This window comes from Eublepharis macularius, chromosome 6 (genome assembly GCF_028583425.1).
Source record: "Eublepharis macularius isolate TG4126 chromosome 6, MPM_Emac_v1.0, whole genome shotgun sequence".
NCBI classification, from domain to species: domain Eukaryota; kingdom Metazoa; phylum Chordata; class Lepidosauria; order Squamata; family Eublepharidae; genus Eublepharis; species Eublepharis macularius.
Window position 1 is genome coordinate 36,716,392 of NC_072795.1, and position 144,179 is coordinate 36,860,570.

General features: G+C 42.1%; 1 protein-coding gene across 2 annotated transcripts; it reads right to left on the reverse strand.

Moving 5' to 3' along the window:
• Positions 1 to 17,499: 17,499 nt before the first annotated feature.
• On the reverse strand, positions 17,500 to 88,061 carry AGTR1 (angiotensin II receptor type 1). 2 transcript variants are annotated; one of them, XM_054982148.1, is made up of 2 exons: positions 87,841 to 88,061; positions 17,500 to 22,186 (listed from the first exon to the last, which is right to left on the reverse strand). In XM_054982148.1, exon 2 carries the CDS (start codon positions 22,135 to 22,137, stop codon positions 21,058 to 21,060), a length of 1,080 nt encoding a protein of 359 aa, XP_054838123.1. In that variant the 5' UTR covers positions 22,138 to 22,186; positions 87,841 to 88,061; the 3' UTR covers positions 17,500 to 21,057. The 2 variants fall into 2 exon arrangements, with proteins under 2 accessions (XP_054838123.1, XP_054838124.1); XM_054982149.1 differs by lacking the exon at positions 87,841 to 88,061 and adding an exon at positions 86,621 to 86,636.
• Between the last annotated feature and the right edge of the window lie 56,118 nt (positions 88,062 to 144,179).

A 144,179-nucleotide genomic window follows, 5' to 3' on the forward strand; every position in this document is an offset into this window, starting at 1 on the left:
TTTCCTACATAATGTTTTTTTTTTGCAATGCAAATCCCACCCAACCCTCTGCTACTGTTTGCCTTATGGAGAAATCATATCAAAGTTTGGACTTGGATGAGCACTAAGTTCCAGCCCTGGCAACCAACTAGCTAGCGGGTATCTTTACATACTGGAACAAGTTCAGGAACAGAAGAAAAAGGGAGGAAAAAGTTTCCTAGTTCTATAATAAGACAGTGTAGGGCTGCCAGGTCTCCCCACCATGGTAGAGAGGAAGAGGAAAACGGGGGAGGGAATATGCTGTGTTCCGATGCTGCAACATCACTTCTTGTGTGACCCTGAAAGTGACATCATCCCCCAAACTCTATGGTATGGAAGTGATATCATTACATAAAAAAGCTGCATGATTATATGGCCCTGTCCATCGCCTGCCAGTTGCCAGTGCTTGGCCAACAATCCTATGACAGATACTAATGTAATGTCCTAGGTGTACAGAATATTCACAGTTACATGTTTTATTTAGTAGGAGTTAAAAATGGCCATACTTCTCACATACATCTCCAAACTTTGATTTGGGATTCCCACGCTTAGGAATTGTACCCTTAGGAATTGAACCATGCTGATTCATATCAAATGCTGGGGCTGTTTTTCATGTGAAATGGTTTTTTTCATGCTCTTTTTTGTAAAGTACTTATATTTTCTTGGCTCACTTCCTTATGGTAAAGAAAAATGAATTGTTTTTATTTTTTATCTGCTTGTCCTTCAGGACAGCTCCACAACCAAAGCTTGCCTCTGTTTTTTCCATCATGGACTTCTGCAAGAATATATAGGAAGGCATTGCCAATGTCATTGAGTAGAATTGAAAATAACAAACATTTGCAGTGCAATCCTTAGCAGAATTAGTCCAGCGTAAGCCAATTGATTTTAATGGGTTTAGACTGGAGTAACTCTTCTTAGGATTACATTGTTAATTACCTTATGGCTTGGAACCAAAGGTACACAGAGTTTAGATGGTTAACAGGAAGCCTGAGTAATCTCTAACAATAAAAACACCATGCAAAATTACAAATAACTCTGCTGATAGTACGTTAATATGAATTGGTGGGAAATCATCATGTCAGATATATTGTTGTTAAAGTGTTATAGGTCATTTCCTTTCTCTCTAAACATTGTTTTCTAAACTAGTTCCAAGTTGATCCAGCTGTTTCAGGCACACTATATCAGAAGCAGATGAGCAAGATAAATGTCTAACAGCTGCTGCCGAAGAATTGACCATACGATAGATGCAACACTGTTCTAAAAGTCATTGGTTAATTAGGTGAGCCTGGATTTACAAGATTCAAATCTGGATAACATTCCACAACTTTAATCCTACACATACAGTAGGAAAGATTTCATCCACTTCATTTAACCCCTAAATTCATTCTTTAACTATGTTTGTAGAACTCTCTCTCTCTCTCTCTGTGTGTGTGTGAGAGAGAGAGAGAATCAGCAGTAGGGATCTGCTTTGCAGCAGCAGAAAATACCAGTTTTAACCACTGGTATCTCCAGTTAAAAATGATCAGGTAGCAGGTAATGTGAACTACCTCTATCGAGACTCTGGAGAACCTCTGCCAGTCGAGCAGACCATCCTGACCTTGACAGACAAGTGGTCTGACTCAGTATGCAGCAGTTGCACATGTTTATGTGTTTGAAACAAGCAGAACTTTAAGATTGCTTCCCAGCAGGTATGGGAAGAGAACTAATGGCTATGGGCACACTGTAACAGCAACCTTCTCTTCTTGAGTACATATTGGGCTATAAAAAGTTTACCTAAACCATTTGACAGAAAAGAAGTCCTAATTGTCAAGAGCTGGCCTAAAAGGTCACGTGTTGGAGAGCGCATCATCAGATGACAGAGACACCCCAAAACCAGAGTTCCTTGGACATGGAGAGCTATATGCTTCCAGCACTGAACTATATGCCCTCCTTGAGACACAGCATAGCTCCTTGCCAAACCCAAAGTACTCCACAATCCCCAATCATTTAGGAATGATTCCCCAGAGCAGTAAATATTCTATTCCTAGATACTTCTGCTCCAAGGGAGTTCTCCAATCTATGGAATTTCTAGATACACAGGAAAATATTGCAGTTATACTGAGTTGCATGCCTAGGTGCATATCTGCTGTCCATTGAAAACTTTCCCTTCAAGAGCTTGTCCGACATGGCCAAGGAAGCCTACTTTAGTTGTTATCTATTGAAGAGTTTGGTAATTACCAGCTTCCCTAGTGCAACACCTTTGTTTCAAGCTTCTCTTTTCATACATTAGTTGGTTCTTCTCTGCATTAATTCCGACTCAGCTATTAGCTCTGACAAATGCCTCATTTACTTCCATGTCTCACAGATTTCTGATTAGCTGGTAGTGCAAATGAGCAGTTCTGAAAATCTGGTCATACCATTAAAGCATATGTAGAGTCCAATCCGATACGGGGATTTCCCTTGCTGGAGTGGAGTAAGTGCATGATGGAAAATAAGGTTTGGCTAATGGCAATTCTACCATCAGGACAAACTTCTGTTTGCTTCAAATAGGCAATTTTTAATTACTTTGGCTTCAGTGTGACCTCTCTCCTGTTGTGCTGGAAAATGACATATTTTCTGGAGCAACAGAAGAGCTGTGGGTCACTTTGAAGCCAGAATAATTAAAAATCATCTCCAAATGGGTAATTTTCAAAGAATCTGGCTTCAGTGTGACCTGCAGCTCCCCCATCACGCAATGCAATGGGGAAGCGCAGGAGCATTTGTGAACTTCTCCCTTGTGTGCCTTTCTTACCTGCTGGCTAGGTGGGTGGGGCCAGGGGGCAGCAGGTGGGGGGGGGGCTGACACCGCTATCTCCCTCTCTCCCCCATTCATGTAGAGCACAGCTGAAAGCTTTCTGATTTGTGAGACATATCATCAAACTCCAGTTTGCTTTGATGTATGCAAATACGGTTAGCTGGGCAAACTCGAGTTTGCTTCCTTCCCACAAACTGGGATTCAAAACCATGTCAAAGAGGAAAAAAGATGCAAAAGAAAATGTTTTGTTTGCTTGATTGGAGCATCTTGATGCTCTTTTAATCCAAGTCATTCCTTAAATATTGCCATGGCAATTAAATACTTCCTCCTGCCGTCACAAATTCAAAGTAACATTCAGCTGCCAAAATGAAGCTACATCTTTTATGTCTCAAGGGGCTCATGACTTCCTCTTTTCTCTGATCCTATTTTTAATAGCTTGTTTTCCAAATGCTGCATTCTTGAGCTTAAAGGGGGAGAAAAACAGCAATAGGTCATTTAACTGGCAGTGAAAAAGTTCTGATTTTGTATTTCACTCCATAGGGATGAATTTTGTTAGAAACTTATTTCCCTTGTGATCCACTAAGTTGACTTCTGGCTGCTAGTGATCAGCTTTTCTCTGTAATAACAGGGACAAATACACTGTGGCCAGCTGCCTGTTCCTGGGACTATCTAGCTAGTCTAGTAGTGCAATCCTAAGAATACGTTCCTGGAAGTAAGCGCCATTGAATAGTCTGAGTAGATTTCTGAACAGACATGCTTAGGATTGCACTGTAAAATCCCCTATGGTTGACAACCTCTAGGGGATGCCTGGAGATCACCTGGAATTATAACATCTCCAGACTATAGAGATCAGTTTCCTTGGAGAAAATGGCTGCTCTGAAGTGTGGGCAGCATGGCATTATACCGCACTTTAGGTCCATCCCGGCCACAAATCACACCTTTCCCAGGCTCCATCCCCAAATATCCAGGAATTTCACAGTTTGGACTTGGTAGCCCTATTCTCCCATCACTGTATAAGTGTAGGGCACCTAGCTGATAAAACACGCACTATAACTCATTGGCTGTAATGAGACATCTTTGCATACATGGGATTAAATAAAACCATGATTTGCAGTCCTGGTTTGTGTGTGTGTGTTAGGATTGCCACGTCTGGGTTGGGAGATTCCTGGAGACTGGGGGGTGGGGCCTAGGGAGGGTGGAGTTTAGAGAGGGGGAACTTGGTGGGGTATAATGCCATAGAATCCATCCTCCAAAGTAGCCATTTTCTCCAGGGGAACTGATCTCTGTAGTCTGGAGATAAGGCCTGTTTTCACGCATCTTTAAAATAGCGCGATACTCATGGAAGGCTGCCCCTGGCTTCTTTGTGCGATTTTTGATGCCATTTGTTTACAAAATGCCATGAAAGCAGAGTCATCACTGCCTGCCTGTTTTGTAAACGGATGGCATCAAATATTGCATGAGGAAGCTGGCAGCCTTTTGTGAGTATCATGCTATTTTAAAGACATGTGAAAACAGCACAGTTGTAATTCCAAGAGATCACTGAGCCTCACCTGGAGTTCAGACAACCCTGATTTGTCAAGGTATCTGCATTCAGAAGTCATGGCAGATGGGAGCTTGATTGGAACCTTCCTCAAGCAGGAAATTTTTATAGCCCTCTGTGTCTAGGAGATTATGCTTGGGCCTGTTACTGATAAATCCATATATCATGAGGTCTGAATGTGCGTTAAATATTTCCTTGACACCCAGCCCTGCTCACAGAATGAAAGTTCTTGGGGTCCTTTGGACTTGCTTTAATCAACCTGTAATGCAGATGTGTCCATACACTAATGTTGATATCTATGGTCCAATAGCCCAACAGATATTTGGTATCCCAGCATGGTGTAATGGTTAGAGTGTTGGACTAGGATCTGGAAGACTCCAGGTTTGAATCTCCACTCTATCATGGTGACCTTGGGCCATGACACCATCTCAGTCTAACCTACTTCATACTGTTGTTGTGAGAATAAAATAGAGGCAAGGAGAATGTTGTAAGCCACTTTGGGTCTCCACTGGGAAGAAAAGTGAGGTTGAAATTCACACTAATGTTATGTGGTTGCACCAGGGGTCATTTCATAGGAAAAGAGCTGCAGGAACTCATTAGCATAAATCATTAGCATAACTCATTACCATGTGCCACGCCCCTTGACCAGGCTGAAATGGCCTGGATTCGGCTGCTGGCAGAGGGAGGAGTGTTTGGCTCCAATCCAGGCCTAAAGGGGCCCAAAATGTCTCAAAATGGCAATTTGGGGTACATTTTGGCCTGGATCAGGGCTGAAACACCCTGGATCAAGTCAGTGCCATGCAGGGGAGGGTTTCCCCACCTGGCACTGACCCTATCCCGGCCGTTCCGGCCCTGATCCGAGTGGAATAGGGGGCCAAAATGGCCATAAACGGCCATTTGGGGCCTGGATCGGGGCTGAAATGGCTGGAAATGGGTCAGTGCTGGGCATAGGAGGCTTCCCCCGCCTGGCACTGACCCGATCAGGATGGTTCCACCCGATCTAGGCCAAAACTGGCCGAAAACTGCCATTTTGGGCCTCTTTTGGCCCAGAGTGGGGCCTAAACTGCTGAGATCGGGTTGGTATCCAGATGGTTTGGGCCCCGATCCAGGCTGAAATGGGCCCCAAATGGCCCCAAATGGCCATTTGGTCCCAGATCAGGTACTAAACAGCCGGGACTGAGTCAGTGCTGGGTGGGGGAGGCTTCCCCCACATAGCACTGACCCAATCTGGATGGTTTTGACCTTGATCTGGGCTGTTTTGGCCATAATCCAGGCCGAAATGGGCCCAAAATGCCTGAAAATGGCCGTTTTGGCCTGGATCAGGGCCTAAACAGCCGGGATTGGGTTGGAGCCGGGTAAGGGAGCGTTCCCCCACCTGGCACCAATCTGATCCAGGCTGTTTCAGCCCCGATCTGGGTCATTTTGGCCCCAATCGAAGCCTAAACGTCCCCAAATTTTTCAAATTCAGGTGGGCGGGGCCACCTAACTGTGGCGTTCCTGTGCATTCCCCCTCCAAATGAGCCCTGGGTTGCACTATTATACTGAATCAGTTGGATTATACTGTCCTAATGCACTGAAGTGACTTATATTATATCTTGCTGCAGAGGGGTAATACTTCATTTCTCTAAGCTGTTCTTGTGCAAGGACCCCACAGCTGACTCTTACCACTTCTTGCCTTGTGGAGCCAACCATAGCACAAGCCTGTAAAGTGGACAGTGACTTTGTATTTACAATATGAGATGGCGGATAGAATCTGATTGATGATCTATGGGAGAACTATCGTTAGCCAGACTGTGATCTAAATTGCACGTGTTCAAATCCCAGTTCATTGGAGTTGCACCAGCATACAATGAGATCAGAGTTTGGCTTATCAAATATAAATATGAGGTTTTTGATAAATACAAGTAAAACAGATGTTACCCTTGAGACTGGCGAACGTGCAACTGTTTGAATCCTGTGTTCTTGTACTACAGCATCTGGTTTTGCTTTATGCACATAAGAAAGCCTGAGCATTTTTCCTAATTCATAGTTTCTAGTCTAGTCTAAAAGGACAAAGCAGACTGACTAGGAAGTAAATCCTATTGAACTTGGTGGAATTTCCATCCTTTGGAATAAACTTATTTAGGGTGAGTCCAAAAGCAAGAAAAGTATTCCTCTGATGTCAATGCTTGATGTGGAAGGGAAAAAAAAGAGTAGTGGTATGGTTTTGTTTCAATTTTATCCAAATTCATTCTAGCATTTGGACCTTTCACCATCTCTAGACATGTAACTTGCTTTGCAGATGATTTGCTTTCAGGCTTGAATTGGGTATTTGCACTTTGAAATTGTTACAGTTAGTAATCATTCATTAACAGCAATGAAATTTCTATTAATGAAGTCCAAGACTCCTATGAAGCTGGATTCAGCCAGTTTTTCTGTTGGTGAAAAAGAAAGGAAAGGATCCCATTAGATTACCTAAAAGGCTACAGTGGGAATCGTGGTACCTGCACAGGACTGGCACTGCAATCTGGAGTGAAACTGGGCAATACAGACTGAAAAAGATGGCTGCATCCAACCTGTGGCCGAATATTCGGTGATAGTGATGTGATCCTGCGTCACTGTGGGATGGTATTCATCCACAGAAGAAGTCAGATGGCTTTAAGTCCACGTGACGTGATACCACTCAGATGGTATCCCACTCCATTTCAAGGACAGTCTAATATTATTTTATTTACTGCAGGAAGTGAGAGTAAGCAGATAACAGAGGACCAGCTTACTTCTTTTGCTTACTCTGAATTAAATAACTGGAAAGACTAAATTGGATCATTCAGAAGTCATAGGGGGAAAACTCCTATAATGTAAATTATGAGAGTTGCAATTTAAATAGCTGTTGGATAAGCATGCCTTTTAATAGTTCTTTTATAAAATGTAAAGTATAAATTGAAAACTTGTATGTCAAAAAACTAACAGAAAATTATAAAGCATGTTATAAAAATATTATAAGTATAAATGACTGTGCATCTCAAGAAAATTGGTTTTGAGGTCAGTGGCTAGTTTTTCTATTATACTTTTGTTCTCACTCTACTGAATGTGCCTTACCTTATTGTATTAAAAGTTACTTTGAGTAATGGTCAAATGCATTATTCATAGTACTTATATAGGCATTTATTCTATGTAGGTTCATCAAGCCTGATGAATTGCTCTAGGGAACTTGAAAGCTTACACAGTGTTTGATTGATCATAATAAAAGGGTTTTCTTGGCTTCTGTTTTTGGATCTGATTATTAGGGTTGCTAGATGGGCTTTGGGGAAATACCAGACCATGGAGTGAGGGGGGACAGTACTCACCCCAAGAGTGATTTTCCTGGACCCGGCATGATGATGCCTCTTCTGGAAGTGGCATCATTGTGCCAGGCTGTGTAGCTCTCCAGCATGAATTTTTCAGAGGAGGGGCCACATAGCAGGGCAGGTTGTGATGAGCCAACCTGGGCACCCCTCGATGGAGAGTGAAGAGGCAGGGGTGCTGTAGTGAGTGGGCCAGCTTCTTGTGTGCCACACTGTTCCTTCCCTTCTCTTCTTCCTCTTCTCCTCCCTCCCCTGCAGCCAGATATCTGGTATTTTCAGGACATTTCCCCCAGAAAGTCCTAGGAAATATTGAACTGTACGGGTGAAAACCTGACACATGGCAACCCTACCTGACCATGGACAAACATAGCTACCAATTTTTAATAATTCTTTATATAAGAAACCCAATTAAAGCTGAGTATCCCTTAAAATAGAACTGTACCTATCCAGGGAAACATGTACATGGGTGCTTTCAATATGCAGGCATGCTGGTGCTATCCATTTCAATAACTGGTTAAGCATTACCTGCATGGTACCCAATTGAGCAAGGTGCAGTCACACCTGGGTGCTTCATGAGTATTCATAACACTTGCCTGCTTGGTTCATTTGAAATGCTCATAGAAGTGAACATATGAAGGTGCTTCATACTGAGTCAGATCACTGATCCATCTAACTGCCTATGGTTTCAGCCAGAGAAAGGTCTTTTCCAGCACTTGTTACCTTTGAGCTTCTAATGGGTGATGTCAAGGACTGAATATGGGGCTTTCCACAAAAAACCATGTGCTGTGTCTCTGAGCAATGACATATGCTCATTTAGCATGTGCTATGCAAGTCCTTGCTTATTTAGGGAGGCAAAATAAATACGTAAGAAGATGTGTAATGGGAACGTTCATATTCTTCCTATAAGCACTTAACTTGCCTAGTGTCTAGAGAAAACAAATGATGCCAGCAATGAAGAGCCAAGATACATCTCTTCCCTCTCTTGCATCAGTGTCATCTTCATATGAATTTGTCTATCAGCTCAGAACAAAGACAATGAAATACTCAAAATCCATAATTTTCTCTAGATCAGTTCCATGGGGCTTAGTAACTGGCATGTCCATTCTCATTTTGCAGCTGTGCATAAGTTGTGAGATGGCAACCCCTTATCAGGGAGTTTAAAATGATAGTATTAAAAATCTTGCTTTTTTTGTTCATAGGATAATATATTGTATGCAGAAATGGATTCATCAAATCACAGATGTCAACCATGTCCCATTGCATGGCACTTATTTTCAGCAACAGGATGTGTTGATGTAACACAGCTGCCTTTTTAGACAAGGGTCACTCCAGGAAAAGGGTACCTGACTTTACCATAATAATTTAGCATTCTAACAAATGGTTGCTTAGGCAAATTTTTGCCATTGCCAATAATAGTGATTACACTTTGGTCCGTGAAGCTGTTATATTTGGACCTTTTGCAAAGCTAGTAGACAGTTCTAGTTGCCCTTGTTTTGTACCTCACCAGGCAAGCTGCATGGCGACAGACAGGATCTCTGCAGCTAAACCAGGCAATCCAGCTTCAGTAGTTCTTGAGACACCTACCTACAGTGCTTTGCCACCAGCCTTGCTACGTTTGACCTTCCCTGCCATGAGTCTAACTCCTACTTTCTTCCAGTATAGCCAGTCACAGACCTCGGTTGTTGCTGTTAGCCAGTTATCTTTGCCATAAAATATGCATAGTTTCAGCATCTGTCTTCTCCAATGAAAATGCAACCACATTTCAGCCTTTTCAGGGCTTCTTTCCCCATTTCTGCCAGATCTTTCTTTGCCCTGCATCTTCCACTGCTGCTTTCAGTTCAGTGACATTTCACTCATCATTTTTTTAACATTTGTGTTTAATCATTGATATTCTGCTTTTCTTCAGCATTGGGAACTCAAAGCATCTTAGAACATTGATCTTCCCTCCTCCATTTTCTCATAACAATCCTGTGAGGTAGGTCAGGCCAAGAGGGTGTGCTTAGCCCAAGGCCACCTAGCGAGCTTCTGTGGTAGAGGATTTAAGGTCTTCTTAGGTCCTGAATCCCACAAATTCTTGCAAATAATTGATTTTATGGCATGTGGCCCTGATAAAGAATGCTCATTCATAAGTGGGTCTTAGTTGGGTGTGAAGAGTAATCACTAGCTAATTACTCACAGCAGAGTAGTGAGGGACCTATCAAATAATGTGGCCCTCAAAATACTTTTGGACATTGTCATAAAGAACTTCAAGTGTAATCACCAGCATCTGAAATTTAATCTGAAGGCTTGCCGAAGTGCATGAAGAACTGCGGTTATATGGCTGCTAACTCAAGGTTGAGAAACAGCTGGAGATTTGGGAGGTGGAGCCTGGGGAAGATGGAGTTTTGGGAGAGAACTCAGGAGGGATGTGATGCCATATAGCCCACCCTCTAAAGCTGCCATTTCCTCCATCTCTCATCTCTGTAATCTGGAAATTTGTTGTATTTTTGGGAGAACTTGGGGTCCCACCTGGAGTTTGGCAACCCAATGCATGACCTCTGCAGCTGACAGCAGATTTTTTTTCTGGGTGCCACATTCTGGATCAAATGTAGCTTCCAAACTGTCTTCAAGGGCAGCCCCACATAAAGTTAGGGTAGTCACTTGCCAGTAGGGAAATGGGGATTGGGGTCATGAGGGGGTGCCATCACATCAATGGTGTGATGTCATTTCTGAGGCAAACCTGTGACATCATGCTGTCACAGCAATGCTCTAGAATTCACTAGGAACTCTATGGTAAAGTTATAGAGTTTCCAGTGAATCATAGAACATTGCACCAACAGCATGATGACATTTACGGGTTCGCCTTATCATTGATGCAAATTCTTTTTGACTATTTTCTTCCCATTGCCTACTGAGTGGCTGCAGAGGTCAAGGTCTGTCATTGGGAGGTCTCACACTATAATGGGAAATCTGGCAGCCCTAGAGTTAGGTTATTAGTGCATAGCCTAAGGAGGAGGAATAATTGAATTCACTGAAATGTGAATATCAGCCCTGTATCAAGGAGCACTTCTGAACTATGAGCATGAAAATTTGGAAGGCATTATGACCCTGTCTTGGATTAGCAGGTGTATTATTTTGCCAAGTCCAGCACTATCCACTGCAACGAATTTCAATTTGCCTGGACTGAGTTTCAATTTATTCAGTTCATTTTATTCACCATTACTTCTCTGACCTGGATAGACCAGGCTAGCCTAGATCTCATCAGATCCTAGAAACTAAGTAGGGTCAGTACTTGGATGGGAGACCATCACAGAAGACCAGGGTCTGCTTCACAGAGCCAGGCAATGGCAAGCCACCTCTGAACATCTCTTGCCTTGAAAAACCTATGGGGTCGCCAAAATTCATCTGTGACTTGACTGCACTTTTCACTACCACCACTGCCTTCAGATAAGCGTTCATGGGTGAAATCATCTCACTTCATTGAGACATAAAGGAGAAATAGAAGAAGATGTTATCTATATACTGATGACAACCCACACTAGAATTCCAGATGATCTTTCCAAGTAGCTTTATATATATATTGAAAAGCATAGGAGACAGCATACTTTCCTAGGGGACTCCACAAGTGGGCTCGATTTGGTTTGGGTTTTATTTAGCTAATTGTCACCCATATGTAAAAGAGCCCCGTAGCGCAGAGTGGTAAGCTGTAGTACTGCAGCCCAAGCTCTGCTTACGACCTGAGTTTGATCCTGGTGGAAGCCGGGTTCAGATAGCCCCCTCAAGGTTGACTCAGCCTTTCCTCATTCCGAGGTCAGTAAAATGAGTACCCAGTTTCCTGGGGGTAAAGTGTAGATGACTGGGGAAGGAAATGGCAAACCACCCCATAACAAAAAGTCTGCCAAGAAAATGTTGTGATGTGACGTCCCCCCATAGATCAGTAATGACTCAGTGCTTGCACAGGGGACTACTTTTACCTTTTACCACCAGTATATCCCTAATATGAAATCCACAATCATCTTCTTCTGGATACTGAATCAGCCATATTTCTGATTCCACATAGGATTATAAAAGTTTCATGAAATGTGAATGTGTGTGAAATATGTGTATGAAAAAGACATTCACACTAGTTTTCCCTTATTCATTAAATGTATTTTAAAAGATCATTTGTGATGACTTGGTAGATTAAAATTGAGGCACTTAGAAGGAAACGTAGGCCCAGTTCACACACCTGTCTGGATAATGTCCTTATTTAAGTGCTGGATGTGTGTCGTGGGAGGGCCCAGCAAGGGCTCAGTGGCAGAGCATTTGCTTTGTATACAAAAAGCCCAGTTGGATCCTGGCATCTCTTTTTCCATTTGAAAAGGATCTGGTAGTAGGTAATGTGAAAGGCTTTTGCCTGAGTTCCTGGAGAGCTGCTGCCAGTCAGAGTAGATCATACTGATCTTGATAGATAAAAATTGTGCCTAGTATACATAGTAAGGTCCCACATCTTATGCAAGTGCATCATAGACGGGAGAGAAGGAGCATGCATGCACCTGTGATGATCCGTTGTCCTGAACAGACTTTTCTCTCCCAGCCCCTGCTGAGGTCCTGAAATAATTTCCACATACTATAGGGTGATCACAATATAAAGCTTTGGAAAGAAGGCGGTTTGCTTTTAATCCCTTAGTGACTGAAAATGTGTGTTATTTTAAAGAAAAAAAATAATACATGCATCTTCTTTCTCAAGGAACAATTCATTGATGGAATGAAAACTGATTCTACATTGTTAGTTTTGGCAGCCTTGGAACTGTAAAATGGCAGGCGCTGCTAATGTAAAACAGACTCTGATGCTACTGACCTTTGTCTTCCTCACATTTTCCTTTTTGTGTCATAATTTCTTTTGGCTTTCGTTAATAAAATTGTTTCACATCTGCGGTCCCATATAATCTTTTCCTGATAATTGGGTTATATGTTTGCCACCTTTGTGTGACATAATATCAGTGCCGAGTCGTAAAGTGCATGTTATTGCTTCAAAGAAGTCTTCCTTGCTGACAAGAATTAATTAGAATTCTAAATTGTTACGTAAAGTCTTCTGTTCTACAGTAGGAGCTTTATTGAAATGATGGCAGTGGATAATTAGCAGCCACTATTCTGTCTCTTCAGTTTGGATAGTCCATAAAAGATTTGATGCTTCCTTTTTCCTGAAATAAACAAAAACAGCTTCTGAACTGTCAGAAAACAACAGCAGTTCTTGAAGGCTGATCATTAGCGGGCTTTGTCATGGACTTGTAATTGGTTCTTGAATTCTGCTTCAATCAGGGAAAAATATGCTTAAATGCCAATAAAAAGTTTTTTGCAACTATGATTTTCCCCCCTCTGGGTTTGGGACAAAAATGTTTCCAGACAATTAACATCTGTGATCAAAGATGTCTCTAGGAGACATGTGCCTATAGGGGAGGGATTTATTCCTCTTGTATTGGGAGGATAGGGAAGGTCTTTAGCAAATGACTTTGAAGAACAGTAGAGAAGTGAAAGACTTCAAGGCCGTTATGATGTTGGGGTTGTTGGACTCAGACTGACCTTGCAAGGATATGCACTTGACTAGGGATTGCTCCAAAATTTGTAATGATGGCCATGCCATCATTTGAGGGTAAAGTACAAGCGATGTGGAGGACTCCAGAAATATAATTTAACAGCACAAAACAGCCATGGGATGGCTCAAAATTACTCAAGTTCATGGTGCTGGGAAAGAAAGTGTTCATTGTCCAATATCTACTGTGTGTGTTTCATTAAAAATGAGGTATAATACAGAGAATGGAGTGCTTTTTGACTTTTTTTTGCATTTGTTATGAAATGTTAAAGAGCAGCAATGAACAGAATATAACAGCCTATAGTTCTGTAAATACTATGTGTGATGACACTATTCCTATGATTTATAGAACTAATAACAAAAAACTGTTTGAGAAGTCTTGATTAGTGTCAAAATAAGCAGTGTTTATTTCAATAAACTTGCAACTCATATAAAAATATGAAATTATGCTTACACTTTATCATTGGAGTGTACTATGCAAACAATATACATTCTTTTTCAGTCAGGCGGCAGCACAATAGTGGGAGCTGTAGGGCTTTAAATGTTAACCTGCTTTATATTTTCACAGTGAAAAGTTACATTCTAGGAGTTAGGAACATGAAGTATTAGTATCGTCCCAATGGAATACACCGTGAAAAGGAACATCATTTGTTTATAACCTTTAGTATTATATAAGAAAAAGTTGCCATGTATAACATATATTCCTTTTAGGAATATGCAATTACTCCACCCTTGGCAGCCAATTAATACTTTGGTACTTGTTCTTGGTGGCTATCATCCTAAACTTGAGTTTTGACATGCAGATTGAGTATGATTTGCTTCATTCTGCCCCATTCTTTTCAGTTTGAGGGAATTCGCTAGAAACCAGAAAGAAGCACTTTTATTTTATGTTGGGAAAGAGAACAGAATTTAAGAGAAAATCTCAACTGTCTACTTTGTTTATAAATTCATGAAAAGACTTGGCCTAAATACAGAATTTGGAAAACTTGATAAAGAAGATGGATGAACAAAGGCCAAAGGTAAAAGTCCTGCCTCCTTTGATGTGGTCATCACATGATAACTGCATTCAAATGCATTCTGGTGGTGTCTGCTACCCTTGGAGAGCCAGTTCAAGGGATTGGATCCAGCCAGCTTTTTGGTTCTATCTTGCCCAGTTTCCCTCCTTATTACAGCCCGTTATAGATGGCTTTTGTCTATACAGGACTCATGATCTCCAGAATAGCTTTTTGGTGATCAAAAAGACCCCCCCTCCTCCCTTTTCCAGAAAAGATGATTGGATCCAACCCAAGCTCTCCATATAATCAGCTATGACTGCACAATGTGTCTCTTTGCTGCCCCAATAATCTCCATGACAGTATGAAGTAGGGTTGCCAGCCAATGGCTGGCACCCAATGGGAGGTGGGGGATGGGGATATGCAGGGGTGCCCTTGTCATCTGTGATGTGACATCACTTTAGGGGAACCTGGAAGTGATGTCACATCACTGTAAAGACTGCTGGAAACACTATGGTAAAACCATAGATTTTCAGGTGATTTCTGAAGTGACATGATGACAGCTATTTTTTTTTCTCCGGCTATTCAAAGGAGGGATGGTGAAAAGTGCGGGTTGCCAGCAGGATGTCTCCTGCCATAGTGGGAGACCTGGCAACACTAGATGATTTACTGAAAGTAGTGAAGGCGAATCTATGTGACATCAGGTCTTTTTTTGAAGAGGGCTTCTTTATATGCCTCTTCCTGAGGTAGTTTAATCGGCTTGCAGTAAGCCAAAGACTGGCCACCAGCCACATATATCAGACTGATGTCCTTGAGGCCTACACATGCAGAAGAATGAGGTAGTAGAATTTTGGGGTGGTAGAACAGGTTGAACACATGCAGAGGGGCACATTTTGAGAAGAAAACTTTGCTTTCTACTTCAGTTTTCTATTCACTGGGAATTCTTAATGTTGAGGATTTATGAACAATGCAATCTCCTTCTACTACAGCAGGCCTTTACTACCTTGTTTGCACCTCATTCTGCTGCATGTGCAGACCAGGCCTGAGAGTGGTAGTGGCCAAACACGTTATGTTCAGCTAGGTGAGTAATAAGTTATGTGGGCCGTGTGGTCAAAACATAAGTTGAAAACCTTATATTTCAACATTGGATGTTCAAAGTGGGCTAGTGTGTCATGTACGATTGCCAGCCTCCAGGTAGTGGCTGGAGATCTCTCAGAATTACGACTGGTCTTCAGGCCACAGAGATCAGTTCACCTGGAGAAAATGGTTACTTTGGGGGATAGACTCTATGGAATTATGCCATGCCAAGGTCCTTTCCCTCCCCAAACCCCACTTTCTCCAGGTTTCACCCCCTAGATCTCCAGGAATTTCCCAACTTGGAGCTGGCAACCCTAGTGGCATGGTATTTTAAGTACTGAATATACAGACTTATTTGTAATCTTATCTGATAACAAAAAATATAAAGTTTGGTCTAAAGTGTATAAGAACAGAGTCTGGATTTTTAAGTTCACCTTTTACCTCATGACATCTTGATTTTCATTGGAACCCCTCTTCATGTTCCAGTCTACATTTCTTATCTTTTAATGCTAACACTGATATTATCCACTATTTCCAGCAGAGGATAATTTCAATGTTGATGCAATACACTGAAAAGCTTTAGTGTTTATGACTACTATTTATCTTTTATGCACAATCCAAACAGAACTAGTAAGTATGTCACAATTAGTTCAATAAATTGAACAGAGCAGTTATCAAGAAATGTACCACTATACATTAACGACATAACAAATAACATGTTGTACAATTTAAAACTTATATGTGCAGATATGTACTCCATAAGATATAACATTTTATTCATGTTGCTGTATATGGCAAAGAAAGTCACCAAATGTGCTTGGCTATATGATTGATTGCTTCAATGGCTCAAGTTCAGTTCTCATTGTTCATTGTAAAAAAAAAAAAAGGTTAGTGCTGCCACCCCCCTCTCCCTGGGGTCTGGTATTATTCCAGATTCCATCTGGCAACCCTAGTAGGATCCAACCAGGAAGTAGTCCCCATGTGGGGATGGGGGCTATAATAAGGGGACTTAGGTGAGTTTGATTACAAAAGCTGGATTTATCCAACCAAGTAGCAATATTTTGCTTTAGTACTGAAACAAAGAGAGACATAAATACAGAGGTCCGAGATTTTCACTAAAACTTCTTTTTAAATCTGTAAATTGGATCCAGAAGAAAATTTCTGCTGACTGAAGGGGGAGATTTTTTGGTGACACGCCCTCCTGTGGCAGCCCTTCAACTCTCCTATCATACTTTTGCTGAGGGTCCTCCAAGAAGCAGCATCTGGCAGGCATTTTGAGCTGCAGTGGGAGGGAAGAAGAGGAGAAATCCTACTGATGGTATTTTTAACCCTGTGGTTTTCTTGGTTCACGAATTTTACCATTATTTTTGATCTGAAGGGGCAAAAGGACTATCAATGATAATGTGACATAATAGGGTTAGACTTGGACTAGGAAGACCTGCAATGGGGTCTCTGCATGGGCCAGGATACCCACAAGGTGACTACCAATTTCTCTCAGCCAAACTTGCTTTATATGGCTTTATATGATTGTTGTGAGGGCGGAAAAAAAGACATCCTTTCTTTGTATGCCTTGAAGAAAGACTGGGATAAAAGGAAGAATGAATTTAAAAGCCTTAAGGATAGTAAGAAAAGTTCACATTTTGCTAATACTTGATTGTGTGTGAGAATTTGTGCACTCCTGAAATAATTTTTGCTGTACATTTGATGTTATAGTAAAGCTGCCCTCCTGAAATGAATTAATAAACCAGAGCCAAATAGAGGCCTTCTATGTATGCACTGACACGAGACTCTGACAGCAGAACCCTAAGTCAATCGAAGAATGTAATGTTGCTTCAGATGGCACTGTGACTTGTTTTTTTTGTAAGGTTTCCAAAGAACAACAGTATTCCAGCATATACCATGGGATTTGGAGTTAACACACACCACAAAACATACACCCAACATAAAGAACAATTCTGAGGATTGGATTAGTAGTTAGTATTACTACTATCCAAAATTAGTAGTAATCTTGGATTAGTAGTGTATAATACAAGTTACGTCTTTCACAGCTTTTACAGATATTGAATCTATATAAGTTTTTATAGTGTTTGAATATTACATACAAGACAATATATAATAAAAGAAACCAATAGTGCAATCATAAACAGAGTTACTCCAGTCTAAGCCTATTGGAATCAATGATCTTAGACTGGAGTAACTCTGTTCAGGATTGCACTGTAAATATATTAGCATCTTGTACTGTTTTGCTGGCACATTCATCAAACAAAAACAAAGTTTGGCTACATTTATAGTTCTTCTTGTTTACAATATATGTAGATGAAACTATCAAAAGAGAGATAAACTCCATAGGAAACTCATATACATCTGCAGCAGTCAGATTACTAATTTCAGCTGTTTGAAAAGAAGCATTGTAATGGAAACGCTCACAAAATATTGATAATACAGTTCTTTGGGCATAGTGTTCCCTGTATCACCAAGTAATTGCTGAATGTTTATAATATAATTTAATTTATAGAGATTTGAATATATACATATATACACATTTTACACTAGGGATGTTCATGCAGATATTAACAATTAAATAATAAAAGACATTTTAGTTAATGTCATTCAAACAAAAAAGTAATTAAAGTTACTAACTAATATTAGTTAATGCTTGGATCTCTGTGTGATTTTGGTACCTCGCTGTCTAGTTTGATCAGAAAAGAGGGAAAGGGGAAAGAAGAGAATGTAGCTGACGCCTAAGCTTTCCTCCTCCCCTCTTATTGCATAGAATGGTGACAGTGCTGGGGTGCAAGCCTGGGCTAGGGCCATTGCTGTTGCTGCTCCTGGCTAGGTAAGACTAAGCCAGCCAGGTGACCAGAAAGAACAGGGGTGGGCGAAATATTTCTGTTCTCCCGTGTTCTAATTCCTCCAATGGCTTAGCTGCTCTTCTGATCTGGACCTTGTGACTTTGTGCACACTGGGAAATGTAGTCCCAGGGCCAAGCTACAAGTGACGAATGACACTTGAACGGCAAGTGGATTGAGTGGAGGGCAAGTGAACAGGGAGAAATACACTTGCCGTTCAAGTGTCATTCGTCATGTGTAGCTTGGCCCCCAGAGTGTATGATGTCCTTACCATTAGGCACCCAGGGACTACATTGCCTGTGGCACAGCACCTCAAAATGTAAGTGTTTGAAATACTTTGGAGGTGAGTAGACAGGGACAAGAAGTTTCTTAACCCCTGCCAGCACATGCTTGTCTCTACTCCACCATGGCCATACAATAAGTGGGAAAGAGGAGGACAAACACGGGGACAAAACAAATAATGAACAATGAATAAATAATTTAAAAGGGTAAAAATTGAACAGATTTTTATACCAAGAGTTTTTTTGGGAGCACATCCCTGTTTTATACAGTTTACATTTGTGATCTCTAATCCATGATGTGAGAAATGAAGCTTAATTATTTAATAAATAGAAATAAATACATTTATTTACACATTCAGCTAGCTAACACTTGAAAAGAACTCTGCCAGCAGAAAGTAACTGCCTTCTGTAAGTGTAGGCAAGCAATGACCAGGAAAGGCATTCCTGCATTAATTCAGAGCTGTGTTCTTCTCTTTGGTAGAGGGGCCATCTATTAATACCAACAAGAACATTGAGGGTAGGGCACAAACAAATGCACATTGCATTTGCATATAGTGTTTGTGTTTCACTTTAAGTAGAAAAATTCTCTAAAAATGAAAAAAAAACCCGAATCCAAAACATGCTTTATTCATAAGGTATTTCACTATGATCATAAGAGGGTAATTAGGAGTATATGTAATGATGGTTGTAACCAGTGGATGCAATCCAGAGGAAATTGTGTTTGGCTAAAAGAGCTGTTTACATTGCAGAATTTCTCTATGAAAGTCTGTGTCAGTGTACATCAGCTATTTCCATGACTGGGGCTGCCGTTTTCCAAGCAGCTGGGATCACACAGGCAGCTATCTGCTCACCATGGGAACAACTCTATCCATGCCATCCTTTTCTGCAGAACTGTAAATATCTGTGTAAAGGGAAAATGTAAAAGGACTGACTGTGCATACCATTAATGGTATGTATTAGAAGAAAAGGAATGAAATTTGGCTGATGCACACTTGCACAAACTTTTGCTAGAGGCTAAGGTTATGAGATTTCATGTCTACGTGTGGATAAAATGTGTTAGGCTGCTTTCTCTTCTCTCTGTTCCAGCAACACATCCTGCCTGGCATGCTTAACAAACTAACAAAGAATCAAATATTCCACCCCATGCTTGCATAGCCAGCTCTGGGTTTGGAAATTCCTGGAGATTTGGAGGTGGAGCCAGGGGAAGGTGAGGTTTGGGAAGGGACCTCACTGGGGCTTATTGCCATAGAGTCCACCCTCCATTGCAGCCCTTTGCTCCAGTGGAAATAACCTCTGTTCTGGAGATCAGTTGTAATTCAGAAGATCACCAGCTCCACCTGGAGGTTGGCAACTCTATCTGGAATGGACCTCTATAAACTTGTCCGAGGGGACCCAACATTGAAGGAATAGTTGGAGACACATGGCATAGTTCTATTGCTGAAATTGTGGCTTCACTTCTTGATTCTGCCTGAATTGGACATCACCTGAGACCTATCTACATGTTATTTGAGCTCTGGGAAAGAAGTCCAGACTGCAAGTGTTCCCAATGTATAAAAGTAAACCATCTGAAAACGGGTCCAGTAGGTATCATTTTTCAACAAGAGTGAATTTCCTGTAATACATTTTCTTACTAGATTGGATCCCACAAATGCAAAAGGATGCTACTTGGGGTAAATAGTTCACCATCAAGGCTGTGTTGGATTGGGCAGCAAGCACAGCATCTTACAGCAGAAGCCATGGTCGACTTTGATAGCACTGCTGGTCTGTTTGATAATCTCTGCATTCCTCCAAAGGATCTGTTTTCACAACTCTTGCCTTGGGGTCCATGTTATTGGGAGAGATGACAAAGAAATGCAAATATGCATTTCTTTGTCTTCTTGCTTCTCAAATATGTTCCCCCCCAATAGCTCAAAGAAAAATACATCTGTGGAATCAAGCATGTTTTTTTCAGTCAATCTTATTTTCTGAATTTGTGGCATTGATTCATGTTTATCAGAAAAGTCATGTTAGAAAAGGAAATATTATACAAAATGCACGTTAATTTTGATTTATAGATACATTCTAGCCATAAATAACTGTACTACTAATACTACAAGTATATTCAGGCACAATTCTAAGAGCCTTAAATTTCCTGCTGACAGTGGAATGAACTTTGTTTATGTACATATGATATATGCCTATGTGTTATAGGTATTTTGACTACATTTTGAGTATTGTATAATAAACAACATCAATGTTTCTTGAAAAAATGCATGCCTTTTACTTTCTTTTCAGGACTTTGAAGACAAACCTCCTGTGCATAAGATCACAAAAGGTTAGATCTAAACTGCTTCCACATATTCGAAAAAAAATTTCATAGAATGACTATGATGAAATAGGCAATTTGATCACACTTTCTAGCACATACTGAAATCTTCCCATCTGTACCGTATACATTCAGAACCATAAGGCAGAAAGTTGATGAACACCACTATCTACCTACTTTGGTTAGTGCTCACTTGCAGACCACCAACAATCCTTTTAGCACTATGAAATGAAAGGACATGCTCAATTTTCACTGGATGATGCTTTCGGTAGTTTAACATGGTGGCTGGGAGCATGAGAACCATCATCACTCTTGCTAGCATGTTGAAGAAGACGCGCTGTAAATCCATCACTCAATGTCCAAGAGCCCACCCTTTTTTCTGACAGGTAGGATTAAGTTTTCTGAAGGTTGGTAGGAAAGAGTACTCATCTTTGTTGTTAAACTAGAGTGACTGACATTTGGGGGAATATATTTGAGGAGCTGAAGGAAGTATTTCCTAAATTTTTTCCCAAAAAAGCCATAAAAGACGGGATTCAGACAGTTGTTAAAGTAAGCTAAGCAGATTGTGAAGGGCATACCTGTATCCACAATATCCATGATAGAGCAACCCGAAATCACACCAAGTTCCATCAGTACATCCAGAAATGTGAATATTTGATGAGGAATCCAAGAAAAGAAGAAGAAAAGTACGATTGCAATAATCATCTTAAAAATATCATCTCCTCTGGTCTTGTTTTTCTGAATCTGATAAGCCTTTTTCAGGGTCTTCCAGATTAATGTATAACTCGTTAAAATGATCACAAAGGGGATCAAGAATCCCAAAATGTTTTTTGATAAACCTAATCCAACTTTCAGAGTTGTGTTGTTGGTGGTCTCATACCGAAAAGCACATACTGTCACATTGTTAGCATCAATGATAAATACACTTCGGTGAATAATGACAGGTAAACTTGCAAGAGCTGCCAATAGCCAGATTATGATGCAAGTTATCCGAGCAATGAGCATTGTACGCTGAAGTCGGGCCTTCATTGGATGCACTATTGCCAAATACCGGTCAATGCTAAGGCACGTCAGGAGAAACACGCTGGCATACAGGTTGAAGGTTGCAGCAGCTGAAGCTAACTTACATAAGCAGTTGCCAAAAGGCCAGCGGTACTGCATGGCGGTGTAGGCAGCCCACAGAGGCAAAGTCATTAGGAAACACAAATCAGCCAGCGCTAAATTTAACAAAAAGACACTTGCCACAGTTTTTAACTTCATGTAGCAGTAAATGATAATTACAACCAAACTGTTTCCAAATATACCAATGATGAAAATGATAGCGTACACTGTTGGAACCATGATGTATATGAACTCATGCCTTCCTGAATGGGCACACTCAACACTGACTCTTTTATATTCTTCTTCACTGGACATATTCAGCGTCATCTTGATCAGTTCAGACCAAGGATATTTGGAAATCTGATGTCAAGTTCACCTGAGGTAGAAAAATGAGAAAGTTATTACTTTTGTGTTGCCGCTATGTTTAAAGGTACTGGACACTCATTCAAGAGATCCGTGCACAAGAAATGTGGATACCAATTACAGAAAATGTTAAACACACTGTGATATTGCTATGTTTTATGAAGTAAATTCTGGATTCAGTGAGGGAAGTTTCTCAGGGCTGGGAAATGTCACAGAATTTGAGGAAACAGAGATGCTACCAGGTCCCTCTTGGCATATTGTTTGAGTTCAGGCAACCATGGATGTGGAGGCTTTATACACAATATCCCACATGCGGATGGACTGCAAGCCATAAGGAATATTATCCCGGACAAAACCACAGCACACCTCGCCACTGAACTTTGTCACTTCGTACTCACTCACAATTACTTCGAATTTGGTGACAACTTATATCTACAGATTAATGGCACAGCCATGGGCACACGCATGGCACCACAATATGCTAACATATTCATGGCAGACTTGGAGCAACGCTTCCTCAGCTCCCACCCACTGGAACCACTATTATACTTAAGATTCCTGGATGACATCTTCATCATTTGGACCCATGGGAAGGAAGCCCTTGAGAGATTTCATCAGGACTTCAATAACTTTCACCCTACTATCAACCTAAGCCTGGACCACTCTACACAACAGGTACACTTCCTGGACACCACTGTACAACTACATAATGGACGAATAAATACCACCTTATACCGGAAACCAACAGACCGATACTCATATTTACATGCCTCCAGCTACCACCCTAAACATACCACTCGGTCTATTGTCTACAGCCAAGCCTTACGTTACAACCGTATCTGCTCCAATGCTCTCGACCGAGACTCACACTTAAGAGATTTACAACAAGCATTTTTGGGACTACAGTACCCACCAAATGAAGTGAAGAAACAAATCAACAGGGCCAGACTAGTACCCAGAAACAGCCTGCTCCAGGACAAACCTAAAGGAACTAACAACAGAACACCACTGGTTGTCACCTATAGCTCCCAGCTCAAACCCATCCAATGTATCATCAGTGAGCTACAACCCATCCTGGAAAATGATACCTCTCTCTCAGAAGCCCTGGGTGGAAGACCTTTCCTTGCCTACAGACAGCCCCCCAACCTTAAATGACTTCTCACTCACAATCATGAATCGGCCAGCAGAGTCACCAGCACAGGTACCAGGCCCTGCAACAGACCCAGATGCCAGCTCTGCCCCTATATCTACCCAGGGAACACAATTACAGGACCCAATGGCATCAACTACAGTGTCTCTGGCTCTTACAGGTGCTCATCCTCCAATCTGATATATGCCCTCATGTGCCAACAATGTCCTTCTACTCTGTACATTGGACAAACCAGCCAACCTCTACGCAAAAGAATAAATGGACATAAATCTGACATTAGAAATGGAAACATCCAGAAACCAGTGGGAGAACACTTCAATCTACCAGGACATTCCATCAAAGACTTAAAGGTTGCTGTAGTTCAACAGAAACCTTTCAAAAACAAAATCCAATGGGAGGCTGCTGAATTGGAATTCATATGCAAATTTGACTCTGTCAAGATGGGACTGAATAGGGACTATGAATGGTTATCACATTATCACAGGTAACAGATTTCCTTTACAGAGGCGGGGTCTGGGGGAGCCCAGTGGCACCTGGCGTGGGCTTCCGGGGACCACAGTTCTCTTTGTCAGATGCATCTGATGGGGAGAGCTGTGGTTATCGAAGGCTTATACTACATTGGAATTGGATGGTCTGGTTGTTTTGCTGCTACAAACCAACACGGCAAACTCCTTTGAAGCCTCACACAAGCCAATTAATCTCCATACCAAGAGGAGATGTTTACATTTACTAGCAAAGGAATGTTTGGGTTACATCCCTCTCCCCCCCTAACTGCATCTTCTCTCTCCTCCCCTCCTCCCCCCTCCTCTTCTATATTTGACCAGTTTCTGTACCATGCATCCGACGAAGAGAACTTGATTCTCGAAAGCTTATGCTACAATAAAATTGGTTAGTCTTAAAGGTGCCACTGGACTCTTTTTGATTTTGCACATCACATGTGCATCTTCTGTAGGGTCTAAGGTTGCCACCTCTTGGATGGGGAAATTCCTGAAGATTTTGGGGTGGATCTTGGGGAGGGCAGGGACTTCAGTGGGGCTTTTACTCAAAAGTGAGGGCTATATTGCAGGGATGAGGTCTCAGATGCTTCGCTAATGAGTTAGGGACCATAGTCGTCATCACTATATTACCTTACATATTATCTGTTGCTTTAAATATGTACTCCTATGTACCACCAGTGCCCCATGCTGTCCAATGCTAGTCCTAGAACTGATTCTGCTTCAGTATTTTTTTCTACTCTGTATTGGATTCTTGCTAATACTATGTCTTTTAAACTTGTATCTATTTACCTATGGCATTGTTTATTTATTTATCATTGTTTATTTATTTATCTATGGCATTGTTTATGGAAATGTCCTTGAATACTATATTGAAATGTACTTGATGCTGATTGTACTAATCTAATACTATGTAATCTGCCTTGAGTCTCAGTGGGAAAGGTGGACTATAAATGACATAAATAAAATAAATAACACCATAGAGTTCACTCTTAAGGGTTGCCAGCCAATGGTTGGCACCTGGCAAGATATAGGGGTGGGGACATAGGGGGCACTGTTATTGTGTGCAATGTGACCTTACTCCCAAGGAAACTGGGAGCAATGTAATATTACTCCCAGTTTCCTTGGGATAGCTGGAACCCTATGGTAAAACTGAGTTTTCCCTATGATGTCATATCAAGTGTGTGAAGACTGTGATTAATTTTTTTTATTTCTGCTGGCTGAAGGAGTGTTGGTGGGAAATGTGGGTTGCTGGCAGAGTATCTTTCACCATCGCAGGGCACCTGGCATGTCTACCTCCAGAACAGCCATTTTTTTCAGAGGAACTGACTCAGTAGTCTTGAGATCAGTTGTAATTCTGGGAGATCTCCAGGCTCCACCCGGACATTGGCAACCCAAGTTCCATGAGAACTTTACAACCATTTGTTTCCACACTGTGAAATGAAATCACAAAATGTGATTGCTTGGTTAAACTTGGGTTAACATAATTAAACAGCTGATCTGCAGCAATAAAGTCATACTTATTAACTTCTTTTTTTAAATATTAGTGCAGGTAACCCTATGCTTTAATTATTTGTGAACTAAGACTTACCATGTAATGCTATGGCAGAATCTCTGTATGAAATTGCACAAATAAGTCTGCTCTGGTCACCACTGTCAGGGCACTCAACACCCCAAGCGTAAAGCTCTGTGCAGCACAAAACAGGCCACCCAGCCAGACAAGATAGTTATTTCCTAGGGATGCCAGCCCCCTGACACTGCTTACCTTGCTGATGTGGGGGGGGGGAGAAGTGAGCAGGAGGAGGAGGGAGGGTGCAGGGTGGGAGCGCTGGAACACGCAGTGAAATAGCACATGTGGGTTCTGGAGGCCCGCTGGTGACATCACTGAAACCAGAAGCAATGATACCTCTTTGGGGCCAAACTGGCCCCAAACATAGCAAAAATGTGTTGGGGGCCAATTTTTCCCCAAGGAGATGCTGTCACTTCCACTTTCAACTGGTAGCAATGTCACCTAAAGGCCTCTGGAGCGAGCACATGCAAAGCGTGCATGAGAGATACATGGATAGGGCTGCCATCCACCCCACCCCCTACCCCCTGGTTTCAAGGTAAGAGGGGGCTGGCAATTGTTTCCACATACGTGGCATGAGGTCCTTAGGCATGCAGGCTCCTAGGCATGGCAGATTAGCTAAAAGAAAGCAAGATGCACTGAAGAACTGACATGCTTTAGAAGGCACAGATTGCTTTAGAAGGCACACTTTATAAGGCACAAATTGTTAAGAGTAATCAAGAGTCGGGTAAACTAAAAATGGAGTAGATGAGAAATTGTCTTGCTCAAGCCCTTAAGGATAGTTCTGGGAAATATGTGGGAGAAATTTCCAAATAAGTTATTCCCCCCAATTTGGTGTCCCCATGGACCCTAAGTTTGGTTGCTCTAAAAGTAAACTTCATGGTTAATTATTCTACAAACTTAGTGAACTTCCTTACTATGAAGAAAAATATTAATTTTTAAATGGAAAAAGTGCAGCCTGATACATACTAAGCATGCTCATTGCCTTTTGAATATTCAGAACAGCTGAGAGTCAGCTAATCCCCCCCCCTGCCCCCGGAAATGGAAAACTGGCCTTTTGAGATCTCTAAGAACTTACAGAATACTGGGAGGGAAGAATTTTTCTCTCTTTGTTCCTAGGCCTCCAACATGTACTATTTTATACTTCTGAAGCATTATTATTACTAAATATTGCTCAGTGTGGTCCCTTCTAGCCTATCTATTTCTAAACTGGTAGGGTCAGAGACATTTGGTAAAATGCTAGCTATATGTCTCCTTGAATTAATGTTTGTAATCAACATAGCTTAATTATATAGGGGAGGTGACTGGGATAGTTTTGATGGTTAAAGAATTCTGATGCAAAATTGCTTTGTTTGCTAATCTGCCCAATTAAGTTATTAAATGTCAGGTTCCCTCAAGAGGCCAGCACAGACATTTTCCAAATAAGTAAGTAAGTAAATAAAGCACAGCCATGAGGGGAATGCCGCTATGTTCTCCGTCATTGGCCAGTAGGGTTGCTGGGTCCCCCCAACAACCTGCAGAGGGTGGAGGGATTTACTAGGTTGCAGGGCGCTTGCTGGTAACATCATCACACCACTGGTGCTTTGCTGACATCACTCCCATTCACCTGGAAGTGATGTCAGTACGTTGCCAGGAGATGCCAGGGATGCTCTGGCATTTGTGCGAAATGCTATGGTTTAACCACAGAGTTTTGCTCATGTACCAAAATGTCCCCAGCCCCCCCCCCCCCACAGTGATGCATTGAAGTAACTTATTGGTGCATGGAAGTAACATCAGCAAGTTGGGTCATTGCTGACATTCCCCCCCACCCCTCGCTGGCCAGCTGGGTGGTGGTGGGAAGAGCCTGCTGGTGGTGAAGGATCCTCTGATCTGACTGGGGAAACGTTAAGCCTGCTGGCCAGACAACTAAGGGCCACTAGGAGGCTCCAACCTTTCCTCCCTCCTACAAATTACACTATCTCCATTGGTAGAAAAGGAGTTATTGGAGGACGCTTACATCCTGGTCCCTGCAGAAACGGGACTGTTCAATTGCCAATTGCCCAGGGACTACAGGAGGGAAATGAAGGTCACTTTGGCCTTTGCTGCCAACCAGAGGACCAAGGACTGCTACAGTGTATTTAACCTTTTGTGTATAAATTTCCTTGAGGATCGACTGAAATCTTTAAAACAATACATACATAAAACAATACATACATTGTCTGACAACCAGTTACTTCCAATGGGATAACGAATTCTATGGCAGATGGATGGGGTGGCCATGGGAAACCCTCTCAGCCCAGTTATAGAAAACTTCTACATGGAACATTTTGAAAAAACAGCTCTAGAATCAGCACCCCACAAACCTGCAGTCTGGTTCCAGTTCGCAGATGATACCTTTATCATTTGGAGCCATGGTAAGGAAGAATTGATGGAGTTTTTAAACCATCTCAACAATATCCACCTGAGCATACAATTCACCATGGAGAAAGAAATCAGGGGGAAACTTCAATTTCTAGATACCTTGGTCATCCTCAAAACAAACTTTCAGTTAGGTCACAAGGTCTACAGGAAACCAACTCACACAGATCGGTACTTACACAAAAACTCCAATCACCACCCTCGACAGAAAAGAGGCATAATAAAAACATTAGTAGACCGTGCAAGACGGACATGTGAACCGCACTTTCTCAACGAGGAAACTAATCATCTAAACCATGCACTTCAAGCAAATGGCTACTCCAGAAATGAAATCAGAAGAGCAATTAAACCAAGGATAAATCAAACAACCAAGGAAAAACAGTCTTCCACAGGAAAAGTGTTTTTGCCATATATCAAAGGAATCACTGATCAGATGGGAAAGCTTATGAAAAAGCACAACCTTCAAGCAGTATTCAGACCCACCAGAAAAATACAACAGATACTACGATAAGCAAAAGACAGTAGAGACCCCCTCACCTCTGCAGGAGTATACCGCATACCCTGCAGCTGTGGACAAGTTAACATCGGGACCCCACAGCGTAGCATCCAGACAAGAATAAAAGAACATGAAAGACACTGCAGACTTGGCCATCCTGAAAAATCAGCAGTGGCTGAACATAGCCTAACTCAAACAGGACATAGTATCCTATTCCAGGACATACTGGACAACACTTCCAACTACTTCGTCAGATTGCACAGGGAAGCCATCGAAATTCATAAGCATAAGCACAATTTCAACAGGAAAGAAGAGACCTTAAGAATGAATAGAGCATGGTTTTCAGTCCTGAAAAACACCAGGCTAACAAACTACTCTATACCCGACAATAGCCCTGCAGAGAAGATTAGCATATCAAGCACCAAAGAACCTCCTCAGGATACAGTGAAACCTCCCTCCATTAGCATTCCACAACCTGGGAAACTCTTACAGGATGACTCAGCCCGACCCTACCTTTCTGAGTAGATATAAATAACCTGCCAACTTCTTTTCCACACTGTGACACTGAGAGATCTCTGTCTTTTGGTGCTACATCTCTGAAGACGCCAGTCACAGCTGCTGGCGAAACGTCAGGAACTACAATGCCAAGACGACGGTTATACAGCCTGGAAAATCCACAACAACCAATACATAAATACATTGGAGTACAGGAAGAGCTAAGGCTTGAACTGAACATAAATGTAATAATATTTTGTAAAATTGCTAGGTCTTGAATGTAAGTGTAAATAATTTTTCTTGGACTCTCCTAGAAAAAAAAATAGCTGGCTCCCCTCCCCCCAAATTACGCTATTTAGAAATGTTCTTTCGACTGCATTTCTTATCAATGTAAATTCTAAATATAGTATGATTGCTAGGTACTAGATAAGATTTTCAGACGCCATTACATTATGAGTAAAAATGGTTGGCATCTGCATAACTTTCTTAAGAGATGTTTTGGCTGCTCTCTAGAGACCAAAACAAACAACAGAATTATATGTGTTTTTAGTGAATCACTTAAGAGGTCGTCTTGGATCACTGGCATGTACAAGCTATTAATGAAAACAAAACCTCAGCATTCAGACGCAGGTCTCTTGCTAATTGGCATCTGATTAACAAGCATGTTGGCTTTATGTTTCAAACAAACTTGGATATGCTTTGTCACTCTTACTAAAATAAATATGGATCAAAATCAAGGCAGAGGTATATGTGAAATTAACAGAATAATGGCATGAAGAGATTATATGCATCCTGTTTATTGCCTATTACCACAGAACTTCCTAGATATGCAGAATAAGAATATTTAGTTTTAGGAAAAGATGCTATAAAGGAATTAAAGTAATGAATTGGATCCAACCAGTGTTTCTACTGAAAAATGAATGAATCGCCTTTGGCCACTAAATAAGTCTGTGCAGGGGATCATGGGTCTTACATGTATAAGGTCCACATGGAATATGGGCTGTACTAAGGAGAAAACTGGACAAGATTGAGAGGAAAAGGTGGCTGGATTCAGTCCCTGCAGCCTCTATTTTCCATAGACATGATTTTCTTCTTTTATGCAAAATTTGACCAAATATTTGTAGTAAAGTTGGCATCGGTGTTTTATGGTTTAGAAAAAGAAACCTTTTTAAAAAAGTAAATGCAGATAGATTAATGAGTAGAGAGCCAAGGCTTGTATAACTCTCCTCCAATGTCCAGTTTTTCTCTCTTTCATTTTGCTCTAAGCAACTCGATAAACTCTAACCAGACTTTCGTAGAGCTGTTCTTTTTATATCGGTTCTTAGGCAAATCTGTCTGGCTTTTGTCTGTGATAGTCCTACTATGAATATGGCCATTTTCTAATATGGATAATTAAGTTTAAAGAGCAATAATTTAAACGAACATCTTTATTTTAAGGGGATAGAATTCACAGCAATTAATGTAATAAACTTGATTGGATATGTTATTATTAAAGAATTTTAATGAATATTATTATTTTAAAACAACTATTGGACAAATTATTCCATATTAAAATATAGATTAGTAATCTCATTTTCAGTATCATTTATAAAGAATAAACTTTTTAAAAAGGACAATACACTTGAATGTTTTGGGGGGGGCATTATTTCCAGCTTTTTTTTTTTTTTTAGAAAATTTTTATTGGTGAGTATACTTTTCAAATTCAATACATACATTCCCTCAATATCTAATTAACCCTATCCCCCACCCTTTCCCTCCCCCCTCTCTATCGACTTCCAACAGCTTTCCAACCCTTACCCCCTCTTATTACTTGATAATTCCCTTAGTCTAAGCACATTCTAATTTTTTTTTCAGGTATTCTATCATATATATCAAACGTCCTATCAATATAACATACTTCTATCAATTATACTATCAAATATTCTATCAGTATAATATACATCTATCAATTATACAATCAATATAGTATAAATCTTATACCCCTCAATATAGCAGACCAGTATAATATAATATAATATAATATAATATAATATAATATAATATAATATAATATAATATAATATAATATAATATAATATAATATAATATATAACAAAAGTCTTAATTTAAACATATTCTATTTCTTTTAAACATATATTCTATCAAATATACTATTGTCATTATAATATGTATTAACACCCCTACTGTGCGCCCTGCCACCAATGTGGCACCGCACACAGCACCATACTGCACATTCATTATATAATATACAATCTGATCTACCAACATAATAGTATATATAGTATGCCCCATCAGTATATTTATTTAACTATTCCCTTATTCATATACTCTGAGAAAGGTATTACTTATCGTAACCTCCCTATCTTATTCTTTAAAAAATCAGTTCTAAATTTCACCCCTCTTCTGCTATATTATAATCCAAGCTTAGATTAAAAATAGATATAAATTCTTAATGGTAAAAGTCACTTCTCTCTTCTGTTTAAAATGTCTTATTTCAAAAGTTCTCAAACTGCCACAGTTCTCCTTTCACATCCCATTTTTTTTCCAAAAATTGTTTCAGTTTCGCCCAGTCCGCCAAATACTGTCCCGGATCCAGGTCTTTAAGTTTTCTTGTCATTTTATCCATCTCTGCCATGTACAGCAATTTGTAAATCCAGTCCTCTACAGTAGGTACTTCTTGCACTTTCCATTTCTGCGCATACAGTAATCTTGCTGCAGCTGTCATATAGAATAACAATGTTCTATTTTGCACTGGAACATTCTCCATTCCCCAGTTTAGTAGCAGCAGTTCTGGGTTCTTATTTATTTGGGTTTGTAACACCTCATTAATTACTTCTATTATATCTCCCCAGTACTGCTTCGCTACTTCACAAGTCCACCACATATGGTATAATGATCCTTCGTGCTTTTTGCATTTCCAGCACTTATCTGACATTTTAGCGTTCCCCAGCGCAATTTTCTTCGGTGTTAGGTACCATCTGTATATCATCTTATATACATTTTCTTTAATATTCGTACACGTTGTAATCTTAATTGTATTCTTCCACAAGTGCTCCCATGCCTCCATTGCTATTTCTTTATGAAAATTTATTGCCCACTTCACCATCTGTACTTTCACTGTTTCATCCTCAGTGTACCATTTTAGAAGTATCTTATAGATCTTTGAGATTTGTTTCTTGCCTTCTTGTAGCATTACTTCTTCCAATTCTGTATTTTCCATTCTTATTCCTCCTCTTGAGCAGTCCGATTTGTAAAGATCCCTTATCTGTCTGTATTGAAACCAACTATAGCAAGGAAACAATTCTTCTTGTGACTTTATTCTTAATGTTGAATATTGTATTTGTGTTATCTCCTTGTAAGTTAAACGTTGCTGTTCGTTCTCGACAGTTCTCAGGTCTATTACTTCATATGGGACCACCCACGAGGGGATTTGATCTTCCAGATACATCTTATATTTCTTCCAAATTGTGAAGAGGCTTCTTCTAATATAATGATGCAGAAACAGAGAGTCCGCTTTTATTTTGTCGTACCATAGGTATGCATGCCATCCAAATATTTTCTTACAACCTTCCAATGCCAGAAGCTTGCGATTTTTCAACGTTATCCAATCCTTTACCCATGTCAAACAAATTGCTTCATAGTACAGTCTTAAGTTGGGCAGTTGCAAGCCACCTCTTTCTTTCGCATCCTGTAACACTTTCATTTTAACACGTGGTTTCTTGCCTGCCCACACAAAATTCAAAATTTTTCTTTGCCATTTTTCAAACATTATTTCCAGCTTTCATTGGGATTACACCCTGCCTACTCAGTATGTTTAGAAGAGATAGGCACGTACTGGAAAACAGACAAAAATTTGACATGGATCGGCCCGGTTCAGCGTTTGTAAACCAGAGGATCGTGGGATGTGCGTTTTCCATGGACCCGATGACTTTTGGGCCGGTTTGTTGGTCTGTGCCTTCCCTGGGACTTCCTCGCCTGCCAGCTGAATCAAGGCCCTGGGTTTAAAGTGCCCATTTCTGTGCCTCTTGCTTGCAAGCAGCACAGAACTGGGTGCTTCTGGTGGGGCTGGCTTCAGCTGACAGGCGGGGATTTCCCTGCCTGCCAGCTGAAGCAAGGTGTGGGGTTTAAAGCACCCATTTTCCTGCCCCTCAGTTGCAAATGGCATGGAAATGGGCACTCCCCTACAGGCCTGGCTTCAGATGACGGGTGGGGGAACTTCCTCCCCGGCCAGAAAGCTGAAGCAAGTTGTGCTGGGTTGCAAAGTGCTTTAACATTTAAACCCCCTTGGCTTGCTCCAGCTGACCCATGGGGGAGTCCTGAGGATCAGCTGAAGCAAGCTGAGGGAGGTTGCAAAGTGCCCCTTTCTGTGTGGCTTGCAAGTCATGGGGAAAGGGGTGCTTTAACATTTAAACTCCCTTCGGCGCTTACATGTGGGACGTATTTTCCACGGACCTGATGACTTTTGCGGCAGCCCATTGGTCCATGCCTTCCCCCTGGACTTCCTCCTGCCTGCACGGGGTTTAAAGCACCTGTTCCTGTGCCCCTCCTTGCAAGCAGCATGGAAATGAGTGCTCTCCCACAGGGCAGGGTTCAGCTGACAGCCCCCCCCCCCCAAATTACAGACCACAAACTGACAAACTGGTCTGTGAACCGGGCAGGTCTGTGAAAAGTTTGTGGTCCGTGAAACGCAACGGCCCACGGCCCGATGGCCTGTGTTTTTTTCCCGGTCCATGCCCACCTCTAATGTTTAGTGTCCATCAGGGACTCAACAGTTGTCAACATGTGGCCTTTCATTTCTGACACTTTATTTGTCTCTTCTTCTTGACCATTAGCTTATTGTGCAGGGATCCTCTGGCTGCAATTCTCAACAGTCCATCACTTGGGATGCTTCTCTAGTGCACCCTGCAGCTTAACCCCTCTTGAAATAAACAACTGAATGGTCTGAAGGGGAAAATTCTCTGAATGTGGGGCCAGAGCTCAGGAGGACAAAGACCAGACTCTGGTAGGCCTGGAAAAAGAGGTCTGCGATTTACTTTGGGTACTAAAGTACCAGGTGGGAAAGCAGCCTGTTTTGAAGAAATGCATCTTAAGCTGAACAAAGTGTCCTTTGATGTTGTAGCATCTGTCCAGAAAAAACAACAACAAAAAAGCCAGTTCTCCCCCTTCCCCGGTTACTGTGCAACCAGCCTACACTCCAATTCCTTGTTTTTATGCTCGGTGACTGACCAATTACATGGGATCCAATCCTGCAAACCATCATATTTAACAACAACATTTGATTTATATACTGCCCTTCAGGACAACTTAACACCCACTCAGAGTGGTTTACAAAGTATGTCATTATTATCCCCACAACAGCAAACACCCTGCAAGGTGGGTGGGGTTGAGAAAGCTCCTAGAAGCTGTGACTGACCCAAGGTCACCCAGCTGGCTTCAAGTGGAGGAACAGGGAATCAAACCCGGCTCTCCAGATTAGAGTCCTTCCGCTCTTAACCACTACATTAAGCTGAATACCTGCCATATCTCTTGCATAAACTCATAGCAAGGGTCTAATGCAAAAGAATGTTCGTTGTATTGGTTAAACTTCATTCAGTTTCTTAGGAATTACACCAACGCTTTAATATCTAATTATATGTAACTAAATATCAAACTTTTGTCAAGAACTACAATTTAATTCCTCCCAGTCTCAGGAAAGCTGACTTTAAATTACAGTTTAAACATACCAGTTGTTACTAATGTTTCAGAAAGAGCCTGAGTTATTTTTACCAACTTTTCAAAGTTAAAAAGTGGTGTTAAAACACAGCTTTTTCAGACCAAATATTTGTGTTCTAAGAAGGCAGTATATGGACCTGCAAATACTTCGTTTTAGAATGTTAAAGGATGCACAGAGTTTGGCAGGTTCTATCTTCAGTCAAATGATTTTGTTTATAGAGGGTTGCATTTATTCTGCTAAGTGAGGAGTCTTCCTCTGATGGAAGAAATTTTTCTCTGACAGAGATAGGGTTCCTCCATTAGAAGACTCTTCATTAAACAGAAGGGAATCCCTAGATTGCCTACACTATTTAGGACAACCTTAACTAAAAGGTCATGGTACTCAGGGTTATATTCTGAAGGACCTTGATGGTTTCATTCATCGGGATTACTTGTGGTTTAAGGTCCCGCTAAATGATACAGTCAAAGACAACATGCAATTTGTTAAACAGTGAACCATATTCTGCCACTTTATTGAATGTCTGACTCCCAAGAGTAAGGAGAAAGAAAGAGAAGGATTTTTCCTGGCTTCCATAGCTAGTTTGCAGGTTGCTAAAAGCCACCTTGGATCTCCAAACAAATATTTCCTCTGGGCCTCTGTCTTGTATCACCCAGATCAAATCTAACCATTGTGTGGCAGTAAATCACATAACTTTGCCAGCTCCATGGAGCCCCCAGGGTTACCAGGACACCAGAATTTTGTCCCTCTCCCCTCTCAGCAGCCCAGCTGGTATGATATAATTCTTCTTCTTCTACTAAACATAAACCCTCAAATATGTTTCAGTATATTACTGAAAGAATTTGAAAAGTTTAATCTGCTTGAATGGAAGTTTGGTCTTCACTAGGGGTGTGCAAGCCAAAAAATTTCGGCTAAAGCCGAAAGCCGAAAGAAGAATCTCTTTCGAATAAGCCGAAAGCCGAAACGGCCAGCCGTTTCGGCTTTCGGCTTTGTTTCGGCTTTCGGCTTTTTCAATGGGAAAATGCCTCCGTCTTCCCGGACGTCTGGGGGAGGCATTTTCCCACCGAATCAGCCCAAAATTGGTGGGGACCTTCCTCTAACCCCTCTCTAAACCCCCCCAAGTTTCAGACCGATTGGACTTTGGGGGGCCATGTTATGGCCCCCCAAAGCAGGTCCCCCTATCCTCCCATAAGAAAGCGAAGGAGCAGCATATTGTTAGCATGCTGCTGCTCATCTTCTTCATTATTTCCTATGGGGAAAAATGAAGAAGCAGGCTTCCTTTGCCAGGGGTGGCATTTTGCATGCAAAATGCCCCCTTACCCCCAGGGGCCCTTCTCCCACCCTTCCTCCCACCCCCTACCAAGGCTCAGCCTGCTCCCACTTGGGGGGGGGGGCATTTCATGGCCTCCCCAAGTAGGTGCTCTAATCTCTACCACTGACAGCTGGGGGAGGCTTGTCTTGCCAGGGGTGGCATTTTGCATGCAAAATGCCCCCCAGCCCTCAGGGGCCCTTCTCCCACCCCTCTTCCCACCCCTCACCAAGGCTCAGCCTGCTCCCACTTGGGGGGGGCCATTTCATGGCCTCCCCAAGTAGGTGCTCTAATCTCTACCACTGACAGCTGGGGGAGGCTTGTCTTGCCAGGGGTGGCATTTTGCATGCAAAATGCCCCCCAACCCTCTGGGGCCCTTCTCCCACCCTTCCTCCCACCCCCCCACCAAGGCTCAGACTGCTCCCACTTGGGGGGGGGGGCATTTCATGGCCTCCCCAAGTAGGTGCTCTTTTCTCTACCACTGACAACTGGGGGAGGCTTGTCTTGCCAGGGGTGGCATTTTGCATGCAAAATGCCCCCCAACCCTCTGGGGCCCTTCTCCCACCCTTCCTCCCACCCCCCTACCAAGGCTCAGACTGCTCTCACTTGGGGGGGCATTTCATGGCCTCCCCAAGTAGGTCCTCTCAGCCCCTAAAGTCCACCTCCTACAGCCCCACACAAACCCAATTCCCCCCCAGCTGCCACACACAGACCCAAATCCCCACATTAGCCCCTCACAGACCCAAATCCACCCCCACCTGCCCCACACCCATAACCCCAGGAACAGGCTGGCAAAGGCCAGCCCTCTCCCTTTGTTCCCTATGCTGGGAACTTCTAAACTCTCTTTCCCTGGGCAATTCTGCACAGCCCAGGGGTGCCACAATGGTGGGCACACTTCTGAGTGCCAGCTGGTCCCTGTGAAAGAGCACCTGAACCACAGACACCCTCCCTCAAATTCCCCCACCACCTACAGAGATGCCCCATTGTTCCCTATGATGGGAACCAACTGCACAACAAAGAATAAAACACGAACAACACAAAATAAAGTTTTTTAAAAATTATTTTCTCCCTTTCAAAGTACAAGTAGGCAAAGCATTATGACACATTACACCAGCAGTCCCCCACACAGAAAAATTAACACAACTCACTTAACATCAGAGAATCACAAAGCACAATTCCTGTCAAAAACACTTTATTTCTTGAACAGCTTTAGGTTACACAGCAGGGGGGCACACCAAAGGGCATGGCAGCAGTATCTTACACAAAAATAACACAACTCACTTAACATCAGAGAATCACAAAAGCACAATTCCTGTCAAAAACACTTTATTTCTTGAACAGCTTTAGGATACACAGCAGGGGGGCGCACCAAAGGGCATGATAGAAGTGTACTACACAAAATAATACAACCCACTTCACCGTTTTTGACAGCAGTTGTGTTTGTGTGATTCTCTGATGTGAAGTGAGTTGTGTTATTTTTATGTAGTACACTGCTTTCATGCCCTGTTGTGCCTTCCTACTGTGTAACCTAAAGCAGTTAAGGAAATAAAGTGCTTTTGACAGCAATATTTTGGGGTGATTCTCTGATGTTAAGTGAGTTGTGTTATTTTTGTGTAAGATACTGCTGCCATGCCCTTTGGTGCGCCCCCCTGCTGTGTATCCTAAAGCTGTTCAAGAAATAAAGTGTTTTTGACAGGAATTGTGCTTTTGTGATTCTCTGATGTTAAGTGAGTTGTGTTATTTTTGTGTAAGATACTGCTGCCATGCCCTTTGGTGTGCTCCCCTGCTGTGTAACCTAAAGCTGTTCAAGAAATAAAGTGTTTTTGACAGGAATTGTGCTTTGTGATTCTCTGATGTTAAGTGAGTTGTGTTATTTTTCTGTGTGGGGGACTGCTGGTGTAATGTGTCATAATGCTTTGCCTACTTGTACTTTGAAAGGGAGAAAATAATTTTTAAAAAACTTTATTTTGTGTTGTTCGTGTTTTATTCTTTGTTGTGCAGTTGGTTCCCATCATAGGGAACAATGGGGCATCTCTGTAGGTGGTGGGGGAATTTGAGGGAGGGTGTCTGTGGTTCAGGTGCTCTTTCACAGGGACCAGCTGGCACTCAGAAGTGTGCCCACCATTGTGGCACCCCTGGGCTGTGCAGAATTGCCCAGGGAAAGAGAGTTTAGAAGTTCCCAGCATAGGGAACAAAGGGAGAGGGCTGGCCTTTGCCAGCCTGTTCCTGGGGTTATGGGTGTGGGGCTGCTGGGGGTGGATTTGGGTCTGTGTGTGGCAGCTGGGGGGGAATTGGGTTTGTGTGGGGCTGTAGGAGGTGGACTTTGGGGGCTGAGAGCACCTACTTGGGGAGGCCAAGAAATGGCCCCCCCAAGTGGGAGCAGGCTGAGCCTTGGTGGGGGGTGGGAGGAGGGGTGGGAGAAGGGCCCCTGAGTGCTAGGGGGCATTTTGCATGCAAAATGCCACCCCTGGCAAGATAAGCCTCCCCCAGCTGTCAGTGGTAGAGAAAAGAGCACCTACTTGGGGAGGCCATGAAATGCCCCCCCCAAGTGGGAGCAGTCTGAGCCTTGGTGGGGGGTGGGAGGAAGGGTGGGAGAAGGGCCCCAGAGGGTTGGGGGGCATTTTGCATGCAAAATGCCACCCCTGGCAAGACAAGCCTCCCCCAGCTGTCAGTGGTAGAGATTAGAGCACCTACTTGGGGAGGCCATGAAATGCCCCCCCCCCCGAGTGGGAGCAGGCTGAGCCTTGGTGGGGGGTGGGAGGAGGGGTGGGAGAAGGGCCCCTGACGGTAAGGGGGCATTTTGCATGCAAAATGCCACCCCTGGCAAAGGAAGCCTGCTTCTTCATTTTTCCCCATAGGAAATAATGAAGAAGATGAGCAGCAGCATGCTAACAATATGCTGCTCCTTCGCTTTCTTATGGGAGGATAGGGGGACCTGCTTTGGGGGGCCATAACATGGCCCCCCAAAGTCCAATCGGTCTGAAACTTGGGGGGGTTTAGAGAGGGGTTAGAGGAAGGTCCCCACCAATTTTGGGCTGATTCGGTGGGAAAATGCCTCCCCCAGACGTCCGGGAAGACGGAGGCATTTTCCCATTGAAAAGCTGAAAGAAAGCCGAAAGAAGCCGAAACGTTTCGGCTTTTTTTCTTTCGGCTAGCTGAAACGTTTCGGGTTTCTCCTACACGTTTCGGCTAACCCGAAAGAAGCCAAAACACTTTTGTTTCGGCTTTCTTTCGGCATTCAGAAAGCCGAAACGCACATCCCTAGTCTTCACATACATCTGGCTCATATTGTACGGACCACTTCATAGAAGGCTTTTCTCAATGCCATCTAAGCAAAGCCATGTCTGTGTGAGCATTATTTTAGAACAGATATGTTTGCTGTGGGAAAGCTTATTGAACAAATAGGATAAATGTTTTGCAGCAATCTTCCAGTTCATGCTGGAGCAACTCCATTTCTTGATTAGATAAGATCCTCTTATTTCTAGCATTTTGCCCTTCCCCATCTTCATCTAACATAAATATACAAACTTTTGAAATCACATTAACACCACATATTTGTTCTTATCATCTATATTCTTGCAGTAAAATGTCATAATGAAGAAAGCACTAGTAAATAACTATTCAACATCTTTGTTTTTTATCTTTGCTTATCCAGTACTTCAAAGTTATTAAAGAGAAGGGCAAATGATGGTGTAAGTGGTGGGGAGAGGATATATATGCATAAGTAGTGGTCAGGGACTCTATAACATGAGGTGAGTTTTTCTTGGTAACCTATTTTTGGTCCTCTCTTGTTCAGTTATTTTTGCTAGTAGTTACCCATTAGCACTGCTATTTAATCCCAGAGAATATTAAACCCTAGAGCTAGCAACTCTGGCTTGGGAAAGTTCTGGAGATTTGGGGATGGTGCCTAAGGGAGGCAGAATTGGGGGAGGGAGGTTGGTACCATAAGAGTCTGGCCTCTGAAGCAGCCATGTCCTCCAGGAGAACTGTAGCCTGTAAATCATTCGTAATTCTGGGAGAACACCAAGCCCCTCCTTGACATTGGTAACAGTGGTTTAAATATACAAAACCACACACAAAGGGGATCACAATCACACCTACTAAGCCACTGTATATTTGTGTGCATGAAGGACCTCTCTGCAGGTTCACCTGTATAAATATAAGTCTGGAAAACAGCCCACAGATACGGTTCCACTTCCCTATATGTGTGTACATTGTACATTGTTTGGAAACCTGAATGGGTTTTTTTCTTACGCAATTTTCTTGATAATGATTTCAGGGCTTTTTTTTCTGGGAAAAGAGATGGTGGAACTCACTGGTTGTGTCATTACGCAGGCCGTGGCCACACTGAGAGCACTCCTGTGCTCCACAAGGGGCCCAATTCAGGCCAAAATTGGACTGGAGCACGCTGTTGACATGTGGGAGAACACTCCCCTGCCCAGCAGCGACCCAATCCTGACCGTTTCAGATGGAACAGGCCACTGCCATGCAGGGGAACCCTCCTCCACCTGGCAGCAGCCCTATCTTGGCTGTTTCAGGCCCAAATTGGGCCCAAATGGGCCCCAAATTGCCAAAATGGGCCTGAAACAGAGTGAATAGAGCCCAATATGGCCCTATTCAGGCCCATATACCCACCACTCACATGGGTATTGTCAGGGGTTGTCACTGCCACTGCTGGGCAGGGCCCCAGCTGGGCCAGCCCTGACATCAGAAGGGCACCAGGGATACTGCAGGACCCTGCTCTGTGGAAGGAGGGGCAGTATACATCACCCAGACTCCCTCTCAGTCCACTCGCTGGCCTGCTCAACCTGGCCTGCTTACCCTCTGCGTCCTCCATCATCTCCTCCTCCCAGAACTCTCCTCCAAACCTCCACTCTCACACTACTCTGCTCTCACTCCACACCATCACTCCTTACTCACACCCACCACCTCAGAGGTCTTCCTAGCCACCTTATATAGGGCTTCCTTTCCCCGCCCCGCTCTCCTTCTAGGCTTGTTCCCTCTCCTGACTTGGCCCATCTGTGCCTTCCCTCAGGTGTTTCCCTCCTACCACTAATCCCTTCTTGGCTTCCTTGCCTTGCTGGCAGGGTGGGGTTGAATGCGAGCCATCCCCAGCTGAGGTCTCCTTGGCCTTGCTCATGAGGAGCTGCCCCAGCCGGCTTCTGTGCTGCTGAGCATGCCTGGCCTTGCTCGCGAGGAGCTGCCCCAGCCGGCTTCTGTGCTGCTGAGCATGCCTGGCCTTGCTCGCGAGGAGCTGCCCTGACCAGCTTCTGGACTGCCTGCTCATTGATGCTGGGCGGGGCTACCCATCTCCTCCCCCAGAATGCCTGTGGCAGCTCCACCTGGAGGGGATTGGCTCCTAGCACCTCCTGAGCCAGGCTGCTGTCCTCTAGCCAGGGTGGGGGCTCTGGGCTGTAGTGGCTGCTTCTCCTCCTTGGAAGGTAAGGGCTCTGTTTGGGCTGTTGCTGGGTCCCTGCCTTGGTCCTTTTCCTCTAGCCTGCTTAGCCCCCTCTCTTCCCCCTGGCTGGCTTCTCCCAGCTCCCTCCAGCCTTCTGAGGCTTTGGCCTTTCTCCCCTTCCCCCTGGAGTAGGCAGGTTCTGGCTCTGTTTGCCAGACAGAGCGGTTGAACTGCTGTCTCCCGGCTGCCCCCTGCCGCTGCCTGTCAGCAAGTCCGGGGGCTGGGCTGCTGACCCTGGACAGGTATTTTTAAGTCACGTGGGTGCCAGAATGCTGTTCTGCTGCATTCTGGCTGACAAAAAGCCCTAGTTACACTTAACCAGAGCGATTCTGTTGAAAATTGTTACTGTAGAAATTCTCTGTATCTTGACTAAAGTACCAGAGCCCCCTCCCCTGCAAAGATTCCTGCTGGGCTTCTCTTCACACAATCTATATTCAATTCCAACATCATATTACATCACACAATTTGCCTTGCTCTACAGAATTCTGGGATCCCAAACTGTTCTCCTCCTATGTCATCATGTTCTCAGAATGCTGGACCCTGACAATCATGATGTTCCTTGATGAAAGTAGGCTATACTTCCAGTGCCCCCTCTCGAACATTTCAAACATTGTTATAAAGGCTATCAAACACTTTCTCCTGCTCTCCATACTGAAAGTGAACTGTGCTTTCTGCCTGTGTTTTGAGTGACATTTAGACTTTGCTGACCTTTATTTTTCCAACAAGATGACTTTCCATTGTTGCTTTCTTCATCCCAGGAGGCAAGTCCTATAGTCCAATACCAGCAGCAATTCAAAAGCCTGCACAGCATATCACACCAAATGCTGCCAGGATCTTTAGTCTTGACTAAAGACCTTTAGTATCTTGACTAAAGATCATGGCCTGAAAATCCTAGTTATTTCTCTCACGGAATTGTTTTTGTTTCGTAACACCTAGCCTGATGGAAATTTCTGGCGAGTTTGAAAGCTTGACAACATTTTACATCATTTTGCCTGGCCTTAATAAAAGGTATTACATGGATTTTGGTTTGGATTTTGTGAGGGCCCAGTATGGCTGGTTTCAACCTTTCTGATTCCTCCCAAGCCAATATTAATCTTTCCCAGACTCTGTGCTTAGACTAATGGGTGTTTTACAGGATTAGTTATTAGAATTAGTTGCCAGCCTTCAGGTAGGGTCTGGAGATCTCCCAGAATTCCCCAGAGTACAGAGATCAGTTCTCCTGGAGAGCTGCTTTTGAAGGTGGACTATGACATTGTACCTCACTGCAGTTCCTCCCCTCCACAAACACTTCCCGCCACAGGGTCCACCCCCAGAATCTCCAGGAATTTCCTAACCTGAAGTTGGCAACCCTAAAGTGATGTAATTTTCAAATAGTATTGTACCAGTAAGGCCACCAAATGAAAAAAGATAAAATTCTGGAAAATCTTTTGTTGATGTTCTGTGTTGGAGCACTTTACCTGCAACCTGGCCTTGAAAGTTTGGAAGCTGGCAGAACTAAAAATACATTCAAGAACTCTGTCACATGTTTGTTTGCACAAAATATACTGACTGCATTTGCTGTTTATTGATTGTTATTTTTGGCACCATAAATCCTGGAAAGTAACAGCTGTATATCTTTCTCATGATAAGATAGTTGTGAGATGTATCTGTAAAACTTACCATCTGTAGGACCTTGCCAGCTATTTATTTGAGGTTTTATGTTATTCAAGTAACCGAATATTTAAGCTGCCCTGGGAAAAGCATTGTTAAGATCCAAGTTACATTTTTTCACTGTTAAAGGAACTTTGGATACTCCCAAAGGATAGCACTAATCAAATTTGCTATTCAAAAGATTCATAGCCATTATACTGGTCTGAAAGTTTGAAAGCAACTGAAAAAAGCTTAACATTTAAATTAGAATTACATTCTGTCTGGAGTGTAAAATTAAGATGGCAGTCCACTTCCGTTGCAATAGAGCACGATACTTTCAAACATACCTATGCCTGCACAAAAATATTCACTTTCTTTGCTAGAATGCATGTAGATGTGTCTATAAATATTATTGTAAAGGCATTCTTTTTATACTTCAATGCATTTAATTTGTCATATATATATAAAGACAAGTGTCCTGACTGACTCAGCAAAGCCCAGCCCAAACCCCTGGACCTAGAAACATGACATTGGGGGAGAACATTCCTTTCATGATGTAAACACCCGCTAAGAAGGGATTTTAAGAAATTCGCCCCCTAAGGGGTAAAAAGGGGTAAAATACAGCTTCCCTGTGTGGCTGGCAGGCTGCTGCCTGCTTGCACCCCTGCCCAATGCCAGCTCGGCCACTCTTCCCTGATTGGGCCAGCCTTTCAAGGTCATTTGCATATGCGGGCTGATTGAGGCTCACAATATTCCACACCTCACTCCCCTAGACACAGTTGGAACACAGAGGTCATTTGCATATGCAGCCTGATTGGTCCTCACCCCCCACATTCTAAACAGTCTGCAGTTGCTATTGGGAGTCATTGAATGTGTCCTGAGGTCAAATGCCCCTCCCAGTCTTCCTAGGGTTGCCAATCTCCTGGCGGGGCCTGCTTTCCCGTGTGGCTGGCAGGCTGCTGTCTGCTTGCACTTTCCCCCTCTGATTGGTCAGCTGTGGAACTCTGCGTTCTGAGGTAAAAATCAGGGAAAGGAAACTGCAGACAGTTGAAGAAAGACGGTACAAGACTCCTGAATAAGGATAACATGCTTCACTTTATTCAAACACCTTTGTGAAGCTTGGGTCCTATGCTATTATACTACAAAACCAATTTTTAAAAAGTTACATACCCGTAAGTATTATAACTGGATTTAAATTAGTTAAATACCATAGTGAAGCATGGGTATCAAGCTAATCAATAATATATGGAAAGTGTGAAATTCTTTTAGATATAGCATGAAAGATAATTTATGATTTTTAAACCTGGAGAAGCTTTATTTCTTAAGACTCTATGAGATGATCACAAATGATATGTCTACATTCTAGACATCAGTTTCAGTGGGAGATTATACAGAACAGATCAGCACCGACTCTCTCTCTCTCCCTCTCCCTCTCCCTCTCCCTCTCCCTCTCCCTCTCTCTCTCTCTCTCTCTCTACCTACCTACCTACCTGGAATTCATCCTAGTCCCTCTAAAACAATCAATGTTACGTTTTCCATTGACTTATGGACTTTATCAGTGCTCATAATGGGGCTCTCTTTTCATATTAATAAATGTAGAAAAGGAGGTAATACAATCTGACACCATTTTACCAGATCAGATAATTTGATACATGCTTTGATAGAACTTTCTCTAGTTAGTTAGTTAATACAAAATGTATTGAAAGATTCTGGCAGAATCAAATTTTAAAGTTAACTTGCGGTAAGGAAGCAAGAACTCTGTTAATAAATTTGAGTTTTCTTTTATTTGAGTTCAAATTCCCTCACATATCAGGGCACATCCTATTGTGCCCTGATATTGTTGATCATAACAAATGTGCAAAAAAAAGGGCAGGGGATCGATTATTGATCCACAAAGGAAAATTCACAAGGTAAGGCTTAATTTTGTTCTCCTTTATTTTCCTTAATTTACTGTTTTAGCCTTAGTTTCCATGCAAAATGTTATCTTCACAAAGGAATGAAGTCTAAACCTTTATGCCTTGTCATTCCCAGCAGTGCCTCATGCTCTTAAGGAACAACTATCATTTAGCTTTCCTACGTGCAATTCTGGCTACATCACTTGAATCAGATATCATAGATTAACATGGAGAGGTTGTGTTTATCTTTATCTGAAACTTATCTGGGAAAGACTCAAGACCCCATGGCACAGAGTGGTAGGCTGCAGTACTGCAGCCCAAGCTCTACTCACAACCTGAGTTTGATCCCGGCTGAAGCCGGGTTGAGGTAGCCAGTTCAAGGTTAACTCAGCCTTCCATCCTTCCGAGGTTGGTAAAATGAGTACCCAGGTTCCTGGGGGTAAAGTGTAGATGACTGGGGAAGGCAATGGCAAACCACCCTGTAAAAAGTCTGCCAAGAAAATGCGACATCCCCCATGGGTCAGTAATGACTCGGCGCTTGCACAGGGGACTACCTTTACCTATCTGGGAAAGAAACAACTCAAATAAGAACCATGATGAAATGTCCACTTGATCAGTAGTATAGTTGCAGGCAGGACCCCCAAGTATCATTTCTCTGGTACATACATAGAATGCATGCCCCCTCTGAAACACAATCCCATCCTAAACGTATAATTGTGCATCATGGCAATTGCTTCATATATGTATATGAAGCTATTTTACGCTGAATCAGATCATTGATGAATTTAGATCAGTATTGACTACTGTGACAAGAGACAAAAAGGGTAGAAGTTTTGTGGGATCAATGATGGTTTCATCCTTGCTCATCTTATCTTCAATGAATTGTCAAAGAGCAGATTGTCTCAGTTTAACTTCCTGAGTTTTGAATTTTGGCAATCTAAACTTTGCTGAACAACACAATCCCAGGCATCACAATTATAGTTGCCCAACCGTTTTTGCTCTGCTGTCCTACCTTTGACTAATACATTTGATTAGCGTAAATTAATTCCACAGACTCAGTTCCAGCTGGAACCCTGGTAACCATATGATATGGATACCATTTGTCAATAGGCAAAAATTCAAGGGACTCTAATGTTGTGTGGGTGGTTGCTGGAGGCTCAGTTTTTCAACCAATTATCTGGGGAGCTGCTAATCCATGTTGTACACCACTGTCCTCTTTGACCTTTTATTTTTTTCCCCAATTACAATGATTATAATAAGTCACTGATAAGAATTCAGTGCTTCAGACTGTTCTACCAACTATCATTTAGCACTCTACTCATTTCCTATGTTGGATGATCATGCGTCCTAATTAAACTGCCCGAGAGAACAGAGAAAGATGCTGGGCCTCTACAAGGTAAACAGTGCTTCCCCGAATGAAAAATATGATGAGATACCAGGCGGCTGCAGCTTCCTGTGAGAACTTCATTAACAATAATCATGTAACCAGAAGCCACACCGTATTTCAAGCTAACGTAAACTTGCAATGTTTGTCTTCCCACAAGGCCTTTCTAGAAAGGAAGCAGGCATACTGCCTGTAAAAAGGTTACATGGCCATCAATATGGGATTGACTATTTCATTGCCTGGTGTCAAGATTACTGGTCTCTTGCAAATGGATTAGAAACATGACTATTTGTGGGTATGCTTTCTTTTTTTTGCAGAAACAGCTCTCGGTGTACATGCTAACCATATTCTGCATCATCCTTGAAGAACGATGGAAAATATTTTGAAATATTGGTAAGCCAAAATCCTGGGGGTGGGAAAGCCACAAAAATATTTATCAGAGTTAAAAAGATCTGCTTTCTTCTTCTAGCCCTTCTTCAAACAATGGCTGTTTCTGTATATCCTTATAAGGACGTCTCACTCATGGAATGCTGGCGACATCTCTGTTTGCAAAATGGTTGTGGGCAGTTTGGCTTCCATTTTTTTGGTGCTTTTTCGGGGACCGCAGAAAGTGCTTTCCCATAAAAGGTGCCAAAAGACAGAAGCCAAACAGCTTGCAACTGTTTTGAAAATGGAAATGTCTGGAGTCAAGGGGGAAAGCCACCAGCATTTGGTGAGTGGGCTATTCCTTTAAGGATGTGTGGAAATGGCCAACATTGTGAAATGGCTGAGAAAGTATTTGATTCTCCGAGTGAGCCCTGATTGACAAATGTATTGTTTCTACTCTACTGGGTCCCCCTCCCCCGCGAGAGATGCCAGCATGTAGCTAAATATGATTGACCACCATGTTGTGGCATGTCAGATGCAATATGTGATCCTTGATTATTTGGGATTTCTTGAGTAAGAATAAAACCATTAGTGAATAATGGTCATTCAAACAACAGCAGAGAGCAGAAATAGTGAGAAAAAGGGTGGCTCTAAATAACCACAGAAAGGTAGGAAAATTGGGGCTGGAAATTGAGCTAGAAAACTTTTTACTATTATTTTGGAATACTGTATTTCTTCTAATAATAGTACTGCCATTTAAAAAAATTCCAATAATTAGGGATTTTATTTTGTGTATCATTTGTAAGCATCTTTTTCATGGTTGCCCCTTTAATATCTGTTGTTGTAAAACGAACATAGTTCTAGTTTTCTTTTTGCTTCCATGTTTTCTTGTTCGCTGGACGAATGCAGCACAGTCTTATTAAGTTTTTACAAAGTTTTTACTTTTTTTGTACTTTATATCCTCCTAATGCCCTCCTCATTTCCTGCATAGAGTGCCAGTGCTCTCACGAACCTGGTAATACATTACTCTACATGTTCTCCCTTCCGTCTCACTAGGGTTGGTTGGTCCCCTTTTCCCCTTTTTTTTTCTTTTCAATTGACATTTGAGTGCTTTCCTTATTCCCTCTGTATGTATTGGAAAAGCCAGAGCTAAAGAGCCACCAAGCATACATCATACAGAATGCAAGAATATGGTTATAGGTGGGGTTAACAAAAAGGGAATTTGAGAAGAAAACCATAGTGAAGAGAACATTTTGGCTTGCTGTTACAATACTTTTGTTACAAAACTTTTTCCTGGGGGATCAGGGAAAAGGGAGAACTTGTAGAAACTTTACTCTGATGTGACAACAGTAATGGACATTTATATAAATTCATATCTACCAAGGTGTTATCACCGAAAGAAAACAAATCCCAACGTTATCATCACATGAAGGAGAAACTACGAAAGAACTGGCTTTTTACAGCAAGAAATCTGATATCAGGCAATTGAACTGTTGCTCTGTTTAAGTATTCTTAAAACACAATATGCAATAGCTGCCATTTTTAATATGTCCTCTGCTCAATGACTCACAAATCAGATATTTCATATATCAATTCCTTTTTACCCTATTAGCTTTTGTGTATGGCAAGTAATATTGACTAAGGATTTTTTACTGTTTAAGTATGACAGGACTAACAGTAATGCAAGGATGACCATTCCAAACCAGAACGATAGCCCTGCCTCTCCCTTGTCCTCCCCAAGCATTTGCCCCTCTTCCACAAGTATTCACACATATATCATTGAATGGTACCTATGGAATTGTTCAAATCAGGGCCAGTTCTATGTTTTGGGTTCCCAGGAAGAACATGCCTGAGCCCCCCCCCCATCCCTGCCTGCCCACCTATGTTTTCCTCCCCCACCACTTGTCCACTATCACACTCTTTTGAGAGCCCCCCCCCCCCGGCATGCTCCCAGCTGCGTGTACTGTCTGTATATCCTTCCCCTGAGGGCACTGGGTATGCCTGAAGCTGGGAGTGCTGGAGGACTTGTGAACAAGCAGGGGGATGGGGGGGTGGTGCTTGGGAAGGGGGGAAGGAAGTGTCTCCTTTTTATCCTTGTGCAAAAGCCAGTTTGGTGTAGTGGTTAAGAGCAGCAGGACTCTCATCTGGAGAACTGGGTTTGATTCCCCACTCCTCCACTTGTAGCCAGCTGGGTGATCTTGGGTCAGTCACAGCTCTCCAGAGCTCTCTCAGCCCCATCCACCTCACAGGGTGATTGTTGTGGGGGATAATAACAACATACTTTGTAAACAGCTCTGGGTGGGTGTTAATTTGTCTTGAAGGGTGGAATATAAATCAAATGTTGTTGTTGTTGTTGTTGTTATTATTATAAAAAAGAGGTCAATGGACACTTACAAGGAGGCAGCTGTAAGGCCCACCAAAAGGCTTGGGCCCTGGCAGTTGGTCAGGTGAGGGTTAGCCAGCTCTCTTGATTGCATGCCCACTAAATTTAAAAATGTTGATCTTAGAGAGTACAATGTTAGTATGCCAAAGATCCTAGTTTCAAGCCTTTGTTCTCCAGATAAAGGAACCTAATATTCATATAAGAGGATAGCCACATGTTGCACCATTTTAAAGAAGAATTTAGCTGTTTAAAAACTGCCATGAGGGTGGCACAATAGCACCATGCAATTCTGTCTCCCTTTTTTCAAATCCCCCTCCCCCATGAAAAGGCACATAGGAGATACAAGACTGCATGTTACTCCCACACCACAGGTCCAATCAAGACTGGGCGTTTGTGGCAATTTTTAAATATCTAAATTCTCCTCTAAAATGGCATCAGCAGCCATGGGTTGGACAGCGTACATATATAGATTTTTATTTCCAGTGGAGCCCCTCCTTGCATCATGGGATCCCCTAATCTTTGGGTGGCTTTTAAGACACACAAGTCTATCACTAGGAAAGAAAAAAAAATCCTGGAAAAACAGTATGAAAACAAGGATGCTCTCGGTACTTTGAATACTACTCTTTAAAGCAACTTTGGAACTAGGGTTGGCAAACTGCACTATTTTCTAAAAAACTTAAAGGAGATACAAGATTCTTTGTTATGTTGGCTGGAATATTAAAGGCACCAAGGAGAAAGGGAGCCAAACAAGAAATTTTGAGAGACATTCAATTTGTAATGTTGCTAAACACTTCCACCAGCATATCTTGCAATGACTGACTATGCATTTTGATACCTAAACCTATCCGAAACAGAATGAAGTGTGATTTTGCATTCTCAGTGGTGAAATTGGAAGCATGAAGCTTGAACCAGATTTACATCTGAGTGCAAAATTTGATGTCAAATTAGGGTAAATCTATAAAGCTATGAGAAATATTTTTTCAATTTGTCCAGAATCTGCTTTCTTTCAAATACGTTAGTTTGGCCACTAGAGGTCTGTATTTCATATTTTTAAGAACAGAAGCAAACAGCTTGTTTTAAAATGTGAATGATCATTGCTTGGTACTAATATTTGTGGTTTTAAAGAATCTCATCGTAGTACAAAACTAGTAATAGTATGAAGTATAGAAGGGAGGAGACACTTTTATCCAGGGGCAGATTGGAGCGCCTAATGCATCTTTTCCTTCTCAGATTGCTGTTATTTTAGTATAGTCTTGATTTCCTGACATTTAATCTAATAACCTGCTCTAGTAAATCTTATCCATCTGTTGCTAGAAGGCCACATAGAGGCTGCAATCTACAAATATCCCGATCCCAATTAAGGGGGAGGGGAACCACATACGCATGTATTTTAATATATTAATATAACACATACACAAATACATATAAATCAAATAAAATAACTAAATAAATATATACATATATAAGAAATATTTCTTCAAATAAACAACGTATGTTTTTAACACCCACCTCATTTTATTTTGTGTTCACTTTTATTAACCACATGATTCATTCCCATACTAAAATAGAAGCATTTTAGTGAATGTAAATCTGATTTGACTCATACATTCATCTTCTTTTTTAGTAGTTGTAAATGGATTAAAAGGTATGATTCTTAAGTGGTATTATTTCTTGTATCGGAAGTGTTTTTTATTGAGAGAATTTATTTTCTTAGATATTAAAAAAAATCCAAACTCCCACTTAGGGATCCTCAAGGCAAAGATCCAGTCCATCTTTCATTGGTTTTTAACAACAAAGTACATCTTACGTTTAAGGACATTTTCTGTATGAGTAAAAGATCAAAGAGAAGACACAGCAGTGCAATCCTCTGTAGAGTTACTTCCAACTTAGTCCATTGATTTAAGTGCTCTTAGACTAGAGTAACTCTACATAGGATTGCACTGCAAGTCCTGGCAACTGAAGCCTGACCGAAGGAACCCACAGTATCAGTGTGAGCGTGAGGCATCTTCTCAGATCTAGCCATTCTTGTACTTCAGAGTTTATTGTTAACCAACAAACATCCTTAAGAATAACATTCAAAACAGTCCAACCTGAAGGATTATATCCAGTTTCTTGCATCCTTGTTAATTTCAGATGCAAATGCCATAACTACCATCTTGCTTTTCCATAAAATATTGCTTTGATTTTTTAAAAGATATTGATAATTCAAGAGTTCTATATTACTGTTTTTATTATCAGAAATAGCTGTCAGCATATAAGAATGTTTTTTCTTATTTATTACATCAGGAGCTTAGACTACATAACATAAGTCTTCTTTGTAGAAGTGTTAACATTGCTCGTTGCTGTCTGTATGTGCAATGAAAGCAATTATATCTTTTTCACATGCACATGATATAGAACGAGGTATTTCTTTGGATACAATTTCAAATGCAACTTAATCAAAGCATGTGGATCAGCTGTTGAACATTCTTTTGCTCCCCATACACATTATTACTAAATAATGGGGCTTTGACATTTGGTAGCTTTCAAAGTACTATCTTGGCCTGTTTCTCAATCAGGTTCGGCTGTTCTTCAGTAAGAATAATTGGAAATGTTTCAGAGGGATTTTCTGAACCCTTATGCATTCCCCATGCGTCTTCCTTCAATCTGTAGAAAAAATCCTAGTACTGCAAAGAGTATTATTACAAGAGTGTTTATTATTTTTAGAGGATTTGGGGCCTAGCCAATGTGCAGGGGAACAGAAATGGACCATAAGTGAATGTTGTTACTCCATGCCTGTCAACTAGATATAAATGGGTTGTTTCTACTTTTCATCACTATATCCCATATTTGTATTAATTCTGGAACCTATGTGGTGTCAGCCAGGGGATTTGTACTCAGAAAAAAGTGGTGTAAACACCAGGAGGCTTTCTCCCAGAGCCAGTAAAAACAGGCACATATTGAAAAAATATTATAGGAAAGTAGAGGGGCATGAAGAGGTATAACCAGTCTCTGGGGGGGGGGGGGGAATGCAAGAAAGGATTTGAAACTCAAACATGGACACTTCCCCAGTTTCTAATGAGAAAATGATGGTGAGAGAAGGAAAACATGGATTTCCCAAAGTGTTCAAAAGTGTTATCATTTTGACACAAGGCAGCAAAAGTAGTTATTGAACCAATGGTGATGGAAGATATTTTGCCCATCTTTAGAAATGGAATTTTTTCTTACTTGCCCGCTAACCTTTCTGTGCTAGAACATATTTCTTGGATGGAATTTCTATATAAAGTTCCCAAACGCGGGGGAAAAATACATGTAGAACTTAGTTTGGTTATAAACTTGAGGATGTTGGCTGTTGAGGACACTAGGTCCTAGATTTGTGGACATTTTGTCACAGACTTAAGAACACTGGATTTCTGATGCAAAAGGGAAATAGACAATTTCACTTAATTCCTCCTCCTTACTGTCACCCTTTGCTATACAGTGGATATTTCTACAGATAGTCTTCCAACCCTCACGTGTGGATTTTCAGGGGTCACAGAGGACTGCCGGGGGAAGGGAAGGGCAATAAAATATCTGCCTCCATAACCTGAGAGCTTGCAGGATCCAACACACTGTGAAAAACCCTTATGTTTTAACATACAGGAACAAGCTTCACATGGGTAAAGTGCTATTATCTTTACTCTGTTTCAACCCTGCATTCTATTCTGAGCCTGAAAGATATTGCATTAGGAAGAGGATTTGAATGAATAAATTAGGAACAACCTGTGTTCCTAAATAGTGTTTATTTCCTAAAGGAGTGTTCATGATACGATACAAGCCGCTTTTAGCCAATTTTGTCTCTTGATGGTTAGGGTGCAGTTGTATGCATCAAAGGTCTTCATTAAGTTGAAAAATAAAACCACACAGCTTTGTGTCTGGTTGTGACATAGGGTTTCTCTAGCAACTGTTGGAAATTCTACTATAGAGTTTCTGACAACCCCTAGAGCTAAACTATGACGTAGGAAAATTGACAAGGTTGCATACCTTCCCATGTTCTTGTTCCTACAAGGTTAGGGATGCCAGCTCTCTGATGGGGGTAGGTGGGAAATCCTCTGCCCCCACCTTTCACCCCCTTCCCCTGCTCACCTGGCCAATGGGAAGGAAAGGGAGAAGCAGGCTGGGAGCCCTAGAGTTCACTGTGAAATAATTAACATGTGCTCTCTGGAGGCCCATTAGGTCCCAATAATAATATTTGATGTCACTTCTGGTGTTACTTTGATGTCACTTCTGATGTAAAACCAGAAGCTATAGTCTCAGCAGGTCCCAAAGAGATACTGTTGCTTCAGGTTTTATACTGGAAGTGACATCATCAGAGGGCCTCCAGCAAGTGCCTGCACAAAACACACGTGAGAAGCACGGATTGAGACCCACCTCCTCCTCCCCCCCCCCCCGCCCACTTTCAAGGTAAGTGGAGCTGGCAATCCTATACTGGGTAGGGGAAGTGATGCAGCAATATCAGCAATTTTGCTGTTTTAAAAATCACTGAGAGACACTGAGAGATCTCTGTCTTTTGGTGCTACACCTCTGAAGATGCCAGCCACAGCTGCTGGCGAAACGTCAGGAACTACAATGCCAAGAGCACGGCAATACAGCCCGGAAAACCCACAACAACCAGCATTTTAAAAACTTTTCATGCAGTTCTACTCGCAGCCACTAGGGGCAGGGCAGAGGAATCAGAAGCAGAGCAACAAGACTTCCCGATTAGTGGCATTTGTTCCCATTCTTTGCAACCAGTGATTTCTTGGAAAGCTCTCCATGTACTGCAAAGTTTAAGGAGGCTGAAGGAAAATGGGATGTTACTAAAACTGTCATCCAGCTGGTACGACTTAATTCCTTTCTACCCACTTTTTAATTATTCTGTTTCTGTCCACCTCCACTTCCAGCCTCATTCCTTCTCATCTTCCCAGGCTGGTGAGTTAAAAAAACAATAACAACCATACTTAATAGTAGAACAGAAAAAAAGGGAGGGTGATTAAGTTAATATTTCCCAAGAATCTATCGAAGAGTAATTCTCCCCAGGATTGCCAGGTCCCTTTACCCTGCTGGCAGGAATGGGAGGGGACTCAGCATCTACCTTGTGCCTCCTGATAGTCTTCTTTTCATACATGTGCGAAGCATATGTGCGCTCCCGGTGCTTGTGTGACAATGTCACTTCTGGGAAGTGATGTCATCACATCGGCCATGGGTGTGCTCCATTATTTGCACATGGCAAATCCAGCCTGTTCGGTGCAACATTGGCCCCAGCAAAGCGCAGGAGCATGCCCATGGCCAGCACAATGACGTCACTTTGGGAAGTGATGTCATCATGCCCCGCTCGGCGTGCTTCCAGTGCTCACTTTCCTGAGTTGCCCGCTGGTGGCAGTATACTTTTGAATGCCATTTTGCAAGGGGCAACTGTTTTGGAGTGGCTGTTGCCTTTATTCCCTGCAGGTGAGATTCCCACAAGCATCTGGCTTGCCAGTGTGGGCAATAGTAACCAAGGGAGACCTTCTGCGGAGGAAATTAACAATTTGCAGATGTTTGATAATTAACGTGCATTGTGTAAATGGTAAATTAAGTAAAATCTATTCTTAATAATAATCCTGTCACTTTCTCACTCATGTCACCTACCCAGTGAACAATTATTATTATACTCACAGTAACAGAAAGCCAAGTGATTTGTTTTATTATGATTGTTATTTTGGATCAAGGACTGAGAACCAGTTTGCTGTAGCAGTTAAGAGCAGTGGGGCTCTAATCTGGAGAACTGGGTTTGATTCCCCATTCCTCTGCTTGAAGCTAGCTGGGTGACCCTGGGTCAATCACAGCTCTTCCGGAGCTCTCTCAGCCCCACCCACCTCACAAGGTGATTGTTGTAAGGATAATAACAACATACTTTGTAGACCATTCTGAGCAGGTGATAAGTTGTCCTGAAGGGTGGTATATAAATCAAATATTATTATTGTTGTTATTACAGGTGGATGGGGTAGAGTTGCCAGCTCCTGGTTAGAAAATTCCTGTAGACTTGGGGGTGAAACCCGGAGGGTGGGGTCAGGGAAGGGGAGGGACCTCAGTAGGGTATAATGTCATAGATTCCATCCTCCAAAGCTGCAATTTTCTCCAAGGAAACAGATCTCTGTGGCCTAGAGATAAGTTATAATTCCTGGAGGTCTCCAGCCACCACTTGGAGGCTGGCAATCCTGGGGGGGGGGGGGGGCAGATGGGATTTTTTGTCTGGGGGCTCATGGTGCCTCTTGGCAACCCTGTCCCCCAGGTTGTGGTTACTTCCTGCAGTTCAGAGAGAACGAAGACTAGCATGGATTCAGCACAGAGAAGTTAGTGAGGATTGAATGTACTGGATGAGATTGTGCTCCTAGGAAAGAGTGTACCTGAGAACCAAAGCAAGTGGAAAATTGCTGGCATCCTAGTGAGTCAGAAGAGAAAAAGCAGTAATTATGCAGCCTTTCACCTTCCTCCATCCTTTCCTTTCTCCGTGACTCACTAGATTGCTGTTGTTTCCAAGAGATTTAAGGCAGGACTACCCAAGAACACATTTCTTCCTTAACACAGAAATGCTTTGGTTTGGTGAATCGACATCTTGTTACAATTACAATCAACAATAAAAAATTTAATTATGCCTCTGTGTGCCATTAAGCACATCAAGATGCCAAGTTTCTGACACCGTTTAAAAGCAATCTGCATTGTGGTGATATCATAGGCAGAAATTATATCCCCAGTAAGAAGTAGGGTAAAAAACACATATACAATCCACCCCATTTCACCCCACCTCTATATTTCTTCATATTGAGCAATGTTGTAAATATTTAAAGATATGAATGGAAATGTCCCATGTCTGTTTTGTGCACTGCTGACAGAAATTAAGAAATACTGATGTATAGCTATCAGTGAAATTGCATTTATATATAATTGCATCGCCCCAGTTCAGACTTATGTAAGATCTCCGGGGCTTAAGACGCTTAATGCTAGTGGAGCTTGGGATATATTTTTTCCTCATTAGTTAAGGCTCTTCAGGGCCATACAGAGCAATATGGAAAGACTAGCAGAAGGAGAATGTCTTAATCATTAATTAATCACAAACTTTAAGCTTATTGTTTTCTTAAAAATCCAATTAACAGCTTGATCCTGTGTAACGGTCCTGGATGAAAGGGCAAGATTAGATATAAGAGATCTGCAAACAAGTTTCTTAATATTTTCTTTAAAACCAGCCATGGGGAAGAGCTAACTCTTTGAATTAGGAAGAGCTAACCCTTTACCAGGGAAAAACGTCTCTTCTTCCAAGTTGCTGCTAAACTCAGCAAAAGAAAAAAATAGGTACTTTATTCTTTCTGGAGCTATCAGCAGCTTGAGGACAGGATTTCTATCTGGGGAATAGCATGGGAGGAAAAGGTTACCCCCCCCCACCCCCGGCTCAGTATTTGCCCTATCCAAACGGGCCCATCTCCTGTAGCTGCTTTTAAAGAAAAGCAGCAATTGGCAGGAGAGTTCTGATCTCAGATCATCTGTGTCTTGTCTAGATCAGTCTGACCTGAATTCAGGCATTTTCAGTAGATTGCCATACTAAAATATATATTTATTTATATGGATATGAAAGTTGAAAATAAAATGTAATCCTGCAAGTTTCATATATGGACAAACTTCCAGCATCTTTTAAAATAAGTACATCTCTGTAATGCTTAGCAAGTCTCAGCAGCTAAGAAGTAAAAGGATTACGTGATCCTCCAAATTTTCACAGACATAACTGGATGACCCCAGGGGCAGGACTTCCCAGAGGAAGCAGTGCCTGATGACTAACAGGAAAAGCAAATACTGCACACTACTGTTCACACTGATAGATGCTGAACTGCATGCCTGGATACATAACACACATATGCACTACACTGTGATGCAATTCAGAATTTAGACTGTTTAGGGGACATTCTGTAAGATATTTATCTCATTTTACAGCTGGTAAACACTGAGACTGAGAAATGACAGGCCCAAATTAGACACTTGTCAGAATATTATGCATAACCATCTATAGCACACAGGCTGTCCCTGCTCCTCCCCCACTGTGAGGTAGATTTTCCCTCCAAATCCAACAAGGTTGTTTGCTGGATCTGGGAAGCCTTTGGTAGTGTGTAACTTAGAATTCCTGTTGCCCCACACTTCAATAATGTATATATAGTTGGTTTATTAACCAGCCCAAGGATAAGTAGTGGAAAAGCAGAGGCCCGTGTTTCCCCCAAAATGAAATGGTACTAGAGGCTAAGTAAAGTTCAAAAGGTTAACAGCAGATTTACTCAACAGACAGGGTTGGTATAAAGATAGGCAGGGAAAGGAAAGCTGAGGTAAATTTTGTTTGTTGAACAGAATACTTCACAAGTATGAGGCACAACAGTCTTCTTAATGTGTAGTTTCAAATATTTACAGATCTTAGATGTGAGAGGTCGGTAGTTTCAGACTGTAGTTACTTAAAGCAAAGTTCCTTCATTAATTTCACTCCACAACTTAGGTGTACAGACTTCAACACCGCATTCTCCTTTTACTCCAGGGTACTCCAGGGATCCCCCGCCCCCACCTTCCCACCCCCGCCCCTACTTACCTGGCCAGTGGGGGGGCACGCACCTTCCATGCGCGCCCCCCTGCAGTAATGTGCGCCCCCACGCACAGCAGTTACCAGGATCAGGCCTGTTTTGGCCTGGATCGGGCCCCCTGTGGAGCGCGGGAGCATTCCTGTGCTCCGCAGGGGCCCACAACGGACACGATCTGCATCAAAACGGGCTCAATCAGCGCCAAAAAGGGCATGGATCGGGCGCAGATCGGCCCTGTTTTGGAGCGGATTGGGCCCGTTGTGGGCCCCTGCGGAGCGCAGGAACGCTCCTGCACTCTGAAGGAGCCCAAAATGGACCGGGCCCGGTTTGGGCTGCTGCGAAGTACAGGAGCGTTCCTGCACTCCGCAGCAGCCCCCAATGGCGCAATCCAGGGGCTGCATGATGACGTCACTTCACAGAAGTGACATCATCACGCTTGCAGGAGCGCGCGTGCACCCCCCCCCCCCCAGGTAAGAGCCAGGCCCCAATCTCCTGCTCGGATATTGAGGGGGCCTGGCAACCCTACTACAGAGGGTACACTACAGAGCTAAAAACCCCTTTCCAGACACTGGACAGGAATTATTCTTCTACTAAAGATCTAACCCTGTTCTCTTGGCTGAAGGGGAGTCTCCTTTCACTTCCTCTGCCAACCACAGGCTCCCAGTTCTAGCTTGTCTGAGAATTGAATTCCAGTATTGTCTGAGTATTGAATTCCTTGAATTCCAGTTGCTGTGGGGGGCCAAGGAAGTTCGTAGCCAGACTCGAAGGTTAGATTTTCGTAGGGCCAACTTCGATGAACTCAGAGGCTTGATGAGAGTCATTCCGTGGGGGAGTGTGCTGGAAGGGAAGGGAGCAAGTGAACGGTGGGCCCTTCTCAAACACGAGCTTTTGCAAGCTCAAGCCCTCACTATCCCAGCAAGATGGAAACATGGTAAGGGCTCCAAGAAACCGATGTGGATGTACAGAGAGCTCCAGAATAAGCTAAGGGAGAAAAAGGAAATGTTCAGGAAATGGAGAGAAGGACAGACCTCTAAAGAGGAGTATATGAGGGTTACTAGGTACTGCAGATCAGCCATCAGAGAGGGCAAAGCTCAGTACGAGCTGGGTCTGGACAGGAGGGCTCGCTACAATAAGAAAAACTTCTACAGATACGTGAGAAGCAAACGCATGGTAAAAGAGGCAATTAGACCACTGTTGGAAGTAGATGGAGAAACTCTGATGCAGGACAGAGAAAACGCAGACTGACTTAATGACTTTTTTGTCTATGTTTTCTCTCTGAAGAACTCAGGCACATCTAGAGATAGTAGAAAATGTGGCAGGCCACCTGAGTGGCTAATTGACATTGACAGAGAGGTTGTAGAGAGGCATCTGGCTGCACAGGATGAATAAAAATCCCCTGGGTCAGATGGGGTGCACCCAAGAGTGCTGAAAGAACTTTCTAGAGAACTTGCAGAACCCCTGTCCATCATCTTCAAGGCCTCCTGGAGGACTGGGGATGTGCCACAAGATTGGAGAAGAGCAAATGTTATCCCAATATTTAAGAAAGGAAAGAAGGATGACCCGGGAAACTACAGACCCATCAGTCTGACGTCTGTTGCTGGGAAGATATTAGAACAGATTTTAAAGGGATCAATATGTAAGCATCTGAAGGACTGCTCAGTGATCCAGGGAAGTCAGCATGGTTTTGTCCCTAACAGATCTTGCCAGACCAACCTGGTTTCCTTCTTTGATCGAGTGACCAGCTTACTGGATCGGGGGAACTCTGTTGACGTGATTTATCTGGATTTCAGTAAAACTTTTGATAAGGTCCCCCATGACATTCGGATGGGCAAACTGGAAGACTGTGGACTGGACTATAGGACAATTCGGTGGATAGGGAACTGGTTGGAGGACCGCACCCAAAGAGTGGTGGTCAACGACGTTTCATCAGATTGGAGGGAGATGTCCAGTGGGGTGCCGCAGGGCTTGGTTTTGGGCCCGGTACTTTTAAATATTTTTATCAATGATCTGGATGAAGGAGTGGAAGGGCTGCTCATTAAATTTGCTGATGATACCAAATTGGGAGGAGTAGCAAACACCCAAGAAGATAGAATTAAAATTCAACAAGACCTGAATACTCTGGAGAAGTGGGCAGCTGTGAATAGGATGCAATTCAACAAAGACAAGTGCACAGTATTACATCTGGGCCACAAAAATGGGAAGCACAAATACTGGAAGGGCTATATACTTCTGGGCAGTAGTATATGTGAAAGGGATCTTGGGGTAAGAGTGGACTGTAAACTAAATATGAGCAGTCAGTGTGATGTGGTGGCAAAAAAGGCCAATTCAATCCTGGGTTGTATCAAAGGGGCCATAGCATCGAAATCGCTGAGGGCCATGGGGATGTTTAGTTTGGAGAAGAGGAGATTGAGGGGGGACATGATTGTTCTCTTTAAATATTTGAAAGGCTGTCATTTGGAGGAGGGCAAGGAGCCGTTCCAGTTGGCAGCAGAGGATAGAACTTGAAGCAAACGGATTAAATTACATGCAGAAAGGTACCGGCTGGATATTAGGAAAACCTTTTTCATGGTCAGAGTAGTTCAAAGGTGGAATCAGCTGCCTAGGGAGGTGGTGAGCTCCCCTTCACTGGCAGTTTTCAAGAAGAGGCTGGATGAATATTTGTCAGAGATGCTTTAGGCTGATCCTGCACTGGGCAGGGGGTTGGACTAGATGGTCTGTATGGCCCCTTCCAACTCTATGATTCTATGATTAGTGCTAGCTTTCCCACTTTAGTTCTTCAACTAAAAGCTTTTCTTATCAACCATAAGCTGTCACAGTAAGGGCAAACTTCTCTCTCCTTTTCCTAACACAGAGGAATCTCAGTCTGACCCTCCTTGGTCAGATTCCAAGCCTCGACTCTCCCCTGACAATTCTGTCAGCTCCAATTTCTTACCTTCTCACTGGCTATTCACAGAGGGGGGAGCAGCATGCCAATCATCCTCCCTTCAGGCAGTTGTTTTAACCATTAAACTGCCGCTCTCCGGATACAGCATTTGGTAACCCTTGCATTTCATGCCCATTTTGTCACACCATCCCTTTATACAGTTCCTTCTCTCTCTCTCTGATTCTCTTAAAAAAAGATGGAGAACGCATACAGCATATAATGGGCATAGTGGAGGAGACATATATGCCCACTAGTGGGCTTGGGTCCTAATGGGTATAGAGAAACAGATATACAGAACCGTAAGATATAATATATAGATCATAGACACAGAAAGATGCATTCATGCAGAAGGGCTCATAGAAAGAGATAGACATGGGGCCAAGCTACAAGTGATGAATGACACTTGAACGGCAAGTGGATTGAGTGGAGGGCAAGTGAACAGGGAGGAATACACTTGCCGTTCAAGTGTCATTCGTCACTTGTAGCTTGGCCCATGGACGAAGAGAAGCAGAAGGGACACAGAAAGAGATATGGAATGCACAGATAACACAAAGAGAATTTGCTCTGGTGAGACAGCTTTATTTTTACTACCAATCTTTTTCAAAAATTGGCACAAAGGTAATCGGGCATGGGGGGACGATAGGTAGAAGGGGACAATGGCATCTGAGGTGCCAGATGTAGGCAGACATGAACAAAAATCTGAATCCTCCCTTCCACATTTCCCCAAACCTTCTTTGGGCATGATCTTTTAGGAACGATCAACCAACCAGATTAGGGAAGAGTCACAGCTGAGGCAAGGGGACCCAGGAGGGGTACAACTGGACAAAAGTGTTGTGTGGAAGCCCGTGCTGTGGTTGCAGGGGGAGGGGGAGGAGGAGCAAGAGCCCAATGTGGAAGCAATGAGCATCAAAGAACTCATGGGATCAAATAAAATAAAGCATTTGTAAGTTCCTGAAGAGCTGGTGCTGTCTAGGAATGCAGGAAACAAACAACTTCTCTGTACTCTTATGTGGAGCTACAGAGAAAGAAAAACTGCAGAAGGGGGCCATTTTTTTCTCAGTATTGCTCCCTAGGAAGTCTTGATTGGGTATAATAGTCTGACCATGCGGGGGGAACACTATGATATAGTGATTTGAAAAGCACTGCATTCCAAAAAGAAATGAGAATTTTGAGAGGTATAAGTTTTCTGTGAAAAAGATAACCTACATTTGTAGCCATCCTCTGGTCACTGAGAAAGGCCTGCTATTATGGACAGCAACCAGAAGCTATAGACAGACACTGTGATCAATACAAGATTACTAGAAATACTTACACTCATTTTGAAAAGACCTTCAGAATCTGCCAAGTTTCAAAAGTGTGAAGAGATTGCAAAGTCAGGGTGGGCATGCCAAATAAAATGAACAGAAGGGAACAGCAATATAGATAGGTAAATGATGTAGAGAAGGGACAAGAAATATGTGAATAGATATGAGTCTATAGATTATAAAAGAAAGCTATGACAATGAAAAAGTCCTAAGAGAAGCTTTATAAAGCATATAGACAGTCTACACAGATCTTTGAATTATGCAGAACTTGAAAGCAGATCGGCAAGTGCCAAAAACTCAGCCATTTTGCAAGACTTTGCAACCAGAACAGTATGTTCAACACACACAAAACAGATGGTGCATGCTTTACACAGGGATGGAGGCTATAATTGTGCCACAAGACTCCCTACTTGGCTGTTGCTCTATAGTTGAAATATTTCATGTATCTGAAATATTCAACATTCTGGGAGGGACTACAGGATGTATAGAACAACACTGAGGGAAATATCTTGGAAAACACCACTGGGGAACAAAATCTCAACTGAAAAATGCACTACAATGAAGCCAAATAATAAAGGTAACATTGAAGACATGAAGTATAAAGACACAATAAAAAATACGGCAACCCTATCCACAGCTTTTCTCAACTTGCTTCTATATTTTTTTTTAAAAGATGGTAGACGTTGCTACCACACCGCCTACTTAAGAAAGGAAGACCTGATCTGATGTTAGATTTGAATGATGGCAAGGGAGAGCAGGGGGGTTTGATATAGTCAGATTTAAGCATTTCCCCCAGAGTTTCTGTCCGACACATACCTTTTCTGTGCCTCCCAGGGTGTTAGGAATTCTTAACTCTCCTGATAAAATCAATGGTATTTAACAGTGCTTTACTTTTGGCTGTATGAAGTGCTCTCCAAGGGCTTGGCAGGAGTGGCGATGGGGCTCTGTGCTGCTGCTACGTGCTAACACAAAGGCTTCTGCATATTACGTGATGAGTCCTCATGGAAGAATGAGGATGCCACGGTGGCTGATCCTGTGGAAGTCGAACCCCTGAAAGGCCTTGCAGTTCCTAGGCCTTCTGACTCCCAGGGGCCATCAATAGAATCATAGACAGCTCTGGCTACCAGGCCAGAAGCCCAAATAGCCAATTAGCAGAAGCCATGGCCAGAGACTGGGGATGCTAAGGATTTCACTGAGGAGTCAGTGACCATGCCCGGAACCTCAGCAGCAAAGGGGCAAAGTCTGAGCAAAACTCCACTCAGAGGGTGGAGGGCATTGGCTGGCAGCCTGAAGCTTCTTCTCTGCCCACAAGGCATTAGACTCAGGGGCTCCGCTGTGATGTTTTACGGGATGCTGAACAGTGTCCAGCTGTAAGTTCCGGCAGATTTCAGGCTGCTGCTACAGCTGCAGAAAATAGCTTCTAATAAATAGCCTTCAAAGTCTCTTTATAGGAGACCTCTTACATGAGGATGCTGAAGTGAAGGGAGATGCAATGTTAGCTGGGAAGTGAAGTTTGCAAAGACAGTAGAGGAAAAGCAGAGGCCCATGTCTCAGCTTCACCTCTCTAGAGCTGGCAGAGATCACTCCTCAGAGGGTTTGTTTATTTCATCTTTGCCTCCCCAAAGGCTCTGTCAATTTCACCTCCCCTTCCTGGCTAATACTATGTCCTGTTTCCTGTACAGATTAGAGGCTCTTGGCTCTGGTGGGATCAACAGACTTGTTAGGTAGTGCTTGTTATTTCAATGGGTCTTGATTGTGGCAAGATCCTGCAGAGGCAATGAGTCAAAACTGGTGAATCACCCTAGTGGGAAAGCACCAGATAGTACATGAATATGCAGGAAGATCCAAAACCAAAAGTTTTTTTAAGATAAAAGAAGCTGAGAGGAAAGTAGCGTGCAACCTCAGACTAGCTCCACTAACTTATGCCAGGTTATTTTGATTCCCTTAAACAACAGCCCCTATTCTTATAAACGGTCATGGGCCAGTCTGGGCTCACTTAAAGTGAGGACTCCTCAGAAGGAGAGGAGCCTTATGAAGCTAGCCCTGACTCCTCAGGAGAAGAGGAGCTCCGTGTAGCCAGCTCTGACTCAGCAGAAGCTGGCGACTAGGAAGAACAGCTGCTGGCTAATCAGAGTCTACAGCCGGCAGCTGAGCCAGCTCCAACACCACTGGTGAAGCCCAGCCACCAGTTGCCCAAAGTCCTCAGCCGGCAGCTGAGTCAGAGGCACCAATGCCCTCCAGCTTCAACACCACTGGTGAAGCACAGCCAAGGACGCCCAGACCTCCAGCCTCACCCAGAGAGCACCGCAGACAAAAGCAGCATGTGGAGCTGCAGGAGAGGCGGCAAAGTGCACACCTCCTGGCCAGACGTCAGCTGCTTGTTGAGAGTGATGAGAAGTGAGCACAGGATAGCTCCCAAGCAGATGGCTGCAAACCCAGTCTGTCTATAAAACCCAGCCACAGAAGACCAGGAGGTGTGGAAGCAACACGTCAGAATTCTGTTCTGACTGCGGCCACGCTGCTGAATCTTGCTTTGCTCTTGCCTTGCCTTGCTGTTTGCAGAGAGGAATGACTTACTATTTTGTGAGAAAAGTTATATGTAGGGTTGGCAAGGGTGACTGTAGATAAGAGCAGGGAATCAATGCCCCGTCTGGTCTTAATACCTAGAAATTTAGTGATGCATGACCATCGTCCTTCCTAATGCTTTACACATGGCAGAACACTGGTTACTGTGATGTCCAATTAAGGGAATGAGTGACTCTAACTCTACTAGGACTCCCATACATTCCTGTTCAATTAAAGTATTTCAGACAATCCCTTCTGAAGTATGGTGAGAGACTACAAGTTAGAGGGTCTTTTCTGTGGTAGCCCACTATTGATGTAACTTTAACCCAGTGTAAGGTGTGTATAACAAATATCCTTGCAAGTGTTAGGTGCTGTGCGTGGCTGTTTTTTTTAAAGTTCCTTTTCAGGGTTGAGGTGTGTGTGTGGTCACAGACTGTGACTTTTAAATTTTGGTTAGGGTTGCTGTTCCCCTGGGGGAGGACCCCCTGCTCCCACCCCCCTACCTCCCGCCCCCACTCACCTGGCTGGTGGGTGGAAAAGGCAGAGGATCAGGCCTCACAGGTGTACTCTTGGGCCTGCACGCACGTGAAAAGAAAGAGTAAGATGAATGCAAGTTCCCCCTCCCACTGGGGGAGGGTAAGGGGACCTGGCAACCCTAGCTTGGATCTGATAATCATTTAATTTAAAATGTGTACTTTTGTATTGTGTTGCTTTTTTACATTTTTATAATAGTCAGTCATCTCGTAAACCCATATAAGTTGACAGTGCAGAACAAAGTTTGTTTGAAATGAATAAATAAATAAATATCAGCAGCAACTTGGATAACTCTTCTTGAGTTAGAAGACAGCAAAGTGTTTCTCGCAGCCCTGCACTGCCAATTCTTTTGAAAATTTGGTACATAAATTTATACCCACAGTGTGTGGAGGCCAAAGGTCAATGGACATTTTTCTCTTTCACTGTTATTTCAAATGGCAATCTAATGTGATGAGTGATAAGTATGACAAGTGGTTTGGCTTTTCCACTAGTTCTATTTAAATCTATAAATGGCCCTTCTGGCTGCAGCACCAACTGTTTCTTAATTGATAATAAAAATAGATATACACTTTTGCTTTCCAGTCCATAACAGAAACAGCTTGAGTTGTTGAATGTATGCTACTGATAGGGAAAAAGCCAGTTCCTTCTCTTGTGGGAATAAATTTACAAAACTTCTATTTGAAGCCTTGTGCAAGTGAAGGATTTTTCACAGGATTGGTTAATCTTTTTATGCTGCAGAAAAATAAATTGCTATAAGCTCAAAGACCTAATCCCCACAAACAACACTAAGCAGGGTTGCCAGTCTCCAGGTAGCGGATAGAGATCTCCTGGAATTACACCTGATCTCCAAGCCATACACATCAGTTCCCCTGGAGAAAATGGCTGCTTTGAAGGGTGGACTTTATGGTTTTATACCCTGCTGAGGTCCCTTCCCTCCCCAAATCCTGCCCTCCTCAAGCTCCACCTCCAAAATATCCAGGAATTTCCCAACCCAGAACTGGAAACTCTAAAATGAGAACTTCCTTCCTTGAACATCCCCTCTTTCATCACATGACACAATAATATGGTACAAAGAATAAATAAGTAGGTGTTTGGTCCGTTCTGAGAGCCAATGTATTGACTATGGATAGTGTAGGCTGGATCCAAATAGCATTGATTAAAGAGGAGATAGCAAAGGGATATTTCCTATTTTCTTTTTTCTGAAGTTCTCTATAACCCATCTCAGATGTTCTAACTGGGCATAATGAATGCATATGAAGAGCAGCAACATCACGCATGTTCATTGGCATGCCTATATAGTGCCCAAATGCTTACAAGTCTATGCATATAAGATCCTCTCTACATGACTGGGAACTTACAAGTTTCCTGATCATGCAGAGACACCTGTATGTGTGACCCTGTAAGCCACATGGGTGCCATAAAAGTGGCCAATGAACATTGGGGTGGACTTTGCTATGCCATCCTGCTGTCCTCATGCACAGTCATGAACTGCCCTTAGACTATCTGAAATGGACTGCTGCTCCAGAGAAGTAACTCATGGGGGAAGGGTCAGGAGATATTCAGGAATAATATGGGGTATGTCACAAGGGATTGATGCGGGAAGAGGAATCATACCTCTGTTCATAAACTCCTGCTCCATTTGTGCGTGTGCATGGGGGAGGGGGTTCTTCTCACTGCAGCACCCTATACCATATCTCACACTGCTCCCGAGAGCTCCTTGAAACACAGGAGTGGGCTTCTGGAGTGTGCAGGGAGCTGAAAGAAGAGGACAAAGATCCCTTCTCACAAGCTCAGCTCCGCTTGCAATTATCTGCATCTGATTTTCTGCTTGGATTAGAGTGGTGGAGAGACAGTAGGAGAGAGGAATCTTGGGAACATGTCTACCAGCTAAATAAGATCAGAGCAGAGCTTCAGCTTCCCTTCTTGTTGCAGATACTGAAGCCAGAACAGTGACAAAGGTGTGAACTTTTTGGCATGAGCTGAAGGTCAGGAGCTGAAGGGGTCTTGACCCATGTCTCTTAGTCCATGGTCTTGAGTGAGTGGGCCCAATGGACTCAGGGACCTGCCCAGGATGTGTGTACTCACTGTTCCCGTCCCTTTGTATTTTGCAAGCTGCTTTGGAGAGAAAAGAAACACAAAAATACTCAAATAGATACTTTTTCATGCTTATGAATCTCACTGGGCTTCCTCAGAAAAGTCACCATTTGACAACTAAATTTACTTTACAAGGTGATTCTGCAGAGAAGGTGACATAATGGTGTAAGCATGTGGGAAATGGGTTGGAAATAAACATATGGAAACCAGATGCTTTTTGGCTAGGACACAAGTTCCAAGTGGCAAACTGAAGAGTGGGCTCAAGCACAGCTGTGCCATGTTGTTTTTGTGAGTTGTCAAGTTTTACCACAGATAATAAGGTATATTTTTTACAGAGTTACTAACAACAGTGTACTAATCATATAAAGCTATTTGGCCTTCAGCCCAAGACATTTGGATTGAGATTCAATTAAGTCACTGTAAAATATTATCACAGTGTATTATGCCCTTTACAGTGTTACAGTGTATTATGCCCTTTATGATTTTTAAGGGATATGTCTATTATTCTGATAATTCAACCCCATGCTAACAATGCAGACTGCCCATGTTATATTGGTATCTTGCTGGAAAATATCTGTTCATATAAGGTGATGGGTGGTTTGTATGTTTAGCCATCATATTGCATCAAAGAGCATTGCAAAGATCTGACATGAGACTAAGAGTCAAATTACATGTAATACTGTGATTGGATTCAACTAACTGTATATAAAGATGGGAGGTCATGATATTGAAGAAGGGTAGTTCCTGCTTTGCCCTCATGATATTTCCCTAACTACAAATAACCCCAAGCTACTTCAAGCCCCAGGAAGGAAAAAAGACAACCATAGTGCTGTTCCTTTTCTCCAAAGGGGTTTGAAACAGTCTGGGAAAGATATTTGAAATTGGAATTGATGTGGGGACACAAAGTTAACCCTCCTTCTTCAGTGCTGTAGCACTGATCCATATTGTTTGAACAGCGGCATTTGAAGGTAAATTATACATCTGTCGACAGGACTGCAGGTTCTCAATAGTACAAGAACTCTGACCTTAAGTGACACTGTGACACTAAGAGATCTCTGTCTTTTGGTGCTACACTTCTGAAGATGCCAGCCACAGCTGCTGGCGAAACGTCAGGAACTACAACGCCAAGACCACGGCTATACAGCCCGAAAAATCCACAACAACCATCGTTCTCCGGCCGTGAAAGCCTTCGACAATACATCTGACCTTAAGTGATTATCAAAAACTTAGTTTTAACTATGTGAGACAAGCTGTGGAATTTTGCAAGTTTTACAATCAGCATGAAAATTTAAAGTAATGGGTCAATACAAATTCTAAATGAACAAGATACAAACTAGATATCTGAGAAACTATGTTTCTTTCTCTCTATAAAATGCATTTTATAGCTCAGTCTAATACCTAATATACTAGAAAGATTTTTTAAAGAGAAAACCTAGTGACTTTTGTGCTGGGGATTGTTATCACCCTCAGCATGGTCAGTGATTACGGAAAATGTCACATCTTAACCTGAATCATCAAGTGCATCAAGCTTATTCAGTTTGCGTTGAAACTTTATACACTTGATGTGAGTCTGTGCTGAATCTTAATGTGATGAAAGAAGTGCCCCCATGTGTTTATATAGCATCTGCAAAAATGCTCCAGAGTGGATATGAAAATATTGGCTGTGCAACCCTATTTAATAGGATCATTTCCTGAATATGATATAGAATACATATGAACACTATATAGTGTTGTCTTGCATTGGTGAAGATGGTGGCATATAGGCTTGTGTGATGGTTGGTTCACAGACGTCTCAATTGCTCAAGAAAGAGAACATTTTCTGTTCACCTTCTCTGAGGGAAGGGGCTCTTATCAATTTAGCTAGAATTAAATCATCATATTGACCCTAAGGACAGGGCTAGATCTCTGGGGCAGGGTGAAGATTGGCAAGAGTTCCTTCCTAGCATGTAGGGAAGCTAGGGGGAGAGAGAGAGAGACACCAGATCTAAAAGGTAGTTTAATATTGAGGACATTCTGTTGTCTATGTGATCAGGATGATTTTGAGATTAAAAATGTAAATAAGAGAAACTACCAAACCCGAAAAATTTGTATCAGTGTTTGACTTCTACTAGCCTTATGAGGTCTGGAGAACCGACTTTGGATCATGATAATGAAACAGCTTTCTAGATACCATAAATAATTGTACCCTGGAACAGTTAGTCATGGAACTGACTAGAGGGGAAACAACCTTGGACTTTGTCTCAAATGGAAGCACCACCTAGTGTGAACTTAGGAACACACATGTTCTCCCCACCATGGCTACAATCATTTACTTAAATTTTAAAAAGTATATTCTGCTTCTTCCGTAAGTTCAGGGTGACTTAGGCCCCTTTCGCACTTACAGTTTAAAGTGCCATTTTTGAGCAGTCATGGCAATCGCAGTGGCTTCGGCTTGGCACCGCTCTTTTCACACTGTTCCCAGGAGTTTTGATTTGGCCTCTTGTGATTCCTTTCAGACCTTCCCTCCACCGGGGTAAGGCATGATGTGGGGGAGCAGACTCATACCTACCCCTGGCTCAGCTGAGATGTGCTGAGCTGTGGCTTGGCTGGGGTGCCCTCTCTCCTGGCTGCAGAGCAGAAAAGCGGGCATCCCAGCTAAGCCGCGTCTTGGCCTGTCTCAGCTAAACCTGGGGTGGGTATGAGTCTACTCCCCACACTGTGCCTTACCCCTGGAAAGTCCTGCCTTACCCCTGGGAAGAGTGGAGTGGGGTGTTGAAGGGGGACATGGGGGTGCCTTGTCAGTCAGAAGATGTAGTACTGTAGAAACGTTACTACACATGCTTAAAGTTTTTTTTAAAAAGGTGCTGTGCAAATTGAAGTCCTGTCTTACCACTGGGAAAAGTGGAGCGGGGGTGGCTGGTTGTCAGAAGGGCTGCAGAGGAGAGCAGCTGTCCCAGCTGAGCTGCTGCAAGCTCAACATGCTTGCATGGGAGGGCTGCAGAGCGGCCCCAAAAAATGGCAGAAAAGGAGTTCAGAGAGCTGACTTTGGTGGGTGTGGTTAATTCCACACAAACCAATCAGCTCCCAGGGAAAAGGAGAGGGGGGGGAGTGCAGCAAAATGTTCATACTGGCATTAATCAGGTAAGCCCCAACTGGGCCCCTGATTAAAAATTAACATTGTGGTATGTCCGCAGGGAGAAAAATCGGGGTAATGGGGAAAAAGAGTAGCACTGCTTCCCATGACTAGCTTGCAAGTGTGAAACCCCTGCAGACATGGAACAGGTACGGATACGCTTTAAAATCTGAGTACAAAAAGTGCCTTAGAAAATACTTTAAAACATACAATAAAACCTACATAAATAAGAAGTATACCAGATATTCAAGCCCAACAGAAACAAAGCAAGAAAACCATCTGAAATAAAAAATATTTTGAAAGCAAGATATAGATTTTTGGCAAACTGTTCCAGAAAAGAGGAGTAGATGCTGAAAATGAAGATGCCATTACTGTTGTCATATGGAACTTGTCTAGGTGAACCAATTTAAATTAGGGTTATATAAATTTTTAGATTTTAGATTATTTACTATTGTTTTGTTTGTAATGACATTTTATTCAGCCATTTCTCTGATGGATTTATGCACACATTAAGAAACTAGAGTTTAAGGCCTCAGATTATGTGGGGCCTCTAAATAAACAAAACAGTGAATTAAAATACGAAATTACCACTTTTTTGAGGGGGAGGGGGGATAATGCCATGTGGCCTCATAACTTGACATATCTTAATGTGGCCCTACCTTTTTGTGAGTCTTACAATACTATGCACTTTGAACAACCTAGACTGGTCCTGGATTGATCACTGTTATCTGTGTTCACCAAAAAGTACTATACTGTGCCAATCTGTTTACTTGTCTGCACATTGACATAACCAGGGCTTTTTTTCAGCTGGAACGCGGTGGAACGGAGTTCCGGAACCTCTTGAAAATGGTCACATGGCTGGTGGCCCCACCCCCTGATCTCCAGACAGAGGGGAGTTTAGATTGCCCTCCGTGCCACTCAGTGGCGCGGAGGACGATCTAAACTCCCCTCTGTCTGGAGATCAGGGGGCAGGGCCACCAGCCATGTGACCATTTTCTCTGAGGGCAACCCACTGAGTTCCACCACCTCTTTTCCCAGAAAAAAAGCCCTGGACATAACACACAAGATCCATGAGTTCTATGGCTAAACATCATGTGTTCTGGTTGTGTACTCAATTCAGATTTTTATCTTCCTTTAACTTTGTGTGGGGGGGGGGGGCGTTAAATGCTGTTTAATCATCTCAACAGATGCAGTAAATAAATTTTTGTGGTAATTGTTGGCTAAAGGAAAGTTTTTAAGTAGCTCTAAAACTCTCTTGTATTTGCAACTGCAAGACAAGACAGATCATTCTAATCTATTTCTTGTCTGTTTATTGGCAAAGATGTCACTGTCTTCCTGAATCAGATTGTTTTCCTACAGCAGAAAAGCAAAACCCAAACAGAAAGACTTTGCATTAGTTCTGATTTTATTTGCTTCACTGTCAATCACGTGTATTTCTAGTAAAACTGGAGCTAAAACTGATGAGATGCTTCAGGGATTCATATTTCTCCCTAGCTACATAGAGCAAATAAGAACATTCACTACATACTAGCCAAGCATTTTGTTTGCCAGTGCTACTTTAGTGGATTGAAACTAGGGCAAAATTTGACAACAGATTAAGATTACTGTCCTAACATTCATTTCTTCTTTTAATATTCATGTTTCTAGAAAGATTACTTAATAGATGGACCACACTAAATTTTATCCAGCCCTTTTCTGGAGAACGTTACAAAGGAGAACATCCTACTAAGTTTTCCATAGGCAAGAGGGAGGAGGAGCAAACTCACCTGATTACCCTTTTCGCTGCGAACTCATCCCATATGGCTTTTTGTCCAAATGGGTTCTATCTGGCATATCTTTTCAAGAAGTTAAACACTCTTCCTTCTTCTTGTGCTGGTGAAAAAGATGATAGGATCCAACCTCGTAGTGTGTTATTCAAGACTTAGATGCTTTGTGGGCTACAGCCCACTTCATCAGTTGCATGAACATTATTCTGAGCTGGATGATATATGTTGCTCTCTGGGTTTTTTTTTATAGTGTGGGTATATATATATTACTCAAAATGACTACATTCTGAACAATACCCAGAGTGTGCATCTAAAACATATTCATACAATGCGGCCATGTATAGATAGAGAAGTTTTTTCCTGCAAACCCAACGTTTGCAGAAAAATCCAAAAGTTTTTTTAAAAAATTACAAGTAGTGGTGGCAGTGGTGTGGGTGTGGGGAGGTGGTGGTAAATAAGGGAAGCAACATTTATGCCACCAAGATAGTGTTCCAAGACTTCATTGTGAGATATCAGTAGCCATTGGGGGAGTTTCTTTGGACCACAATTGCAGAGGCTTTCATGCCTTGGCTACTGTCAGGTATGATGGGTGAAAATGGGGAAAAAATATGGACGGGAAGGAAGTGGGGGAAGGGGGAGACAGAAGTAAGTCTGAAGAGGGGAGAACAGAAAACAGTAGGTAGGTGAGTGAGAAGAAAAAGTTAAGGGCTACCAGGGGGGAAGGAAAATTGAAGACTGAAGACTGAAGGGTGAGGACAAATAAAAATAGGCTGGTGAGTGAGAGGGTGAGAAGGAAGTAGGGAATGGGGGAGGCTGCAAGCAGAAGGAAAAGTGGAAATGATCTGGGGAGAGGATACAGGGGGAGAAATACCCCCTAGTGGGTCCTCTTAAATCCCCTTCTTTGTGTTTGTACATGTATAACAATATTCTGCTGAACCAAAATATATCAGCAAATTTGATTCTATTCCCCCCCACCCACAGTTGCTTAATGATGCTGTTTTGAACAGAGAAGTGATTTTACATAACTAGGTAAATATATATTTAGATATCCTGAAATCTCCACTGCGTCTCTCTGTGAACTTATAAAATCCCAGCATACTTGCTTCTTATGGTTTCTCCTGTAGCCTGGCTTACACTGTGAAGTAAGTTTCATGAAAAAGGAGCTATAAAGCTGCTTATGAGCTGTAGTTGGGGGATAATTAGTATTTTACTGTAACTCAAATGTTCCGTAAAACAAGGAAATATACCACACTAAAACACTTCAAATTACTATAATTCTCAACTATAAAGATGTTTGACCATTTGGAAGTCGTGAGTAAATACAGGCATTTCATAATGAAATGACATACTCTTAAGATTTTTTTTAGTGCAATGTAATTAACTCCTGCACTGTGTAACTACGACTTTGTGTATTCTGTGCTAAAATATATATAATCAGGCTTTTGCATCACCAACAATTGAATTTTCTCCAAGCTGTTTTAATAATAGTCTATACTATTTTTTTTTCTAGGGGCAGCTTGGGGCTTTGGGCAAAGGTCGAGGAGGCCACCAACGCTCCCCTTTTATCCCACCCTTCTTTCAAGGAGGGGTGATCGTGATCTTGAAAAATCCACCTTAAGTTTGAGGTAAACTTGGGTGGGATAGCATGTTAAGTGAGTAGGATTTGGAGCACTACAACTTTGGGGGTGGGGTGGGATAGTAAAAAAGCAAAGGCTTCCATACATAAAAATAATAGTTATTGTTCAAGTTGTATGTTTTAGCACAGCCACATAGTAGATGCTTGTTGAAATGTTAACAGATGTTTCTGCTGGTTATGAGGAAATCTCTGAACACTGATTCCTGACCCTATGATGGAGGGGAGAATGCTGTACTTATCCTTGAAAGAAGGGTAGGATAAAAGGGGGGGCATCCTTTGCACAGGAACACTGTTTTAAAAATTACTTTGGGAAAATTCAGGCATCGGTGCTGCAGAAGTTTGATCCCCCCCCCCTTTTCTAAACACAGCTAGCTGTAAAGTTAGGTCTGAAAGTTGGTATGCAATTTCTGAAGAAATCTCAAAAACAGTCATTTCTCACTATCTTGCTTAGCTTTAATATCTAGCTGAAGCAGAATCAATTTTGTATAAGTGATCCATATGACACATTAGACACAAAAAAGAATCAAAAGCAAGTTTGATTTTCAACATCCAGCATATTTCTGTGTGTTGATTTTTGTGTTAAATGTAAGTGAAATTATTGTGTGAAGGGGCCTGGTTCATGATTGGTCACTAGGTTTACTCAGAAGTTCAACCATGTTTAGTAGGTTTTACTTTCAGGTTTCTATTGGATTTTTCTTGGAGAATCCTCCTGGTGAAGTAAATAAAAAACACAAGCATGCAGACCCAATTGGTATTTTAAAAGTCTTTTTAAATGGACACTTTGAGCCCTGACTACTAGAGATGTGTAAAAAAAAAAAATTCTGCTGATACAGCTCCGTAAAGCTGAACCAGGAAAAAAAATTCAGCCTTCCCTGAATGCCGAATTCATTCCCCGCTTTGGCTCAGCTATCTAAAGCAAATGCAATAAAATTCAGCCAGTTTTCAATGGGCTTTCCAAGATGCCGGTGTGTGTGTGGGGGGTCATTTTAAGGCCAAATTTTACCAAATTTGCAGGGGACCTACTCCTACATGTCCTCTAGCCACTCTCCAAGTTTCATGAATATTGGACTTTGAGGGCTATTTTATGGTCCCAGAAGAAGGTGCCCCAGCCTTTCTAGGGCTTTCTAGGAGGCTAGAGGTGGCGTTTTCCATGAAAAATACACCTACTCCTCCCTGTCCTCTAGCTAATCCCTAAGTTTCATGAAAATTGGACTGGGGGGGCATTTTATGGCCCCCTGAAGGTGCCCCCAGGCACTCCATTTTCTGTTAAACTCCTTGCAGCACTTTAAAAAAGGCACTCTCCTTCTCAAGAATTTTATTAGCCCAGAGAAGAGCTGCTGCAAGGATTGGCTCACAATCCCCCTCTTCTTTCTTTTTTTCACCCTCCCCTTTCCCCCCTTCTGCCTCTGACACATTCAAACTTCCTCCTCCTCCTCCCATCAGGTAAAGAAAGGTGTGAACTTTGCAAAACACTGTTTCTTGCTGCTTCTTAGCAAAAGAACAGCAAGAAACACCGCATGGCCACAGCTCCTGAAGTTTACCAGATTTTACTGAATAAATCCAGTAAACCTGAGTTCTATATCGCCGAATCAATTTGGCAATACTGGATTGAATTCAGCAGTACTGGATTTTACCCAATTGGGTAAAATCTGGTATTTTTGTCAAATTCTGAACCCGAATTGCACATCCCTACTGACCACTATCTGGTAAAATAGGTTGACCCCTGAAAATGAAGAATCCAATTATCTCTGCTATCATGTTTGTATTTATACCCATGCACTTACATTTGCAAGGCTAGTGTTCTTTCTTTAAAACACAACAGGCATGTTTACAAAACCAAGAAACATTCAGCTTATAAGACTGCATTCTCAACAATTCAACTGAAGATCAGTCAGACTTTCAGTAGTTTACTACAGATTGTACAGACATAACGGAACTCAATTCATGGTGTTGGTTCTATCCTTTAAAGCTCTACAAAGTTTGGGACTGGGGTATCTGAAGGACCATCTTCTCCCTGCCCTGGAAGTTAAGATTACAGGGAGAGGATTTCCTGACTATTCCATTGATCAAAGAAGCTTGGTTAATGAGTACATGAGAGAAGGCCTTTTCAGTGGCAGCCCCCCAATTAGGAAACAGCTTCCTGAAGAAGGTGCACCTGATCTCTTCACTCTTGATCTACAGGAGGCAGCTGAAGACTGTTTGATTCATGATGACATTTGTTTAGCCAGGTGTTTTTAAAAAACGTATTGATAGTATTAAATTATGATTTTAAATTTTGTGTTTGATATATTTACATTTGTTCTGTTTATATTGTAAGGCACCTTGGTGTCAGGTACTTTGGATTCTGCATGGTGGAAAGGTGGCTAATAAATGTTTTAAATGAACATAAACTAATACATTTAATATAAATTGTAGTACGGTTTTATGCCAACATTGTGCTGGAAGAAAGACGGTCTGAACTGTTGATTCACAGTTTTCTGATGACCAGAACTGACCGTTTAATTTGACTTTAAAAAATAATGTCTTCTTTCTGTGATCTCCCTTTCCCCCAGCATGTAGTTCTTCACTTCGTATTGAAGAACAGGAGCTGCTTCAGAGTGTATGCAGTCTAACCTCTTGGTAACTATGACTTTAATGTAATTACATTAGACAGTATCACAGTTGGAGAGACCTTACTAAAATGTAACACTTCAAGACAAGGAGATAAAAAAGTAAGAACGTTAGAAACAGCCTGAAGCAAAAAGGTAAAAGTTTAAGAGCCACAGAATCAGCATGGAAGCTTATTAATGACTCTCTTATTATGGCCATAGGGGGAAGCCAAAGAAGAAAGAAAAAGAAATAGTGGCCTTGTTATGTAGAAAGAAAACTACACAGGCAACAAGGTGAGGAACTTTTGCCAATCTTAGAACTCCTGCAAAATGTGGGTCTCCTACCTGGACCTCAAGAGCAGATGAAACTGTCTTATGCCGAATCAGATCAGTGGTCTCTGCAGCCAAACATTGTTTGCCCAGTAGCAACTTTCCTAGCTCTGCTACTATGACCTTTTCCAAATGGGTTATTTGCCCTGGGTTTGATCCTGTTGGGATGTGGTTTTTCCCCTCGCTTTCCTAGAGTATTGTTGTACATCATACACTTTCTGGAGTTTCTCTGGCATTATCTGCTCATTTCCAAACTTGCTTTGATGTGAAGTTTTGGGGAAAATCTCTGCAAAGTGTCGATAGCTGTCATGTAGGTAAAAAAGCAATCATTTTCCCAGTTCTGTTCCCTGCAGCAGCCATTTCCTCATGTCAGTAGGGGACTCAAAAAGAAAATCAGCCATGGAATTAACGTATCAGATTTTCAGCTTTCCTTTTTTAAAAAAGTTCCCAGACTCCTTTGTTTCAGGGATGCCTTTTCCCTTATCTCTCTGCAATGAAAGGGGCTAGTGACTTACTTTTTAAAAAGAGAGAAAACTGGGAACTCAGAGAATATACAGATTATTATAATATTATAACGATATTCAGTTGCTGATTTTTAAAATAAAATTCAAAAAAACCTGGTTGCACAAGGAGGGGTGAATGGCCACTTTTGGGGGATTGGGAAGGGAAACCTGCCATGTGCAAGCCACATTGTCACTGTACTGTATCAACAGCTGCAGCACAAATAGGGAAACCACATAAGCCCATCCCCATGCAGAAATCACCTAAGTGGAGATTCTAGAGAGTGAATATAGAATCTTCTCCATGCAAAACATGTGCTCAGCTACAAAGCTAGAGAGAGACACTTCTTTTTCTGGATGAATCTTTTTCATCTTCATCCAGCACTTCATTGTCTCCAGGTTCTGGCCAAATAAATACCATGGCTCCCTTAAGACTGAATAAGAGAGGCAAGGCTGGGTGAACCTGGAGCCTGGAGAGATTCCACAGACAATATTTATTAGACAACCCATCTTGTAGTGTTATAATGGCTTGCTATAAAATCCTAGGCTTCTAGAAATGCCTGTGGAACACAGATTTCCATTATATTCTCAACTTCAGCTGTTATTAAAGCTGAATTATATAGTGCACAGAATTGTGTAGTACCTTGAAGGCTGACAGATTTGTTAGTCTTACAGGTGTCACAAAATTGTTGTTTTTACTTCAACAGACTCTCTGCTACCTCCCTGGAATTTGTTGAAGTAAATTAGTGTATTCATTTCCTTTGATGAATATTGAATCCTCATTTATTAAGAATCCTAAACAACTTCAACTTTGACTAATTAATTTTCATCATAATTTGCCATTGATAATTAAACCCTTTGCAATTTGTTATTTTGCAGCCCCAGTAACATGATAGTAACATGGACTAAGAAGACTGACTAAATATTGATACTGTGAATGACTAAAGGCAAATGACCTGAATGGTCCAGGTAACCTAATCTCATCCAATTTCACAAGCTAAGCAGGGTTGGCCATGGTCTATTTTGGATGGGAAACCACCAAAGAAGTCTAGAATTGCTATACAAGGCAGACAATGGCAAACCACCTCTGAATATCTCTTCCCTTGAAGGCCCTACAGAGTTGCCATAAGATGGTTGCAACATGTCAGCACACAACACACACGACAAAATGAGTTTGCAAATGACAAGCAACAAATGACACACGAATAGCTTGTGAACGGTGATTATATGTAGTTATAAAAATAATTTTAGACAAAGTATTTCATTAACCGAACCTTCATTTTATGAAGTGCTTTTGAAACTGTGAACTGTATGGATACGTTCAATTATTGTGTGGGGTTGTTTTTCATCCAGGCCTTTCTGTACAGTGGTTTGTATACTTGAAATTTGATTTTGAGCTTTCATTGCTCTGAAGTTACTATTCTGGCTTGGATTAACAACCAGCCATTAGTTTGGTCAGTCCTGGACATTCTTTTCTTCTCACCATTCTCAATATCTTGTCACAAACTAAGAAATCATTTCATGCCAAGTACTTGGGAAGATCTCAGCAATAAGAGAGACTAATGCTGCCTGTTATGTGCCATGAAGTCGCTTCCAACTTATGGCAAACCTATGAATTAACAGCCTTTAAAATGTCCTATTGTTAACAGCCTTGCTCAGATCTTGCAAACTGGAGACTGTGGCTTCCTTTACTGAGTCCAGCCATCTCATTTTAGGTCCTCTTTTCCCAAACACTCTAGAACATTTTCTTTGTGTAGTCTCTTACTCTTTTTCGTTCCCAGAAGGCTGATACCCTCTTTCCAGTACTTACTCTTGAGACACCAGTACTTGACTTGAGTTTTTAACTGACCCTTAAGGTCTCCAAAAACAGTTACTAACCACACCAGACCAGGGATCTTCCAAAATAACTCCTGGTTTGATTGGGTAGGGAAATGCTCTTCTCACTAGAAGATCCATCCCCCTTCTTTGGCCCAAATGGGAGCCTGTGCCTACTTCCCAAACTTCCTTGCCAACTTTCCCCTAGTTCTCCTGTCTGTGTTAAAATGCTGTCAGTCAAGACTGAATCTTGAAACTGCCAGTACTCCACTCCTCTCAGCTAGGGCTGAAATCAGACTTCTCCTGCCCCAGCATCCAGTTCAGAAGTCTTTCTCTGTTCAGCTCCTGCTACCCAATCAGATTCCTTGGAGTAGCCTATTATTCAAGGCTCTGTTTCTGTGAAGAATTAACCCTTCACAATCCTTCAGCTGTTTGTACAGCACTTCTAAGCTTTTATAAAGTGCAGTTCATCACACTGCCTTCAACTTTTCCTATAGACTTTTCCAGTGACTCTTGTTTTCTCATGCTGTGACCAAAGTAGGATGGCCTCAGTTTTGTCATTTCAGCTTCTAGTGAGAATTCAGGCTTGATTTGATCTAGAACCCACTTACTTGTCTATTTGGCTGTCAGTGCTGCTTACTTTCAACAAATTCAGATGTGCCAATCTCTCACACACACAGACCCTCCCTCTATGTCCACTTTAAATGACAGAGAATCTGGAAGAGTCCCAGGATCTTGTCTCATTTCCTCCTGGACTTTCAGGAATGCTGCAGGCCTATCTCACCGCTTCTGGATTCTCCAAAGTCTAGTTCAATATAAAGAACCACCCCTTCTTCTCTCTGACATATTCACCGCATGGACAGAGGACTTGTGCGGGGAGGAACAGCTTCCTTGTGCCTGCCAAACAGCAGAGAATTCTAAGAGGGAGTCTTTCTATGTACAGAGAACTTGGATGGGGAGGACTTTTGTTCTGGGTATCCTTGATGACTAAATCGTTCTCCCCTCCTACTGCAGCCCATTGAGCTGTCCATTTGCATTGCCAAGCACAACCAGTTATGTAGGGGGCGTAAAATGAGTATGTCATCTAGAATAGACCCCAAATTCCCTGGAATGTGAAAAGCAGATAAATCAGAGCAGAATCGATTTCTTGAGGAAAACCCATGGATCAGTCCTGCAGTTTCCCTTCCACCTGCTAGCCAGCTAAAAGCTTATTGTAAACTCTGTCATTCCACCTGACTGCCTAATCAGTAAATCATTTGACCAGCAGTTCATTTTAATGCACATTTCTTCTGTCAAGCACTCACTGCACTGTTATTTATAGAACAGGAACTGTAGATAAGGACCTTCCCACCCGGACAATTCTATGCCTCAGCAGCTAATTAGGCTATGGGTAACCAAGGAGGCTGGAACAACAGAAATGAATATATATTAAATCATTAAAAACAACTAAAATATAGCATTTGGAAATCCCTTATTGATTTTTATTGCAAGAAACAGAAAGAGATAAACGAATGATCTGTGCTTTTGAAGATTAGGCAGAGGGAAGGAATGTATGGATGGAAAGTGAAAGTGGTTACCTATGCTAATTTTGGAGTTGGTATGTAGTATGTAATATAGTTAGATCTTTTCAAATGGAAAATTAGTATGTATGTATTCCTATTTATATATGTATAAGCTTTTTTCTCTATGATATTTTTATTTTTTTCTTTCCCTTTGTCTGTATGTTTTTAACTAACTTTTTAAAAATTCTATTTTTTTTCAAAAAAGAAAATAAACTAAAAATATGAATTAAAAACACTGGTATAAAGTTTAATAGGAACACATAGTTTAGATTAAATGTACCATTTTTTAAACCCGATGCTCAGTATATTTCTGGATTAAAACTTCACTAATACAGCCAAAAAGATTATTCTATTTTTACTTCAGTCAGCTTATACTAACAATAGGTAGGGATCTTATAGGCAGATGAGAGGTAGTTCAGTTAACGTGGTCTCACTCTGTCCCACTGTTTTCTGTTACCTTTGTTCAGGGATTGAACAAAGCAGAAGTGGGGCTCCCATGCATCTACCACCAGCAGTATTAATAATTTCAGAGAAGTCTTACTTCCTCCCTCAAAATAATGACAGACTGCCCATATTAGGGACAGGGAAAATTCATACTTTATAGAATCTCCCTGCTCTGAATAGCATGTGGTGATACATGGCTTAATTTTGCAAGTTGTAATATTTCATCCATTGTAAATTATCATACTTAGCTTTTTCTCATTTTGTAATTTATTATATAATGTTTTCATTGAACTGGTGTGGTGTTTATAAATTTTTTTTACAGGTTGTCCTTGAAACCACATAGTATAAATTGTTTTTTGAGTCTCTGGTATAGTACTTTTATTTCATTTACTATGTTTAAAAGGAATGGTTTGTTTCAATTGTTAAAATTCATTATCTATTTAAAAATGTTTATAACAGGCTTCCTACAAGTGTAAAGTTGTTCACGATGAAGACTGAAGACCAGGACACTTATCTTTTGAAGTTACATACTATATACCACCTATTAGCTTGTAAATTTTTGTCTTTAAAATTACTTGCACAAGATTGCCTAGGACTGATGAAGATTTACACATTGAAACAGGAATGTAGCTAGGATCCTGTCTTGATGTATGTCTTTGTCAGTTCTTCATTGTATATGTTCTATTGCAGTAATTTTGTTGTTGTATGTCTTGTATATATCTTATTATAGTATGATGTTTTTATAAATTTGTAAATATATCATTGTGCTATTTTGCATTACAAGCATATTCCTTTTCTGACCTCTGGTATTCAGTGTCTCAGTATAGAACATTTTTTCCCAGCAACTGCTAGCTGAGTTCCTTTAACTGGAGATGCCAGGGAGTGAATATGTATCCTCTTGTGTGCAAAGCATGTGTAGCACTACCCTGAGCCAAGGCCCTTTCCGCAGGTAACCCTTTGGAATCAACCCGTGGGTTACATCAAAGTGATAGATCTTCCTCACTATTTGTGTGTGAATACACTGAGCAAATGAGAACATGGCTATTGCACTAAATGAACCAGGTGGGACAAATATGAATTTCTACCATAACAGCTGGAATATCTTCCTATCCAGAAAAAGCTGATATTTGGGGAGCGCCTCTAAGCAGGTCTACTTGGAAGTAAGTCCCATGCAATTAAATGGGGCTTAGTCCCAAGAAACTAGTCTCCAGGATTCAAATCATCAACACTGCTGTATTAAGGCAACTTATGAACATTGTCAGCACAAAGAAATTTTGTACAGTAGAACAACAAAGCAGTCTTCTTATGTTTTACTGTAGGAGATGAAAACACTAGGCAAACATTTTAACCTTGCAAGCATGCATGTTACATTTTTTAAAATTTCATGACTACAAACCCTTTGAGCTGTCACAATTTCTGTAAGAACCTGCAGGAGTTGGCAGACTCCAGTACAGATTGCAGGGCGCTATTCCAAGGCAAGTCGCATGGATTATCTCCCGATTTACACCAGCATGCATTATCAGTTCCAGCCAATCACATTTCTGAATGTGAGAAGAAATTAGGCCCAAAACATTCTGAAAAGAATTTCTTCCTTTCAGTCAAGAAGCTCAGAAGATATATAACGGCCTTAGCGCTGCAGGAGACCACTGAGTAAGTTTAATACTTCAAAAAGTTGTGCTTATTCAGAATTAATGCTCAATCTAGCAAGAAAACCCTGTTGAAAAAGAAAAATTTAAAAGGTGTGATTAGCGTGCTTCGGAGCAGATGTCTTGCACAAGTGCTGAGGATTAAATATGGAATGATGACAGCAAATGAAATGACTATACAAAGCAAAAACATGAAATATCTATCAAAGAACTGGACTGCTAACCTCCAGGTGGTGGCTGGAGATCTCCTCGAGTTACAACTGATCTCCAGGCCACAGAGACCAGTTCCCCTGGAGAAAATGGCTGTTTTGGAGGGTGGACTCTCTGGTATCATACCCTGCTAAACTTCTTTCCCTCGCCCAATCCCACACTCTACAGGCTTCAAGAATTCCCCAACCTAAAGCTGGTACCCGTCTAAGAAATTTAGTTTTTATCGCTGGCATCTCCCGCTAAAAGGATCTGGTACTGGTAATGTGAAAGACCTTCCCTGAGACTCCAGAGAGCCAGTCAGTTAAAGCATACAGTATTGACCAGAGAACTGGCTTGCTACAAGGCAGCTTCAAGTGTAGTCCCAAAACCAGAAAGATAGATTCCAAAATTATGGCTCAAATAAGGCCGCAATTTAATGCATGCTTACAAATAGTATGGAACTCCATGGCATATATTTTTCAGTATACCAGCTTAGATTCATATTACATATCAATATATTTGCAAGGTTCCAAATTGCACAAAACTCTGCTTCCTTGTAGGCACAGTTTACTTTATCTTACTTTACTGGCACAATTAGTCCAACAGAAAATTATATGGAAAACCATTGCTAATCATGTTGATTTCTCAATTAATCAAGAATTTCCAGTTGGAGCAAGTTTATATTACTAGATTATATTCATTTACCATTTTCTTTGACAGTTACGGTGCATTCTCAAAGGCTGACTTTTGGCCACGGCTGAGGGGTAGGCAGAAGTTTTTTTTAATGTTTGTGTACTTTTAAACACAGGTTTGTTTTTTTTTTAAAGCTGCTGCATCCTTCCCCCATCTCTTTAGTTAATGCTGGGCAGAAAAAAGGCTCTGCCCGAGGGTTCCCATGCAATGCACCAAAGGGCTTTTATCAAAAGTAACTGCTGTCCAATACACATGACCTCTCCAAGTGTGTGCTGACCCAACCCCAACCGTCCCATGCTTGCCAGCTTGTGAGCATGGTGACTATGCGCTGACCACAAGTACATTCCATTCCCATGATCAACAGAGTTTGCAAAGCAGAGTCCCCGATCATGGAGAAGAATGGTATGAATGGACACTTCCTCTGCATGTTCACAGTGTGCAGACACTCTGGTGATCTCATGGAAGCAGGGGCCAGGACCAGTGGAATCATGCCCACTTTTCCTTTCCCCGGTCAACGTGTGGAGGGGTCCTGTGTACAGGGATTCTTAGAGGATGAGTAGGAGTGAATTGAGTTCAGCACAGTGTGCCTGAGTGTGTGTTGTCCATGAGTCCCACTCCACTTTCTACCCTATAGAGAGCCAGTTTGGTGTAGTAGTTAAGAGCAGCAGGACTCTAATCTGGAGAGCCGGGTTTGATTCCGCACTCCTCCACTTGAAGCCAGCTGGGTGACCTTGGGTCAGTCACAGCTTCCCAGAGCTCTTTCAACCCCACCCACCTCACAGGGTGATTGTCATGAGGATAATTAACAACACCGACTTTATAAACCGCTCTAAGTGGGTGTTAAGTTGTCCTGAAGGGCAGTATATAAATCAAATGTTATTATTGCTATTATAGACATTTCAGTGCTAAAACCCCTTCTCTGCCTACGAAGTAATCACTTGGCAGAGAACACACTGAGTAGCTCCTTACACTGGCCATATATGAAGCCAGCCCTGGTCATTCCTGACTGATCCAGTGTAACTCCCTGCTGGCCCAGGGCTAGTGCCAGCTTGTTGAGTCTATTTCCAGGCCCAGGGCCCAATTTTGAGATGGTGGGCAGGTTATTGTCTGCAACGGTAGGAGAGCTATAATTCTGTGATCCCTGCAAGCCTTTCACTCTCCTTATCCAGTTCTCTCCTACCACACTTTTTACTCTCCGCACACAGACATCCTATTTACAAATAGGGGGCGTAGTAACTATTTCATTTTTGGTATGTTCAGATTTTTGAAAGAATTCCTTTCATGTGATACTCTTCTTTTTCTTCTTTTATGCATGACAACTTCTTGTCTGAACACACAATTACACAAAAATGTCACAGGGTAAATAAGTTTTGAGTAACAATTTTGAATTAAGCGCAGAGATAGAAATATTGTTTGATCCTTTTATACATGTTTTATTTGTAAATGTAACAGACTAGTGATTTGCTTTATTCCAGTTGTTTTAGACATACCAAAGACTATGCTTGTGTTATATCCTGATATATCAGACGTGAGGCTGATTCTTACAGTATTTTTGTTGTATGGTTGTTGCTTGTGTGTGTCCAGGTCCTAAGCAACATCGGCAATATTTGACATGTTATTTCATCTGCTCCGTCCATCCGGTTTCAAATATTATCATTGTGTTTTGAGATTTAATTATGTGGAATCACAGGATCAACATAACAACCAGCAATCCGAGAGTCTACATGTTTACTTTTTTACATGTTAGCTGTCCATCTGCTGATGCATCTAAATGTGTGTTAAAATTATAAGTTCATAAGGTTACAAGTAACCCAAAGGCCATCAAGTCCAACTCTGAGTTACAAGGTAGGACTAATCTCACACCTCTGCCTTGAAATATATTCAACTTTTCCACACCACAGCTGGGTAATAAGATGTCTGCACAACACACAACTTCAGGTCACAGTGCAATCCTAAACAGAGCTCCACTCTTCTGGATCCACTAAAGTTAATGGTCTTAGAAACAGTCAAGCAAAAAAAATCAAAATTATGGGAAAAGCCACCAAATCTTCATGACCTAGGGTAAAAGTCATTATTTGTTTCAGATTTTACACTTATTGATCTCCAACCTAAGACTGAACAAAATGAATTAATCCATGAGGTTTTCCAGAAAATATTTTTTTATAAACTAGTTTAGCCAATTAACTGAAGCTAGTCATGTCAATTCTTAATACTCTCTGGAAGGGATGGGGAAAACTCAAGCTCCTAAAAAGAGCTGCAAACATACACAGTTAACCATCTGTCCTGAATTAAATACGCTCATATCTATTGAAATCAGTGACAGAAGCATGCTTGTCTCTGTGTTGGACGATGACCTTGAGTCTTAGTTTTAAAGTGAGACCAATTTGCTAGTACAGGCATACAGTTTAAAATTAATATAACTTTGATATGTACAGGGTTTTTTTTTAAGTGTAATGTCAGATTAGGACCTAGGAGACAAGAGGTTCAAATCCCCACTCTGCCACGAAAGCTCGCTGGTGACCTTGAGCTAGTCACACACTCTACAGGGTTGTTGTTAGGATAAAATGGAGAGAATAATGTAAACTGCTGTGGGTTCCCCACTGAAGAGAAAGGCTTGGTATAAATCAACAAATAAACAGCATGCAAACAGGACAAAGCAGACTGAGATCTCTTGAACTGCTTTTTCAAATCAAAATTATTCTTGAGATTGGCCGATCATATTAACAGTTGCAGCAAAAATTAGAAAGTTCATGCCTTGTGATGGGTCTGTCACTTTTGTTAAGTGGTGCGTCAGACCTGTTGACAAGAAATACGAGAGGGTTCGCATGATAAGACCCTGGGTATGGGAACTCTCTATCTCCTCCACGCACATCAATCTGTGTCATAGTTTCAAGGAGCTGCTGGCCTTGGGACAGCCAAGCTCTCTCCATTGTATGCTCTTGTTATTAAGCCGATTGTTTTGACAGTCAAGTAAAATAAATCCAGAGGAGTTAGCCGTGTTAGTCTGTAGTAGCAAAATCAAAAAGAGTCCAGTAGCACCTTTAAGACTAACCAATTTTATTATAGCATAAGCTTTCGAGAATCAAGTTCTCTTCGTCAGATGCCTGATCAAAACTGGGCAGATACAGAAGAGGAGGGGGAAAGAGAGAGAAAAAAGGGGAGGGGGCATAAATCACAAGAAGGCAGAATGCAATTAGCATGGAGGCTATCAAAACATTCCTTTGCTTGGAAATGTAAACATTTCCTTTTGGTGTGCAGTCAGTTTGTAGCAGTGAAGGTATCCAATTCCTATGTAGTATAAGCCTTCGATGACCACAGCTCTCCCTGCCAGCTGCATCTGACAAAGAGAACTGTGGTCCCCGAAAGCCCACACCAGGCGTCACTGGGCTCCCCCAGATCACGCCTCTGTAAAGAGAATCTGTTACCTGTGGTAATGTGATAACCATTCATAGTCTCTATTCAGTCCCCGCTTGACAGAGTCAAATTTGCATATGAATTCCAATTCAGCAGCCTCCCGTTGGATTTTGTTTTTGAAAGGTTTCTGTTGAACCACAGCGACCTTTAAGTCTTTGGTGGAATGTCCTGGTAGATTGAAGTGTTCTCCCACTGGTTTCTGGACGTTTCCATTTCTAATGTCAGATTTGTGTCCATTTATTCTTTTGCGTAGAGGTTGGCTGGTTTGTCCAATGTACAGAGCAGAGGGACATTGTTGGCACATGAGGGCATATATCAGGTTGGAGGATGAGCAGCTGTAAGAGCCAGAGACAGTGTAGTTGATGCCATTGGGTCCTGTAATTGTATTCCCTGGGTAGATATAGGGGCAGAGCTGGCATCTGGGTCTGTTGCAGGGCTTGGTACCTGTGCTGGTGACTCTGCTGGCCGATTCATGATTGTAAGTGAGAAGTCGTTTAAGATTGGGGGGCTGTCTGTAGGCAAGGAAAGGTCTTCCACCCAGGGCTTCTGGGATTCACAACACTGCAGAAGCAAAGCAGGCACTCCATATACAAGCTCTGTTGAAGTTTGGAGAGGCACTGAGGCACTGTCTTGTCTTTAACAGCCTTCCTGAGTCAGGCTTTCAAGCCAAACTCCACGCAGCTGCAAATGTTCATGCAAATCAAAACACCTTCTAGGCATTAATAGATTTGCTTTTAGAAAAGTGCCTGATTCAGACCAGGTTCAGTAGCTTTAAGTTCCATTCACTTTGGTAGGAGGTTTCATGGCTTTTAACAGGAATGAGTGAGGCTAACTTTTTCTGAATTACGCCCATATTCAAAACCCTCCTCGCACATGCCAAAATGGTTAAGAACGTAAGCTATAGAAACAGGAATCAGCCTTCTATATTTTGCAGCAAATGGTCTGTGTCTTCTACCCCACCCCCCATATGTTTTTTAGCAGTTTGGAGCCCTGCCTGTCTAGCAGAAACTTCCAAGCAAATGAAGGAGGACAGGTTTTTTTTAAAAAGGCTCTTCCGAGGACCACAAATTCTTGGGCAGGGGGAACAGCAAAGCAGATCACTTACCTAACTCCACCTGCAGGCTTGGGGGAAGGAAAGTCAAGGTACACACGTTACAGACAAACTTAGGACTGCAGGAAACAAAACCCGCCAAAGGCAGAGGAAACTTCCAAGAAAAGCAGAGAAACTTACAAGGCAGCCTGCGCACTGCTGGCTGGCCGGGGAGCCGGAGGCGGTTGTGCAACTGCAGATGCTTGAAGGCTGCCCTCTCTCTCGTCGCTGGGCTAAGCAGCGGCGTCGACTAGCAGAAGAGCCTTGCCAAGCCAAGCTCCGCACCTTCCTAGCGGCAGCCCCCCGGAGCTCAACCCAGTCCCTTGGGCGAGGTGCGCTGGACTGTCATAGGCTTGGCTTCGCCTGGCTTCCCTCCTGGATTTATAGCTAAGGACGCTGCTCGCTACACGGCTTGTTTCCCGTCTCACTCCACCCGCCCCAGTCCCTCCCGGGAGACCCCTTCTGGCCATCTCCTTCCCCCCCGCCCTATTTCCACTCCCAGCGCATGATTCAGCCCGAACACACGGACGCCCCCTCCCTCCTGCCCAATCGCTCCTGATTGACACTCTCGCGGGGAGCCCCAGGCAGCAGAGAGAGGATCGATCGGCCAAGGGTACTTTGGGGAAAGTTTCATTTCATCAACCGCGTTTGGGCCACGCAACTTCTCGTCTTTTGCCTCCAGAAAGTGGGGGAAGGGGGGGGGGGAGATGGATGAAAGGGGGAGAAGAAGGGAGCGATCTTTAGAGCCTCGAGGACAGCATTTGCAGAGTTTGGAATAGCTGCTCTTAGATGTAGATTGGTTTGCTGCAACTCATTGGTGTTGCACGTAAGGAAATTCAGCAGCTCATGAATGAAGCCCACGGATTTCCAAAAACGAGAGACAGAGAGCCACTGTAAGCTGCATCCAATAGGATCAGCCGAGCATCTCAAGAGAGCAAAGTTGTATTTGAGAGGCAGAGCCCACACCCGCGCTGGCCTTTCCACGTGGAATGTGATAGGCAGAGCATTTCGCTCCCCTCCCTTTCCCAACCCTTCCGCGGTCCCTGAAGTTCGTAAACAACATGGGGGGTGGGGGGAAGGACCACGAGTAGGGAACATCGACTTTCCCTCCTTGAGGCCAAGAGACGCAGGGGGATGGAGATGTTTTTTTTTAAAATTTAGTTCAGATTTTTTTGTTTTCACACATATTGGATAATGCACTTCAAAGCTCTTTCAATGCATTTTCGTGATCGTGTGCAAGTGGATTTTTCTGTTTCATGCAGGAAAATCTGGTTACAGATGCTAAAGTGCATTGAGAGTGCATTATCTAATGCGTGTGAAACCAGCCCAAATATTTAAGACCTGAACCTAAAGTAAGAGGATGGTGACTGATAAAGGCAGAGAATTCCTATGCTAATTGGAAGTTTTCCTTGATGTGCCAGGGGTGTTTGCACAGACACTAATGTGTGCAATAGAGAAATGTTAATGCTGGATAGAAAAGAAAGTTATTTTAATAGGTAAGCAGAACCCCCATGTTTAAGAGCTCTGTGCTGCAGAATACCAGATGGGCTGTTATCTTTGCACTCTGGGAAGTGAGAAATCGGAAGCAGATGGCTGGCAGATGCTTAAACAGAATGCTTGAATATGGCATGAGTCACCAAGCCAGTTTTGATATTGCTATGAATGTGCATTCTAGCCACTGTAGGCATTACATTTGAAGTACAGAAACTGAATGATAGAAAAGTAGAAATTAAAGATATATCTGTTTACCAAATGCATTACTTTACTTTCATCTGGCTTTGTTCTGAGGAAGTAAAAGAAGTCCCCAAGCCAGCTTTTTAGTAGTAATGTCTGTAGGCCAAAATTTGTTCTCAGAAATGTGTACTTCATAACGTGTTTCCGAAAGAGGTGGTCTGCATCAACTGTTCAGATGTTATCTAAAGGTTGGCATAATATTGTTTCTTCAAGGAGATACCTTAGACTGCCAGTCTTATGCCTGACTTAACAAAGTCTGCATCCCAGCTCTTCTGCTCCATCCTGAGACAATTAAAATTCTCAGGCTGTAGCCCTTTTCAGGCATTATGATTTTGGTACTCATTCATGTTGCCCATTTCACACAAAAATGGCCACCACACATATCAAGAGGATTAAGCATAGTGTATTTTCTAATCAGCATTCTGCTGGTTCAAATCCCACTACGTCATTGAGCTCAGTCGGTGGCCTTGGGTAAGCCACTCCTCTCAGGCCCAACTCCCCAGCTGTATGGGAGGATAATAATAACTCTTGTTCATGGCATCAGATGGGATACTAATCTATCTAGAAGAGCAGCATATAAGTGCGGTTATTATTATTACTTACAATGTCTAGCAACCATGTTTGGTCCATATCAAGTCTGAAGAAGAGAGATGGTGAACCTGAACATTTGCTCACTGCTTTGTGATATTTTTGTTGCGCGTTATCCATATATTCTCTTGTGATTGATTTTTATTTGCTTGTAGCCAGTGGGTTGGACTCCTTTCAAATAAATGAGAAAAGCCTCCTTCCAACGGAGCAGATTTTCTTCCGAGAGAACAAGGTTCCTTGTGCTGGAGGAAGATCCCGCACTTAGAGTCTCTCTACACATCTTACACGAGCGGGATCAAGTGAAAGATCTTACACTTAGAGCCAAGCTACAAGTGATGCCTGACACAGGTTGGACACTTGTCAGCGTCCCTCAAGTTTTGATGGGAAATGTAGGCATCCTGGTCTTGCAGCTGTAATGGAGAGCCAAGCTGTAAAACCAGGATGCCTACATTTCCCATCAAAACTTGAGGGAAGCTGACAAGTGTCCAACCTGTGTCAGGCATCACTTGTAGCTTGGCTCTTATTCTCCCATTACGGATACACATGCACTGCTAGGGAGACAGAATTTGAATATAAGACCACACAGAAAGTAAGTCACTTGAGCGTCCCTGTGTAACATGTCTTGTGCAGAAAGACTCTTAGAGGCAGGGAATCATTGGACACAATCCAGAAAACAAATGTTTGGCTTGCAGTACAGCAAATAAAAATCAAAACATCAAACCAATGATAAAATTTACATAGTAAAAGAGACTATGAACAATAAGACCATCTGATTGCTGACTAGTTTATACATGATTTGACAAGATGGTTCCCAAATGTAACCATATTTTGCACAGCAAATTTGTTGTAATGTAGAGCTACCTTATGAGTCATATCATGCAGGGGGTCCATGAAATTTTTTGATGTTATAAAGAGATCCTCATACTAAAAAAAAAATTGGGGATCACCCAATTAAATGATAGGAAACCAACTTCCATTCTCAGCACAGTAATAGGTTTAGAAAAAGTAAATATAAAATAGATCTAAAATTTGACCAGACTTTAATTTGCTGAGGTTAACCAATCTACCGCCCACTTCTTCTAACACTTGGGCACACCATTTTTATGGACAAGAATCCATAGGAGTTGATCTTTATACCAAGCCAACGGAGCTGTATAGCTCCTCCTCCAAGGAGAAGGGTTTTAGGATATACACACTCTCATTCACGCCCTCACCCATTCAACACTATATGATGTTGGGCATTTTGTTAACGGTAAAACAGTACAATTATGGATAATAGTGTATTCTTGTAGTGGTCACATTATATTACAGGGATTACCGAATCCATTCTACCATCACAGCACTTTTTTTTTAGTGTTTGAAATGGTTTGCTTATACTACGTCAGCTATTCTTATGAGCCTGTAAAATAGGATCAGTATTACTGACCTCGTATTGCTGATTGGATATTGTGAGTTTGCGATTCAGGCATTTGAACTGGGAACTTCGTCTTTTATTTTTCAAACACGCAGCAGCCTGGTCCTAGGAATGTTTATTTGAAAGAATGTAAACTGAGTTCAATGGACTTGCTCCATTGTAAGAATGTACTCAAAGTGTCTTGTCCTTAGCCACCATACTAGATACCTTTAATCAAGCCCTAATTATTTTTAGAAGCTTAAAAGAATGATAGTGATCATGGGGTGTGTGTGTTCCTAATACAGGACCTGACACCTCAGTTCTGTTAATGTTCAAGCCAGAATGACGTTTGTTCCTCAGCATCTGTTCATGTATATTCAATGGGAGTGCTCTGGCAGCATGTTTGCACATCTGTTTGCTAACTCAGAAAATTCAAATGCAATTTAGAACCTCTTCCAAGGAGTATCATAGGTCTTTTACAAGTAGTAAATGAGCTACTTGGAGGCTGGAAAATAGGTATTATGGACTTCACATGTTCGTAGGTTGCAGATCATGGGCTTCTGTGTTTCTGTCACTAGGAATTTTTCGGAAACTTTAGCACTCTGGAAAGCTGGAATACATTAACAGTTGTTTTATACAAGATGAATTTCCTGCAAGCAGTGATTCAGTTAGCAATGGATTTGAAGGCACATAATACTTTTGCGAAACATGATGTTGCTGTGGTATTTCTCATTTAACAAGAAGGGAAAATTTCTTATTTCTTCTAGAACTATGTTGTGAAATCTGCAAAGACCTCTCTGTTTAAAATGTGTCAGATTTGGAAGCTCCATATTTAATGTGTTAACTAGCTTGCCACAAAAGTAATTTGTATTTATTAAAGACATGTTTATCTAGAGCAGAGGATGTAGTTGAAGTTCTTCTTGTCAGAGATATCAGTGGAATGAAGATAGGAATGTCAGTGTCCCTCACACACACACACCCCATTTGCATGATCAGCATTCTCTTACCAAAGGCCTATTTAGTATGTATTGGAGAAGAGAGCAGGAAAGAAAACGGAAGGATGCACTCACAGTCTTCTTGCTTGGAAACTCTTTTGATCATCAAATTGAGTGAGAGAAAATGACCAGCCTTTGAGGCTGTGTTTGATTCAAAATCATCAATCTATATTTATGAACTGGACAATGTTGGCTCCATTACAGTATACCGCTGTTTTTTAACATGAACTTGTTCTCAGCTGTATAGACAATTGAGCAAAAATGAGATGTTCCCTAATGTTATGAGGAAATTCAGCCCCATTTAAAATGTTTTTTGATACTTGAAAATCCTGACACCCCTTCCTAATTAACATGGGACAGCTCTTCACGGCTGTGGTCCAGTATACCTACGGGACCGCCTCCGCGGCAACTTTGCTCATCTGCACAGGGTCTCTTGCAGGTGCCACCCAGCACATGGGCAAAATCAACAGCAGCCTGTACACGGGCTTTCTCTGTGATGGCCTCTACCCTGTGGAATGAACTGCCTGAGGAGGTCAGGAGAGCCCCCACTCTCCTGGCTTTCTGCAAACAATGCAAAACCGAATTATACAAAAAGGCTTTTGTATTGTAGGGATGGGGTCTCAGATGCTCTGCTAATCAGTTAGGGACCATATTCACCCATATACTTCACCACCATGTAGCCTTACGTACTATCTCTTGCTTTAAATAAGTGCTCCTAAGCCAGCCCTAGAATTGCTTTTGTTCTGTTTCAGCATTTCTTCAACTCTGTATTGGATTCTTGCTAATGTTATGTCTTTAAACTTGTGTTTATTTACCCTATGGCATTGTTTATGAAACTGCTCTTGATACTGACTGTACTAATCTCACACTGTGTAATCTGCCTTGAGCCTCAGTGAGAAAAGTGGACCATAAATGACGTAAATAAATAAAAATAAATAAATAAATACAGGGAAGAGCAAGGTTTGAGTCCAGTAGCACCTCAGAGACCAACAAGATTATCCAGGGTATAAGCTTTCAAGAGTCAAGCTCCCTTCATCAGGTACAAGTAGGAATGGAGATCCCTGAGCCTTTATACCCCAGTTAGAATGTAGGAGGGATGTTACAAAGAAGACAGCCAGGATGTAGAAGTACAATGTAAAATATAACCAGCTTGATTAGAGCAGAGGAGGAAATGCAGAACATTAATATCTGTAGTGAGATAAGAATCCTATGTCCCTATTCTGCCCTGGGTCTGTTCTGAATTTGTGAATGAACTGAATTTCAGCAATTTCACATTGTAATCTCCCATTGAAGCTTCTCTGAAGACTGCCGCTCTAGGTCAGCAATGGAATGTCCTGTAAGACCGCTGCTACTGGACTCGAACCTTGCCCTTCTACCAGAGACCAACACTGCTACCACCTGAAACAATTTACAGGGACGTTATCTTTCAAAATAAATAAGCAAATATGTAAGAAAATTGTGATGGATTATACTCCATTAGAAATATCTGTCTCCCATTTTAGTGCTATTAATACCCCAAATCTATTGCCTTAAGAGGCAGATTCACACTGTCTCATCTCTGTTCTTTCACAGTCCATATTAATCCAGATATGGGTGAAGCAGATTTCTATAAGGTAGTGCAAATGGCCATTTATATTAAATTCTCCATGGTTACCCCCTTTGGTCATGTATTTATCACTGTAGTTACTCTCACATCAAGTGATGCTGATATGTTAGGGTATTTCAGGCCTAGAGGAGTTGGATTTTGGATTTTGAACACAATTGAGGGATGAGATTCACGTCAGCTTGTAAAGAAATGGTCATGTATTCTTTATAGCAATGTTTCACTGCTTTGGATATTCTTTGGATGTGCAAATTCCAGCAAAGTCCCATTCTGGGACAGAACTCCATATGGTTGCAACTGAACTTGGGCTTCCCTACTCACTTCAGTATCAGTGTACACACCACAAGTTCAGTGGAATAGACTGCTTTAAAAGCATAAAGGCAAAATCATGTTTTTAATAGTACTGCAGTACAGTTGTCAGCATTGATATGCTCCTTTAAGCCCATTACCTTCAGTAGCTTTAGAAGGGTATAATTCTGTTTAGGATAGTACTTGACAAGTCTAATAATAACCAGAAAAAGTATCCACTCAGAGACAATTCATCTTTGAACCAGATCTAACAATCTTGGCACTTTCATTGCCTTAAACAAAAACCAGTAACCAATTTTTAATCAGTTAGTAGGGCAGTGAATAGCTGTCCACACATGATATCAGAGAAGTTAATATTTCCACCAATACCTCATTTCACAGCATTTGTCAACTTTTCTCCCGGAACTGGTACGCATGTATGAAAAAGTGGTTCTAAACAGAGAAATATAATTTCATTTCTTTTATTTGCATTCCACCTTTCCTCTTGAAAATAGGGTTCTAAAGGAGTTTAAGAATAATGTTTGATATGTGAGAAGTGGAAAGACAGTTTAAAAGCACTTAAGAATTGACTGTTTTTTCAAAAGTTGATAGCAACCTTCCTATGCGTTTAATACATGTGTGAATTTTTGAATTCCTATTTAGCCATTACAATTTTGGTGCTCAAACCAGGCATGGGGGGGGGTGGATTATGCTACCTCTGAACCCTCCTGGTAGATGTGTGAAATAGAAGGTCGAACCAGAATCAACGGCTTGAAATTAAAAGAGTTTTTGGCTAAACATTAGGAAGAACTTCCTGACAGTTAGAGTGGTCTCTCAGTGGAATAGGCTTTCTCAGGAGGTGGTGGGCTCTCCTTCTTTGGAGGTTTTTAAGCAGAGGCTAGATGGCCATCTGACAGTAATGCTGATTCTGTGAACCTGATCATGAAGGGAAGGGCAGGAGGGGTTGCATCAGTGCTTAGTTCTCGTGGCCCTTCTTATATGCCCAGGGTCAGGTAACCAGTTTGGCTAGGGAGCCTGGTGTTTTGCCATCTTCTGGGCATGGAGCAGGGGGCACTAGGGCAGTTGGGGGGGGTAGTTGTGAATTTCCTGCACTGTACAGGGGGTTGGGCTAGATGACCCTAGAGGTCCCTTCTAACCCTATGAATCTATATCACAGCTACAGTAGTTTTGGTGCTCCTATGTGTAAGGCTTACCAAAATATTGAAAGGTATTTCCCCTTTTATTTAGGAACTAGCACAGGGATAGTATAAAACAGAATAGAAAGTATGGTTTGAATATAACACGGACGTAAAAATGTCAAATGCTAAAGTAAGTATAGTTTGTAATCATGAAGTAATGTAGTCCTTGGATTATGTTGTCATGAAATTCTAAAGTTTTCCAGATACCTTTAATATCAAATGTATTCTAAAAAGACAAGCGGGCTACCAGCAAGGACTTGTCAGGGTTATCTCATTTTCCCCTCCCTCACTATTTCCTCTTTCCCTTCCTTGAAAGCCTCTACAGCCTCTCCCCTTTTCCTGCTTCTTTTTCTCATTCTTAACCAACCTACCTTTATTTGCCTCACTGTCTTCAGCTTTCTTTCCTCTGTCCCCAGAAGTCACTACTGAGGAAAACTATGGCGCAGTTCTGCAGTGTTGGCCATCAGGCCACAACCAATTGCACCATACGGAGACCCTCGAGGACTTGTGAAGGTTATCTTACTTTTTACGATATCTTCTTCTTTCCCTCCTCCTAGGAACCCTATATCCTCTCCCCTTTCTCTTCCTCATGCTCTCCTTTTCACTCATCCACAAACATACATTTTATTTGCCCCTCCCATGTAGGGATGCTAACTCTGGAGTGAGAAATAGCTGATTTGGGGCTGGAGAGTGGGAGGGTTGGATTTAGGGAAGGGAGGGACCTCATTGGAGAATAATGACAGGATTTATCCTTCAAAGCAGCCATTTTCTCAAGGGCAACTGATTTCTATAGTGTCTGAAAATGAAATCCTGCCCTCAAGTCATAGTTGACTTATGGCTCAGTTATAATTTTGGGAGCTCTCCAGGCCCCACCAGGAGGTCGGCAACCCCACCCCTACTTAAACAATATTTACTTCATTTAAACCATGTTTTTCTCCACAATGGAGACCTAAAGCAGCTTCCGTCATTCTTCTTTCCTCTGTTTTATCCTGTGAGGTTGGTTAGGCTGAGATTGTGTGACAAACCACTCAGTGAGCTTTCACAGCAGAGTGGTAATTAGACCTTTGGTCTCCCAGATCCTAGTCTGACGTTCTAACCACGGAAGCTCTACAACTGGCTTTCATTGGGTGGTTGCTGTTGAACAGTAGCCAGCAGCCAGTCCTGGGTAAGTCATGTAGGTTGCATGGTATCAAGTTGCCTAGTGGTTGCTGCCAGGCATGGCCCCAAAGAGTTCTCTTGTCAGAGGCTAAAACAGCCCAGAAAGGGCCCTTTCCCTTCCCCCTGTCTTTTCCTGACAGAAACCCAGCCTGGAATACTGACAAGTTTTATTGTTGCCTAACTACAGCCACTGAGGGCATCTGGTTAAAGCTACAGGTGCTCCTTATATTATTTTAGATTTTTATTAATCCCACAATGTATTTTGTTTTAGATGTCCAATTTTTCTGCAAACCTGGGGCATTTTCCAGGTGTGTAGGAAGATATGACTTATCCGTTCATGGCTCCAGTCTCCAGATGTAAGTATCCTCAGATCAGGGCCACTCGACTATTTGTATATGAGATGATGTCATAAAAGGAGAAGTAAATACGCTGGACTTTTTCTTGATTTCCTCACACATTCGTTTGTGGCTCAGATCCAAGGAAAAACCCACAATTAAATAAATGCTAAGAAGATTTCATCATTTTCCCAAGACGTTGTTTATGCTGTAAGAAACAGCCATCCAAATATATTCAAGTTGTTACTGCAATGAAAAGTATTACCACAAGCAGGAAGGTCCTTGATATTCTTACTCATCTTGAGTACTATATCAGCTAACAGTGGGTTAATGAAGTGAAGACTGTATTAATATTTACATCATTTGATGAGAAACAGACCAGACCATCCCAAACAGGAATAAAATGTGCTACGGAAAGTCCAATTTTCACTCTGGTAAGTAATCACTCTTCTCTTCATATCACAATTAGATAACAAATTGTGAACAGCACTTTTAAACTGTTGGAAAAAGTTTACTTGTTCTGATGTTTTGCATTGTGTGCTTTCTTACACCATATCCCCTGTAGCTATACCTCACCCCATGTCCGTTAGCTGCCAAATACATGTAATTATTAATGATAATGAATTACAAAAAGATGTCTTAATTCTGCAAGACTGGGTGTAGGTGCTGGTGAGAAAGCTGTATGGTTCCTCTCTCTGTTCTATTCTTCTACTATTTACCTGGCTGATTCCGTGTTCATTCAAGGGAGTGTTTGCATCAATATCATCTGTACTTAGTGCATGTATGTTCTTCCATCACCACCACCCACCCAATGAATTCATAAAAATTAACTCAAAAATTAGATTATTTCCTTAGTTGTCTTGGTCCTGCTAGGGTGGGGAAGGAAACTGCATAGCTTGCATCTCTAGTATCCCAATCTTGCCCAATTGCCTGGCTGACCCCTAACACCAAGTGTTTCACTGAGTGTTCATTCTTGAACTGCCTTCTGGGAATTTTACTTTGATCCTGTAAGTTCTGAGTATGCATCCATTTTGATAAATACTGCTGACTAATGAATACCACTTTCTCTACAAGGGCAAAAGTGGCGTACATACTCTAACAATTGATTTTAAACAGTGCATGACTTGCTCATGATTACAATGGGACATAAATGTAATCCAGGCAGGCTAGTATAAAGTGAGAGTTAATCTGCATTCCTACATACTCTTATTTGAAAGCCCCACTGAAGTAATGGTTACTATATTTTCCTTGATACAGAGAAATTTGTGTTTGGCAGCTTTTTCATATAGGATATTCACTTTAGTGAGAATCACAGAACTGATTCTTACCACATACCATTACTTTAATCATTTTTAAAAATGAAGTGGTGGGGTGTGAATTCCAAGATTCTTGAGCCAAAAGTATACATGGAAATTGCTGTTTCAGGCTGATAGTGTGATTTTCCAGAACAGTCAGAACTGTAGCACAAACTCAAGAGTCTTAGCCATTATGAAAAATACCCCCTGAAAAATCTGTGCTGTTTTTCGTGTTCAGATGCTTACCATCAGGCATCTTGTTTTCCTTTGTTTCTCTGAATTTCTCAAGCCATGGCATTTCTCCCTTCCAAGCAGATCCTTGCAAAGGATTCAAGAGGTGAGTGCTTCCAGCCAATCACCTTTGGAGACAATCCTCAGAAAGGTAATTTCTGTGGAAGAGTCTGTGGCGAGCTGAGAGTACTCAGATTTATCTACATGCAGCTCCAAATGTATGCAAATAACTTCCCACTGGGAGTTCTTTAGGATCACAAAAAGGCTGGGGGTGGGAGAGCATTCTGCCCCTCATCAGCAAGATCAGCTTCTATGGCTTTTAAACAATGTTCTAGGAGCTGACTTGTGATTTTGATTAAAGCAGTGAACCTGGAGACAACTTGTAAACAAAAATATCATGTAGCTTAGCCCTCAGACTCCCCCACCCCCGCTGCCACCTGCTCCTCCCTCAGAAACTCCCCAAATAGTAATAGTACTAATTACTAATTAAGGCTCCCCTACATTGGAACCGTAATTAGTTTCATAGCAAATGGAAGACTGATTCATCACATGCAAGTGCGTGCATGCGCACACACACACAACTTTTGGACATTCTCTATTTTCAAAGACTGCAGGGATGGGATAGGATGGGCAGGGGAGAGTTTCTAAAGGAAGTCGTCTTTACTTTGTGAAAGAAAACAATGGACCACAACACTTTAAAATTATATTAACTTGGTCACTTTAAAATTATATTAAAAATTGATGTGGACAGGAATTTCTTAAAATGCTGGTACCTGGAACTCTCCTGCTGGGCTGCCACCATTTGTTCCTCAGATGAATCAGTGGTGAGAAGTGCACCTGTGCTAAAAGGCACCTACTTGGGGGGTGGGGGTGGGGCTGTAAAATCAAACCCTGTTGTCCATTCTGCTTGAAAATAAAGGGGTCTGTTGATCAGAAGAAGGGCTGTGTTCTGTGCAACTTTGGTGCCATTTAAAAACAGCTTCCCCACATCTTTGAATTTGTTACCCCATTGAAAATAATGAGCTTGAAATTTTGGAAACCCCCCCCCCCCAACACATATTATAACAATTTTTTGTCAGTGCACACCCTTAATGAAGGGCTTGATCTGGCCAAAGTTGTGTATTTACCATTGATTTGAATTAGAGAAATCAAAGCACATATTTTACTCTCCTGTTGAAAACAATGGAAGCTTAAAACTGTTTATCTTTGGCTGAATTTGATCCTATATTTGGACCACCTAATTTTTTCCAAGTAAACTTGCTTCATTAAAGTAATTAGGATGTTCTCTTCTATTTTCAAGCAAACCAATTTTCTGTTCATTACTCTGAGAATTTTTCCTAGGATTGGTATAAATCTAAGTTGTTGATAATTTCTCCAACCTTTATTTTAGCACATCTTGAGGAAGGGGATGATTTTCGTAATTATTTCCTTGTACCTCACTGTGGTTGGTATGGTTCACTCTGTTATTTCTCTGTTGATTCAGAATTAAATAGGATGTACTCCATTGGTAAACAATAGTGGCCTAAATTAATGCGGGATGTAACTCTATCAGTGCAAATGGAGTTAGTGCCATTCTGAACATAAGAAGAGCCCTGCTGGATCAGACCAATGATCCGTCTAGTCCAGCACCCTGCCTCACACAGTGGCCAACCAGTTACTCTGAAGGTTGACAACAGGGCACAGTGGCCAAGGCCTTTCCCTGATGCTGCCTCCTGGCACTGGATTTCAGAGATTACTGGCTCTGAATGTAGAAGTTTTCCTTTAGTCATTGTGGCTAATAACCATTGATAGACCTATCCTCCATGAATCTGTCTAATACACTTTTAAATCTAGCAATGACTACATCCTCTGGCAATGAATTCCATATTTTAATCACTCATTGGGTAAAGAAGTATTTCCTTTTGTTTATCCTGAATCTAATGCCCTTGAGTTCTAGTATTTTGTAAGGGATAGAAAACATTCTCTCTGTCCAATATCTCAACCCAATCATAATTTTACCAACCTCTACTCCCCTTATTGTCCTGACCTGGACAGCCCAGATGAGCCTGATCTCATTAGATCTTAGAAGCTAAGCAGGATCAGCCTTGGTTAGTAATTGGATGAGAAAACTGCCAACCAAGACCAGAGTTGCAGAGGCAGGCCATGGCAAACTACCTCTGTTAGTCTCTTGCCTTGAAAATCCCACCAGGGATCGCCATAAGACAACTCTGACTTGGGGGCACCCTTCACCACCATCACCCTTAGTAATCTTTTACTAAACTAAAAAAGTCCTAAGCCCTTCAGCCTTTCCTCATAGAAAAGGCGCTCCAACCCTTTATGTATCTTGGTTGCCCATTTCTGTCTTTTTTCCAGCTCTTCAATGTCCTTTTTGAGATATGGTGACCAGGACTGCATACAGTATTCCAAATGAGGCTGCACCATATAGTTATACAAAGCATAATAATATTTTGGCTGGGGTTAGGGCAGTTTAAAGGGCCCTGCCACCGGCAGGTCCCTTTAAACTATCAGTTGGCAGTCAGCGGGGGGATCCCTCCCTGCCACCTGCCAGCTGATAGTTTAAAGGGACCTGCTGCTTGCAAAGCAAGAAAGGGCCCTTTAAACTGTTAAATGCCTTTTCCCTGCCGCTGCTAAGTGGCTGGAAAGGGGCATTTAAACCCCACGAACCACGAACCGGGTCGTAAGTGGCCCCAGTTCCGTGCCAGTTCGTGGGTTTTGGTCCATTAAAATCCATGAACCACGAATCTTATGGTTTGTTTTTTGTTTGGTCCATGCCCATGTCTATTCCCTATCCTGGTATCTGACAAAGAGAGCTTGACTCTCAAAAGATTATACCCTGAAAATCTGGTTGGTCTTGAAGGTGCTGCTGTACTCAAATCTTGCTCTTCTACTGGAGACCAACACAGCTACTCACCTGAAACTACTGTGGCATGGAAACGTATTGGTTGACTTTGGGCCATTCTTTCTCTCCCTACATAACCTACCCCTAGGGGTTACTGTGAAAATAGAGAAGGGGATAATATTCTAAGCCACTTTGTGTTTCCATGGTTGTGATGGCAGGGAAATTGGAATATATATGAACTAAATCTTTAATAACAATAAGATGTCTTTCTGTCTATATGTCTATGAGTCTATCTGTGACAAGCATAGCTCATCAGAAAATAAAGCCTATGAGTCTCAAAATTGGTCACCAGCTTTGGGATGATTGTGGGAGTTGGAATACCAAAAATGAAGTGAATGGAAACACTCTGGACCATCTTTCTCCAGAATATTTGCATTAGACATGATGGTTTACTCCCTACAAGCCAGGAAAGTGGAGGCAGCACAGACTATGAGGGTGGAATATATTCCTTCAGTTACACAAAAAGCCTTCAGGCAATTTGCAAATTAAGAGGTCTTCTTGAGTAAGATGAACATTGGAATCATACTCTAGAGCAGGGGTAGGCAATTGTTTTAGCTCGGGGGCCACTTTGTGGGAGCGGAGGTTAGCGGAGGGCCGCACCTTTTAAAATGATTGCATTCATTAGAAAAGGTATAAATTGTATCATAAAAATCAATAAATATAAATTAAATAAAATAGTGGTAGTTTTATTCAATTTATTTTTTGTGCTAATTTCATATCATCTACAGCTGCAAGCACATTTAATTTTAGAATCAGTTTAATGAGACAAATGTACCCTATCACACTTTTCTACTGTCTTGGCGGGCCACAAAAATCTCTGTAGCGGGCCGCATGTGGCCTGCGGGCCGCAATTTGCCCACCCCTGCTCTAGAGGAAGCAGAAGAGGAAGATCTAGAGGAAACAACTGTATTGAAAATGCTTATCATTATGGGAGAAAAATTTCCTAACACCACACTTGGGGAGGGGGGGTATCCTGGAGAATGTGCAGGGGCAGAACCCCTATAAAACACTATTGCATGTGCAGTGAACTATGGGGCTGGCAAGCAGAGTGAGAGGGTGGAGTCTAGTGGATAATAAAACCTGGGAAACCAGGTCACCCACAGACCAGCTAGGGGGTCACTGCATGTTTGGGGGGGGAGGCTGTGCATGCTCCCAACTATGCAGAAGAATATGACTTTGTAAATTAATAAAAAGAAAAGCACCCCCATCCCTCAATAACCCTTGACTGATGGGGACTGACTATGCTCTAGGAGTGCAGAATATTTGAGAGCAGCTGAAAATTCATTACAGGAGATTGTAGGAGATCTCCTGTGGGAGATTGTATGAACTAAAATGGGATTTTCAAGTTCTTCCTCCAGTTAGTTCATAAAGTAGATGCAGACAAGTGAATTGCTCAATCGTGGTATAATTTCTAAAATTATAGAACTGAACATGGGCAGGATTTGGCATTCTTTGCAAGCATGCACTTAAAAAAAAAGATTGATCTTAAACATGAATGGGGAGAGGCACATATATAAATACAGGTGAACACACCATCAGGTCTGTTTTTGCTGTAGCACAAATCCCACAAATGTACACTGAGAAATAATATCAGTGAAAACCAACCACATGAGATAAGGCTAAATATGCTTATCAGTGAATGATTACTTCTGTGTGTATATTTGCAGTGCAATCCCAAGCCCCTTCTAAACCTATTGACTTCAGCACGAGATAAAGCAATGTACAACACTATCAGTTCACAAATGTTAGGTTTAAGTTTTAAAAAAAGAATCTTTAAAAATTTTCTAGTGAACAATCTGACTTGACAAAATGAATGTTTATTTAACCCTTTTAACATCAAAGAAAAGGAATAGGATCCATACAAAGTTAAAAGAGTTTGAAACCACATAGATATATTTCATTTGAAATAATTGCTGCCTTACAATGATGCTAACTCCACAAAGTATTTCCAGTACCTAACTTTTAGTTTGCCAAGAACATTCCTTTCAATTTGGACTTAACATGTTTCTTTAGTACAACCTTGTCCCACTCCCTATGATTACTGTCAATCACAGATTACCAATCAGTTTGTCATCGTTTTCTCAGCATTTCCATCTCTAAATTAACCACATTTTAACATCTGTTGTTGCCACATTCCCTGTTCTCCACTAAACCCTGTCCAGCATGTCAATTTCCTCCTTAAAGCAATTAAGGCCAAACTGGCACAACGCTCTTGCTGTGACCTGAGCTGTGCTAAGAACATTGAAATAACTGCTCCCCATAGACACAGAACAACCCCAAATGACATTTGCCTTCTGTGTTGTATTATGTGGCCACAACACGGGATTGTTAGTTAGTTTGACTCTATCTGTACTGTAATGCAGCAAGGGATTTTATTTGGGAGGTGATGAAGGGAGCTGTCCTCACTCAGTAAGTCCCATTTTATTCAGTGGAGTTTATTTCTAGGAAAGAGCTCTTCGGATTGCACTGGAAGCCTCTAACAAGTATTAGCAGAATGTCCATGGAAATTTAAGCGAAAGGGGTCCTGGCTACCTTTGGCTGAGCTGAGCAGAGGAAGCAGAAGGTGCTGGGAAACACATTGGAATCTTGACTCTAGGAACTAAGAGCCAAACTACAAGTGACGCCTGACACTGGTCAGCTTCCCTCAAGTTTTGATGGGAAATGTAGGCAGCTTGGTGGAATGTTGGACAAGTGACAGTTGAAAAGTCCACTGGACAGCAGTTGGAGAGCCAAGCTGCAAGACCAGGATGCCTACATTTCCCATCAAAACTTGAGGGAAGCTGACAAGTGTCCAACTAGTGTCAGGCATCACTTGTAGTTTGGCTCACAGTCTCCTGAGAAGGAAGCAGCAGGTCAGCTGGCCTTGGGAGACTGTTTCAGATGAAGACATGAGAAAGGAAGATAAAAACAAGCAGGCTCAGCACTGCTTAATCTTTTCCCAACAGCTTCATCCTGTTGAAATTCTAGTCAACTTCTTTCCCAAGCATTTCCCCTCACAAACATACTTCTGGAACTTTTGTGGTGGTAGTATTAGCTGACAAACCTTCCCTCACACTAAAGGGCAGTTTATGAATACAGCAATATTGTAAACTCCTTCTCTTCATGTGCCCCGAGCACAAGACATGCTGCCTGGTCAGGCAGAATGGTTCCCAACCCAGCTGGCTGGAAAACTACTGGAATAAGAGTCATGAGGCAAGGCTGACTAGCAGCCCCCTACCACAGAGATGTGCAAAGGTTTAAAGACAAAAGAGGCCTTCCAGGAGTTCCTGAGTTTTTCTCATCCACACCCTTCCAATCTTCCTCCTTCCTACACAAGGTTATTCAGGGATTTGATAGTCCCTCCTATCCAGCGACCGTGGGTTACCAACCACCATTTTCACCTATAGTTCTGCCTAGATATACACAAGCAAGCCTTTCCCAATTTATTGTCTCACTCTGGAGACAGCCATTAAGCTATTGTTTTGGGGCAGAAGATACTATCCTGTACGTTCCATAGTATGATTAGACTATACTGCCATGTGCCTAGTGTGTGCGTTCTAGACCCTTCCACGCACCCTCAGATGCATCTGAGCCCTTCCCCCCTTCCATGAGATGCTGTCCGTCCTTGCTGCTACTTCTACAGACCTTCTTCTCTCCCAGGACTAGTAAATATAGCTGTTCCCTGAATCTCTTTCCCTCTTCCTCAATGATTTTCTAGTTGGCTCTGTGTGTGTTGTGTGTATTTCATGTGATTGCTCTCTTGCTGTTCCTTTAATAAACACTATTCCTGTTGAACATCTGCCTTCTTTACTTGAGCATTCTCTAAGGGAACAATCCTGGTATATATTGGTGGAGGTCCTGCTAGTTATCCTCTCTCTCTGCATCTCTTTGTATGCTAATTCCCCTAACTCACAAGGAGACCTCCTATTTGGGTAACAGTAGAGCTGGTGCTGAAGGTGGTGAATAAAACAACAGGTGGGGAAGTGGGTTAGGCATTTGCTCTCTCCTCTTGCTTCTCTGCTCCCAATCATCATCTCTCTAACAGGTAAAATCCTAAACATATTTTAAGTAAAAATTCTTTTAATTTCATTGAAGTATACCCTATCAGTTCCATTGTATTTAGAAGGTATAGCTCTGCTTAGGCTTCCCCATAACTAACGTTTTGTAAATTATGTATAACTGCATGGCAAATTTTATTAAGCTCCTAACCACCACTTAATATTTTGGTTTGTTTGGGGACAAAAGATGTGTGAGGTTGCCAACCTCCAGGTTGGGCCTGGAGACTGCCTGTAATTACAACTGATCTCCAGACCACAGAGATAATTTCCCCTGGAGAAAACAACTGCTTTGAAGGTGGACTTTATGGCATTATAACTCATGGAGGTGTCTCTTCTCTCCAGAATCCACCAAATCCCCCAAATCTCCAGGAAAGTACCAACTTGGAGTTGGCAACCATATAAGCCGCTTTAATCTACTTCAAGTTACATATAGTTTTCTATTAATTATTTGCAAGATAGAGTAGATCATGTGCCTGTAACTGGTGACCAAGGCATTAGAAGGAGGAGGTGGAGCAAAATGGAATTTACAGTATGATAGAAATACTGGATCACCAGGGACCCAGTGCATCATCTAGTCCAGTCTTTAGTTGCGGGGAGAGAGGGAATTAAGAAAAAAATAAGAAAATGAAGAACCATTTGGATTCACATTTCATATTTCTGAGTCATATAAAATTCTTGGAAAGACACTTTGTGATGAAATATGTAAGGGAACATAAGAGCATCTTTTAAAACAAATTTTAAGAAACTTCATTTGATTTATTAGCATCACTGTATAAATTCACCTTCCAAGCCAAAAAACAACCCATTACAAAACAAAGGGGGATTATTTGCCTTAAAAGATAAAGTCTTCACTTGCATAATCTTTCCACCATTTGCAGTTAAACAGTTGTTGTGAAGGGGCTCAGTCCAGAGAAAGTCGGGTGTGCCTAGATCCAACTGAAGTCAATTGCAATGCAGCCTACAGTTCTACACTAACCCTATTAGTTGCAAACAAGGGTTGGTTTATACAAGTGACAGCAACTGCATCTACAGGGCTGTGCATATGTGGCTCACTTATGCCTGTTAATCAGGCGACTGTCATGTGACTCAGACCCACTGAAGATTTATACAAAATGCAGCAGAGTTATGCAGTTGCAATGTCAGTTTCAGGGAGTGTTGCAATCATGGAAATCCTTAAAGCAAACTGAAATTGTGTGCGTGTGTGTGTGTGTGGTGTAAATTGGTCTACTTATGCCCTTAAAAGCTTATAGTATACCAGAGATGGGAATCTGGGTTAGAGTTTAAATATTTAAAATAATCTTTTGTATGGTTGTTGGGGGTTTTCCGGGCTGTATTGCCGTGGTCTTGGCATTGTAGTTCCTGACGTTTCGCCAGCAGCTGTGGCTGGCATCTTCAGAGGTGTAGCACCAAAAGACAGAGATCTCTCAGTGTCACAGTGTGGAAAAGATGTAGGTCATTTGTATCTACTCAGGAGGGGTGGGGTTGAGCTGAGTCATTCTGTAAGAGTTTCCCAGGGTGTGGAATGCTAATGGCGGGAGGCTTCACTGTCTCCTGAGGAGGTTCTTTTGCATATGGATTGGTGCTTGATGTGCTAATCTTCTCTGCAGGGCTATTGTCGGGTGTGGAGTGTTTTGTTGGCCTGGTGTTTTTCAGAACCGGAGCCCATGCTCTGTTCATTCTTAAGGTTTCTTCTTTCCTGTTGAAGTTTTGCTTATGCTTGTGAATTTCAATGGCTTCCCTGTGCAGTCTGACAAAGTAGTTGGAAGTGTTGTCCAGTATTTTGGTGTCCTGGAATAAGATACTGTGCCCTGTTTGAGTTAGGCTATGTTCAGCCACAGCTGATTATGCCTCTTTTCTGTCGGGGGTGGTGATTGGAGTTTTTGTGTAAGTACCGATCAGTGTGAGTTGGTTTCCTGTAGACCTTGTGACCTAACTGAAAGTTTGCTTTGCGGATGACCAAGGTATCCAGGAATGAGAGTTTTCCCTCACTTTCTTTCTCCATTGTGAATTGTATGTTCAGGTGGATGTTGTTGAGATGATTCAAAAACTCCCTCAATTCTTCCTCCCCATGGCTCCAAATGATGAATGTATCATCCACAAACCGGAACCATACACTGGGTTTGTGGGGTGCTGATTCTAGAGCTGTTTTTTCAAAATGTTCCATGTAGAAGTTTGCTATAGCAAAAGAGGCATAATGAAAACATTAGTGGATCGTGCAAGACGGATATGTGAGCCGCGCTTTCTCAATGAGGAAATTAATCATCTAAACCACGCACTTCAGGCAAATGGCTACTCCAGAAATGAAATCCGAAGAGCAATCAAACCCAGGATGAATCAAACAACCAAGGAAAAACAGTCACCTACAGGAAAAGTGTTTTTGCCATATATCAAAGGAATTACTGATCAGATGGGAAAGCTTATGGAAAAGCATAACCTTCAAGCAGTATTCAGACCCACCCGAAAAATACAACAGATGCTACGATCAGCAAAAGACAGCAGAGATCCCCTCACCTCTGCAGGAGTATACCGTATACCCTGCAGCTGTGGACAAGTTTACATCGGGACCACAAAGCGTAGCATCCAGACAAGAATAAAAGAACATGAAAGACACTGCAGACTTGGACAGCCTGAAAAATCAGCTGTGGCTGAACATAGCCTAACTCAAACAGGGCACAGTATCTTATTCCAGGACACCAAAATACTGGACAACACTTCCAACTACTTTGTCAGACTGCACAGGGAAGCCATTGAAATTCACAAGCATAAGCAAAACTTCAACAGGAAAGAAGAAACCTTAAGAATGAACAGAGCATGGGCTCCGGTTCTGAAAAACACCAGGCCAACAAAACACTCCACACCCGACAATAGCCCTGCAGAGAAGATTAGCACATCAAGCACCAATCCATATGCAAAAGAACCTCCTCAGGAGACAGTGAAGCCTCCCGCCATTAGCATTCCACACCCTGGGAAACTCTTACAGAATGACTCAGCTCAACCCCACCCCTCCTGAGTAGATACAAATGACCTACATCTTTTCCACACTGTGACACTGAGAGATCTCTGTCTTTTGGTGCTACACCTCTGAAGATGCCAGCCACAGCTGCTGGCGAAACGTCAGGAACTACAATGCCAAGACCACGGCAATACAGCCCGGAAAACCCCCAACAACCATCGTTCTCCGGCCGTGAAAGCCTTCGACAATACAATCTTTTGTATCTTTCTCACTAAAACATCAGGTTCACTGGAGAGAGATGTAGGAAAATACATAATGTTGATTAAATGTTGATTTAAAAAAAGAGCACAGCTTTAAAAAACCATCATAAGCATTAATTTGTTCAATTGAAATGCTCTTAGTTTATCTTTGATAGCATTTGGTTCATTACACAGAGCTGATTACATGTATGTAATCACACCAAACTGGCAAGAAAAGCATGCAAAGTTAGTTAGGTATTTGCTTTTAGGAAATATTTCTATGGCCTCTGCTGAATTTAAGTGCCAGGGAAGGAGCAGAGCTTAGAATTTTTTGTTGTTAGGATTTCATTTATTTATTATTAAATGTATAGTCTGCTCGTCCCACAAGCAGGCTAACATCACATATCATATGTCACAATAAAATCAGAGTTTTTTTAAAAAAGTATATAATTCAGCAAACATAGAACTCTAGGCAGCAGCTCATATTGCATTAATCCGACCAAAATATCCCATGAGATGGGAACTGGCAGACAGTATCAAGCATATCAGTGGAAAGCCGGGGTGAGGGGGTTTCAATCCCCTCAACAGGAGATGAACAGGGGAGCCCGCCACTGCCCTGACCTCAGCCACACATTTAGTTCTTATGTTAATTAAAAACACTACATTTTTGTAATTAATAAAAAATGCACATTAATGCTATGCTATGCTATGCTAATGAAAAAAACATCTAATAGCTATCTTATTGTGACTGGACAACATCTAATAGCAATCTTATTGTGCTTATCTAATAGCGACTGGAATGCAAAAGTAGGTGATAAAGCAGAATCAAACATAGTTGGAAAATTTGGACTAGGATCATGAAATGAAGCAGGAGAGCGGCTCATAGAATTTTGTGAAGCCAACAACTTGTTTGTTGCTAATACAAGCTTCAGGCAACCAGAAAGATGATTGTATACGTGGAAATCACTCGGTGACCAATACAGGAACTAAACAGATTACATAATTGGAAGCAGAAGATAGAGAAGCTCTATTCTCTCAGCTAAAACAAGACCAGGAGCTGATTGCAATACAGATCATGAGTTGCTAATATCAAAAATTAGAATAAAGCTGAAGAGAAACACTAACAGAATCATAGTGCCAAAATACAATCTAAATAATATTCCTGAAGAATTTAAAGACCAGGAAAGGAACAGATTTGCAATACTAAGTTTAATTGATGTGAGACAGAAGAACTGTGGGCTAAAACCAGAGATATTATCAAGGAAGAATGTGCAAAGACTATTCCTGTAGCCAAAAGAAAGGAGAAGCCTAAATGGATGACTGAGGAAACTCTTAAAATTGCTAAAGATAGACAAGAAGCAAAAGCAAAAGGCAACAGAAGTAGGGTCAAAATTCTAAAGCTTTTCAGCAGCTTGCACGCAGAGACAAAGAAATCTATTATAATAACCAGTGCAAAGAAATAGAAGAGAACAACAAAAAAGGAAGAACAAGAGACTTGTTCCAAAAGATCCGAGAAATCAAAGGGAAATTCAAGCCACGTCTTGGGATGCTGAAAGATCAACATGGAAATACAGTATCTGATAAGGACAAAATAAAGGAAAGATGGAAATAATACACTGAAGAACTATATAAAAGAGATGGAAGGATGACAAATATTTTTGATGAAGAACTTGAAATCCTAGAAAGTGAAGTAAAAGCAGCACACAAAGCAATTGGGAGAAACAAAGCACCTGGAATAGATGGAATACCAATAGAGCTATTTCAAACTACAGAAATGTAGTCCATCAGAATCTTAACAAGAATACGTCAACAATGGTTGTTGTGGGTTTTCTCTGAGAGATCTCTGAGAGATCTCTGTCTTTTGGTGCTACACCTCTGCAGTTGCCAGCCACAGCTGCTGGCGAAATGTCAGGAACTACAATGCCAAGACCACGGCAATACAGCCCAGAAAACCCACAACAACCATCGTTCTCCGGCCGTGAAAGCCTTCGACAATACATCAATACGTCAACAAATATGGAAAACAAAACAATGGCCCACCGACTGGAAACACTCAGTATACATTCCAATCCCCCAAAAAGGGGATGCCAAGGAGTGCAGTATCTATCGGACAATCACGTTAATTTTCCATGCAAGCAAAGTGATGCTCAAAATTATACAGCAAAGGCTCTTACCATATATGGAACGAGAAATGCCAGATGTTCAAGCTGGATTCAGAAAAGGAAGAGGCACCAGAGATCACATTGTGAATTTACAATGGCTAATGGAACATTCCAGGGAATTTCAGAAGAAAATTTTATAGATTACAGCAAAGCTTTGGACTGTGTAGATCATGAAAAGCTATGGAGAGTCTTAAAAGAAATGGAGGTGCCACAACATCTGATTGTTTTGATGCACAACCTATACTCTGGACAAGAGGCTACTGTCAGGACAGAATATGGGGAAACGGAATGATTTTCAATTGGCAAGGGTGTCAGACAAGGATGCATATTGTCTCCCTACCTGTTCAACCTCTATGCAGAGTATATCATAAGGAAAGCTGGATTAGATCTAGAAGAAGGTGGAGTGAAAATTGGTGGGAGGAACATTAACAATTTGAGATAAACAGCCAGAATTCTCCTTAGAAACTAAAGTGACAAGACTAAGGCTATCGTACTTTGGTCACATCATGAGAAGACAAGATTCTCTGGAAAAGTCAATAATGCTAAGAAAAGTGGAAGGCAGCAGGAAAAGAGGAAGACCTAAAATGAGATGGCTTAACTCAATAAAAGAAGCCACGTCCTCCAGTTTGCAGGATCTGAGCAAGTCTGTTAAAGATAGGATATTCTGGAGGTCTTTCATTCATAGGGTTGCCATAGGTCGGAGGTGACTTGATGGCACATAACACACACAGCTATCTTATTGTGCCGTATACAGTAATTTTTGGTTACCCTGGAGAACAGCACGAGGGAATCCACAGAAGATGAAGACAACCCTGGTTGAAAACCTGATTAATCTGGGAGTGAGTGCTGCATTTTTGTTATATGAGGCTGAACTCCTTCAAAATCCAGGTCTATATCTTGGCGGTGTTTTTTGGATCTGCAGCTGCTGCTCCTGGAGGGCCAGGAGGCAACTGTGGCCAGGAGCAACTGTAACCTGTTTATTCTTTGCCAGTTGTGCTCCCTTCTACTTTGAAATACGAGTGAACAATTAGCAGAGATGAACGTGTGCGTTTGGCATGTGGGGGTTAAATAGCTACGATCTGTTTCATTTGTATAAAAACACTTATTTGAGATGTTCTTTGCACACTGCCAGAAATTGTATTAATGCAGCGGAAAAAATATTGGCATCCCTATAGTTAGTGACTAAGGTTAAAACAAGCAAACAGCTTTGTTGAGAGAAATGTTGATTTCTGTTAAATACATCAGAGTGGTTCTGTGGGAAAATAATGCCAGACTCATAGTACAAAAGTAATCTGGTATAATAAATGCTACTGTCTGAATGACTGAATAAGCCAAACAACCAGAGATGCTCAGTAATGAAAGGTTTATTCTGTCTTTAACATAGTACTGTTGCACATGAAAACAAAATTCACTTTTCAAGCATTATTTTTAACATGTTTGGGAGGCCTCTACAGTAAACCTGTGTTTTATGGGAAATATGTTATTTCTCTCCTTGCCATTAAAGGTTCAACTGTGCATTTCCATGTAAGCCGTTATTAAAGTGGCATTTTTTCCAGGCGAGTGGGCAACTCTCTATATGCATATAATTAACAGGTTTGGGGACCCTTCCCCATCCAATCTGGGCTCCTATACAGGGTTACAGGGTTTAACCCTTTCCTCTTGGGGTTATTTTTTCAGTGCCCCCTTAGAGATGCTCTTTGCTCCATTGAAGAAAGAATTTATGTCCAATATGGTGCATGTATATTTTCTGAGAGGTCAAATCACAGCTGAAGGGGGTGATGATAATTGTAAAGTGGCCTGTGGAGAAAGGGTTAGATCACCCTTTGCAGCATGATGGTCCTGATTTGGATTTTTTCCTTTTCCTAGAAGTGTTCTTCACTTTTTAGAAAATAAGACCGATCCTGACCCATACTTACTGTGCCATCCTAAGAACACTGCCCGTAAACCTCACTGAATAGACCAGTAGGATTCTGAGTAGACCTGCTTTGCGTCTGATGAAGAGAGCTGTGGCTCTCGAAAGCTTAAGCAACAATAAAGTTAGTTAGTCTTAAAGGTGCTACTGGACTCTTTGCTATTTTGCTACTGCAGACTAACACGGCTAACTCCTCTGGATCTGCTTTGGATTGTTTTCTTAGGGCCAAGCTACACATGACAAATGACACTTGAACAGCAAGTGTATTTCTCCCTGTTCACTTGCCCTCCACTCAATCCACTTGCCGTTCCAGTGTCATTCGTCATGTGTAGCTTGGCCCTGTGTTAGAGGATGTGGACATTTTGGCTGCTGTTAGCTGGAAACTTTGATTCAGAACTGTAATAATACTTCTTTACTGGAAGGTGCTAATCTAGCTGCAAAGAAACAGTGTATGAAGATGTCAAACTTTGAGTGGGAAAAGTACAGGGCTGAGTTTTACTGCATTTTCTCCCTTTGCTCTTAGTCACTTTATGGGTCTGGATGTTGAAAAGGAGGAATGAAATAAATATGGCTGGCATCTGCTGTCCTAGGGCTCACACTTCCGCATGAAAAGAAAAAGGGCGAATGAACGTAGGGCTGCCAACTGCCTGCAGAACAAAAATGCCCTGTCTCTTTAACAGAGGCTTAGTGGGATGCTATTTACCAGGTGACGTTATTTACTTCCAAGCTTCAGCTGTCCATTTCCACACGTTCCTGATTAAAGGAACAGGACAGTTTTCTCCAGGTCCCTGGCAATGCTGTCTAGATGATCTGTCACTGCAATATTGAAAGGATGGCTGCAGGAGGTTCCCCACGTATTGGCTTTTTAAAGGCCTGGAGTGAGAAGCGTTTAACAGCGTTTCACTACCCTGGACAAAGACCCATCAACATTCTCAGCTGATCCCCGTTAGATGCTGCAGACACTCCCTGCAAGGCAGTCAGTGCAGCACTAGCAATAGAAGCCATGTGCAGTAAGAAGGAAAAGGAATGCCCATCACATTTTTACAGCCTATCCTCTAGGGTTGTTGACGTAGATACTGCATAGATTTCGGAGCCATGGGGAGTTTGAGTGATTTTTCACTGATCTCTGCTTCTCCCATAGAAAACCTCTGATTTCCCCTATGCTGTTTCTGGGGGTCTCCTCTGTTGACAGAGCTGGGAAGCTCTGCAGAAAGGGGGAAGTTACATTAAGAATAAAATTCACACGAGGATTGCTGCTTTATAAGAGAAATAGTTTATTGTAGAAAAGCAAGATTTGAGTCCAATAGAACTTTACAGACTGATAAGATTTCCAGCTCTCTTCATAAGACGCAAGTAGAAATGTATCTGACAAAGGGAGCTTTGACTCTCAAAAGCTTATATCTTGGAAATCTTGTTGACTTTGAGGGCATTACTGGGCTCTTGCTCTTCTACTGCAGACCAACATGGCTACCCATATGAAATTATCTTTATTGTAGATCTCCATATTGAAACAGGAAAGTTAAGAGAAAGAGTTCTAGCTAGCTATCTAAATTAGAATGGCAAGAGATTGCTGAAAGCATGTTCAGCCTTCATGGTGGTTAAGGGGGAGGGGGGAGGAGAATAGCTAGAGGGAAAGAACCGCCTAATAACAGCATTCTAGGTAAGCAGAGAGCAGACAAAAAGAAGGATGCATGAGGAGGGGCTGTGGCTCAGTGGAAGAGCCTCTGTTTTGCATGCAGAAGGTCCCAGGTTCAATGTCCAGCATCTCCAGGTAAAAGGATTGAGTGATATGAGAAAGTCCTTCACCTAAGATGCTAGAAAACTACTGCCAGTCTTAGACAATACTGACCCAGATAAGCCATGATCTGACTCAGTACAACATAGTTTCTAGCCCTGCTAGCTCTATTACTGTATCTTAAAGCACCAGTGTGGTCTCTTCAAGGAATACCGTTCACTGTATTGTCGAAGGCTTTCACGGCCAGAGAACGATGGTTGTTGTGGATTTTCTGGGCTGTACAGCCGTGGTCTTAGCATTGTAGTTCCTGACGTTTTGCCCGCGGCTGTGACTGGCATCTTCAGAGGTGTAGCACCAAAAGATAGAGATCTCTCAGTGTCACAATGAGACACTGTGACACTGAGAGATCTCTGTCTTTTGGTGCTACACCTCTGAAGATGCCAGCCGCAGCTGCTGGCGAAACATCAGGAACTACAATGCCAAGACCACGGCTGTACAGCCCAGAAAATCCACAACAACCATCAATACCATTCACTTCTTCTAACATTTCTTCTGCAGGAGCAGCATTTCTGGCGCAATTTGGATTGCCATGGGAGAGAGGAAATCAGCAAAATCACCGCCTTCATTGCACCTGTGGAAATCTATGTGGGATAAAATAAGCTTTCGAGAATCAAGTTCTCTTCATCAGATGCCTGATCAGGTATGTGGGATAAAAGTAAAGGTAGTGCCCTGTGTAAGCACCGAGTCATTTTTGACCCATGGAGGGACGTTGAATTATGACATTTTCTTGGCAGACTTTAAATATATTAAAGCTTTCATTTCGCTGGGATTCTCCAGTGATTCAGAGATCTTGAACTGATGTTGCTTGAGGGCTCATACTGCCTGGATGTATGCTTGTTTCCCATTAGGTTCGCCTGGATATTTTCAAGAAGCATTGCCCTCAGTCTCAGTTCACCCATTTGTACTCAGAGACATCGGCACAGAATCAAATCTGATTAGCTACACTATATTCCATTCACTAATGATCCCTGATTGGCTGGGATGGTCCAAAGGATTCATCTAGGAAGAAGTAGCAGTAATTAGAAGGGGGGGGAAGTGATGCTCAAAGAACATAGGATAGTGTCGTGGGCTCTGAGTCCTCAGAGGATGAAGACCTCAGGGAGGATGACAGGGGAGAGAGTATGCCAAGCCCCTCCGAAGTCAGCCGCTTGGAAGACCAGCAGGAACCCTTGCCAGAGCAGGCTGAGGAATCCAGGGCAGACTCAGAGACAGAGGCTGTTCCCTTACCTGCACCAGCAGTTGAGACCAGGGCAACATCCCCACCCAGCTCCCCTGAGCCTGAAAGGCAGCGTAGGGTGCGGCAGTGTCTTGCTGCACAGGAAAGGAGACGAAGCACAAGGCTTCAGGCACTCAAACAGCGGTGTAGTGATCTTGAGTCTTAGCAGGATGCAGCACTGCCCTGGAGGTGATTGCTCTTAAGCTGGGACGCCCTTCCCCTCATTGCAGACACACCTGCGCACAGACCTGCCCGGTTCTACTGCGACTCAGCTCTGCTCTGACTGCTCTCTTGGCTCTGACCTTTGAATTCGACTCCCTGGACTACGCTCCCTGCTTGCTCCCCTCTCGGCTTGGTTGTACTCCGGACTCTTAGAGAAGCTTGAGGCAGACTCCCGCCTGCATTCCAGCACAGATACAGGAAACTATGGCAGTACATAAGATTGAAAAGGAGCAATTTTAAGACTTCTTTTGTGGAAGGAGGGAATAATTTTGTTCTTTCCCCCAAACACTTTTACCCAGAAATCAATACAGCAGGAGAACATTTGGTGTAGCTGGAGACATTAAAAATACATCAGAAATCTCCAGTATTCCTTCCTTGTAACAGACTGATCATGTAAAATTGCCCCTGGAATTTCATACCATTAGAGGAGTGGAGAACAGGAGAGAGGTCTCTTGGTCACTGGCGGCTGGGGTACTTCTAAGTCTAATATGCAAGTTTATTTTTACGTCATGGAAATTCCTTTCCTGGGCAGGCAGTTTGTTATGGAGGGAACTGCTTTAGTTGTGTGAGATAATTAACTACAATGTAGAGGGTATGGTGCCAAATGTTTCCTGTTGAATACTTCTATTCTGGGCACATCAAGTGGACTATCAGGATAAAACAAACAAGTAGGGCTGATTCTGAGTAGGCCAGACTGCCTTTATGAAAACTTCATTGTAATCCAGATATTTTCCTTTTCTATTCCTATAATATTAATCTTAAACTTTTTTCTTATGAAACTTGTATATTAAAATCACCACACTAATTGGTTTCTCTGCAGTTAGAGTATACACATGTTGTTTTCTACACTTGCCAGGAAGCTACAAAACCAGAGGAAAAAACTATTTTAAATACAGAGGGCACATTCTGTCTCTTCCTGCATGTACAATTCTGCCTTGCTGTGTTTGTGGCATCCTAAGAAGAGTTATACTCTTCCAAGTCAATGATTCCCAACGTGGCACCCATGGGCACCATATTCTCTACCAGTTTGTTTCCTGGCACCCACTTCCTCATTTTCCAGAGCATCTCTTACCCTGAGCAAAGAACCAGTCTTGATTTTCCTCCAACTCATCCGAGCAGGAAGTATTTCAGAATGGCAGCCTTTTTGTGGTGGTCACCTGCTCGCTGTTCTCAACATTCCAACTGCCCACAGGCTCAACCAGGTTGAAGATTCTGGTTGACTTTGATGGATTTATTAATTTATTTTTGTCATTTATAGTCTGCCTTTCTCACTAAGACTCAAGGCAGATTACACAGTATGAGGTTAGTACAATCAGTATCAAGTACATTTCCATACAGTATCAAAGACATTTCCATAAACAATGCCATTGGGAAATAGATACAAGTTTAAAAAGAGATAGCATTAGCAAGAATCGAATACAGAGTAGAAGAAATACTGAAACAGAATATAATCAATTCTAGGACTAACATTAGACAACATGGGGCACTGGTGGTACATAGGAGGAGTACATATTTAAAGCAGCGGATAACATGTAAGGCAACATAGCGGTGAAGTCTATGGTCCCTATCTCATTGCCGAAACATCTGAGTCCCCCTCCGTACAATACAGCCCTCCCATTTGAGTAAAAAGCCTTTTTGAATAATTCAGTTTTAGAAGGGTGAAACTTTGCTTAGGAGGATGGCAGTGTAATTTTGTCACTTCTGATTGTTTGTAAAGGAATATCTAAGCACTCCCACACTAGAGCGATAGTGAGAGAGAATTAAGCCTGAAAACATTAAAATAAAGTGGCTTGAGGACAGAGATGCTCAGATTTTCAACATGAACATAATTGCTAGGTGAAATTGCCTTGATGAAACTTCCTTGCTTGCCAGTGAGGTGGGCTCCTGATTGGATTGTTTCAGTGTCTGTTGAAATGTCTTGAGTACTGAGTTGAGCAGCTTGGCATCTGTTCAGTAGTTACTTGTGAACACCCATGATTCTGCCTTATACTGAATCAGACCATTGATCTACCAAGGTAAATATTATAGACTCTGGCTAGCAGTGGCTCTCCAGGGTCTTTCCCATAACTTCTTACCTGATCCATTCAACTAGAGCTGCTGGAAATTGGACAACATGGGCACGAACAGAAAAAAACCCGAACATAGTGTTCGTTGTTTGTTGCCATCCATGAACAACGAACAATGAACATTGATGAACATGACCTGTTCACGAACATGTTCGTTGTTCATTGTTCGTGGGGGCCAGCAGGCTCTCCTCCAGCCATCAAGGTCCCTACCGCACCACTCCCAGAAACCCTACCTGAGCAGGCAGCAGGAAAGGTACCAGTAATAAATAATAGCTTGGCCCAGAGCCTGGCAGCAGCCCTGGAACTTGAAGAGGTAGATCCCTATCCCACCATATACAAAGAAAAATCAAGCTCCAATGCACTCTCCCTGTCTGTCTCTCAAAATGCCAACAGCAACTGTCTCTCCCTCACTGTCTACAAAACCAGAGCTGGGAGCCCCCCTTCCAGCTGCTCTTTGCTTCCTTGTAACAAATTTGGAGCTCCACACTTGGAAGGAAGGCCTGCCTATCAAGCTAAATTGGGCTTAGATTGGGGTTTCCAGGGCAATAGCAGGAGTTCAGACAGAGTTCAGGCAGTCCCTGCCTCGGTTGCCAGGGGAATTGATTGCAGGTGCCGGATTGTCTGGCTTTGATGAACAGCAACGAGAACGAGGAACAGCTTGTTCATGAACAGCTGATTGGGCTGTTCGTGGCTTTTTTTAGTTCGTATTGCTGTTCGTGCTCATCTCTACGTGGGACCTTCTGCACAGAAAGCAGATGCTGCACAATTGAACCATGGCCCTTCCTATGCTGCTACCAGATAATGGCTAGATCGTGCTGTGAGGGAATGTAGTATTTTGTGTATGCTAAGCAGTTCATATACAGAATTTATAGATGTGTTTGACATGCAAGGCTTGACTGAGTCTTGCTGGCTGAGTTTTTCAGGTTTCCTATAAAAATTTACTCTTCCACTATTCAGCTTTAAGAATTGGGCCGAAATGAAGAGATGCATTGTTCATTGTTAGAATGAGCTATGAAAGGTGCAGCTTCTACAGAACAAGCCACACAATTAATTCAATGCCCAGAAAAAAATCCCATTGAGAAAATAGTGCCTATCAGAGCATGCTCAGAGAAGCATCAAAAGGTTCAGTAAAAACATTATTTTGGCCTTACGTAGGCAACATCACAGAACTTTTAAAAAATTCAGCAAATGATAAGAGCATTAGAGGTGTGACCCATCACTACAGATGTTATAGGCATTACCTGGTGGCATTTATGCAGCCCCCTTCCACACTGCACTGACCATCATGGTTGATCACCTGTGAAGAAAAATCACATTTTCCCATAATCTCTTTGCATGTGTACGTCTTCATCCAGGCAGGCAAATATGCACTGAAAGCTGCTTTCATTCACAACTGTCTCTAACTTCCAAAAGACCTCAACTTGAAGTCCCGAGAGACAAACAAACATTTAAGCATTTTCAATCTTAGGATGTTAACAAATTGCTCCATCAATTGATCCTGAAACGTAATTATCAATGCAGGTTTTTCAAATGCCAGATACCTAATGGCAACAAGTGTTGAATTATTGCCTAGGGGTAATGTTGCCACTGGATTTGAAAGGCAAAATGAAATTAAGCTATCCTGTTTTTATGAAATGGAGTGATTAGAAAAATATCCTTTCTGCTTAAGGCAAACATCTGGCATAGTAACTCTATGTTGTGTCACAGTGAAAGGGAAAGAGCTGAGGCTGCTAATGACAGAGCAACAATGATTTCCTCTGGCCTTAGGGTGGAGATATATTCTTAAACTGTACCCACCTTGATACCAGCTACCCATCAAGATTTTAGATGTAGGAGAGTATCTACTGGTACCTAGACTAGACTAGTTACAGTGCTTTGCAAGCAATCAAATGTGATGATGCCATACTGAGATGATATGGATGAATTACATCAATATATATATAGTCAACATGGCTAAATCTGTGGATACTTAAATCCAGAGATTGGTGTCATGGACAGACAAGACAAATCTTTTTACAAACTTCAGAAAAGGCCCAGTTTTGCACAAAAAAACAAAACAAAACAAAAACCACCCTGAAATCTAAAAAAGTGAACCACATGTTTTTTTTTAAACCTTCCAAATTGATAGAAGCAGCAAACACCCTCAGTGGATGTTGCTAGGCAACCACAACAGTATTTGACAGCCTTCAAGCCATGGTTTCTGCCAGTCTTTCCAGGGCTATTCTGGCCTTTGAGGGAGAACTCATCAGGGCCTGACCTGGTAAGAACTCCAGGTAAATTGTATGACTTACCAAGGCCTGGCTGCTTGCTACTGTTTAAAAACAGTCATCCCACAAAAAGTGTGCTGTAGTGGATAAAGCCTGCTAGTGTTTTTCACAGAGACATATAGGAAACAGGATGCTAGGCTAAATGAAGGCAGGGTGAACCAATAGGGTTTTTCTTATGTTTTAAAGTTGACTTAGCTCTGCCCTTGCTTTCACCCTGCATTCCCCATGTGCCTCTTGCTCAGCAGATAATTTTGTTTGCTCTTTACTTAAGTGTTTTACTGTTTGTTAAAAATGAATATTATAATTTTTTTGCTAATTAACTTTACATTTCAGCAGTCCTTAATTCACATTGGAAGCTCTATGGAATATTGCCCGGAAATGGGTTTGAACAAATTCTAGTCATAGTGGAAAACACAATTAATGTACTTAAAGGTTTGAAACAGATGTTCTTCATTATGTATGACATTGTGGGAGTATTATACATGTTGCAATCAGTGTCGAACACTGTACATTTTAATAAGTCAATTTTTTAAAAAAAATCCTCACAAAATTGAAGGAAAAATAAGAACACAAAATAAGCATAATATCCAAAAGGGATTTATAATGTTAAAAAGTTCAAATGAAATTCAATCTGCAATCTCTGTTAATGCTGGTACCCTAATTAAAATGATCCCTTTGAGGCAGGCATACCAAGAAATAATTGATTTAGATATTTTCTGCTAAAGATGCCTTTAGTCAGTTCCCTCAATGCACGGCCCATGAGGGTGAAAGTAATTATTTTGGTCTTCCTTGCTCGTTTAAACAGTATATCAATCTCCCGTTATCCAGATCCCTTAATCTATATCTTATTTGTGTGGATGTGATATTAAGATACTTAATAGATCCGAACATACTTCGTTCAATTCTTAAATGAAACGGAACATATTTGTACAGATGCAGAAAATCCCTGCCCCTGGCCAAGTGTTTTTATCAGAATTACCTACCACACATAAAAAGAGAGCACTGCGTGCTGAATCCCACATTTTAACAAATTTAATGCTACAGAAACAGAGCAATATGTGATCATCTGCTTGCATACAAACACACAAAAGACAAGTATATGTCTGCATGTTTGTACGGCATTAAAATAGTGACTATTGGTTACGAAATGGGAGTTAGCTGAGCAGTGTAAGCATTTTCTTTTTGTGCTTTTTCACTCCCACCCTTTTTTTAGTTATATATCAAAAGCTCCACTCCAGACTACCAGAAGAGGATTGGTTAGATTCTGGCAGCTTTAACAAACATGTTGATCAACACTACCTCTTTTCTTCACCATACTCTCAGATTTCTTTTTTTCTCAGATAAAGAGCTCATTTACTAAAGCCTATCAGGCTTCCGAGATGCATTCAAGACAGGCCAATAGTGGGTTGTCAGAACCTCAGTAGCCCTTGTGTCTTTGGCAGCTTTAGCAGAAGGGAAAGCGGTACACGCTGAAGTACATTATTTTACTTTAGTGTTGTATTTATTGTTCCCTTCACTTGTAAGTGCCCTAATGGGCTATTTTACCTTTCCTTGACAGAGGGAGCTTTTTCTGCTGATGGGTGCCTTTACTTCAAGCAAAAACCTGAAGGAGAGATCATCACAAAATTAGGGCACGTTTGCATCTTTTGCTCTCTGGAGTCGTCACAACCAGAAATGAAAGAAGATGGAATGGCCATCATTGACACAGGAAACACCTTGCTGGCATTGTTCTGGCACTGCTCTCATTACAATCCCTCTCCACAGGGAAGAGGTCATTATTGGCATAGAAGGGCTATTTGATTTTATTATTATTCCTCACTGCAGTCCTTAAGAATGTAAGAAGAGCACTGCTGGGCATAGAGGCCGAGGCCTTCATCTGATGTTGCCTGGCTGGCACTGGTATTCATTTCGGTACCTCACGCTTCTGGTTCATAGGATCCAATTACAGGTTTCTAGGCTGTATCCAATTTAGAAAATGATAAGATCCAGACCTTCTTAGCCTCAGCAAGATAGTTATGTGTGAAGTTGCTATATACTGAGTCAGACAGTCAATATTAGCTATAGCTACCCTGACTGAAGGCAGCTTTCCAAGGTCTCATATCTTTCATATCTGTTATTACCTGACCCTTTTAATGAAGACGCTGCAGATTGAACCTGGGACCTTTCTTCATGCCATCTACCACAGAGCAAGGTCCCTTGCTACTACAAGCCCCTCATGCTATTTTCTGGATGTGTGCCACAGTTCATATTCTGCTTGCGTGTGAGGTGGTCTTGAGGTTTGTTACTGAAACTGCCATTTGTACAGCTGACACACAAGGCTATAAATCTGTTTCATGACCATTGGCTTTTCTCCTCCTGCTTATCTGGCTTGCTCCTCCTATGCCTCTCCCCAATTCCATCAACTAACTACCCAGCGTTGCCTCTTTTCCTGATCTAGAGGGATATTATCATATCTGTGCTAGACATTTAAGCATTTTTTTAATGAAGCCACAAGGAAGGATCAGATTTTACTATAACTTTACATATTTTTATTTTTTGATAAGCATTTTGGGCTCCCTGGAAAGTGCATTATTTACAGTAATCTCTAAAATTTAATTAGGGGAAGTGAAAAGGGAGGTTGGGAAAAAAGCCACCCTAATCACTTTAAGCAATGTTTTTGCTATGTTTACAAAATAGCTTGCAAACAGTGGTGGGTCTCAATACATTGCAGCTGTTGAGTCGCAAAATAAAATGTTGCAATATTAATAAAGCAATTTATCTGTATATTTCAAAATGCTTCAAAGGAATGGACTTTTTACTGAAGAAAGCAATTTGGAGCATGGGGGATAGGACCCACTATTGCTGCGTCCGTGCGCGTGTGTGTGCATAACCCTTCCTCAATCTGCAGATGTCTCACTAAATTACTCCTCAGATATTATTCACTGTGGCTTCTGTATTTCCTAATACTCCTACTGTCTACTCTGAGCATATTTCTGCATATTCCCTTCTTGTTGTCTCTGTCAGACTATGCTACTTCAGAGTTGATAGTCTGGTTCACTCCCTTCAGCAAGAAGACCAAGTCTTTCTATTTCCAAAGGATTTATTGTGAAAGACAGCATTCATCTCTGAGCATACACAATCCAGGATAGAGATCCTGGCCGACCAAAGAATTGACAAGAAAAACTCATGAAAAGAAAATGGTTACATTTCACACTCCTTAGCCCAGCCTCCCCCCTGAGTTCACATAGCAAAGCTTCACAGAGGCACGATGTGCTGGCCAAGGATGAGTAGACTGATAAGAGAGTTTCCTTTCCCATGGCAGCGGCTCCCAGCAGGTGTTGAGGCCTGGAGAAAAGACAGACTAAACACCACAGAATTAAACATGGCTTCACTCAGGTTAAACAGGTTCTGACAGTCTCTGCTTCACTTAGGCTCACTTCTTGGCAGCCATCTTTGTTTTATTCTCTTCTCCCAGCTCCACATTTTCTTATGGGTGATCCTTACATCTTAAACCACTCCTTCTCTATTCATGAAGGCTGCTTTCCTGTCCTCCGGGTTCCTCCTCAGCACATGCTGCTTAAATCAAACACAGAGACTATCTACTAAGCAGATCATGAAGAACTTCAGAAAACTCTCTTCATTGGGAACAAAATGAAAATGATAGAACTAGAGTTGCCAGGTGGGGTCCGAACTAATATCGGATCCCAGGGAGAGGCAGGGGGACTTACTTTTTTTACATGCAGTGCATGTGCGTACCATCACTGCATGAAATGACATCATCAGCACACACCCCAACTTCCAGGCTCCCTCCTGGGTTGGACTGCATAGCCTCAGGAGGCTGCCTGGGCAACTAGGCTGGCTGGCTACTACTGGGCGGCACAAGAAGCTGGCCGGGCACCCGGGCTGACTGACTGCTTCTCTGGGCTGCTGGAGGTGCCCCTGAGCAGCCGCAGGAGGGGAGAGGGGAGGGGGAAAGGGGCAGAACCAGGTGTCCAGTTTTGGGGGAACTTTTTCACCGGACAGTCCCCCCAAAAACCAAACTGTCTGAGTGAAAACCAGACACCTTGCCACCCTAGATAGAACATACCCCACTTGTAACTTGAAGTGGTCTTCTCCTGCTACAGATACATTACATGGGACTGCTGATTGCCTGAATCAGCTCATAGTATCCATTTTATCACATCCTCCAATGCTCCCTAACTCTCCCCTATCCTTTCCCCACTACTTCTGGTAGACACAGCTGGCCCAATCATTAGGCAAACCTAAGAAATTGCCTTGGGAGTCAGATTATGAGTGGTGCCAAAAAGGTGAGAGAAGCACACTCTACTGGCTTGAAGGGAAGCTTGGCATTAAATGGCTACTAGAATCTCCATATCTGTTTAGTCTTCTACAGCTGCCATGGAGGAACATGGAGGGCTTTTGAAAAGCATATCTATTTATTTTTACATTGTTCATTTTGAATGCCCATTCTAAACTCACTTTTCTTTCTATTGAAAGGGGGCTCAAAAACATAATAGTTTGCTTAGGGTGCAAAATATCTTGGACTTGCCTTTGCAGTACAGTCTGATCTCCAGTTTGAACTGTCAGTCTTGGAAAATGATCTTTGAAGAACTGCATTACAGTACTTCAGTACAGCAGAACCCCTTGTCAGTTTAAAAAAAAGGGGGGATGGGATTATTCTTTAAAAACCCTTTAAAATTGCAAATAAACTGTAAGACCTGAATTTGATTGATGATAATTAGCAGGAGATGAAGGATTAAATCCCCCTTTACTTTCCTGGGCAGACCCAATCTGAATCATGAGTGCTTGTGAGCACAACTTATCTTTTACTGATTTCTCCATCACACCCCTTTTGGCCATTAGAGTAAGAGGTTCATTTACATCTGAACCAGTGGATAGTTTTGATTGGAGGTTTGTGTAGCAAATGCAGTCACACATACCAATACCGGTAACAGTCAGCAGCATTCCAAGAATATGGACGTCAACTAATATATCAAGGCAAATTTTCCATTGGACCAGTTAAACCCAAGACCAACTAGCTAATCCATCCAAGAGATAAAGGCTGTGTTCTTTCTTTAATTGGCTGAGTCCTGGAACTGGCTATGGACTGCTCAGGAGCAGTCCACAAAGCAGGGGCAGGATGGGGTCTTTTCTTTAAGGCAACATTGAGGAATAGGCCATGGTCTGTTGTTTGCTGGGTCCAGCCTAGGAGGAGTCCTGACTCCTAACAGGCTGCAAACAAATGAGGGAATCTCAGGTTCTAGGCTGCTCACTTTTAAAAAATAGTAATAGTGTAAGAAACTCTCATTTTCTCTTTAGATTCTCTAAGAAAGGATTTTGCCACTACTGGTAGATTTGCATTCTAAATGTCTAAGGAAACAGTTCGTGCTCCAAGAACTCCCAAGACAAAACAAAGCTTAGGTTAAGAAAACAACAATAATTTCTATTACACTCTCCCAAGGAAAGCACAGACTGGGACCATACAGGACTGGGTCAAGAGATGCTCTGTTAAGCCATCAACTAACTTTGCAACATTCTTGTTACAAGATGTGAATTTACTTCCAGATCCCTGACCCAATCCTGCTTGAACACTAAGTGGAAGTCGAAGGCTTAAATGTCCTCCCTACCCCACATGGCTCTGAGGCAAGATAATACCCATGAACTTGCAATTCATATTTTATGAATTTGACTGATTTACTGTTATTTGACTGATTTACTGTAGTGTGTTCTACAGGAGATGTATGTATATATGTATTGTATTTATAGTCTGACTTTCTCACTGAGACTCAAAACAGATTACACGGTGTAAAGTCAATAACAGTCCATATGTAGAGACATCTAATAAGCATAGTGTAGGTCAATACAATTGATATGAAGAGACAAGCAATGAACAATGTACTAGGACTGGTGGTGGAGACTGCCGTCAAGTCATAGCTGACTTATACCGACCCCTGGTGGGGTTTTCATGGCACTAGGACTAGGATTACTGAAATCTGAATGCAGGGTTCAGGACTGGTAGCACCTAAAAGGCCAACTATATTTCCAGGATATCAGCTCATACCCTGGAAATCTAGTTTAAAGTGCTGTCAGACCTGAATCTTGTTCTTCTACAACAGACCAATATGGCTACTCACCTGAAATTGAAATCTGAATGAGTGTAGCATATTAGGCATGATACAGCATGTAAATATACAGTGCAATCCTAAAAGGAGTTACTCCTGTCTAAGTCCATTCATTTCAATGGATTTAGACTGAAGTAACTCTTCTTAGGATTGCACTGATAATGAAGAAAAGTGGCATTATATTAGTAGAAAGCAAAGAAACAACAACATGGTAATACGCTCAGCAAACTGATAATTTGTTCTATACGCAGTGGTAAACCTACAGCCTCTTTCTATTTATAAAGTGCCTTCCTAAATAAATATGTCATAGTATAGCACTACTACTTTTATAGAAAAGTTCTCCCAGACAACTCCATTTTACATAGTTTGTGGAATGATAGGAGCAGGGGACACATCTTGACTTCAGGCAGGGCTGTTCCATAAGATGGGTGCCACAACAGAGAAAGCATAGACCCAAGGCAGTTTACAACAATATTAAGAATGCTAACTTAAATATGCCTTTAGAACAACAGTTTATCATGAAAACTTTATACAAACATTTGAAACCCCTGCTACATCCAGAACCCCTTGTATCTCAGATGTAACTCCCCATTTAAGTGCCCTCTCCTGAGCAACTCAATTGTGTGCCATTTCTTTAACATCAGGAATATCTGTACCTGAGCAACCTGTTCCACATCTCTGGTGCAGTCTATGATGGTGTTGCGGTATTTCTTATCAAAGATAACTTTAGAAACTTCAGCTGGTCCAAATACAGTGGCCAGTGTTAACTAGGATGCATTCCTGTAATCACTGTAATAAATGCACTGCAATTTTGGCTCTGCTGAAAGATCTACATTGCTACCATTTTGTTTCACTAACCACGGTTTACAACTGTGTAGTTGGAAAATTACAAACAATGCATAGGGTAAATGGTCATCATTATGGGGTGTGTGCTTTGAGTTCCTGGTTCAAAAAAAAAAAACTGAACTGGGCCCGATTAGTAAAGATTCGGTATATCCAAATCGGGGCCAGTATGATGGCCCCGATTTGGACATACTGAATCAAAGCTTCCCAAAGCGATTCGGGTCACTTCAGGAAGCTTTGGGGCCTTTTTAAAGGGCTCCCTCCTACCACCACCCCAATTACCTGGGACATCCTGGCGGTGGCAGGAGCAGCTGCACGGGCAGTGGATGCACCGGCTGCAGCCTTCCCTGCCACCCTGTTGGCTGCAGCGGCAGTGGACGCACCTGCTCCAGCCTTCCCTGCCACCCAACTGGCCACTGCGGAGGTGGAAGCAGCAGTGCGGGCAGCGAAGGTGCCAGCTGCAGCCTTCCCTGCCGCCCTGCTGGCCACTGTGAAGGTGGAAGCGGTGGTGCGGGTGGTGGAGGCACCAGTTCCGGCCTTCCCTGCCCCCTGCTGGCTGCTATGGTGGTGGAGGTGCCTGCTCTAGCCTTCCCCACTGCCCAGCTGGCCACTGTGGAGGTGGAGGAAGTGCTGCAGGCGGTGGAGGAACTGGCTCCTGCCTTTGGGAAAGGTAAGTGGAGTTGGGATTGGGCTCAGGGGGGATGTGGAGGGGTCTCACTTTGGTATGTTCTGAATCATTACAAAGCATACCGAAGTGATTCCGATAACCCGAATCTAAAGCGGCAAGCCGCTTCGGGTTTTGGGTTATTCCAAATCTTTTTCCTGCTTTAGGTAAACCCGAAGTGGGAAAACCAAGTATTTCCCCGGTTCACACCCCTAGTCATCATATAAGTATTTAGTAACAATCCTATCAATGACTCATAAAGGCATATGTAATCCACTGTTCACACAATCAATGCAGCTGGTCATATGCAATCCAAAATAAATATCATTTCCCAGCAAAATTCATATCAAACATAAATTAGTATATCCAATCCACAATAACACACAATCAACGTGCTCCCGGTTATAAACCACGTTTCAATGGAAACATCCTCTTCAGGTATGGATTGATCAAAGTTGAGATGATTGCATGTGTAAATTCATGGTAAAAGTTAAAGTGACTGTACTATGAAAGTGTAAAAAACATCAGTAAGTAAACTGTTTCCCTAGTCAAGTTTAACAAGATGATAACCATCTTGTTTCAGGCACTGTTTGGACAGATGTTATTGACCTTAAAGCCCTAAACATTCTAGGACCATAGTACTTGAAGGATTACCTTTTCAAATACAACCTGGCCAGTAGTTACGATAATTACTGGAGGCCTTTCTCCAGGTTCCCCTGCCTTCTCAAGAGATATGACAAGATATGATTACCTACCAGAAAGAGAACCTTTTAAAAATTGCCCGTTTATAGAACTTACTCCTCAAAGATGTTTGTCATGGCCATTGCTTGTTTAGCAGCTTCCTAGAAGCATCTGGCTAGCTATAGTTAAAAGGGTGCCATAGAATCCACCCCCAATACAGCCATTTTCTTCAGAAGAACTGATCTCTATCACCTGGAGATCAGTTGTAATTCTGAGAGATCTCCAGCCACTGCCTGGAGACTGGCAACCCTAGGATGAACACATTCTGAAAAATAAAACATGAAATGAAGGTGATGCCTTACTAAGTAGATACAGTTGAGTCATGGAAAGCTAAACAGAAGGATATCCTTCAATTTCCAGTTACGGTTATGTGGGAAAGTCAAAGGTCTGAGGCCTAATGGCTTTATTAGGATTACAACAGCATAAATGAAGATGAAAGGAAAATGCATTTCCAAAGTCTACAACTACCTCAGGATAACGAGTATGTAAACAGCTGTGAAACTGCTACGAGCTGTTCCTTCCAAGCAGCGCTTCATTAAAATTTTAAAAAGGAGTTACAATTTTTACAACATTAATCATATAAAAACAATGAATATACAACAGCTGGGTGTCATGGCTTTTTTTAAAAAAAACACCCTCTTGAGGGTAACACCGGTATACTGTTTCTGACATTTTGGCAGTGCTGAGCTTCTCGGGCAGAAAGAGAAGGAAGTAACTAATAGCTTAATTCCTAGATGCCAGCCTTTTCAGACCCAACAAGCCTTTAATGAACTTCTTCAAACACATCTCCCAGACATTTACTTCAGAAAATGAGAGTGGATTCTGTCTCTGTGGAAACACTTTCCTCTTTAAATTGGTAGTTTTACCAATCTGACAGTGCAGACGAATAATAATCACAACTGCCATCCACCCTTTGACTTGAGCTGGCAATACTCTTCAATTGTGACAATCTCTAGTCTTATAAAATATTTGTGTGCTTTCTTTTTTACTTCCTAATAATAGACACATGCTGTAACTGTTACAGCGTATCGAGTCATAATACCATTAACCTCTCTTTCCCTCCCCCTTCCTTGCTTCCATCCATCCATCTATCCGTCCATCCATCCTTTCCAAGCTCAGTCCATGTTCATGGCTCTTCCCTCTTCTGCTTTATCTTCATGAGGTAATTTAGCTTGACAGAATGACCAGCTCAAAGTCATCCACTGAACTTCATGTCTGAGTTCAATCTGGGTTCTTGCATCTTCAAGCCCAGCTCTTTAACCACTGCACCACACTACTTGTGTGCTGCACAAATCTACCTTTGTCTTTATTAGTTACAGTTGTGCACACAATTTTTCGGTAAGGCCTTGATGAGGCCTGTTTGGGAACTGAATATGAACCTCCTTCCAAATTTTATTTTGAAAATGTATCCCCTCATGATTATTGCTCTTAAATTTTTGAAGTACAATCTGACTTCCAATGCCAGTCTCATTTGTCCTGATGACTGTGCTTTGGAAACACAATTGTTAATCACCATTCTTAGGTGAAGAATTGATGTTAATTATAATAATAATAATGTTTGATTTATATACCGCCCTTCAGGACAATTTAATGCCCACTCAGAGCGATTTACAAAGTATGTCATTATTATCCCCACAACAAAACACTCTGTGAGGTGGGTGGGGCTGAGAGAACTCCAGAGAGCCATGACTAGCCCAAGGTCACCCAGCTGGCTTCAAGTGGAGGAGTGGGGAATCAAACCCGACTCTCCAGATTAGAGTCCCACGCTCTTAACCACTACACCAAACTGTTGAATGATTCATCTAAAATTGGGATTTTAATCTCTTAAATCCCAGATGAACATTCTATCTGTATGACTAAGCTGGTTTCTACAGCAAGTAGCAATGAGGTGTTCCATTTTTAAGGACATATTTTGGTTTCTTGCCACTTTTGTACTACTTTTCCTAGAAGGTTACATATCCTGAGGGTAAAATTTGTATGAATTATGTATATACGCTATGTGGGGAAAGGAAGGCGTAGCCTTTCTCTTAGCAGCTATTTCTGCAGAATAAGTAAGGTGCAGAAAGACAGATGCAGGATAGCATCTTTGCTTTGGATGGAGAATCCTACTGAGTAGAAGGCCATTGCTAGCTCATCATGACCAAGAGATTTGATGTGGGAACTGGCCTTTGTGTAAGTGATTAGCAAAATGCTTGTTGTTATGAAGTACAGTGTGGTGTGGAGGCCCTGAGCACTGCAAGGTCCTAAGAGGGAAAAGGGATTTAATGAGTCAACATATACACATAAACCATGGTTTATAACTGCTTGTCTGCTTTCATTGTCACTTTGCTCAGCATTCCGGTCACAAGGTGCATTGGCCTCTGGAAACAGAACAATGGCTATAACTATAATTTGGTAATTCAGACATCTCAACCATACAATAATTAGTTCAAAGTATGGTTTGAAGACCTACTTCAAATCATACATACAGATTCTGGTTTCCCAACCAATGTTAAACCATGGTTTGCCAGTACAGACACCACAACAAACTAAGCTTCCTTAATCATGATTTGTTTAATATCTGCTCCAAACTACCATATATGAATGACAAGGCAGGATTTGTATTCGAACACAATAGTGTTCTCTTATACAGCACTAATATCTAATATATAAATGTGGAAAGTCAGAGTTAGAGAAAAGAGGAGGGTGTGGCAAACTGAGTACAGAAAAGCAATCAGAGACAATTTACATACCAGTTCTGAGATATGGGAGGGCCTATCAGTTCTACGCTTCTGGTTGCCTCTCAGATTGGTTCCTCTTGTTCTTTACTTTACCTTTCATTAACATGAATCATGAAAGACACTGCTACTTGCTTCTTCTCATATCCCTTCCTTGGAACTCATTTCCTCAGTTCCTCATTCCCCAAACTTGTGTGGACACTTCCTGACACCACCAATGTCTATGAGAAACCATTTGCCTAAGGACAGTGGTATACAATGAGAAATTTTTATCAGGAAATGGAGGTAAAAGCTAAACTTGTTCCATGAGGGGGTTGCCAACATTCCTTAGCAAATCCCCCCCCCCCACCGCCGCCCTTCTCCTTAGGAAATCTTGCTGAAAAGTGCAGTGCAGTTTAGACTTGCAGGTATGAAGATATAAAAATGGATTAACTATGTAAAAGTAAACGGAAATAAAACAAAGTCAATGTGTTACCTCTAATTATATTTCCCACAGTGAACAGGAAATACATTCTTAATGTTGGATGCTATTTTTATTTATGAAAAAAATGACCCTTTTTTGCTTGATCACTGAAGGCGACTCTGTATTACAAGCAGCAGATGGACAACTTCCTCTTTTTTCTCCCATAAGTATTAAAGGTCAGCAGTATGGTTTAGATGGAGAAAGACAGAGGTCTTACATTAAGGAAGCCAGCACCAGGGAAATATGTCATGTAAAAAAACCACGAAATTGTTCCTGCAAAGGAGGTACAAGCAAACCATCAGTACAATATATGTTGCTTTGGAGGACAGTAAAATCCCCATAGAATTTGCCTGGTAAACACATGTATTCTTTAGAAAAGAGTATCTGAAGAAGTGAGCTGTGGCTCACGAAAACTCATACCCTACCACAAATTGTATTAGTCTTATAGGTGCTTCTGGACTCTTGCTCTTTTCTACTGCTACAGACAGACTAACACGACTACCCATCTTGATCTATCTACATGTATTCTTCATTAGGCATGCCCATTTAAAATACTAAACTAAAGAAACATACTTGTGATAGCAGTTCTTTAAAAAAATAAGAGCTCAGTTTGCAAATTAAATACAATAATAATATATTGAAAGGTGTCCATGTTTTCTATGGCACGCTGATACAACTGAACAAATTGGAAAATGTAGATCCATTCTGCTAGTTATGGTACTTTATTCTGGGGCATGGAGTCTTTCCCTGAGGTAAAAGCCTCTTCCACTCACTCCTCAGGCTAGAGGAAAGTGCAACAGCTAATGAAACAGGTTCTTGGCACGGAGTCCAAGAAAAGGTATTTAAAAGGAGGAAAATCTAATTCTGTTTTAGTCATCCTGAACAGTGGCAAATACTAAAATCAAGCTAAATATCTACAGGCTAGCACTGGAGAAGAGATATTGATAAAATGCACTGTTGGATATTTCTGATTGATATTTCTGTATTTACAGTTTCATCTGTCAGCAGCCATAGGTGAACGTCACAACACTCCTTTGTACAGGTATGACTTATGTGTAAGCATTTCGAGTTACTGGACCTAGCTTTTTAAATTCTACCCTCTCTTTCAAATACTCAGGATTATATTGATAGATTCAGCATCAACTTTGAACCATCAAATGTCTGAATTAGAGATGGGCATGGAACAGGAAAAAAACCAATTGCTTGTTTTGAGGTTCGCTTATTTTGCCAGAATATGAACCAAGAACTTCCGAACCGCACCCTATTCCTGAAATGGTTCGAATTTGGGGTTCTGCCACTGCCTGGCGGCACCCCCTGTGCCCACCTGCACGGCCCTATGGGCAGCCACACACCTGGTGTATGGGTCACGTAGGCGGCTGCCCCCTCCTTGCAAGCAGGCGTTGAGAGGCAGCCACCCACTTCCCAACTTGGAGCAGGGGGTCTGGCTGCTGCGCAGCATCATCCTCTGTGTCCGCCCTCATGGCCATACGGGTGCGTGCACAAAAAAGTGAGCTAAGAAGCATGCAAGTGGGGAGCCTGCAGACAGGAAAGCTACCTGTGCAGTTGTGAGTCAGCAGGCAGCCCCCAAAACCAATTCCACTCAGACACTGTCCCCAGCTGGAAAGGGGCTCAAAATAAAATGAAACAGTGCATGCGCGGATGGTGTGCACAGCAGAGACATTTGAGCAACCCTGTGCAGATGTGAATCTGTACACCAGAGACATGAGCCCAGTGGCACTGGCTGGAGAGGTGCTCCAAATAAAAGTGAAGGGCACTGGAGGAGTGTGCAGAAAAGAGGGCAGACTTCATTGCACCACACAAGTCCACACAGAGAGCAAACAGCCCTGTGCGGGTGTGAGTTAGCTCGCCAGAGGTGCAAGCCCCCCAAAACACCACCCAGTCAGTGGTACAGGCTGCAGAGGCACTCCAAATAAAAGTAAAGGGCACTGGAGGAGTGTGCACAAAAGAGGGCAGACTTCACTGCACCACACAAGTCCACACAGAGAGCAAACAGCCCCGTGCGGGTGTGAGTTAGCTCACCAGAGGCGCAAGCCCCCCCAAACACCACCCAGTCAGTGGTACAGGCTGCAGAGGCACTCCAAATAAAAGTAAAGGGCACTGGAGGAGTCTGGAGAAAAGAAGAAAATTGCACTACACTACACAAGAGCACACAAGTGCACACACAGGGAGCCAGCCTACAGAAAAGTGAGGCTCTTTGGAGGGGGGGCACACAAAACAGAAGACATCCTCCAAAAAGCAGAGGAAAAAAGAAAAGCAAATAAAAGAAGGGCTCTTTGGGGAAGAGGGGGCCACAAACCCCCAGAAACCAAACCAGAAGATTGGAGCTCAAAAAAGCAGAGGGGGAGAAACAGAGAAAAAGCAAATAAAATTCACTTAGAAAAGCAAGAACCCAGTCCCACTCAAAGGCCTAGGACTAGGCTGCAGTGGTGGTGGTGGGAGCTAGTATTGGAATGGGGTGGGGGAAGAAAGGGGGGGAAAGCACCCTTTTCTAAGAACCTCCCCCAGTCCCCAGTAAGAAAAGGAAGAAAGAGAAAAGAAAAGAGGATTTTTAGTGCCTTCCTAAAAAGCAAGAAGTGGCCACAGATCCTCTCCTAGCAAAACAGCCAGCTAGGCAGCCAGCAAGCTCTCTACAACCCTCTCAGAAGAAAAATGAAACCAGGTCACATGGCTTTCCATATTTATAGATAAAGCCAAGATTAGAACAACACAGGAGCACTCTGGTTGGGAGAAAAAGGTGCCTAATATGGTTTGGGAGGAAGAGATTGATGTTACCATGGCTGCTGAAGACCCATCTCCTCAGTAGCCTTAGAGATCCTTCCTAACCCTCCCCCCCTTTCCCTGGCTGGATTGGCCAGACATGGGAGCTCTCTACTTGCCAAGGACAGCTGCCAATCAAATATGGAGGCCTCAGATTGGGGGCAACCTGAAGACTGCCACCGTTGCCTGGGTGATGGAATGAATGTGAGTTGCTGCTAAAACCAGGAAACCAGAATGGTAGGAAAGTTCGTTTGTTCCTTAAAAATGTGGCTGCTCGGAACGCGTTTCTTTAAAAACAAACCAGCCGTTCTGAACGGAATTATGTTCCGTGGTTCGTTTTCTGCCCATCTCTAGTCTGAATTGCTCTTCACCACAGATCCTAGGACATGAGGTGAAATATGTGTAAAAGTAATGAAGAATTCAGAAAACATTGGATTGTAGTAGAAAGCAATGAGCTGTACACATTTTGAATCAGCCAGGAGATTTTTTGTTGTTGCAGAAATCAGTTTTCTGAGGGCATGAAAACAGAATTAGTGTCAAAATTCATTCTTCTAGGATTCCTATGTAATAGCATGAAAACCCAGAATATTTTGATAATTTAGTATTTTCTTACTTCATTTATACCCTTTTTCATCAATGGGGAGCCTGTATCATTCTCCTCCATTTTATCCTAATATCAAGCCTGTGAGGTTGGGTTGCCAGTGGGGACAAGGGGGGGGGCTGGCACTCATCTGGAGAAAATCTTTGCATGCACAAAGTGTACCTGTGCTTTTAACAGTGATGTGATGGTGTCACTTCCAAGAGGTCTTAAAGAATCAGCCTGTTTGGAGTCCAAATCGGCCTGGGGCAAAGCATGGGAACAGTCCCATGGCCTATACAATGACGTCACTCCTGAAAGTGATGTTGTTGTGCCATTCCAGGAGTGCTCCCTGGGAGGCCTGTTCTCTCGCCTTCCCCCTACTGGCTCAGTGAGTGTTGATGGAGGTGGATGATGGGGGTGGGGGATCCTCCACTGGGGGACTGGCAATGCTACTGTGAGGTAGGTTAGGGTGAGAGTGCAACGTCACCTAGCAGGTTTCCATGGTAGAATGGGGATTCATACCTCAGCCTTCCAGATTCTAGTCTGGCACTCTAACTGCTATATTGCACTGGCTTTCATTACTGCTACAAAAATCATAGTAGAATATTGAAAAGTTACATCAAAGTTGGTAGCTGGTTTCAGACAAGGAACTCAAATTATGCTTGCTGCAGAAGCAACTGTCTGTTACAACAGAAACACCAATCTAATATTTTTTATTGAAGAGATCAAGCTTACAAAGTTATGTAGCACTAGTGGATTTGAAGTTACCTCTTTGACAGATAGAGATGGTCTATAAATAGATAATTTAATAGCCAGGTGTTCTCTCCTTTGGGCCAAATAAGAAAAAAGAGACAAGAATGGGTGAAATTCTGATGGATCTAGTTAATTTTCTGTTAAGAAGAAAAAAGATGCTAAAAATCAACATTTTAAATGTATAATTTTATTACTATCATGGTTGGAGGGGGAAAAAGAGAAAGAAGGTTTATCTGAATCAGAGAACATGGAGTTTTGGTTCCCGGTTGTACTTAGCATACATGTTTCATCAGGCCTCTGGATATCTGCAGTGTAACGTACTTAACCTAGGGATCCCCTGCTGAGGGTGGGGGATCCCCTGCTCCCACCATCCACCCCCGCCACTGCTTACCTGGCTGGTGAGGGAGGCATGGGCCCCCAGGGGTGCATGGCGCAGGGCCAATCCCATGGACCCAATCCTGTGGCCAAATCCCAAGGACTCCTGTGCTCTGCAGCAGTCCAATTCGGGCCTGAGTCGGCAGGAATGCTCCTGCACTCCGCAGTGGCCCATTCTGGGCCAAATTGGCCCAAATCCAGACTGATTCAGACCAAATCCGGCCCAATTCAGGCCGAATCAGGCTTGGCTTCCCCCCCTCCCCGAGTGCGGGAGCATTTCCAGTGTGATGACATCACTTGCCAGAAGTGACATCATTGCACAGGCCCGGGAGTGCACATGCGAGGAGAACACAGCAAGTAGGTACTGGGTCCCTCACCTCCCTACAGGAGGTCAAGAGGACCTGGCAACTGTAACTTATCCTGTTTTTCAGTTGCAAAAGCTCAAGTCAAGTGTTTCTACTCTGAGAGTCAAAATGGATGTGACAGAAAATCTGTGATCAGATTTCCCAATTACATCTTTTTAAAAAAGTCATCTCAGGGGTTATGATGCTGTTTGAAGTGATGCCATTAGACTGGGCCTATATTTTTTCACTTGCAGCTTCAGGGGTGAGCTAGACTAAGAAAATGGGGTAAACCACTCTTTTGGCTGCCTGTCTCTCTTAATTTTTTAGTGATGGCACCTTGCTTCTCTGTCTGTGCCTTAAATAGCATGAGATAATTGAGTAGTAGTACTTTAAGTAGCTGTTAATTTCATAGCTTTAATAATTGAAGTTATTATGGACAAGAGTGGTGGGAAAGAATAATCAAGCAAGCTGGATATTCTTCAATTAATTCCACACTGGCATAGCCAAGATTTGGCATGATGGAAGAGATAGAGAGTTAATCTGAGAAAGAAGCTTAAGAAGTAATATTTGAGTCACCTAAGAACAAGAAAACACAAAAACATTGCACATCCCACTTACTCTGGGCTTTTCTTATCCCCCTTCAGAATGAGAAGCATCTAAGGAGGCATTCCAAGAGCCTGGGCTATAGAAAGATAACTTGGAACTAGGGTTGCCAGCCTCCTGGTAGGGGCTGGAGATCCCCCAGAATTGCAACTGGTCTCCAGGCCACAGAGATCAGTTCACCTGGAGAAAATGGCTACTTCGGGGGGTGGACTCTATGGAATTATGCCATGCCAAGGTCTTTCCCCCAACCCCACTTTCTCCAGGTTTCTCCAGGTTTCAGTCTCCAGATCTCCAGGAATTTCCCAACTTGGAGCTGGCAACCCTACTTGGAACCTGAGGCAAAACATAGTCTTTGGGCCCTCAAATGTTAGAAAATAAGATAGCATATTTAAGTACATGAAATATCAGTATAATACATATTATATATTTAATTATGTAGTATTTAGTGATAAATTCATTAATAACAAGGAATGCCAATTCATTAGACAGGCAAATCTTTACTTACTTTCTTCATATCTATCTATCTATCTATCTATCTATCTATCTATCTATCTATCTATCTATCTATCTATCTATCTATCTATCTATCTATCTACTTTAGATTTTTATTCCGCCCTCTCCACAAATGGGCTCAGGGAAGAGTACAACAAATTAAAATTCATCACATAATTTATATATAATTAAAACCGTAGAAAACATTTAAAACATCTGCATAATATAGCATACAATATATAATATATATTTTGTAATATATACAATATATAATCTAGCCTTTCTCCCCAATGGGGACCAAAAAGCAGCTTACGTTGTTCTCTCCTCTTCTTCTGCTCCAACAATCTTGAGAAGTAGGTTAGGTTGAGAGTGTGTGGCTGGCCCAGATCACTCAGAGAGTTTTCATGGCAGAACACGCGTAATTCGTAACGTCTGTTTCAGCTCATAGTGGAGATTCAGATCTGGGTCTCCCAGATCCTAGTCAAACACTCTTATCACTACATCAGACTTTCTATTTATCTCTGTGAACTACAGCCCTGAAGGTAAAAGGTGAAAGGTAAATATATATATATATATATATATATATCAAGGCAAATTCTCATACTTATTTAACCGTGATCAAACAAGTTGTGTGTGTGTGTTTTAATTCTCAGACCACAAGCTTATAAAGTTGCATCCTCCAGCCACTGATAGCACCTGTATGTTTTATTTTGGAGACAGATGTTTAGGATGGGCAGGTATTGTTTTACAAGTCAGACTTGGAGGAAATAGGTGGTTTTAAAGTGGCAGGTCGAACCAATTGTCAAACTGTTTGCTTGTGAGATTCTAAGGTTTGGTTGACTTCATTCTCCCTCCTGAGGTGATAAATACAACTTGTTTTGGTTAAATGGCTGAATGCAATCAAAATTGTTTTAGAAGAGACTAGAGAGACGAGAAGAAGAAAGCCTTTTTAAAAAAGAGATGGTGGAAATACTCTGTAGGGATAAGAAAGGTCATTCACAATGACTAACTTTGCTACTCTCAAGGTCAATGGAGCAGCTTTTTGTTTCTCTGAACTAGGAGACAATCCGAAAGTCAAACTGCTTAGGATTTTATTGTATTTGTTTTAATTTGTGAGATGACTGGAGAAGGTGGAATATAGGTGTGCCAAATAAATAAATAATTGCATGGCCTCCAACATGGGCATTTGACCATTAATAAATATTTTTTCCTTTACAAAACTGCTTGCAGAGCTGAATGATTAGATTACCACGATCTTATATGTAGTAAGGGTGTGTTCTGGCCTCATTCCTATGGACCCCTTCATTCAGCTACACTTTTTTTTTAAGCTCCTTTATTTTAGCCTATGGTAACATGATTATTAATTATATGTATTTATTCTTAAAATATATTTAGTTGATAGAATGCTGAAAAAAGATACAGCTTTTCCTGATTCTATTCACTGGATCTAGCTAGTAACAAAGAAAAAGGGATAATTCTTAATATTATAAAATTATCTGAAAGACTGGATGCGTTATATATCATAAATTCTCAAGCCAATGTCATCTAACTAATCTCTCCTGGAAGAAACAGAAATAAATTGATTATTTGTTTATTTTCTATATTTCTATGCTTATTGCAAAGTGATGAACAAGGATCAAATAAAATGCAAGTCAGAAAATTAAATAAATTGCATTAAAAGTTCACCCAAAAAAGTTCACAACCGCCCCCCCTCAGAAATACAGATTATTTGCAAGATGTTCTTGAAATTCTTGCAGAATAATTATTTGTAAGGAGAAAAGGGCTGAAGCTATATGGATTCCCTGAGGGAAAGAATTCTATAATGAGGTAACACCTGAGAAGGCCAGTCTTGCCTCCACAAATGATGGAACTTCTGCATGACTGCAAGGATGGAGAGACAAAGAAAATCCTCAACTGAGTTCTGCAGATTTTAGAAAAAATACTCTACCCAATTCTTTCAGCTGCAGAGGAGGAGAGCAGTTAGTTACTCTGACTTCTGGAATGATCCACGTTTTCTCGCAGAAAAGTACAACTCTCTTTATGCATTTCAAATTCAGCAGTATCACTGGCAAAGAGTCAAAGGGAATGTTCTCCTCTAGACTTAGGTTATTACTTAGCTAAGAGCATTTCTTCTCAACTTCATAGAAGATTTCCAAATATTTCTGCTGTTTCTTCTGTTCCCAAGGCCAGATTTTATACCCACATGGTTTTGTTCCAATTTGTTATAGCTTTCTGGTCATCACTCCCTGTGGCCTTTTGCCTTACTTCAGTTCTCAAACATTAGCGAAAGCATTAGGCATTTTCCCACAAAACCTTGGGAAATCTGGGCCAAGCCATTTGTTGCACAACTCAGCATGGACTACTGGAATGTATGTGTGCGAGAGTTTGCATGAACAGACAAGGGGCTACCAAGCATTTCATTCCCATCCATTCTAACTGATCCATGAATAAAACCATTCGGTCAAATGGAGGTAACAAAGTAAGGACTAATATGGTCTACCTACCTCCTTATGTACCTACCTACCTTTTATTTATATATCTACTACATTTTCATACCCCCCTTCCTCCAAGATGCTCTGGTTGGTGTACATTATTCTCTTTCCTCCATTTTATCCTTGCACCATCTTTGTCAGGAAGGTTATATTGAGAGAGAAAGAGAGTGACTTGCTCATGCCAATCCAGCAAACTTCATGGCAGAGTCGGGATCTTAACTTGGGTTTCCCAAATTCTAGTACAGCACACTAACAACTGCACCACATTATAGTTATCTCTCTATCTGTCACATTTTTATCCACCCTGCATCTAAAGCGCTCTCATCTGTGCTGTGTTACCCTCATAACAACCCTGTGAGTCAGTCTTCCCAGGGGCAGCCAATTGTTGGTGATCGACAGGAAAAGGCAGGCTACCCAGAGATTGCCTGCTATTGGCAGGCAGGACAAGGAAATTGGTGCAAATGGACCCACAGCACCGGTCAATGACATCACTTCTGATGCAACAGCATCACACCAGGGTCAAATCTTTAGGAGTTGGCCCAAAACTTAGTGAAAATGCTACAATTTGGGTTGTGCTGGAAGTGACATCATTGGTCAGTGCCATGGGAGTGCATGTGCACTTGCGCATATAGAAAAACAAGAGCGATAAGTGCCCCTCCACCACACCCAAGCCCCCATTCCCAATACCCACTAATCAGTAGGGGGGACCTGACAACTCTGTTATGAGACTCTGTCACTGCCTCATGACTCCAAATAAGCCTTAGTCCTAAACTTACCACTATACCATACCATGCCAATGACCTCACTGTCCATTTGCATCTTGTTTCCTTCAGTTTACAAACATTTGCCTATGAAGAGTTTTTGAATGGAGAATTCAATGTGCAGTAAAAGAAAAAAAAGCACTAGTTTTTACAATCCTTATGAAATTTTAAAGCTGGCTATTAGCAACCTGCCCAATTGCCCTCATCCTTTGCAACTTGATTGCATCCAAGTCCAGTTTTGTTGGTACTTGTGGTGTGCATCATAAGGCTCCTGAACAGTCCAGTCTGTGCGGTATCCAAGGAGAATTGCCAAACACCCCTTGCCAGCTGTCAAATCAAATTATTTAATTATCTAATCCATGATAACCGTGTACTATAAATATTGAATTTAAACAGAAAAGGAAAAGGTTACTGTAATTTTGTTCTCATAAGAAGAACCTGAAATTGTTATCTAAGATGTGATGTGATGGAAAGAACAACATTTGCTTGTGTTAGCAAATGTATAAAGCAGGAATTGGGTGCAAGGGAAGGGAGATGAATTCTCATGCTCTACCAGTGCAGAAACTTTTCTCCCATTACACTTTTCAGTTATTTGACTAGGACAGAATGGTGGCTTGATCACAGAAGAACTGAAAAGTTAGCAATGACTCTGTGGCCAATCCAATGCAGGTCTGTAGAACATGACCCCATCCAAACCAAATGTAGCCCATAAGCCACTCATGGCATCTTGACAACTTCCCCTACCTTGAAGTCCCCGTCAGACAGCAAAATATTAAAGTTAACCTTGACAATCCCTGACACAGAGTTTGATCTTGCTCCCCCTCCAGTCTTCTAGCCCAGAGAATAGAAGACGGAAGGGATGGGATATGGCCCTTCATTGTTAGATGCCTCCAGGTCCTGCTATCCTAGGTATGGCCGAATCTATGATAAGGCCAAGCCTATTTAAAACATCACAGCCTATGTACAATATGAAATGGAAGAATGCTGCATACTGTATACCAGCATTTGGGCAATAGCTGCCTCCAAAGTTCACCAGCATAGTGGTTAAGTGGTTGGAATGAATCAGCAATCTGCTGGTTCAAATCCCAGTACTGCCATGAGCTCAGCAGGTGGCCTTGTGTAAGCCACTCCTCTCAGCCCCACCTGCATTGTGGGATAATAACAGTGACTTAGTTCACCTCTATGGGTGAGGCACTAATCTGTTTAGAAGAGTAGTATGTAAGTACGCTGTTATATTCTAACATATGAGAAGGGTGAAGCCTGCTGATACACTTCTCTTTGAAGCCCTCCTTTTGGCTGGGTGCCAACCCAGGTCAGCCAGTAATACCTCAAGTCACATTTGAGAGCTGGCATAACTGCGCCTATGGCTCTAAAAAAGCCTTGAGGGAATCTAGGATCAATAACATTTTTATCAATAATAATATTTATTATCATTTTTAAGAAAAGCTGCAACTGGATATGTTGCAACTTGTCAAAGAGCAGGAAGGAGGAAAAAGATCCAATGCCTGGGGGAAAACTTTAAGGATATAAGCCAGCAAAGTTTATCATGACAAAGTTCCATGAAAATCAGTGGAATAAAACTTATTCATGTCTACCCTGACTTAGCTAGCCCAGTCTCCTTAGATCTCAGAAGCTAAGTAGGGTTGGCTGTGGTTAGTGTTTGAATGGGAAACCATGAAGTTCCGGGTTCACTATGTAGAGTCAGGCAATGGCAAAATGCCTTTGTTTGTCTCTGGCCTTGAAAACCCTATGGGGTTGCCGTAAGTTGGCTGTTATTTGATGGCAACACATAAAATTCATGCTTGACTTATTTCAATAGGAGCTATCCATGGCTTTCTTTTTCTGTATTGTGCTGTTGTCTGTAACATGTTAGTGGCCTCATTATTTTGATAGTTCAACAAGAATTGCATGAAGGGGTCTTTGTATGGTGGCTGAGTAAGGAGACTGAAAGCAATGTCCTAAGGTGAAGTGCTGATAAGAGTTCTGAGCAATATGCCGTGCCCATGTTTCTTCTCATGCTTGGCTGTTGGTGTTCCCATCAGCAAATCCCCCCATATGTGTACTGAGGGTGCCACACACCCTATCATGTAAAATGCTGGGTTTCTGTCTGAGGTTTATGTAGTACTTAGAAAAGACGTAACTGGCTTACAGTGCTGTACCAACAACATGTTTACACCAGTGTCACCTTGGGAAGGTGTTGTATGAGCATAGGGACTTAGTTGTGATCTTAAGCAGTTCTGGGTGGGGAGTTTGGTCACCCAGTCGCTGCAGCACCACCACTGCCACCCTCTATGCTGTCCCTAGAGTTGTATTGGGTGGTGTCAACTTCAGGGCAGCAGGTAGGGCAATCACCTACAGTGCCATGAAGTCTCCCCACCATCACACCCACTGATCAGGGGCAGACCAGGAAGCAAAAACAGCTCTGAAAAGAGCCCTCCCCCACCCCAAAAGAAGCGGGAAAGAAGAGGAGGAGCAGGCTCCCACTGAGAACAGCAGGCTCTCACTGCCACAACTTGCACCCACCCCATCTGGGGCTTGGGTAGCCAGCTACGGCTGAATCCACACGTCCTGGCGTAGCACTAAACTGTTGGAATGATAGCGTCTTCCTGGCGATTTCTGATATCATTGTGCCACGAGAGCGGAACTGTGGCACAATGACGTCAGAAATTGTGCCAAGAAGACACTATCATTCCAATAGTTTAGTGCTATGCTGGGACGTGTGGATTCAGCAGCCCCACTCACTTTGCAGAGGTGCAGGCCAATTTTGCTTGGACTCGATAGCCCCCGAGGAGGCAGAGGGTGGCACTGATCCTGGGTCTTCATCCTAGATTTTTGCTACAGCAATACAGCCCGGAAAACCCACAACAACCATCAAACTCCACCAAATTTGCTAGGAACCTACTTATACTGGTCTCTAAAGACCCTCCTCACAAGTTTCAGGAAGATTGAACCCCAGGGTACAATACTATGGGCCCTGAAGAATGTGTCCCTAGCGCTCTTCACTGTTTCCTATAGGGCAAACATTTCCAAACAGGCTCTCAGGCAGAAACACACAGGTGCAAGACTGCTAGCAGCCAAAGGCACAATCCCAAATGTAACCTCAACCCAGAGAAAGCCCAACAGAACCAAATTAAATTTCTCCCCAAAGCACAAGTTCCTCCTAGACAATCTGCCCAGCTTCTCTCC

Excerpts from the sequence above, each read along its gene's own strand:
- AGTR1 (XM_054982148.1), bottom strand. The coding sequence starts at position 22,137 with ATGACGCTGAATATGTCCAGTGAAGAAGAATATAAAAGAGTCAGTGTT.